Here is a 132,567-nt window from a genome sequence, read left to right as displayed (position 1 = left end):
CGAGTTATGGGGTGGGAAATTTTGACCTATGTCTACATAGGATATTTGAGGGCACCATTTGACATGAATTATGACCAAAAATGATGTTTTCAGATTTAGATGCAACATTGATCTAGAGCCCAAACCATGAACAAAAAGCCAAACTTTTTGAAAATCGGATGAGATTTGACCGAGTTGTCGGGTGGGAAATTTTGACCTATGTCTGTATAAGATTTTTGAGGGTAACATTTCGACATGAATTTTGACCAAAAATGATGTTGTCAGATTTAGATGCAACTTTGATCTAGAGTCAAAGCCATGAACAAAAAGCCAAACTTTTTAAAAATCGGATGAGATTTGACCGAGTTGTGGGGTGGGAAATTTTGACCTACGTCTACATAGGATATTTGTGGGCACCATTTTGACATGAATTTTGACCAAAAATGATGTTGTCAGATTTAGATGCATCTTTGATCTAGAGCCTAAACCATGAACAAAAAGCCAAACTTTTTGAAAATCGGATGAGATTTGACCGAGTTATGGGGTGGGAAATTTTGACCTATGTCTACATAGGATATTTGAGAGTACCATTTCGACATAGGATATTTGAGGGTACCATTTCGACATGAATTATGACCAAAAATGATGTTGTCAGATTCAGATGCAACTTTGATCTAGAGTCAAAACCATGAACAAAAAGCCAAACTTTTTGAAAATCGGATGAGATTTGACCGAGTTATGGGGTGGGAAATTTTGACCTATGTCTACATAGGATATTTGAGGGTACCATTTCGACATAGGATATTTGAGGGTACCATTTCGACATGAATTATGACCAAAAATGATGTTGTCAGATTCAGATGCAACTTTGATCTAGAGTCAAAACCATGAACAAAAAGCCAAACTTTTTGAAAATCGGATGAGATTCGACCGAGTTATGGGGTGGGGAATTTTGACCTATGTCTGTATAAGATTTTTGAGGGTAACATTTCGACATGAATTTCGACCAAAAATTATGTTGTCAAATTTAGATGCAACTTTGATCTAGAGTCAAAGCCATGAACAAAAAGCCAAACTTTTTAAAAATCGGATGAGATTTGACCGAGTTGTGGGGTGGGAAATTTTGACCTACGTCTACATAGGATATTTGTGGGCACCATTTTGACATGAATTTTGACCAAAAATGATGTTGTCAGATTTAGATGCAACTTTGATCTAGAGCCTAAACCATGAACAAAAAGCCAAACTTTTTGAAAATCGGATGAGATTTGACCGAGTTATGGGGTGGGAAATTTTGACCTATGTCTACATAGGATATTTGAGAGTACCATTTCGACATAGGATATTTGAGGGTACCATTTCGACATGAATTATGACCAAAAATGATGTTGTCAGATTCAGATGCAACTTTGATCTAGAGTCAAAACCATGAACAAAAAGCCAAACTTTTTGAAAATCGGATGAGATTTGACCGAGTTATGGGGTGGGAAATTTTGACCTATGTCTACATAGGATATTTGAGAGTACCATTTCGACATAGGATATTTGAGGGTACCATTTCGACATGAATTATGACCAAAAATGATGTTGTCAGATTCAGATGCAACTTTGATCTAGAGTCAAAACCATGAACAAAAAGCCAAACTTTTTGAAAATCGGATAAGATTTGACCGAGTTATGGGGCGGGAAATTTTGACCTATGTCTGTATAAGATTTTTGAGGGTAACATTTCGACATGAATTTCGACCAAAAATTATGTTGTCAAATTTAGATGCAACTTTGATCTAGAGTCAAAACCATTAACAAAAAGCCAAACTTTTTGAAAATCGGATGAGATTTGACCGAGTTGTCGGGTGGGAAATTTTGACCTATGTCTTCATAGGATATTTGAGGGTACCATTTCGACATGAATTTTGACCAAAAATGATGTTGTCAGATTTAGATGCAACTTTGATCCAGAGTCAAAACCATGAACAAAAAGCCAAACTTTTTGAAAATCGGATAAGATTTGACCGAGTTATGGGGTGGGAAATTTTTACCTATGTCTACATAGGATATTTGAGTTTACCATTTCGACATGAATTTTGACCAAAAATTATGTTGTCAGATTTAGAATCAACTTTGATCTAGAGTCAAAACCATTAACAAAAAGCCAAACTTTTTGAAAATCGAATGAGAGTTGACCGAGTTGTCGGGTGGGAAATTTTGAACTATGTCTACATAGGATATTTGAGGGTACCATTTCGACATGAATTTTGACCAAAAATGATGTTGTCAGATTTAGATGCAACTTTGATCCAGAGTCAAAACCATGAACAAAAAGCCAAACTTTTTGAAAATCGGATAAGATTTGACCGAGTTATGGGGCGGGAAATTTTGACCTATGTCTGTATAAGATTTTTGAGGGTAACATTTCGACATGAATTTTGACCAAAAATGATGTTGTCAGATTTAGATGCAACTTTGATCTAGAGTCAAAACCATGAACAAAAAGCCAAACTTTTTGAAAATCCGATGAGATTTGAGCGAGTTATGGGGTGGGAAATTTTGACCTATGTCTACATAGGATATTTGAGTTTACCATTTCGACATGAATTTTGACCAAAAATGATGTTGTCAGATTTAGATGCAACTTTGATCTAGAGCCCAAACCATGAACAAAAAGCCAAACTTTTTGAAAATCGGATGAGATTTGAGCGAGTTATGGGGTGGGAAATTTTGACCTATGTCTACATAGGATATTTGAGTTTACCATTTCGACATAAATTTTTACCAAAAATGATGTTGTCAGATTTAGATGCAACTTTGATCTAGAGCCCAAACCATGAACAGAAAGCCAAACTTTTTGAAAATCGGATGAGATTTGACCGAGTTATGGGGTGGGAAATTTTGATCTATGTCTACATAGGATATTTGAGGGTACCATTTCGACATGAATTTTGACCAAAAATTATGTTGTCAGATTTAGATGCAACTTTGATCTAGAGTCAAAACCATGAACAAAAAGCCAAACTTTTTGAAAATCGGATGAGATTTGACCGAGTTATGGGGTGGGAAATTTTGACCTATGTCTACATAGGATATTTGAGGGTACCATTTCGACATGAATTTTGACCAAAAATGATGTTGTCAGATTTAGATGCAACTTTGATCTAGAGTCAAAACCATGAACAAAAAGCCAAACTTTATGAAAATCGGATGAGATTTGACCGAGTTATGGAGTGGGAAATTTTGACCTATGTCTACATAGGATATTTGAGGGTACCATTTCGACATGAATTTTGACCAAAAATGATGTTGTCAGATTTAGATGCAACTTTGATCTAGACTCAAAACCATGAACAAAAAGCCAAACTTTTTGAAAATCGGATGAGATTTGACCGAGTTATGGGGTGGGAAATTTTGACCTATGTCTACATAGGATATTTGAGTTTACCATTTCGACATGAATTTTGACCAAAAATTATGTTGTCAGATTTAGAATCAACTTTGATCTAGAGCCCAAACCATGAACAAAAAGCCAAACTTTTTGAAAATCTGATGAGATTTGACCGAGTTATGGGGTGGGAAATTTTGACCTATGTCTACATAGGATATTTGAGGGTACCATTTCGACATGAATTTTGACCAAAAATGATGTTGTCAGATTTAGATGCAACTTTGATCTAGACTCAAAACCATGAACAAAAAGCCAAACTTTTTGAAAATCGGATAAGATTTGACCGAGTTATGGGGTGGGAAATTTTGACCTATGTCTGTATAAGATTTTTGAGGGTAATATTCGACATGAATTTTGACCAAAAATGATGTTGTCAGATTTAGATGCAACTTTGATCTAGAGCCTAAACCATGAACAAAAAGCCAAACTTTTTGAAAATCGGATGAGATTTGACCGAGTTATGGGGTGGGAAATTTTGACCTATGTCTACATAGGATATTTGAGAGTACCATTTCGACATAGGATATTTGAGGGTACCATTTCGACATGAATTATGACCAAAAATGATGTTGTCAGATTCAGATGCAACTTTGATCTAGCGCCCAAACCATGAACAAAAAGCCAAACTTTTTGAAAATCTGATGAGATTCGACCGAGTTATGGGGTGGGGAATTTTGACCTATGTCTGTATAAGATTTTTGAGGGTAACATTTTGACATGAATTTCGACCAAAAATTATGTTGTCAAATTTAGATGCAACTTTGATCTAGAGTCAAAACCATTAACAAAAAGCCAAACTTTTTGAAAATCGGATGAGATTCTACCGAGTTATGGGGTGGGGAATTTTGACCTATGTCTGTATACGATTTTTGAGGGTAATATTCGACATGAATTTTGACCAAAAATGATGTTGTCAGATTTAGATGCAACTTTGATCTAGAGCCTAAACCATGAACAAAAAGCCAAACTTTTTGAAAATCGGATGAGATTTGACCGAGTTATGGGGTGGGAAATTTTGACCTATGTCTACATAGGATATTTGAGAGTACCATTTCGACATAGGATATTTGAGGGTACCATTTCGACATGAATTATGACCAAAAATGAAAATCGGATGAGATTCGACCGAGTTATGGGGTGGGGAATTTTGACCTATGTCTGTATCAGATTTTTGAGGGTAACATTTTGACATGAATTTCGACCAAAAATTATGTTGTCAAATTTAGATGCAACTTTGATCTAGAGTCAAAACCATTAACAAAAAGCCAAACTTTTTGAAAATCGGATGAGATTCTACCGAGTTATGGGGTGGGGAATTTTGACCTATGTCTGTATAAGATTTTTGAGGGTAACATTTCGACATGAATTTTGACCAAAAATGATGTTGTCAGATTTAGATGCAACTTTGATCTAGAGTCAAAACCATGAACAAAAAGCCAAACTTTTTGAAAATCGGATGAGATTCTACCGAGTTATGGGGTGGGGAATTTTGACCTATGTCTGTATAAGATTTTTGAGGGTAGCATTTCGACATGAATTTTGACCAAAAATTATGTTGTCAAATTTAGATGCAACTTTGATCTAGAGTCAAAACCATGAACAAAAGCCAAACTTTATGAAAATCGGATGAGATTTGACCGAGTTATGGGGTGGGAAATTTTGACCTATGTCTACATAGGATATTTGAGGGTACCATTTCGACATGAATTTTGACCAAAAATGATGTTGTCAGATTTAGATGCAACTTTGATCTAGAGTCAAAACCATGAACAAAAAGCCAAACTTTTTGAAAATCGGATAAGATTTGACCGAGTTATGGGGTGGGAAATTTTGACCTATGTCTGTATAAGATTTTTGAGGGTAACATTTCGACATGAATTTTGACCAAAAATGATGTTGTCAGATTTAGATGCAACTTTGATCTAGAGTCAAAACCATGAACAAAAAGCCAAACTTTTTGAAAATCGAATGAGATTTGACCGAGTTATGGGGTGGGAAATTTTGACCTATGTCTACATAGGATATTTGAGTTTACCATTTCGACATGATTTTTGACCAAAAATGATGTTGTCAGATTTAGATGCAACTTTGATCTAGAGCCCAAACCATGAACAAAAAGCCAAACTTTTTGAAAATCGGATGAGATTTGACCGAGTTATGGGGTGGGAAATTTTGACCTATGTCTACATAGGATATTTGAGGGTACCATTTCGACATGAATTTTGACCAAAAATGATGTTGTCAGATTTAGATGCAACTTTGATCTAGAGTCAAAACCATGAACAAAAAGCCAAACTTTATGAAAATCGGATGAGATTTGACCGAGGGGTGGGAAATTTTGACCTATGTCTGTATACGATTTTTGAGGGTAACATGTCGACATGAATTTTGACCAAAAATGATGTTGTCAGATTTAGATGCAACTTTGATCTAGAGTCAAAACCATGAAAAAAAATCCAAACTTTTTGAAAATCGGATAAGATTTGACCGAGTTATGGGGTGGGAAATTTTGACCTATGTCTGTATAAGATTTTTGAGGGTAACATTTCGACATGAATTTTGACCAAAAATGATGTTGTCAGATTTAGATGCAACTTTGATCTAGAGTCAAAACCATGAACAAAAAGCCAAACTTTTTGAAAATCGGATGAGATTCTACCGAGTTATGGGGTGGGGAATTTTGACCTATGTCTGTATAAGATTTTTGAGGGTAACATTTCGACATGAATTTTGACCAAAAATTATGTTGTCAAATTTAGATGCAACTTTGATCTAGAGTCAAAACCATGAACAAAAAGCCAAACTTTATGAAAATCGGATGAGATTTGACCGAGTTATGGGGTGGGAAATTTTGACCTATGTCTGTATACGATTTTTGAGGGTAACATTTCGACATGAATTTTGACCAGAAATGATGTTGTCAGATTTAGATGCAACTTTGATCTAGAGTCAAAACCATGAACAAAAAGCCAAACTTTTTGAAAATCAGATAAGATTTGACCGAGTTATGGGGTGGGAAATTTTGACCTATGTCTGTATAAGATTTTTGAGGGTAACATTTCGACATGAATTTTGACTAAAAATGATGTCAGATTTAGATGCAACTTTGATCTAGAGTCAAAACCATGAACAAAAAGCCAAACTTTTTGAAAATCGGATAAGATTTGACCGAGTTATGGGGTGGGAAATTTTGACCTATGTCTGTATAAGATTTTTGAGGGTAACATTTCGAAATGAATTTTGACCAAAAATGATGTTGTCAGATTTAGATGCAACTTTGATCTAGAGTCAAAACCATGAACAAAAAGCCAAACTTTTTGAAAATCGAATGAGATTTGACCGAGTTATGGGGTGGGAAATTTTGACCTATGTCTACATAGGATATTTGAGTTTACCATTTCGACATGATTTTTGACCAAAAATGATGTTGTCAGATTTAGATGCAACTTTGATCTAGAGCCCAAACCATGAACAAAAAGCCAAACTTTTTGAAAATCGGATGAGATTTGACCGAGTTATGGGGTGGGAAATTTTGACCTATGTCTACATAGGATATTTGAGGGTACCATTTCGACATGAATTTTGACCAAAAATGATGTTGTCAGATTTAGATGCAACTTTGATCTAGAGTCAAAACCATGAACAAAAAGCCAAACTTTATGAAAATCGGATGAGATTTGACCGAGGGGTGGGAAATTTTGACCTATGTCTGTATACGATTTTTGAGGGTAACATGTCGACATGAATTTTGACCAAAAATGATGTTGTCAGATTTAGATGCAACTTTGATCTAGAGTCAAAACCATGAAAAAAAATCCAAACTTTTTGAAAATCGGATAAGATTTGACCGAGTTATGGGGTGGGAAATTTTGACCTATGTCTGTATAAGATTTTTGAGGGTAACATTTCGACATGAATTTTGACCAAAAATGATGTTGTCAGATTTAGATGCAACTTTGATCTAGAGTCAAAACCATGAACAAAAAGCCAAACTTTTTGAAAATCGGATGAGATTCTACCGAGTTATGGGGTGGGGAATTTTGACCTATGTCTGTATAAGATTTTTGAGGGTAACATTTCGACATGAATTTTGACCAAAAATTATGTTGTCAAATTTAGATGCAACTTTGATCTAGAGTCAAAACCATGAACAAAAAGCCAAACTTTATGAAAATCGGATGAGATTTGACCGAGTTATGGGGTGGGAAATTTTGACCTATGTCTGTATACGATTTTTGAGGGTAACATTTCGACATGAATTTTGACCAGAAATGATGTTCTCAGATTTAGATGCAACTTTGATCTAGAGTCAAAACCATGAACAAAAAGCCAAACTTTTTGAAAATCAGATAAGATTTGACCGAGTTATGGGGTGGGAAATTTTGACCTATGTCTGTATAAGATTTTTGAGGGTAACATTTCGACATGAATTTTGACTAAAAATGATGTCAGATTTAGATGCAACTTTGATCTAGAGTCAAAACCATGAACAAAAAGCCAAACTTTTTGAAAATCGGATGAGATTTGAGCGAGTTATGGGGTGGGAAATTTTGACCTATGTCTACATAGGATATTTGAGTTTACCATTTCGACATGAATTTTGACCAAAAATGATGTTGTCAGATTTAGATGCAACTTTGATCTAGAGCCCAAACCATGAACAAAAAGCCAAACTTTTTGAAAATCGGATGAGATTTGAGCGAGTTATGGGGTGGGAAATTTTGACCTATGTCTACATAGGATATTTGAGTTTACCATTTCGACATAAATTTTTACCAAAAATGATGTTGTCAGATTTAGATGCAACTTTGATCTAGAGCCCAAACCATGAACAGAAAGCCAAACTTTTTGAAAATCGGATGAGATTTGACCGAGTTATGGGGTGGGAAATTTTGATCTATGTCTACATAGGATATTTGAGGGTACCATTTCGACATGAATTTTGACCAAAAATTATGTTGTCAGATTTAGATGCAACTTTGATCTAGAGTCAAAACCATGAACAAAAAGCCAAACTTTTTGAAAATCGGATAAGATTTGACCGAGTTATGGGGTGGGAAATTTTGACCTATGTCTGTATAAGATTTTTGAGGGTAACATTTCGACATGAATTTTGACCAAAAATGATGTTGTCAGATTTAGATGCAACTTTGATCTAGAGTCAAAACCATGAACAAAAAGCCAAACTTTTTGAAAATCGGATGAGATTTGACCGAGTTATGGGGTGGGAAATTTTGACCTATGTCTACATAGGATATTTGAGTTTACCATTTCGACATGCATTTTGACCAAAAATGATGTTGTCAGATTTAGATGCAACTTTGATCTAGAGCCCAAACCATGAACAAAACGCCAAACTTTTTGAAAATCTGATGAGATTTGACCGAGTTATGGGGTGGGAAATTTTGACCTATGTCTACATAGGATATTTGAGGGTACCATTTCGACATGAATTTTGACCATTTTGATGTTGTCAGATTTAGATGCAACTTTGATCTAGAGTCAAAACCATGAACAAAAAGCGAAACTTTATGAAAATCGGATGAGATTTGACCGAGTTATGGGGTGGGAAATTTTGACCTATGTCTGTATACGATTTTTGAGGGTAACATTTCGACATGAATTTTGACCAAAAATGATGTTGTCAGATTTAGATGCAACTTTGATCTAGAGTCAAAACCATGAACAAAAAGCCAAACTTTTGGAAAATCGGATAAGATTTGACCGAGTTATGGGGTGGGAAATTTTGACCTATGTCTGTATAAGATTTTTGAGGGTAACATTTCGACATGAATTTTGACCAAAAATGATGTTGTCAGATTTAGATGCAACTTTGATCTTGAGCCCAAACCATGAACAAAAAGCCAAACTTTTTGAAAATCGGATGAGATTTGACCGAGTTATGGGGTGGGAAATTTTGACCTATGTCTACATAGGATATTTGAGGGCACCATTTTTACATGAATTATGATCAAAAATGATGTTGTCAGATTTGGATGCAACATTGATCTAGAGCCCAAGCCATGAACAAAAAGCCAAACTTTTTGAAAATCTGATGAGATTTGACCGAGTTATGGGGTGGGAAATTTTGACCTATGTCTGTGTAAGATTTTTGAGTTTACCATTTCGACATGAATTTTGACCAAAAATGATGTTGTCAGATTTAGATGAAATTTTGATCTAGAGCCCATACCATGAACAAAAAGCCAAACTTTTTGAAAATCGGATGAGATTTGACCGAGTTATGGGGTGGGAAATTTTGACCTATGTCTGTATAAGATTTTTGAGGGTAACATTTCGACATGAATTTTGACCAAAAATGATTTTGTCAGATATAGATGCAACTTTGATCTAGAGCCCAAACCATGAACAAAAAGCCAAACTTTTTGAAAATCCGATGCAATTTGACCGAGTTATGGGGTGGGAAATTCTGACCTATGTCTACATAGGATATTTGAGGGTACCATTTCGACATGAATTTTGACCAAAAATGATGTTGTCAGATTTAGATGCAACTTTGATCTAGAGCCCAAACCATGAACAAAAAGCCAAACTTTTTGAAAATCGGATGAGATTTGACCGAGTTATGGGGTGGGAAATTTTGACCTATGTCTACATAGGATATTTAAGAGTACCATTTCGACATAGGATATTTGAGGGTACCATTTCGACATGAATTTTGACCAAAAATGATGTTGTCAGATTCAGATGCAACTGTTTTCTAGAGCCCAAGCCATGAACAAAAAGCCAAACTTTTTGAAAATCGGATGAAATTTGACCGAGTTATGGGGTGGCAAATTTTGACCTATGTCTACATAGGATATTTGAGGGTACCATTTCGACATGAATTTTGAGCAAAAATGATGTTGTCAGATTCAGATGCAACTTTGATCTAGAGCCCAAACCATGAACAAAAAGCCAAACTTTTTGAAAATCGGATAAGATTTGCCCGAGTTATGGGGTGGGAAATTTTGACCTATGTCTACATAGGATATTTGAGGGTACCATTTCGACATGAATTTTGACCAAAAATGATGTTGTCAGATTTAGATGCAACTTTGATCTAGAGTCAAAACCATGAACAAAAAGCCGAACTTTATGAAAATCGGATGAGATTTGACCGAGTTATGGGGTGGCAAATCTTGACCTATGTCTACATAGGATATTTGAGGGTACCATTTCGACATGAATTTTGACCAAGAATGATGTATGATATATATATTCTATTTTAGAAGCTAAATGTCAAGTTTGGTCACTCTAGCTCATATTATTTACCAAAATTGCCCAAAAAACAGGATATCGATATCGATTTTTATCAATTGCTTGGAAACGGAGGAGGTTATCGATTATAAGAAAAAAACTCAATCGGGGAACTAGGAGCATCTAAATCTAAAATTTCAATAGGTTCTGAGATCCTTGCGTTCATTCATACGGACGGACGGACGGACAGACGGACATGGCTTGATCGACTCGGCTATTGGTGCTGAGCAAGAATATATATATTTTATGGGGTCGGAGATGCTTCCTTCTGCCTGTTACATACATTTGGATTTTGCACAAATACAATATACCCTTATACCCATTTTTAATGGGTTCAGGGTATAAAAAAAGAAAAAAATAACAACAACAAAATATTAATTGACTGGCTGACTCTCGAATCGGATACGGTAGACACACACACACATACACAGACAGAAATACACTCAGTCACATCGCATATACCTGATTCATTTACCATATTTGTTCCTCGACTATGTGCTCCTACATTCATCCGCCTGTCCATCCATCTCATGCCTATCTGTCTCTCAGTCTGTCTCTCTGTCCGTCTATGCTCATATAACGTTTTCCGTTTCCGTTTCCGATTTGCGCGCTCTTTCATAGCTGTTTTTGTTGTTGTTGTTGTTGTTGTTGCTGCTAGCCGGGTTATCAGCGGTCAACAGTTATCAATTTTGTTAATTTAAGCGTGGCCGCGACATATTCACTATGGAATAAATTACTATTACACAATAATTCCAAAAATATTCATGTCTGTATACCCTGGCTGCCGTGGTATACTAAGAATGTCGCAGAAGCTCAGTTACATATTAATTATAAGCAATAAAAATAAAAACAAACGTAAAATAAAACGAGAAAGCGCCCTACTCTTGTCTTGTCTACACCTGTACACATTTGCCTTTTGATGATATGCTGAGTGCCATGCAAATATCTTGCCATATAAGAATCTACTTACTATTCGACCGATCTTTCCTCTGGCAGCTATATGATATTGTGGTCCGTTGTTGATAATATCCATATAAAAAAAAACTAATACTAATGTGTTATATTTGTCTTCCCAAAGCCGTTTGAAAAGTGTTGAAAAGGTGGCTGTACGTCAAACTAACAAGCGACCAGTCGCCAGTTCAAATTCATTAGTTCGTGGCGATAGCTATAATATAAGATAAGATGTCAAGTGTGGTTCCTCTAGGCCTTAAAACCTAAGAGACATGCCCGATATCGAGTGTTATCGATTGATTGATAACAGGGAGAGTTTTTGATTGTCAGAAACAAACACGTACTGCGACTGCACGAGGAGAGCCTAGTTCAAGCTTTTAAGTCTTTAGCTCTTATAGGGACAGACGGACCTGGCAAGATCGACCTGATTTTAGATATTTAATATCGGATCAAAGATTGTTTATTAACAAAAGTTTATAAATTCTGCAATACTGCGACTATCTAAAGAGTTATAAAATTTTCAGTTGTAGCTGCTTGTAAAAGTAAATGCGAGTGTTTAAATATTAGATAATTACTAAAAAAACCCACAGCAAAGATTTTAAATAATATTAAAGGTGAATGGCAGGGCTAAAATATATTATTAATATTTTTATAAATATAAATAATAAATAAAATGTAAATATATATGCACATATATGTGTAAGGGCATTATTCATATGGTATATTCAATATTTTATATAGTCCTGTCCGCGCACATGTAATCATATCAGATCTATGTATATCCTGTGAGCTGGTAAGTGGCATAATTTGGCTGCCGCTTGACGGATTGACGCTTTATCCTTGCATCGGCTGGCACATTGTCAACTGTTCTCCAGCGAACAACTGTGCTGCGATGTCTATTATATTCGCTGTTGTACTTTTTGCAATAAGTGTGTACCATGTTCACTCTCTGTGTGTGTGCGTGTGTGTGCTTGTATGTGGTATGTGCCACACATATCGAATGTGGCAAGAAAAAATAAAATATATATATATATATATATATATATATATATATATATATATATGTATAAAGTAAAATTTGCACAGAATTATAAATAAAATATTTGCATTTTTATTGAAAATTAAAATAATTTTTGTGCAGCGCGCGTACACACACGCACACACGCACACGCACACGCACAACCAGGACTCAATTTATTTATATTAAAATAGAAATTTTAAATAGAAAATTACGTCGCATTCAGTTGTGCATATTTACATAAACACGCACGGGCTTATGTATTGAACAGCAAAGAAAAAAAAAATATATTGTATCACATACACACATAAATTCATACAATTTTATAGAGTATGTGGGATTTTACGGCGCAAAACGGTAAATGGGATACCCTCTCAATTATTCAATTATTAAAACAATCAGCTACAACAAACGTTTTTTTTTTATGCAGCAATTTATAAAGTTTTTTATTAACTTAAATTATTCCAAATGCAAATAAACTTTGCAAATCTTCTGCATAGCATGGTGTTCACGCCAGGCTACAGAAGTCCAGAGCACTAGCTCCCGTGTGAACAGAATATCTTCGAAATTTGATCAACAACAAAAGGATCTACACACAAACGAGTAGAGTTTGTAAAGCATAAGAACTAGACTTCCATTGAGGGAGTCGAGTCAATGTGCTTTACAGAGTATTTTTAGAAGCTGTCATCGGTGTCATGTAAATTCTGTGTGTATCTATGTGAGCAAGTGCATGTGTGTGTGTGTGTGTGTGCGTGTGTGTGAATTGCTGATGCGTCAATTTGTTGTATGCAGATGAGTTGTCATGAAAGGCGCCACAGCGCTGGCCACCAGCCAGTTGCCAGCATCACGCTGGTTTCTGTGTGGGGAACTGTCATAAAAATGGTTGTTGCTTCATTTAAGCAGCGCGTATGGCACGTGAAAAAAAGAAAAAAATCAACATCAGAATAAAAAATACAAATTAAATTGCAATTTAAATTATATGTATGTAAAAGCGTAAATTATTCAAACACTCAGCAGCAGAGTTCAGTGTGGTGTCTAAAATATCAAAAGAAACGCTGGAGCCAGCGAGCACTGACAAATTGGATATGTGTTACTTATGCATAAATGTAATTAAGTGTGTTTACATTCAACAAAGCCACCCGGCTTTGGTTTTTCCAGAGTATATGGGTTATATTATATGGGGGCTTTTATGTTTTTATTTTATTATTATATATATAAGTTAGAATAGAATAGAATAAAATAGAATCTCTGAGATATTCAAATAAATATCTCTTGGAACATTCAAATGAAAGATATTTAAATAACTTAAAAAATATTTTCAAAAATACCTATATATATATTTTTCAGAAGTTTAATAACCGAATAATAAAGTAATAAATATAAATAAATAAATAAATTATAAATAAATAAATATCTCTGAGAATATTTAAAAATCTCTAGGAATATTTAGGTAAATATCTCTAGGAATATTTAAATAAATAACCAAAGGAATATTCAAGATAATTGAAATTGATTATTAAATAAATATTTTTAGCAATATTTAAATAAATACCTCTAAAAATATATAAATATATCCACGAATGTTAAAATAATAATAGTGCATTTTTTGTCTAATAAATTACGAATATACATTTTTTTACAGAAACAAGACAAAACCATTTAATTTCCAATCTTCTTCTGTTTGCGCATTTTGCTGCTGACAAAAGGTAAGTTCTAAAATGATTTTACATTTACAATGAAGTCTTTAAAAGAGCTTTTAAAATATTTTTTATTTGATTTCATGCAAGCTCTCCTGCACTTTGCAGGGTGCTCGAAAGTCTGTAATGCCCATGCTAGCTGTTGTACTTTTTATCAAATTCCGTTGATGCGCATATTTCAAACCAAACAAAAATTTCGTTATTTATTTATTTTTGACTGGCTCGCTGATTGGTTGGTTTTGCCGTCTGTTCGCTTAATTTCGAGCTCCACTAAATTGTCAACTGCAGTTTAGTTTCGCTTTCAGCGATGTCTGCTGCAAATTATTAAAATGCTATATTTATTCAAAAAGAAACTGTGATAGTATTGATAAAGACGTCTTACGTATCAAATAAATATTATTATTTCTATTTTATCAAAGCTATAGAAGTTATTTAGGGAAATGTTGTTATAGAAATTAAATGAAATGACCAAGTTGATGCAATGCTTGCCTGACAAATTGTAGGCGTAGCATCGTTTACGAAAGTCACACAAAGCGGAATTGACAAATTTTTTGCTCACGAGAGCTTAAGCAATGTGTGCAGAGAACAAGTCATACAGAAATGTCCTATAATCAGCTACAGTTGCCGTATTTGTACTTTTTTAGCTTGATATTTAACTTAATTATGTATCCACTTAATAAGTACATTGAGAGAAGGACGTTCTTTAAAGTACTTAAAAAAATATAAGCCGCAGCAGCTCAAATCCGAGAGCGTTTCATTGACCTGGCGAGAGAGGTGCGAAAATGTCAATGTAACAAATATGTTGTTGTTCTTGTTGCACTTTGTGTGATATGTGAAAAGCGCATTAAACATTAAGCGGCCACAGCGAACAGATGGGAACACACATGCGTGTAGGGTGTGGGAGCGTGCTGTATGTAGATGAATGTAGGTGCAACGGGCTGACAAAGAGATGCAAAGGTTGCAACACCGAGTGGATTTGTCGCTAAACCCGACAGCTTAGTGTGAGGCACAACAGCTGCCTGCTTGCACTTTGTACCTGTGCCACACAAGCCGCTGCCGCTGCCTCGGCCTCGGCCCGGGCCTGTTACTGAGACTTTGAGTCGGAGATTGCAACTGCGTTCGGGCTGTGGCAGTGGCAAGTGTCAACGGTGATTTGCATACAAAGCCAGCCAGCAAGGTCTTTAAACATTTGTTGTTGTTGTTGTTGCTATTGCTGCGCGTGCGGCTCATCATCATTTGTCAAGCGAGTGTTCGGTCTGTGACTGGGACTGGGATTGGGATTGGGTAAGGGAACGGGCACGGGCAGCGTCTGAGTGCCAAGTGCGGGTGCCGCATGATAGCTGATGGGTTCCGGCTGCTTTGCTGCTGGCTGCGCTATCTTAAATCACAACTGCCTCTGGCCGCTGCCCCTTGCCCGCTGCCATCTCACTTTCATTATCTGCAAAGGGTTTTAAGCTGGCTCTCAATGCGGCAGCCTCTTTAGGTTGTAGGTTTTTACCTGTGCCAGTTGTTGCTCAATTTTGCTGACTTATTGTTGGCAATTTGTTTGCGCTGGCCTAAGCCCAGGCTGCTGTCAGCTTGCGTTCGAATATTCGGCTACAACAATAACAAGCCTACCCATAACCAGAGTGCATGCCATGCCCACATTTTTGTGGTCTCACAACTTTGCTAGGCAATTCATTTCAACCGAAACTGAACTGATTCAAAAAAACTATTCCGTATAATTAGCCAAATGCCATCTGTGTATATAGAGGTGGTAATATATTGATTGCTGAGCGTTAAAATCTAATACCGAACATGTATTCCATTAGATCTAACAATCTAATGCCTGGAAAAATGATTTAAAATGAACAACCATAAAACGAATTGTAAGCAGATTCTCAACAAAACCAGACGCTGCCAAGCTTAAACTTGGCCAAGACGAATTTTCTCGAAATATGTTTTTTATGTATATTTAGTAGCGGGTATTTCGCAGCCAAGCTTTTGTTCAAATTTTAAACATCCCCTTTCCACTCATATTCCGTCCATGGAACGAAACCGCAAGCCTCCAAATTGAAACCGTGAATTTTAATCTCGCGCATACTCCTGACCCTCATGGGCGTCAACCATTTTCAAGATGAATCTGTGGATCTTTTTGGGAAAAGTGTGAATAATGTCTCAAATGAATTTTCCCATAGATCTTGAATAGTGAGTCGAATGCTAAACAGAAAAGTCTCTTACAACCGTTTTCCACATATTTTCAACCGCTGCGGGTGGAATTTCTCAAAACCCCGAGAGAGAGAGAGAGAGATGCGAAAGATAATATCTAGTTTCACATTTATGTCCTACTTGGATAGCAAGAATCTAAGCAGTTCCCAATATATTATTATTATTATAATATTTATAAATATTATTGTTAGTATTACAATAACAATTATTAGTAGTATTTGTGAAATATGTTCTCTGGAGGCGCTCCGGTTCTTTTCCGCGGTAACCACAGCAACAACAACTACAAAGGCGCACGCATCAACGCACTTGAGGGCAGGACACAGACGTTGACGAAGAAGAAGAAGAGCTGTGGCTACGGCTGTGGCTGTGGCAATGGTCCGGGTTCGGTTAGGTGCGTAGCCGGACGGATCGGGTGGAGGCGGGGCGTGTCGTGAGCAGTGGTGCGAGTGTCAGTGTCGTGTGTCAAGTGTCGACGCTGACGACGCAAGTGTCAAGCATCTGAGACGGAGACTTGAACCAGGAGCCAAATCTCTCCCAGGCGCTGACGTTGCAGGTCACCGCCCATTGCCAAGGACAGTATGGGGGAGGCTGGGGGGTTGGTTGTGAGGGGGCATGGCATTTCGGGGACTGGGACTATGTGCTAGGGCTAGGGCAGCTGCCTGACCATGGCAACCATGGCAAGTGGCACGCACACGAGCGCAAATAATCATAATAAAGAAGCAGAAGAAGATGAAGCAGAGAAAGGTCCTGGACGACACTGCTGTGGCCATAGGAAAATCTTATTTCACGCTGTAAACCACAAGGGAACGTGCCAAACACCGCAAGCAATAAATGAGATGATAGCGATGAGCAGAAAAATTGCGAGACTCGGCAGCAGGCAGGACATGCGGACAGGGCCGGACAGGGCGGACAGGCGAAACATGGTGACATTGTAATAATTATGCCAAAGATTATCCTTAGACCCGCACACGCACACGCCGCAGAATGAGACGACACACACTCAGTGCGAGAGCGAGAGAGAGAGAGAGAGAGAGAGCGAGCAAGCGGGTGTGAGGGCGACGACTGTGCTGCAGGATATGGCAACACGATGAGCGCAGGACACAGCGCTGGCGACGTTGGCAGCCGCGAGCGAGCCGCGTTAAGTAGATGAGCTTCAATTTGTGTGCCTCCTGCCCGGTCTGTTAGTCCTTCCGTCCTTAGTGCTGCGACCTTCCGTTCGTGCGTGCGAGTGCCTGTGCATGTGTGTGTGTGTGTGTGTGTATGTGTGTGATTGTGTGTGTGTTTTCGCTGTTGCCAAAGGTCCTGTCCTGTCGTCAACGCCTGTTGATGTTGATGGCCTCCGTGCACGACGGATATCCTGTAACCAGATTTGCTCTATGTGATTAAGTAAGTCATTGAGATGGTCTTGGTGCCGATAAGCCAGCCCAGCACAGGCCAGCACAGCCCAAACCCGAAACCAAGCCCACGACCCAGCCCACAGCAGGCATTCGACCCACGCGACCTCCTCGCCCAGCTCGTGTTGCCGTCGCGCTCGTTGATTGCTGTTGTTGTTGTTGTTGTTGCGCTTTATGATGCCCTCGGCTTTTATCGCCTTTGCATCTCAAAGTTAACAAACAAATGGCACAAAAAATATATAAATAAAAAAATAATAATAATAAAAATAAAACAGAAAACAGCTCTAAACAAAAAAAAAATTAAATAAAAAACTGGAATTTCAAATAAATTTTCAGCCGCTTTTTCTAGTACAGCTAATTAACGAGCCCGAAAAACGGGTACTGCACTGTGTGCCAATTTGAATTTACTTTAATATTATTCAATTTCTTTCAAATAAATTAACTTTAACTTTGTTTTTTTCAATTCAGAGTCAAAAGATTTTTATCTAAAAAATACACAAAATATATCAAAAGTCGTATTGAAAATGGTCTCATTTTTTTATTTCAAATTTAATAATAAAATAAAACCCAATCTAATTTTTGATTTAATTTTTTTTATTATTAAATAGCTTCAAATATTATATCTAAAAAGAATCAATTATATATAAAAGTCAAAACAAATTTGTAATTAATTTTTCATTTCAAAAAAAACAAAAAAACAAAAATTAAATCAAACTTAAAATATTCAACAATTAATTTTTGATCAATGAAAAGTAAAAAAATAAATTACTGAATATAGATTTCTTAAAATATTGTTCCACTGTGCGACCTGTGGCCTGACTGCCAAACTAATTTCGCTTCATTGTGGGCGTGGCAGACAGCACTCGTGACAAAAAGATGGACAGCCCCAGTAAACAAATGGCAGGCATCCTGATAGACAGACAGCCAGCCAGATGGCAGCTGCTGGCTGAGAGCTGGCAATAGCGAGAGGCATGGCGAGGGGCGACGGCGGACAGGCGACAGTTAGTTAGTTAATTGGAGTGTCGGCGGTTATGCCATAGGGCGACCATGGAGCCGCCAGAAAATCGTGCATAGTTTGTTTGCTAGCCTGTGCGGCTATTGTTGGTTTTAGATCCAACCATCTGGCAGCCAAAACTGTTGGCGACTTGACTGACGCGGACACGAAACAAAACTGACACTTCAAGCGACACCCAGAAGCGACACGACGGCCCAAACAGACAATAGATAACAACAAAGCATTCCACATTTATATATATTTAATGTGCAGTGCACGGCGTGGTAAAACTTCAACAACAACAACAGCAAGAGAATAATACAACTCAAAAGAAAACGGAAAATCTCATCAAAAATCAACGTACAAGTCGCGTCACAAGTCACACTAAATTGTCATAGAAAATAACAACAACAACAACGAACTCACAGGGAAATTCCAACATATTTTCAATATTGAAATTTCCAAATTGAATTTCTTACTTCAGTTCGAGCGCCTAATTAACTGCAGGCAAAGCAATTTGCCTGAAATTGTAAAAAAAAGGAAAACAAACAACATAATTTAGACTAAGACCTCTAAGGGGGAACTGCATTTCCTAGTGGAACACAGGTGATGAGCCCTTAGGGAGCATGACATCATGGAGCCTATATTTCATTTACCAGTGTTGGGTAAGTCTGGAGAAACTTTTCTATTTAGGAAATGCGCTTTGTCAAGTTATGAGTAGATAATGTATTTCTATGGTCAATGCGGTAAAAAGTAACAGAAAATTAGCAAAAATAAAAGTAACTTAAAACTTAAAAAGGATGGTCAATGCTATCAGATCTGGAAATATCAATGCAATTTTGAATAAGCATAGCTTATTACGTGGCTTCATTTACAAATCTATTTTATTCCTATCTCAGATGATTGATATGCATAGGATATATCTATATTAATATATGTACATCTTTTTCTCAGAAGTAGAATTAATATGTTAATAAGAACCTTGCTAAAACTTTCCAACCAGATGCTGCAGATGCTTTATGAGGCAACTATCGAAAGCAATAGCTAAAGATTGATTTATCGATAACTATATGCAATATCGAAATTTCAGTATTTGAAAATCGTTAACTTCTATCAGTTACAAATTTTAAATATTGCAATGTACTTTTCGTCGCCCGTAGTTCTCTCTCATGAGCATTCGATCGAAAAGATAAATATCGAAATATACATATTGTTATCGGAATGCCTGAACTGCTTAAAATGAATCAGACTTTGTTGATGCCAAATTTCATCGTTTTGCAATCGATATGCTTGAGTACAAACATTGTTAATTCGATAAATGTCCCTTGATTCTGGCGCATTATATCTCGATAGCAAGAAGTATCGTTATCGACATGCCTGGATTTGTGAATTGAGCGAGTCAGAATCTGTTCCTATAATTTACAATAATAATATAACAAAATATCATTTGGCGATCGTAATGTTCGAGTGCTGACAGTTTGAATTCGATTAATTCGATTAAAGTGAATCCCGATAGCAAGACATATCTCTATCGAAATGCCTGCATTGCCTCAATATCAGATTTTTTAGCTACAATTTGTCGATATACTTGATATCGATACACTTGAGTGCCGATATTTTGAATTCGATAAATGTTGCTTGTCTCTTCCTCGCTAGCTACGATAGCAAGATAGATTGGCTGGATTTGTTGATGAAATAACACAGATCATGTTCCTACAATTTACAATATCCAAATTTTATCATTTGACAACCGATATGTTTGAGTGCTGACATTTTGAATTCGATAAATGTTTCTTCCCTCTTCCGCCTGGAACGCTTTGAGGTGATCTCAGCGATTGGCGTTGCGTAATTTGAGCCGCTTGCTTTTGCCTTATTTCACAGTTCGCTTTGTGTGTTGGCCATGCGACTTAATTACAGAGTACACACCACTTGCCGTTGACTCTGCCAGTGGTTGCGGCTGTGGCAGTGGCAGTCGCAGTCGCAGTGGCAGTGGCAGTGGCAGTGGCCTTGCTGCTGGCAGTAGCATTTGTAGCTGGTGTTGAGTGCATATGAGCTGCCTGGACTGGCATCGGCAGCGGCAACGACACTGTAATTGGTAGAGGACCGGGACAGGGACAGAGACCGGGACAGAGACCGGGACCGGGACCGGGACCCGGTAGCTGTTGTACTTGTAGCCACCAACTCAGTTTTGCGACGTTCCCCTCCAGCTTGTGGTGCCCCGTGCTGTCGTTGTTGTCGTGCGCCTCCGATTAGATGTGGCCGTAAGATACGCGCACGTTTATTAGATTCCATTAACTGATTGCGAATGCATATGGTGTGTGCTCGTGTGTGTGTGTGTGTGTGTATGTGTGTTGGCTTTGTATGCATGCAAAAAGCATGCCACGCCCCTCGAGCAATCGAGCATGGCACCACCATTGCCATGCCACAGGCCAGCCACAAAACCGGACTATCGAAATCTATTCAATTAAAATGCATAACTCATAAATCTCGTAAAATATTGCATTTTAATACACAATCTATTTGCGCCTTTTTGCAGCCATTTCTTTGTCACAAACGTCTAATTTGTCGTACTTAGCCAAGATTTCAATCACAGACGGCCGCGCGATGAATATACTCAATAAGCATTCGAACTACTCGTATGTTGCCAGCTTGCTGCAAATATACATTTGCATTTCCATTTATATTTAAATCTTTTATGATGCGCACTAAAAATCAATTGGGAATTAAAGTAATAAGGGAAAAATTAAATAAAATAAAATTCTATATATATGTGTGTGTATATCTATGTATTAAAACTCTTAATAACTTTAGCAGCATGAATGGTTTTGTTATTAAGTAATAAAGTAATTACACTGTAATCCCATACAAGCCAATACACACACACAAATACATATGTGTACATATATATTTATATATATATGCTGCCTATACATGCACATAATAGAATATATATGTATGCGCATTAACATCACATGCCACATTTACATGCCAATATGTGCAGCATGCACATAATCCATAGCCATATGCAAAGGGGCGTATGCTTGTGGTTGATGTTTTATTTTGTACCCCCTAAGGGAAGTTTTTTTTTTTTTTAGCAATATGTATATATACAATATGTTCTTTCCTGATCGACTGCGTGACTAACTGATTGGTGATCAACAACCCGTGAGAGATAGGTACATAGCTAAAATAAGTATTGTAACTTTCGTTTGGTTCGACATTTGGTTAGAAAAATTGCATGCAAATTGAACTAAATGCAACGCCTAAATTTAAAAAATGATGAAAGAAAATTAAATTTTTCATTTATTTTTATTGTCATTGACAATCGATATGCATGAGCTCTATCGAGAGCTCTCTTTTCCGCATTAGCTCTCGATAGTTAAACTATTTCTTTGTTGCGATATAGACAAGTCAGGATTGTCTAGATTTCTGCATAGAATGAATTCGATTTTGTATTTCATCATTTCATCATTTAACAATCGATATGTTTTTTCTGCAGACATTTTGAATTTGATAAACGTTCCTGTTCTCTTTCGCAATAGTTTTCGATGGCAAGACATGTCGTTATCGAAATGTCTGGACTATTCTATTATTTATTTGCATTGCCGAATTTAAAAAATGGTTTAAATAAATTAATATATAAATTTTATTTATTTGCTTTAATTGTAAAAAATTGTTTGAATAATATATATTTATTAAATTATATTACAAATTTTTAGATTAAACATATTAGATTGATAGGAGCGTTCATTTATAATATAGTTTTAAATAAAATATTAATTATAACTTTAATATCTATCTATCTGTATTTATATGAAATTATCTTGATTGAAGAGTTCCTTTCTAATGTAGATTAAATAAATTAAGTATCAGATTTATCTATCAGTGTGTATATCAGATTATCTTGATTGAAGCATTCCTTTCTAATGCATGTTAAATATATTAAATATTAATAACAGCTATTCGATCTTTCCATCAGTATATAGATCAGATTATCTTGATTGCAGAATTCCTTTCTAATGTAGGTAAAATCAATTAAATATTTATTTGTATTTATAATTATTTTGCATGTGCTCCAAGCCAGAAATTGATTTAGATACACTTCTTAGTTGATCAATTGCTATTCCATAATGCATGTTGGCTATCTATCTAAATCTATCCTATCTGGAATAATTATTAAAACCTTAAAAAAAAGAGGCAAATGCGACATGTAGATCTTTATGCTGTCATGTGAGAGTAAGCAATTTAAAATTAAATAATATTGACGGCAACTGTTTACTTTGACCGCAAGTAAAAAATAAGTAAAACAAACAGTAATGGATTTAAAAAATGAAAAGAACGAAATATGCCGAATAAAGTTGATGTGCATATGCTTAAAAATTCAAATATTTACCGAAACAGCAGAGGCGTAAAATTATTATTATTTTTATTATTATTGTAAATGGGCCAGCGACAGCAGCAACAATATCTATAAAAAAAAAAGTAGAAAAGAACCAACATCAACTGCAGAAAAAAAAAACAAAAATAATTGCCACAACAAAGTGTGTATGCACATATATTAAATGTGCAGCAGCAAAAACAAGAATTAAATAATAATAAAAATAAAAGCAGCGCAAACACATGCAACATGCATGTGCAACATGCATATGCAACATAAATACATGCATGCATACGAATATGCGGACAGGAATGCATGTGTGTGCGTGTGGTGTGTGTTACCAAAGTTGTTGCCATTGTTTTTGTTGTTATTGTTTTTGTTGCTATTGTTGTTATTGTTGTTATTGCTGTTGTTGTTGTTGCTGCCGTTGTTGTTGTCATTACCATCAGCGCGTTGCCATTGTCGCCAGCTCTCGTTAATTCAAATATTTATTTATGGCAATAATGACAAAATGCATTTTGCCCATCAACACGAAGTAATAAAAAACACACAGGCTAACAAAAAACCTACCGTCTAGACTGTTCGCATTGCAGTTACCCTGCAAAACTGGGCCTAAATAGCTGCATTTAAGTTTCTTGATATAAATATAAAATTATCTCTGATAAATCTAAAAAGATAACAGAATTTAAATATGCAACTCTATGAAAAAAAATACTGAAATATGCTTTGACAAAAAATGAGTTTTAATATAATTTTATAGACTTGTCAAAAAATAATTTGATTTGATACAAATTTATAAGGGAACTTGTTCTCGATTTTATATTATGCATACAGTATGCAGGCGCATGTTAAGACGGGGTTTTGGGAAATTCCAAAAAAAAAATCGCAAATTATATTTGTATGCAAATATTTTGTTTACCATTCGATCGGCCTCAAACTCATTTTCAATGATTTTTGTTCAAATTCATTTGAGGGGTGTTTCACATTTTTCGAAAATGCATTCCTACTTTATGGAAATGGGGATCAATGATTTGGTGGGTGACACTTCCTGTTCAAATTTATTTCCAGCAAAAATATTTTCTTCTTCATCCGATCGGCTTTAAGATTAAGAAAATGTATTTGATACGTTTTTGAGCGGCAAATGTGTGTCAAAGGCTTTATAAATAAAAGCTTATTCTTCAGTTTTGAGATTCTCAACGCAAGACTAACATGTGCGGAAACCTTTGATTCCAACACTTGGTTCTTAATTCGATGCACTTAAAACATATTTTTAATATATGAAAGTGGGTATCAAGATGGGTATTTATTTATTTAATTTAATATTAAATAATATTTGAATAATTTAGTGTACATATATATTTAATTTAAAACGAATTTATATCATTTTGAATTGATTGCGCTCCCGGCCAAAATGTTGTTCGCGTTAAGAAAAAATCAATTTAGATAAAGTTATGTTAATATTTCGGCTGAGCATAGATGAGAGCGGGCTGATTGGTTGTCATGTCTTTGAGGTCTAATGGGCTCTAATCGGAAGACCAGTAGCCAAAATGTGCGACACGCTCGTTGCGCAGTTCAATGAACGTAATCGGAACGAAACCGGAGCGAAGCGCAGCTCCGACTAACTATTAGAGTGCGGAGAATGAGTACGAGCATAATGCATATTAGTACGAACCGAATGAATGAGCCAAGTTAAACGCTGAGAGATTGGCAACAGCAACAGCAACAGCAGCGGCAGCATTGTTGCCCGTTTGACTGTGCAGCAGCAGCATCAAGCAACATCAAAGAGGAGGCAACACACGACTGACATAATCGAGACAACAACGATGCCGGACAGGAGTGCTTCGAATTCGAGTTGTTGCCGATTGGAGCTGCCGCCGTTGCCGCTGTTGCCGCTGTTGCAGCACCAATGCAATTTCATTTTAAAAGAAAAATTAACGCGAATTGTTAAAAACAAAAAATAACCAGCAAACAGAAGGAGACAGAGCGATAGATGCGAGACGGGGCGAGCGCGAGCGTGGTGCATGTGGCAGGGGCAGGGCTGCAAAACAGGAGTGCGCATAGTGCAGCCAGCAACAACAACAACAACAACAACAAATAATTGGTAATCTTGCAGATATAATGATAATCACAACAACAACAACTGAAGCAGACTCCGGAGACGGAGTCCGAGCCGCTGCCACAGCCAGATCGTAATATTAACGTGCGCTGAATGTCCTCATTGAAGTGAAGGTAAAAATGGCAACGGCAGCCGCTGCAGTCGCGACGTGCCCCGGCCACAGCTTGCAGCTTGCCCATTGGGGATTGGGTATCTCGGCTATTGGGGCCTGGCAACTGGCAACTGGCAACTGGCAACTGGCAACTGGCGACTGGCGACTGGGGTCTCGGCTCTGGTCCGTCCACTCGACCTGCTCTCGACCGCGCCGCTACGTGAGCAGCACGCGGCGTGATTACGGGCGGTTGCGGTTGCAGCTCAGGCTGCGGCCGCCTCGCAATGAAATAACCCAAGCAATTTCAAAGCAACAACAACAACAACAACAAGGACAACAACAGCAACAAAAACAAGACGCAAGAGATACCCTATAAGGCGACACATTCGGTATATCTAACGCCCTTTTCGACTCCCATCTTCGAGAACAGTTCTATAAAAGTTGAAAAAGTTAAGAAGAAAAAGAAATATGTACCAAAACAAAACCTTATCAATATTTAATCTCTATCTCTAGCTTGCAGAAAAATCATTCTGTGGCTTAGTATAGAACTATATATGTATATATGCATATATATCTTCGAGAGTATTTATAGGGTATTTAATATTGGGCAATTTGTTTCTTTATTTTATATAAATCTGGCTCTCAAAGGCATTGGCAAAGTTTAAAACAAGTTGCAAATGTCTTAGCAAAACTTAAAACTTTTGTTAAGCAGTTGCTTCACATTTTGAGGTTGAACAGATATACCCTATATGCATATATATGATTACTAATTGAGATATATGCATTAGATACATTAAATATTAATATGCATCAATTCATATGTGAAGCATGCAAGTGTAATCCTTGAGCCGCAAGTCTCTTCAAGGTGTTGCTCTATATACCCCATTTATGGCATGTTACAGGGCATAAAAACAACAACAACAACAACCATAGCAGCAGTGGCAGCGGCAATTGCAACTTGTGGATAGAAGAAGTGCAATTCAAATGGCAACTGTAGCAGCGGCAGCAGCAGAGACAGGGGCAGAGGCAGCGGCAGAGGCAGCGGCAGAGGCAGCGGCAGCCATAAACATAATTTCATATCTGAGAACGCAGCAGCATATAAACTATGCTCGGCATACTACACACACATACACACAGACAGTTGAGTGCGGCTATGCGGCGGTTGGGCGGGTGGGGGGTCGTTCGCGAAATCAAAATAAAACGATGGGCGTTTATCGTTATGCGAACTGAATAACTTCTGGAAGTTTGTTTTCTCCGCTTTGCTGCTGGCTGCTGGCTGGACCTCAACCTGTATCTGAACCTGGTTGGCCCTTGCATTGACTATAACCGATTCACTGCCAGCCTCCACTTGCCTACAACTCCTCCTCTTGCACCTCCCCCTGCAACCCAGAGACCACCCCACCCCTCTGGCAGCTGATGCTTTTGGTAGTTTTGCAATTCAAACGTGCCACCGAAACGTAAAGTTTCTTCAATGTTTCGTTGGCTTTAGTTTTGGTCTTGGATTTTGGTTTAGTTTTCGTGTTTGGTTTGCTTTCTGCTGCTGCTTCTTATTCTCTTTACTTTTTCATATATATATATTTGTATACCCTCGCAATGGATAATCTTATAAGTTGTTCAAGAGATGTGCAACGCGTGGAAGGAGATGGCGCCGACCAGTCCGATATACATAGATAGATATACATAGATCCGTCCGTCAGCTATCAGGGCAAGGGTAGTATACATTAATTAGTTGTGTTCCCTAAAATGTGAGCCAAATCTTATCACCACCGTATAACTATATAGAGAACGTTGCTGTTGCGAATTTTATCTTTTACCGCATCAAATAGGTCTATTAAATCAAAAGCCTTCTCTATATAAACAACCAGTCGTATCTGAATTTGTATAGAAGCAATTCAATGTCACATAGTATTTGCAAGGGTATTTAAAGTTCGTCATGCCGCAGACGGACACAGGTTTTTGGGTTTTTTTCTTGTTCTTGTTTGCCTGCTTGGCTCGCTGCTCTTCAAAATTATTTCCTGTGTGCGCGCCTCTTTTCATTCTGGCTGGCTGACTAGCTGGCTGGTTGGCTGGTTGCCTGTCTGCTGCTTCTTCTGCCCATTCAATACTCTCGCATAGAAGGATCCATCTGCGATGCATAAGGTACACATATTTATAGTAATAAACATATATTCATGATCAGAGTCAACAGTATGAAAGTCTGAAGTCGCATCATAATAATTGACACAGCATATGCGCTGATCCCGTTACATTTTTCGACTGACGCTGTAAAAGTAGTCCAATTGTGTCGTCGCATTGCTTTTGATCCCGTTATCTTAGTGCCGGCGAAAGCTCTTCGGCGAGCAGTCGGCCGCGCAGGAGCTTTCAATAAGTTACGTTCTCTGAACTTTAATTGTATTTGTGCAATTGTCGCCCTAGAATAGGCGAGCGCCTAATGAGGCGGTTTAGTGTGTGCGCGTCTGTCCTGCTGATCGCTCGTGTCCCCCGCGCGTGTGTGTGAAAAGTCTTTTAACAAACGCCTTACATTGTGTATATTGTGTTAAATGCAGTTTGCGCTGTGTGAGTGTGTTACACTCCCCCTAAACAGTCGCTCATTGAGTAATAAATGTTTATTACTCAAAGACAATCGGTAAAATACGCGTCGTTTAATTTTTGGCGCAGAGCTTTTTCGCTCTGCACAAATTGGCGCCATTTGAACGGAATCCACCAGCATGGCGAAGAAGAGTGTGAGAGAGAGAATGGAAGAGAGCAATAGAGCATTATGAAGCAGGTGAGCGTGCTCTTATATTTATGAGCTTACATCAACTAAAATACAGCTCGCCATTTATGCACCCTCTTGTACTCTTCTTTGTCATTAATTGTTATTTTAAGCGCAGTTAAACGCATAGCTGCTTTGCCTCCGCAAGGGTATTCACTCTTCGGCGTGCCAAAGATTGCTCCTACTCCTCTCCTACTTCTTTATCTCATAAGTTTTCAGCATGAGCAAAGTTCTTGCGCCTAGCTGGACCCCTATTCACAGATCTCTGCGTCCCGTTTCTGGTACCCATGATACTTTGTTCGCTGCCTATCGAAAGACATCGATTCGGGGTAGCTTTTGGGGGGCTTTGTGGCTTGTAAACAGTTGCTGACAAAAGTATTTAGAAGCAGCCAGCCATAAGGCGTACATTCATATGCTTAAGCTAATGCCATTGCTTGTAATTCTCAAATGGTTTAAGCCTCAAGTTGGGAAAGCAAGTTGATGAACATATAATACCCTGAAAGCAAAGTTGATAGTAAAATTTTTAAGTAGTTGTTAATAATCAAAACAAACAAGTATAAGTTAAACGAAAATGATCGACTGCCAGATACCCTGTACTCTGCCTTTTAACATACAAAAAGCGCCTTTTTTGAAAATTTGATTAAGATTTTAGATAGATTGGATAGCAGATGCAAGATTTGATTTGCGGGGCAAAACTTGATAGGCCTAAGATGTATTTAACAGCTATTTTATAGAATATATCATATATACCGTTCTGAGTAACTTACTGACTGAAGCTTAAGACTAGGCTATATCATTATGAAATTATTCTCCAGTTATAAATTCCTATCGCGAAGCTAACTATAGGAAACGACTTCCTAAATGCTTGAGATCTGATTGCCTCTGGAAGCTTTCTCTCTGGCCCTGGCTCGAGTGCTGCATGTTGCGGCTTTTATACAATGTGTTGACTGTTATTAACGTCGAGGAACAAGACTTTACAGTCTTTAGTTTGAGTTGGAGTTGGGATTTTAATGCAGCAGCAGGCCATTAGGAGAACCTTTTTCATAGCTCTCTGGCCTCTCGTCAGCCGTTAACGTTTTGGCTAATTAGCTTTTGGTCTTTTTGTGCGTGCACCGTTTGGACTGGTTGCAAGTATGTATTGTTGCAGCTTTTCCGTTTGTCGTTTGCCATTCGACATTCGACATTTGCTGTTTGCCGTTGACCGTTTTTCACATTTGCTATTTGTCGACGTCGCCGTCGTCTCTAATGAATTTTCAATTGTTAGTGCCGTTTTATGAGGTGTCCCGCCGCGCACTTTGTTGCGCAATGCCAGCTAGCCGGGAATGCTTCCGAACAGCTTCTGTTTCGCTGTTAATGTCGACTGCAAATCTAATTACAAATCACAAATGGCCAAAACGCTCGAAATGGCTCATAAAAACGGCGACCAGTCGAGCGCATTACGCAAAACGCTGCCCCAAACCCGACCATCCAATATCGAGGAGCCACACACAGAACGTGAAACATTAGCGGAAAATTGAAAACCCACAGGCCATCGTCAGCCCCCATAAAATCAATCCAAACCAAGCTCGCAATTCATTCAGCACCGTACTAAATCATATACTTGCTGACTGCTGACTGTTTTATTTCCTTTAGAAATGAAATGTCGAAAACTACTAAATTGGATATACTCCATTTTGAAAACTTGCCAATTAAATATATACATATCTGTCAATCTATCTATCAATACTTGAATGGACTTAAAAGCTGTCCATAAAATTATTGTCGTAGTCCATCTTAAAACTGGCATATCGGTTGTTTTTAATAAAAATATATTTAAGAAAACATAATTTAGGAAATTTGAAAAATATGCAACATTACTTATCTATTAGAAAGTAGAGAGATTCTCGGTGTACTCCGATAACTTCCACTTATGAATCCAAGCTGATATATATATATATTATGTTAATCTAGTGTAAGGCCTCTTAGTTAACATTTTGTAAGCTTTATAAGAACAATTTTGTGGGCAAACGGTTTTCTCAAATTTTACCTGCACAAGAGCCACTTGCATTGGAAAGACTAAGTAGATTACATATTCTTTAAATTTAAAAAAAAAACAAACTACCAAATATTTGTTCAATATATGTTCAAACTGTTTCTGAGGTTGCCTTAAAAGCCATAAAAACAATTGTCCAGCGAATTGGAATATTTCAAAAACTATTATTTTGTTTGTCAATTAACATAGAACCTAACTTTTCATATAGATAGTTCTAATGTTGATTTCTGTGTGTTAATTGAACAATTCTTGAGCACACAATTAAATTTCAAATATATTTAGAGCGTAGACTTTCCAGTTAAACACAAAGCAAATGTGCCTCAAAGGCAGTTTTTTATGGCGTTGCACACATTGTTGGTATTCAGCTGTTGCTGTTGTTGTTGCTGTTGTTGTTGGCAGCGTCTGTTTGTTACGCATACGACGCATTGGTTGCGTCGACAGCATCAAATCAGAGAAATGGCGCCAGCAAAGTCGAGAGTCGAGAGGCGGCGCACGTGACTGTCGCGACGTGCCAGATGTGGTCAAGCTGAAATGCAAATTGGAACTTCCGTTAAATTGATGCAGCTGGCATTCTCATGACGAGTAGCCGTCCACGGCCAATCATTGCATTCGAGTGCAACAAAAATCTGCCGGCAATGGCTGCCGCATCTTCAACCTTTGCAACCGACGCTCGATGCGCTAGCTGTTGCACGCTGAGTGCTGGCAGTCAATCAGACGTTGCAGCCAGCTGCCAGCTGGCTGGCAGCTCGTCAGCTTTCAGACCAGGCCAGGCCAGACCAGGCCAGGCCAGGCCAAACCTTAGCTGGCTGATGAATTATGAGACTCGGCTGCGCAGCCTCGCTTTGCCGTTTCGACAAATGAGCTGAAACTGAAACCGCAGCCAATGCCAAAAACTGAGTAAAACTGTCTGCTGCCAGTTGGATTTTCTAAATTGATTTATGTGTCGGCAACGCTCGCTAAGATTTTTAATGGCACGTTACGCTTTTAATGCCTTTTAATGTTAGTTCATTTCGCCTGGTTCGCTTAGTTCTTTACTGGTTCCTTTTTTTTTTTCTTCTTATTTTGGATCCTTGCGTTCTCGGATGTGCTGCAACTTTTTGCATGCGCGTTCTTCAGTTGATTTATTAAAAAAGTTGCAGCTAATAAATGTCACATAACCGTGTGTGTGTGTGTGTGTGGGTGTGTGTGTGTGTGCGGCTCCTATGTGCCCAACCTATTCAAGCTGCAGCCACACACACTCTCCTCTGCATGCCCCAAATGTTGACAGCTCCTTATCACATTCGTTAGCTGGTTAGAAAATTTTCTAATTACAAAACTAACATTTACAATGTAACTTAGAGACAAGCACAGTAACAACAACGTGTACGTGTGTGCGTGTGTGTGTGTGTGTGTGTGTGTGTGTGTGTGTGTGTGTGTGTGTGTGTGTGTGTGTGTGTGTGTGCAAACAAAGCAGCAGTTGGCAGCACTGTGCATGTAAAATGGGCTGCACTGCGTGTGTGTGTGTGTGTGTGAGAGTGTGTGGCAAAAACAGTGGCAGGACTTTGATGCAACAAGTTGCATACACAATTAGCACACATGCAGAGAGTCACACTCACACACACAGACACATGTACACGCACACGCACACATGAGCAACATGAGCCGAGCTCTCCTGCTCGTGCTCGTCCTTTCACTTGCTCTGCTTCGCCTTTGCCAGCGCCTGCATCTCCTCCTGCCGCCTCGCTGTGCATCTCTGAGGTTGCGGCTGTGGCACCGCCAGGAAGCGTCTGTTCAACTTTCAAGTGCTGCTCGACGATACTCATAAAACTCCCTCCAGGTAATTTAAGTGTCTCTCTCTCTCTCTCTCTCTCTCTCTCTCTCTCTCTCTCTCTCTGTGTTTGTATCTCCGTGTATCTATATTGTTATTGTGGCACTGGACCTGAAACTGGGCCTGGCTACGCATAACAGCAGAAAGTTGTGTCCTCTTGTTGTCCCACGTCCACCTGCCTCCTGACCATGTTGGACTTTTGGCCACTTAAAAGCTTACACTTGCCACAAGCCAGGCATGGACGAATTATCAAGCCATTGGAGAGTATTCATAACTTTGCAGATCTCTAGGGTACTCTTGTTGAGGACTTTTATAAAATTCATAAAATGTTTATATATTTTTTTAATATTTCAAGTTTCAAGTTAGATAAAATACTCGTTTACTTTTAATTTTTAAAACAAAGAAACCCAATACAAAATTGCCTTTAGTTGTAATTCTTTAAGCTCGTTCCTTGCATTCCCTCTGGTTCATTTATTTTAAATATTTATTGAACAAAAAAACCTTTTTTATTTATATTTTGTCTGTGGTACTGAAGTGCAAATCTGTAAATATTTTCATAAAAAAGCGCGTTAGATAAATCTTCGACTTGTAGATAAATTGATTAAAAACTTGATTCCAAGTGGCGCTTTACTAGATTCGACATTTAAACAATATTCTTTCGAAAGGTACTTTAAGAATGCTTGAAATATGATTCAAAATAAGTTGGAAAGACAAACATGTTTATGCTTTATTCCCAAATGTGACAATAATTATGGTTGAGTACCATTCAGCCGACTCGTGAATTCTAGCAAATTCTGATCCATGTTTCCAAGTTAAGTTTATGTTCGTGAAGTTCCTTAAAAATTATGATTCTTAGTGCATTCAAAATCTATCCAACAAGCAGATAAACAAGTCTTGAGTTTAAAGCTGCACTTAAATATTTTCTGAAATTTTATTTGCTAACTTAAATGAAATGTAAGATTTGGAAATTGCAAATGGAAAGCGTAACTAAAGTACGTTGAGCGGCAGTTGTTGGTGTTTTTGGTGCTTTGGCAAGCGTAGAGTAGATACTAGTCAGACTCATTGTTGTTGCAATTGTTGTTGTTGTTGTTGTAGGTAACGTTGACGTTGCTTTGATTTGCTGCATTTAATGAGCGTTGCTTTTGCGCCTGCAAGTATGCAGTTAAATTTTGTCAAATGCATTAAAACGTTATTAAGCTCTGCCCCCGGCACGTGTGCCTGTCTGTGTATACGTCTGTGTGTGTGTGTGTGTGTGTGTGTCATGCATGTGTTTTAAATATTTAATTATATTTAGCTGCCTTAAGTACTTACAGTTTTGCGCTCTTAGTGACAAGGGCACAGACAACGTCACTTGAACAAATAATCCACAAATTATAGTCGCAACTGTGTGTGGGCGTGTGTATGTGTGTGTGTGTGTGTGTGTGTGTGTGTCACCGTGGTTGCAGTCGTATGTACAACGTTGCGTATGATTAACATTTGCGCTTGGACAGTTCGAAACTGGCCGTCGGCAAATGCTTTGGCAATTTGTTCTTGCTCTTCCTGCGCTTATCTAATTTCTTACGCAAGAATACTTTTAATATGCCAAGACAAATTGGAAATTAACCAAACCCATCGAAGCCCAGCCAAATACATTAGACTAGGATGGCTGCCCGTTGGCCAGAAAGAGATAGCCAGCTGCCAGCCAGGCAGTTAGGCAGCCAGGCAGTTTGCGACGCAGTTGGTTTCGCATAGTTTCCCAGTCAAGTGCTCGAACAAATATATTTCCATAAATAATTTTTATAAAAACTTGTTAAAGTTCAAGACAAGTACGAGTAAATAAATAAATGCCAGCACAAACAACAACAACACAGCAAGCCGATACAAAACAAAAAAAAAAGAAATGGGAAAAGGGAAAAGGAAAGGAATATACTTAAGCTCGCTCGAAATATTCGCGTGTTATTTGCTGCAGCTACATGTGGTAAAACGCGGATGTGCGTCCATGGCCAACCATGCGACTTTATGCCCTGCAGCACAAAGTAAACACACTTTTTTTTGCCAGCATCTTCATCGCAATGAGCTACAATCAGAATGGCGGGCACATCGCTTAGCTAAGGCGAAAACGAAATCATTTTAACTCTACAAAAAGATCCAAAAACTGAGCGGAGTTTTTCAAATAAGCTTGTCACTAATATTGGTAGATTTCATAGACATTCTCTTGATATTTAAGTATGAGCTTGCATAGATGTAAACTTAAGCAAGCGCAGCCAGTGAAACGTTTAAGAAACTCACACAAAAGAGAATTGAAGAGAGCTAAAGGCAAATCTAATGTTCTAGCGAGACAGAAAGTGCGCGAGAGGAAAGGTAGCAAGAAAGGGCGAAAGCGGGATAAACAGAATGAAGTATTAAGGTATTAAGGTAGTTTATACATATATATAAAAACTACTTTGATATTTTTTGAAAGTGTTAAAATAATTCCTATTTAGAAAAATACTGCGACATTTTTCTGGCACTATTATAATAATTCAAGGTTAGAAAAATATTTAAATATTTCTTAAATGTTAGTTTGTTAAGAGTTTAATTTTATTCTCACTTTAGGTTTTTTTTGTATTTATGGATCATAAAACTTGTGAATCTTTGAAGAATTTTCCTATCTGATTGCTCAACATAACCAAGTCTTGCGTACATAAACGATATATAAACAAATATAACTGTCTATTGGAACGATTTTTAGATGTTTCTAGCAGGGCTTATTAAATCCTTTCGCAATTTCTGTGCAATTGCAGCGCATTTTTGCTTCGAGCTGTCATTGTTTCCTTTGGGTGCTGTCGACCTGCGGACTGAAATTGCTCTTCCCGCGACATAGTACACCCCCTCCCTCCCCCTCCCCCGCCACCATCTACCCCCCTCAGCTGAGTGCCCGTATTCATACTCGTACGAGCATTCGTATTTCAGCTTCCTTTCGCATTCCGTTTGCTTCGTTTGGTGCGGTGCGCACATTTTTCTTCTGATTTCAGTTTTTTTCTTACCTTTTTTTTATACTTTTTCTTACTTTTTTGTATTTTTTTTTTGCATCGTTCTGTTCGGCAACTTTTCGTGGCCATAAACACGTACGCGTTGTCTGGCAGCACGGGCAGCTGCTTTTATCTCTTCCCTCCCGAACATACACATATGTGTGTGTGTGTGTGTACTCCCAGCAGAGATCGTTGTTGTTGGAAAAACTCAATTTAGCTTTTTGCAACCTTACAAAAAAAAAATAGGGAAGAAGAGAGAGAGAGAAGCGCAAAGCGAAAGAGCAGCGGAAGATGAAAAAAAGTTCCTTTTTTTTCCTCGTGTCATTTTTCTGAGTTTCTGTGCGCAACGAAAAATCCACTTGGCCAACACACACACACACAATCACACACGCACACTCGCACACACTCGCAGCGATAACAACAAAAACTACAAAATGGCTGTCAACGTTGCTAACATAACCAAAAATGCCGAGCAGCGAGAAGCGAACACCGAGCACTGCCAAAATGACTTTCTGGCAAGGCTGGACGTGCCTCACTTGCCGCTTATTAGAAATCAAATCCCATAAAAGCCACACTGAGCCCAGGAGCAGACCAACAGCAGCAGCCGCAGCCATGGAACGTTTAATGGCACAGAAAAACTAACCCAACCAAAACTGACTGCTCCCAGCGCCACCCCGCCCTTTGGGCCAAAACCACAAGGATTAGGTCCTGCGAAATGGGGGCGTGTCATAAATATAAACACTGTTAGTCATACTGTTACATAAACTCATATCTGTGCATATACAACTGACTGATCAGCGCATAACCCAAACACCAAGATTTAGATGTGAAGTTGATCGTTTTACGTTTCACTCGTAAATGTGGAAAATGGATGGATCACGTTTGAAGCGACTTTTTTGAATGTCATTCAGCTTTAACCTCGTTTTCGAAGTTCCTTCTGATAACTCTTTCGAAATCAAATTTCCTGCGTGGAAAATTGACCCTAAGGCTAAGACTAAGACTAAAGTCAAGAGTTTTATTTTCCTCAGATCGTTTTCAAACTCTTCTTTTTTTTAAATGTGCGCAATATATGGGCTGCAAACTGTTGATTGCAACTTTTTGTTTGTGTTATATGAAACGTAACTCAGCGATTGCTCGTGCTCGTTCTCAATCGAGCTTCTAAAAGTTAGAAGCTTCAAGGTGAAGTTTTAAATTTATTGATATGAGCTTGGACCCAATGCAATGGCAATGCCATTTAATACCCAAGTAACCTGCCCTTGTTTGTATATATACATACGTATATATGTAAAAATGTGTAAATGAATGTTTGGATGTATGTAATCTTTTACTAAATGTTAGACGATCAATACAACCCACCCACCATTAAATAAAATTAATTTTTGGGTAGATAATGCCTTACTCTGTGATTCTCATGAATCAAAGAAGACTCCGATTTTCCATGCTCCGATTCTAAATAAATTATAAGATACATGTGGTTGGACATATATGCATGCGTATGTGTGCATATGTAGGTATGTATGTATGTACGTATGTGTGTATGCATGCATATATGTGTGCATATATAAGTGTATAAATATATAATATATATATAGTTATATAAACATATGTAAGTATATATGTTTGTATATGTATGTATACATGTATGGATATATGTATGTATGTATGCATGTATGCATGTATGCACGTATATATGCATGTATGCATTTATGTATGTAGGAATGTGCACGTATTTATGCATGTATGTATGCATGTATGCATGTATGTATGTAGGAATGTAAGTGAGTATGTATGTATGCATGTATGCATGTATGTATGTAGGAATGTATGTGAGTATGTATGTATGTATGTATGTATGTATGTATGTGTGTATGTATGTATGTATGTATGTATGTGTGTATGTAACAAGTTAAGTTGGCAATTGAAATAAACTTATTGTTATGTGTATGTGTTTTTATATATGTACGTATGTATGTATATGTCTTCACTATTGTTAATGTGTTTATATTGTAGAAGTTGTCCAATATGGGAGCTTTCAATGCTTTAAAACTTGATGTTTAGCTATTTTTTCAACTGTAATAATACGAATTTCCTTATGCGATGCAGAATATTTGTGTTGCCTATCAGGCCGATATTCTAACTAAGAAAATTCTCCTGTGTATCAATATAATTGTGAATTTGATCATCAATTAGGTGCAAATTGTGAGGCTTGGTTAACCTTTAATGGACTGCCTTAGTCTGTGCCAAGGACAAAACTGAGAAGTATTTATTGTGATTTTATGGGTCGAATGGGACTGGCGGGCGGAAAGAGGGGGCAGCTTTGGACTTAACATATTGTCGTAGTTGCACGAATACTATCTATGACGCACACGCAAATTGACGATGGAGAACAAAGTCGAAGGCGCTGCCAGTTGTGGCTCTAGCCTTGCAACGACTTTCGCAATGACTTGCACAATGCCAATGCTTGTAAATCTGAAATATTGTCTTTGGCAGCGTGGCTCGAATCAGTGAGCAAATGGCCACGGCCCGGGGGCTGCTGTTGTGTCAGGGGAAGAGGGGGCCGGGCGGCGCCAACGCGGGGGATGAGCTTGAGTGGACAATGAGCTGACACTGCACAGAGTTGCGATATAAAACCGAAATCGACAGAAGCACACACACACACACACACACATGCAGACACACAGACACACAGATAGATAGACAGGCGAAGGGACGAAAGTTGACTCGCCTGCGGTTTGTGTGTGTGCGCGTGTGCTTTTGTATGCGTGTGTGTGTGTGTGCCTTTGTGTGCGTGTCTGTGGATCCCAAATCTGCCCCCGGGGCGGCATCCAGAGTAGAGCAGAGCGGAGTGGAGCAGATGAACAGTTGCCATAGCTATAGACATGGGCATAGCCATATCTGCGGACGCACAGGACATGGGACAAACAGGACAACAGAGGACACGGACACAGCCATTGCCATGGCTGGGCGGCTGATATTTTGTCATTTGTGTCACGTTCGCCATTCATGATGATTTCGTTCGTGGTGCTCGCTCTCTCTTTCTCTCTCTCTATTTCTCTCTCTCTCTCTCTCTCTCTCTCTCTCTCTAGCGAATGCGCCGCATAGCTTGCGCTCTCGCTCTGCCCTTGTAACTGTATTTGTAGCTGTAGCTGTATCTGTATCTGTATCTGTGGCTGGCATTTGTGCGCCATTTTGCCGTTTTTATTTATGAAATGCAGCTACTCTACGCCCGTGTGTCTCCTGTCGCCTGTCTCCGGTCTCCGGTCTCTGGTCTCTGGTCTTCGTTCGCCAGTCGCCAGTCGTCGCACGTTGGATCTGATGCCCGTCTCCCGTCTACCACCTTTCCCGCTGCGCCGCATATATGTGTGTTATCCTTTGCCAGCCTTACATTCATTTTCCCCATTTCGACTGCCACAATAATTCTCACGTAGCCAGTTTCAGCTTCAGCTCTGTCTCCATTTCCATCTCTATTCCCAGCTCCATATTCCCGTTCCAGACCCATCTTCAGCTCTGTGTAAATGTATCCACTTTCAGCATTTTTTTGTGCAAGCATAAATTTGCAGCATTTTTCCTTGTTCAACAAGAGAAACAACAACTAAAAGTGATGTAGTCGGTAGTGCCCGACTAGGAGATACCCTAAGCCCCACCTCGAGTTACTTTCATTAACGTTCCAGCTTTCGCCTGTGTAAAAACACAAGCTGCAGCTGTTTTTATTCATTTCTTTGTCTCACAAATCAAATTTGGTATATATCGCTCTGGGTTACGTTTAATAAAACAATTCTCAAAATCAGTTTTTATCGACATTATAAAAATGTGACGAGATATTGGAGAAAAACATAAACTCGCTTTAAGTTCTCGAGTCATGAATCGGCTCTGCTTCTCCTCCAGATCGAGAATATATATATATATATATATATATATATATTTGTGTACTTTGTGAGGTCGAAGATACATGCTTTTGTTTCTTACATACATTTGCTGCAAAAACATGATACCCTCTCTAGCCATTTTCAATGGGCAACGGGTATAAAAAAAATACAAATATAAAAGTAAAAAGAATAAAGAATAATAACAAAATCCATGGAACAAAACTTACCTACATTGTGGAGGTGCAGAGCGGGAGGTGGAAGCGGGAGATAAGCGCAGATAGCGTCAAGCAATTTTCTATGCCGGCTGGCAAGGGTCGCTCAACGAATTTGCAGAGAATTCGCACAAAATTCCATTTAACAAAATGGAGAACTAAATCAAGTAAAATCTAACATCATTTGATATAGGTATATATGCGGCCTGGTATGTTTATTTATGGGTAAACAAATCTGAAGGAAATTAAGTTTAATGGGATTGACCAAAAGGAAACATTTGTTAATCAACACTGGTCAAAAACATGTTTCGCGCATTTATAAAAAGTCTTTATATTGAAGATATTTGGTAAGGAATGTTGGGAGGTATTCAAAATAAGAAATCTTCCGAATCTGTGCAAACTACTATGCTAGAAGCTAGCTAATCCAATTTGGCTATTAGAGAACTCTTATAATCGCCGAGAAATATTTGAAAATAATGTGTGTTAGGGAAGTGGAGGAAGGTATCGCAAAAAAAAATTGATTTTCGAGATACGAGAATATTCATGTGTTTCATTTGTAAAGTCTTCTAGCTCTAAAAGCAACCACGTTTGAGGCGCTTAAATAGACGGACAATTGTACAGATCGCCTCGATTCGCCATTCCGATCCAAAATATATGTATGCCTTGTGCAGTAATATAAATAGAGATGAAGACTTAATTAGTTGTATATAAAATTCCACAAAGGATTTCTCTATTTGCTTTATTCGAATAATAACATTTAGTTTTAAAACAGTCAATATATGTATATATATATGTATATATTTATATCTATAAAGCTTGTAGGAGAAAAGTTAATTTTAAGTCTGTTGGTCACAATTTTGTATCCATTTTCATTTTGATTTCGGTTGTGATTTTTGTTTGTAATTCCATTTGCATTTCCTTTGAACTTCTTTGGCCACCCTCTCAACTGGTTGGTTTGCGGTTTCAGGCATCGTTTGGTTTTGCGCTGGAATAGGTAAAGCTCAGTTTTTAACTGGCAACGTTGTCAAGTCCATGAGGGATTTCCATTTTATTAGCACACCAAAAACTCATGAAATAAGCAAAGGACGTGCATAGTTCACAGTTTCCATACCCCAAATAGAGAGACACGCCCCCTCCTGCCCCTCGGAGCCCCATCGGGCCCGTGGCCATCCCTTCCATATCTAATCCACTTTCCGGTTGGCCGTATTGCGAGCCAATGCAGTGCACGGGAAATGTATTTGACAAAATATTTCAGTTATTTACTTTTGTTCAACATAACGATGGCAGCCAACTTTTAGGCTAACAAGCAGACAGCCGGAAAACCAAACATAAATCTTGTTACATTTATGTGGCTCTAACACCTTTTTTCTCCCCCATTTTTTTATTTTTTTTTGGTTTTTGTTAACATCCTTCTTCATTTTTTATTTAACTTTTATTTTTTTGTTTTGTTTTTGGTAATCGCTACTGTTGTGCTGTCAGTTGTTTTTGTTGCTGTTGTTGTTATTATTCTTGTTTGCTGTCGCGCTCAGAGTTTTCGACGAAAAGTGAAAAACATGTGGAGGGACGCACTTCGGGTCCGTCGGGGCTAACAACGGCTCTGCCAAAAACCAAATGAAACTTTATGCATATTCAACTTTTTACATTATTCCTTGTGGTCGACGCAAAGTTGCAACGACAACAACAACAACAACAATAACTTCAGCAGGTCAGCAAGAAGTTGCTTAACCAGAGACCCCACTGACAAAATACACATTAGTTATATATGTAAGCTTTACTTAAATAACATTTTGTTCCTTTTAATCAATTGATTTCCTTCAAATCAAAATATCATAAATTTATCAGCTGCACAATTTTTGTAAATGCTTAAAACTGCAGACCTCAAATACTAAATGACCACAAACGCTTGCATTTAAGAACTTTGCATTAGAGAGTGTGCGAATTGCGACTGGAGGACTAACTGAAGGACAGGTCAGCGGCTTAGTCAGCGAGTGCTTAAAGTTCGATTCACTTCAGTTGCGTGATATTCTTACACTGTTAGCTTATTTAAGTCTTATAGTTGCACTTAAAATTAAGTCACGAAATATTTAACAAGCCGAAATATTTAAGCCATATTCATATGGCGCCTATGGGAACTTTCGGTCGCAACTAATGCAGTATTATATAGGGTATGCCTATGTCTAGAAGAGTATTTAATGTTCTTAGTCTTCGAATCTGTCTTCTTATTGTCAACTTAGTTAAAATGTGGCTTCCAGAATGTTTTTGAGCTTCGTTTAAACTCGCGTTTATGCTCATTTCGCATATTTGGCTGCTAAATAATTGAATTGGCAATCAATCCAGAACTGCAATGTTCTGATAACAGTTTGTATTAAGCCCCAAACTTGCAACTGGCCAAATCGCTGGTATGTGGAGCGTTGTGACAAATTTAAATCAAAACTGAAGTATCTTTTGCTTATGAAGCAGTTCCTCGAGGGGGCGGGGCCGATAAGTGTGTCGGCAATAATAAAGGCAACATCTGAGTGGGCGGTGCGGGGACGGGGTACAATTGCGCACATGGACACAATTTATGCGCAAAATGTTCACAGTTTAATTTAACAATGCATTTTGCATGCTTCAGTCAGCAGATGCACAGATACAGATACAGACAGAGACACAGAAACAGAGGCAGATGCAGATGCAGATGCAGATGCAGATACAGATGCAAATGCAGTTGCAGTTGCAGATACAAATGGCACTCACTGTTACATTTGCCAAGGAAATGCAAAATGCAGACGACGAAGATAACACAGAAAACTGAAGACTCGAGCTATAAGCCAAAGCTGCAGCTTTGCAGCTGAAGCTCAAGACGGAGGCACTCAAATCAAAGCCAAAAACTGGACCATAAATAACAGTGCGTGTGTGCGTGTGCGTGTGTGTGCAGCCATGTTAAAAATATGTGAGAACCAAGTTGAAAGGACGACAACACTGCAAACTAGGAAATTTAAATTTGAATTGTTGACGCAACTAAATAAATGCGAAGTCGCCATGATTCAGAAATACCCTCTCACTCTCCCACTCTGTATTTCTCCCGCTCTCTCCCTCCCTCTCTCTCTCTCCGTCTGTCAAACAATGGAAATTTCGGGAACACTACGAAACGTAACGAAATCAAAAATCTGAGCTTAAAACTTTCCAAAATTTAAACTGGGAATAAGCCTAGCAAACGAATTGTTAGCGAAAGGGGTTTGTGTGTGTGTGTGTGTGTGGGTAGTATGGGCGGGGGTGGGGAGGGGAGTGTGAGTGTGGCAACTAGTTTACTCCATGGATATATGTCGTATGGCGAGGGCAAGGGGCAAGGGGGCTCAGGGGCCATACATGTCACAAAACTTGGAATGAATGACGTTACGTGAAGTTGACAACATGTCAAAATGGAGAAAAGATACCGTAAATGGACAGGACAGGATGGGCAAGCAGCGCGGAGCTGGAGCGAGGGGGCTGGTTAGGAATGGGGGCGGGCTCGAAAATGGTTGGAAAAGTTACCTACAGCGACGAGCAGCAAGTTGCAAACAAGTGACATTTATGTTGCCAAAACAAATAACAAAGCGTTGCGGAAAGCAAAATATGCTGGAGTGAGGCGGTGAAAGAGGGCGTGCAGGGGTGGAACTGCTTGAGGCTAACAGTATGGGGTTTCGGGTGCGACTGCGTGTGTGTGTGAGTGTGTGTGTGGGCGGGGAAGCAGTCTCTCCTTGGCTAAATCAGAAGTCGCAAATATTAGAATAAAGACTGTGCCATGTGTGAGCGAGACGCAAACAGAGACAAGACACATGTGCAGCTGTTGCAGCCAAAGCAATGCAATGCCAGCACACACACACATACACACATACACCAATATAGACACACACACACACACACTGGCAGAGCTTGTGCAGCTCGCACACGAAGCTCAACTCTCAGGAAAAAGTATTTTTCCGCAACAAACAAGCAAAAGTGACACACAACAGCAGCTTATTGTTGTCGTTGTTGTTGTTATTGTTGTTGTTGCCCTTGTTGTTTGTGTTGTTGTTGTTGCTGTTGTTGCAACCTTTATGGCGCCAAGCATTCGAAGCAAGGCGTGGCACTTGAGCACCGCCCACACAACGACAACGCTCGCAAATGTTAGCATGGCTTTGATTTGCTTGCAATACCCCGCAATCACAGCCAACTAGGCGGGCAGATACATTCTCGCTTCAAGTGCATTCATGAAAATAACATAAGTCTAAGCCATATTGTATATAAGCTTGGTTGCCGTTTGTCCAAGCACCAAGATATCTTTATGCATATATGTATATGTATATATACATATACAGATATAAAACACTTATCATCCAGCCCGATTGTAAATTGGAAGCTGCATTTTTTACTTTCAATAAACATAAGCAATTTCCATCCACACTTGTGAAATATAAGTGAGAAACGGTTGCATAAAACTATTTTATAAACCTCCCGATCGGTTTAAGACCCATTTTTACGGATATACATGAAAATCCTCAGACATGTGTCAAGCAATTTATGGATAATACTTGCTGATAACATAAAGGACCTTTTTCTGGTGCTCGATTGTATAAAAACATTGAACTTGAAAGTTAAACGATTTATTTGAATTAAATTTCTATATAAATTGAAAATGTAAATGTATATGTGAACCATTACCTAGATTTCGGCACTTTATAGGGTATATCATAGTCGGTCAGATTTGGCCTGTCATGTGTTCGGTTTCCATTTGTTGCTGTAGTCGTAGTCGCTTTTGTCTCCGTTGTTGTTGTTGCTCGTTTTGCGTCGCATCGTTAGCCGTTTGCTCCGTTAACTCCCCTTTGAAAGGGGCTATTGTGAGTGGGTGGTGGTGAAGGGGCGTAGAATCTGCATGTCCTTCTGGGGCTGGGTTGGGGGCGGCGCGCGTGTGTTTGCATATCTGAGCACTGCGATCGCCAAGTGTCGTCGCAGTCGCAGTCGCAGTCATAGTCCTGCGCCTGCCATGGGGCGTCCGTTTGCCGTGCTGTTTGCTCGGTTCGTGACTGCGATAGGGGGCGTGGGCGGACGGGGCGGGGGGCGGCGCCAGGCACTTGACTCCTAGTCGCTCCTTTGTGTTTGCCTCGTGTTCGCGTAGCCCAAGCCAAAAGTTTATGGCACGTCGCGGCTTTTGTTTCTCTGCCCCTCTTCTTTTTCCATTTGTTGTTGTTGTTGTTGTTGTTGTTGACATCGATGCCCCGCTCAGTGCCCTCGCACTGGGCGTGGTGGCTGCGGCCTTATCATGCATTTGGCCAACATTTTCTTGCCACTTGTTTGTTTGCTCCAGCGATTTTTGATAACTGACATTTGTTGGCGTTCGGCTACACGGCCACAAGGCTACAAGCAACTGTAGCTAAAAGGTGAAGCACCAGCAGCCAAAGGGGCCAAAAGCTAATTTTCTACTTCTGGCCAAATGATAGGAATGTGCAGCATGCAGATTGCCAGCCCGATATCAGCAATTGGAGCAGCTGCGCTCAACTTTTGCCCAGATTAGACCTTAGGTCACAACAATTTTCGTGGCGCCTCTCACAACTTTTGTTTGCACCAACATAAAAACAGAATTTAAAAAGCGAAAATGATGCGAAAACTAGAGACTAGAGACAGCAGCTTATTTGACGGTCTATAGAGTACTTACTATATAACTCTCTAAACTCGATTTATCGAAGCTTAAATTCACAAATATTTCGTCTGAAACATAATTGAACTGCAGCTGCAAATAATTTTAGATTCAATAAATAAATTCAACAAAATAAAATGTGCATTAAAGTGTTTAATCTGAAGTACCTTTGTGCTCCTTGGAATTAGTTAAATGCATGTGTTGCAGATCATTTAAATATAGTAAAGGCAGCTAAAATACAATTTAGCTGCAAGTATAAAACATTTAAATATTCCTGTTAGTTTTAAGCCGAATTCCTAAGCTGATCTTAAATATTTCTTGAATACTTTTGCTAACGATTTACTAGGACCGTAGCTAATTTTTAAAAGATCATGCCCAGAATTTTTTGAATCCTTTTTTAAAAATTTTTCCTTGATTCCAATAGTTGCAAATAAGGCTTCAAAGTAGTTGGAAAAGATTCAAAGCTTTCCACTGACAGAGAATGGGTGGAAAAGTGATGCTTAAAACTTAGAAGCTTAAAACTTGCCGCTAAGTAACCGCTATGCATCTTCTTCCCTCCGATACCTCAAGCAAACTAGGTTAACACCACTTTTCTGAGCATAAAAATAAAAGAGTTAGGCATCACCCTACTCTGCGATTCTCATGAATTCAAGTACGACTTATGTATATGCTTCGACTTCAAGTGTAACCTTAACGATTTGTGCTGCTTTGCTTGTATGTTTTACATGCATATGTTGTGTGTGAGTGTGTGTGAGTTCGTATATTGAATACAGGCTGGCAGTGCAATCGAAAGTAGAGTCTGATCGCATATCGATAACACTTTCGATGCACGGCGAATTGTTGACAGCAACAATAACAACAACAAGCAGAAGAAGAACAACAACAATTTAGCATTAACAGGTGACAGCTGCCGGGTGCAGGAATCGTGACACGCGCTGCGTGAGACGTGAGCACGTCCCGGCTGGCGGCTGGCGGCTAAAGGCGGCGGGACTGGGTGCTCGATTCGGCCAACTGCAACGGGCAAGGACATTGACAACTGAAACTTCAGACAAATGAGCGCGCGCGGTCTAAACACTAATACAGAAGCACACACAAACACACACACACACATAGACAAACACACAAGCGTGCTAACACACACAGAGCGGCAGCAGACGTGCTCAATGTGGCGCAGGACCAGGACAGGCAGAGGCAGCCAAGCACTTCACAGCTTAACACCCTAATGTGCAATATTTTTGACTCCCGCACTCACACACACACACACACACACACGCACACAGACACAAGCAGATGTATAAAAAGGAAATACAGGAGGCTGGCAAGTCGCTCCCGCTTCCGCTCACGTTCCATGACGCCCGCTTCCCCCCGTGCCACCTCTTCCCGATAGTGCTCAACCAGCTGTCGAAGTCGAAGGCGCGACTGCGTTGCCAGCAGCAGCATCCGCATCTGTATAAGCGGCAGCCGCCAAGCGCCACTCAGCAAGCCGCGCTGTCCCTCTCTGCGCCCGGCAGCACCACCACGAGCAGCAGCAGCAAACGACAATGGCGCTCACACGCACGCACACACAGAAACACACACACGCGCGCATACAGACAGCAAGTGGGCGCCACCCACTGCCCAACAACAAAGCTCATTCGTTCGCTCGCTCACACTCATGCTCCGTCGCGCTATCTCTGGCTCGCTCACACACTCACTCTCGCTCTCGGGAGTGTCAAAGCAGCTGCTGCTGCTGCTGCTTCTTCTTTCCTATTTGAAGTTTGGCTTTTTTTTTGGTGCAGTTTTTCGTGTATTTTTTGCTTGTTTAATTTTTTTTATTTTTTTTTTACTCATTTTTTATTGCGCTTGATCTTTGGCTTATTACCATGTCACGTTGAATGCGAAATGCGAACGCTGCCGGAATACCAAATGTACACACACACACACACACACACACACACACACACACACACACATACACGCACACACGTCTGTGTTGTGTTTCCTTTTTTCTCGCCTTTTTTTCATTTTTTTTTGTTTTGCTCCAATACGTTAAAACGCCAAAGGGGCGTTGAATTTTTCTGCTTTTCTGCTGCTGCTGCTGCCTTTGACAACGCTAACGACAAGACTTTGGCAGCGGCAGCAATGCCTCTTCTTCTTCTTCTTGTTCTTGCTGTTGTTGTTGCTGTGCCTAAACTTGCGCTTTAAAAAAAAAGCTACCTTGTCTTCTTGCCAATGCAAAGTTTGCACAAGTACAGAGCAAAAAAAAATAATAATAATACAAAAAAAAAAAATAAAATAAATGTAAGAAAAGTTGCGACCAACAGTTGACAGTCCAAAAGCATTTGACATTTTACCTTGGCAAGGCAACAACTCGCACACACACAGAGAGACAACAGCCACGCACACACACATACACACGCACACACACATGCAGACATGCACACAGACAGAGAGACAGAGCGGCGAACATGAATGTGACTGTAACAACACGAGCAAAAGCGCCAAATGTCACTTTGAAAAATGCCATTGGTTCGACAAACTTTCTGCCCCAACCAGCAACAACAGCAACAACAATAACAATCGGCTGCTGCTAGTGCCTGCAGAGAGGATGCGCAGCAGCAGCACCAGAAGCAGCGACAGCAGCTACGATAGCAGCGACAGCAACGAAATTCGAACGCTTCTGCCATGAAACCGAAACCGAAACCGAAACCAGTTGCTTAGCAACGCCCCCTTCTAACCGCAAACGACGACGACGACGTCGACAGCAGCAGTGGCAGCGGCAACAGCAACGGCAACTGTCGCCGCAGCCGATGACTGCGACAAATGTCAGCAACAGACTCCATTGCTATTTTTGCAGCAGCGATGTGTAGCAGCTAGTTGTCTCGCTCTGGCACATGCAACTGCATGCGCAGGGGAAATTGTTTGCCATTGAGCATAATGCGCGTGTATGCGTGCGTCTGTGTGAGTGAGCGCGCATGCGATTCGTACACGACCATCGCTAAGGGGTAGGGCAGACGCTAGCAGCAACAGCAGCAGCGACGAAAGCAGCAGTAGCAGCAGCAGCAGCAGCATCAGGTATCGGACTCGTGTACCGGTTCAGTTTGTGTTTGGCTGTGTTTTCGCCTTCGCATTGCCATTCGCTCGCGCTCGCTCTGCCGCCGTCGTCGTCACCGTCGCTGTCGACGCAGCGAGTTTTCGGTGTTCGCCTCGTTGCTATTGCTGCCCGTTGCTGCCGTCGCCGTTTTCAGTTTTTGTTTGACGTTCGCGTGGTGCGCTCGCATGTTGCGGCCCGTTATCGTTATCGACATCGATACGTTACCGTTTACCGTTACCGTTGCCGTTCTTTCGAAAGACGTTGCCAAAAACAAAAGCCGTTAACCGACACACAAAAACAAAGAAATTTTTGAAGAACAGCTGTTCTCTGGCTCCTGCTCGTGTTCCTGTTTCTTGCCTCAATTACTGCTAATCCCGCCGCGTTCCGCGCGTCCTTATTTTTGGTTTTAACACTTAGCTGCGTCGCGATTCGATGCGATTCGATTTTTTTTCGAGCACACAAGAAGTTGTTGCCAAAGTTTTTTTCAAGTGAGTTACTTGCCAAGGAATACAACAACTCAACAACAACAACAACAACGCCCAGCTCCTTCCCTGCGAAAGAAAGTGTCAAGTGGATTACTAGCAAGAAGAAGAAAAAGAAGCTTAACAACACATACAAATCATAAATAACAACAACAACAAAATCAGCTGCCAGCTGTCGCGTGTTTTGCCGCCGGCATAAAACACAACAACACACGTGCTCCACACATCTCGCTCGGTCTCTCTTTATACCGCTCTTGGCCGCTCTCTCGCCCCCTCCCTCACTCGCACCTGCACTCACTCTGCCTGAGTGGGTGCGCTTGTGTGCGTGTGTGCGTGTGTGTGCGCACGCGTTCGTCGCGCTTGTGCGTGTAGCATTATCATCGTGACCATTATCATCTCGCCCCCCAGCTTCGATATATTCGATAACAAAATTCTCACCGAGGCATCCAAAGCGCCCCTCAGGGCTGTCGCGCTGGCGTCATTTCTGGGCGACGGTTTTGCCGCCCTCGGTAGCCGAGCACCACCCGTCAAGGATCTAATGGCATTTGGTGCGGTCCTGCACACAAATCAGCACAATATAGGTGAGTCCAACAGTTTGGGGCCAGCGTGGGTTAAGTTGCGCAAAATATCGGCTAAGTCATGGGTTAATCTGACAAAAAGATCAGTATCAAAGTTTTCAGCTAATACCTTGTTCCCTTTCGCTCAGCTTGGTCAGCATGGGTTAAGTTATGTTTTAAGACTTTCTTGGCAAGGTTTTTATAAGAGAGAAATTTGTATTATTTATATTATTTTTTATTATTTTGTAATTCTTCTTTATATGTGTGCGTGTGCCTAAAATCATATCTTTCTCTTGAGAACGATATTCGATGCATTGCCAGAATCCAAAACTTCTGAAATGATCCAGAAACTAATCTTTCTTTTAAAATATAAAGGGCAAATCTTTCGAAAGACTAAAAGAAATGAACTGAAAGGAAAAGCGCTTAAAATAGAGCTGAGCAGTGTTCGAAATTATTCCTTATAGCAAAAGGGATAACCAAGTAGTTCATTTCAAAATCCTGGAAATTACAGATCTTATACTAGACCTATCTATTTGGGCGCTTAGTTACTCTTTTACGATTATATCGCATACGAGGGGCAACTGAGAATGTGTGTAGACTTCATCTAAGGATCCAGTTACTTGGTCTTACTTTGCTTTGACGCGTATTTCCCATGAGATTTAGCTTAATCAAAAAGATTTTTGCGGAACACAATTAATTTATACTCATAAATATGCTAAGAAGAAAGCCCAAATTCTCCAAACATATTCCGCATGGCTTAAACATAAATCATTATAGGCTCGATGACTTTCGGATGGAAGTCTTTAATCCTTTCAATTTCGTGTGCATAAATAGTTGCCTCTGCGAGGGGCCCAGGGCAATGGGCGCACATGGGTTAAGAATTGTGATTTGGCCGGACAGAAAAGTTTCGGTCGTCAATTCCTTACTTTTTGCCCCTGTTTTGTTTTTGTTTTTGTTTTTTTTTTTTTTTGACGCACTGTTTTGGGCCAAGCATGAAGCAAAGTTTTGCACTTTTGAACTTGCTGCAGGGTCGTATCGCACACTACCGAGCCGCTAACTCGCAACCCCCAGCACCCAACCCACAACCCACAAGCGACTGCTGGACTCTTCGCGCTGCCGCTGCGCTCCTGTTGCTATCTTCTTCCTGTGCGCCCATTTTGTGCGCCTGGCTGTTGGCCGGGCAAAAAGTTTGCTGCGACTTGTCAAAAGTTTTCTTGTTGTTGCGAGCTGTTGTTGTTGTTGTTGTTGTTGCGAGTTGTCGCTGTTGCAAGTTGTTGTTGCCGCTGTAGTTTGTTTGACTGTGTTGCTTTTTGTTTTATTTCATTTGCTCTCGTGTCAAATTTTCACTTTTGCTGACTGTTTAATGTCAGCCAAAAACTTTGAATTTTGCTGCCCAGTTGACGGCGTTTGCCTCGGCTGCTTCGGCTGCTTTGGCTGCTTCGACTGCTTCTGTTCCTATTGCTTTCGCCCCCAAATGGCCAACAAATTGCGTCAACAAATTTGTAAGCCTGCTGATTTGTGCATGCACATCGCCAAATGGGACTCAAAGCGGCCCATAAAACTGCCGACTTGCAGCTTGGTGCTTGCAACTAGCTGCTTGCAGCTTGCCAACTTGCCAAGCTGCCAACTGACGACTCATAAATTGTGGACTCCGCTCGGACAGGCGTTGCAAGTGTGGCGGCAGGGAGGTAGGAAGGCGTGCCCCCCTTCGGAAGGGGCAACAGAAGTCAAAAGTCAAAGCTGTCAACGGGCACAGACGGGGCCACAAGATGGGGCACGGCCATGGGGCATACGCATAGAACAAAGCGCAGCCAAAAGTCATAAAACATTGCAACCTTTTTTTTTTGTTTTTGTTGTTTTGTTGTATCTGCTGGTTGCATCTTTTCAATTTTGTTGTTGCTGTTGCACAGCAGCAGCAGCAGCAACAAAAGCACAGCAACGCCTTTAACAAAGTTCGCCTGCTGTTCATCAACATTTATGACTGTCCTGAGTTGCAGCTGATGATGATGATGATGACGATGACGATGATGATGAAGATGAAGAATGTTGGGCCTAGCTGGCTGACTGACTAACTGCCTGGAAGCCTCAAGCTGTCACAGGCCGCAGGCAACAATATTTGCAGCCTCATATTGCTGCTGCTGCTGCTGCTGCTGCTGCAACAGCAATTGCTGCTGCTGCCGCCTCCGCCTGATCTTGCAGTGAACGTCAATGCGGTTCCAAGTACGTCAGCATTTTTTATGCGCCATTTTCTTCATCATTTTTACGGTCAACAGTTGCTCAAGTCGCTTTACGAGCCACCGACAACAGCAGCAACAGCAGCCGCTACGGCAGCAACTGTTGCTGCTAGAATAGACAAAAAGTTGGCAGTCTTGTGTCGATTCTATGGCTTCTTAGCTCAGCTGCTTTGATTTATTGAGCAAAAAGCGTAGCCGGCAGCAGCTGCCGCGTTTAGCCTGAAGAATTGCGCATTTCGTATATGGGCCCCCACAGCCGATGTTAGATGTCCAAATGGGCGTGCCACCGACTATAAATTAACCAGCATAATGAGCCGTTGAGATGCAAAAACTGAATGCCAGAAAAGCCCTCGCCCTCAAATTTTGCCACTGGGTGGTCACACAATTTGTGGGCAGTTAGTTGGGCAAACAGAAAGAACAAAAGCAAAAAAAAAAAAAGGGAAAATTGTTAACTCTCATCTGGTGCTTAAGGGCTTTCGCAGAAAATATCTGCAGGTGGATTATGGCTGACTTTTAGGCACATTTGGCAAGCACTTAACAGAAGCAAATCCCAAAACTGTAAATTATGTTGCAGGCTGTAAACTTGTTGAAGGGACATGCGACAATAGCTAATACAAACTTCTTGCAATTCTTAAGCACTTTAAGCAGTCAAATTCTAAATTACGATACAGGTTGTTAAGTTGTTCGACGGACAGACGTGACAATAAAGAAAACAGACAACCGTTTTTATAATTTTCAAACAGTTCAAGCGCACAGCTCTCTCTCTCGCTACTATTTGGTTTACTAAATGATAGTCACATATAATTGTCAAAAATTACTTTAAATAGGCCTTACAAATTTGCTTCATTCAACATTTAATTGAAAACGTTTTGAAAGGAAGGAACAACTATATATTATATATATCTATATATAGATGCATAGGTATTTTATTAATGGTTGATCGATTTTGAAGATTATGTAAAAACATTTCCGATTTAGAGATAAACTACGCTTGCTTAGATCTACAAATAATATTGAATGTGTCGCAAGAATGCGTGAGTACTAGAAGATGCAATTTGTCTGAGAAAATACTTTGTATAAGCCTAAAAAGGCGTAGGTAAATATTCCAAAGGAAGGCTCCTAGACTCTTTACATTTAGTCTAGGCCTTAGTTACAATAAATATGCCTTTTGCCTGCTTTGCTTTTATTCGCACTTGATAGAAAAATATAAAGAAAATATCATTTTATACATATCCTTGGTAACATCAATTAAAACTAAAGGAAAAAAAAGTTGTCTATTGATTTGAAAGCATTTTCTGTTCGTATAGCTTATCTTTGCCTGTTCAACTATTGCTTTTCTTTTGCTAAATGTCATAATATGCCAGCAGATCGTTTTTCTCAATATCTTGTTAATGAGGCGCCAATGAAACTCGTTTGATTTTGCCACAAAAACCAAAGAGAAAACAGTGGCAAAAGGCATATTGATCGTTCAGTGGGGCACATTGATAGCATGGGATAGCTAATGGCTGCCGATCTTTGGCATATCATCAGATAAATAAATAAATAAATAAAATAAATAAAAATTAATAAATAAATAAATAAATTAAGAGGAAATGCTGCCGAAAGCCAGCGCGAACTTGGAGCTTAGCTAAAATTATTTGACGGCCGTCTCAGGAATTGAATACTTATCGCGCCGGCTGTCTCCCGCTTTTGGCCCATGATATGCAAGTTATGGGGCCCACCAACCGTTGGGAACTTTACCATTTTGTGCCGGCCGCTCCAGCTGCGGAGAGGGTCGGTGGGGGGGAGAGGGTACTATGCCACGACATGGCCACATAGGACGATGCTTTGGGGCCAACGTCGTCGCCTGTCTGACAGTCTATATACATTTTTGTTTTGTGGTTCTCGCTCCTTTTTTTATTTAGTTTTTTTTTTTTGCAGTTTAGCTCGAAGCCGAAATAGTAATTCACATTGAATGGCTTCGGTGGTGCGACTGCGACTGCGACTGCGAATGCGGCGGCGGCGGCGGCTGTTCTGGTTTCGGTGGTGCGCTCTGTGGCTCTTTTATGATTTCTTGGCCGTTTTACGATTATTTTAAAGCTGTCAATAGTCAACGTGTGAGATAATTTATACGCCATAAATTTCAGTGCAAGCACAACTCGAGCTCCGAGTCCGACTTCGAGTAGACAAAAAAAAAAAAAAAACAAAAAACTGAAACAAAAAGCGCAGGCAGATTTTTTTCAGTCGTGGACTTTTCACTAGCCCGCGCGGGACGTGGGGCGCGGAGGCTGGCAACATCATCAACAGGTTCTATTGCGCTTTTTTTTTTTTTGTTTTTATTTTAAAAGTTATTGTTGTTGTCTGTGACCATTTCGGTTGGCCCACAATTCATTTGTGTAGCTTATCGCCTTTTTGGCTTGATTTACTGCCCCGGCAATACCAACAACAACAGCAACAACATTAAGTGCACTCAACAGGTTGTTTAACACTTGACACGGGGCATTTGGGAGCCATAAACTGGGCCAACGAAATGAGAACCCAGTAGAATCTCGGAATAGTTGTATTATAAAAAAAAAGAAGCAGAACAGGCTAAAGTCGCTGGAGTTGTTGTTCTTGTCAAAATATAATTGAATATGTACACATATGTTTGGCAAATGTTTAAACTATTCTTTTTTGCTGTAATTTTTCTTTATATAGTTAATTTTTTTTTTTGCCTTCATCTCAACTCTTCCGCTTTGTTCGGCGTGTAGCTGTAGCTGAAACGGTAGCCGAAGCCTCGGGAATTGATTTATAACCAAAAGACTCGCCAAAGCGAAGAAACAAAATACAAGAGCAACAACGACAACAACAACAACAACTACAACAAATGCCCATAAACAATAAAAACAACCAATAAAAAATGAACAACAATTTGCAGCGAGTTTCCAATTGAGCCACTTGACGCGCTCTCACGCAGTCGCAGCGTCTGTTGCCGTCGCTTCACGGGGGGAGTGGTAATGACCTTTAACCCGCAAGTCGCAGGTCCAACTCAGGACAGCGTCCGCGCAACTGGGCCCGGCTCTTGCCCTTGCGCTCAGTTACCCGCCTTCCTTCCCCGCGTCCGTCTAGCGGGCTGTCTTCGGTTTACTCGCGCTGCCCGTTCGGCTGGAACCAACGCGCCCAAGAAAAACGATCGCGCCGCAGATGACCGCAGCTAAATGCGATTAGTTCCGAGTGCTTCGACAGCAGCCGCAGTCGGAGTCGCAGTCGCAGCGGCAGCGTCAGCGTGAGCGACAGCCACCCGACAAACTTGTCGCTGGCCATGTACAAAAGAAAATGTGTGACAAGTTTTCCTAGTTTGAAGAAATTAATTTAACTCAAAGCTAAAATTCTACAGAAATAATTGCTAAGAGCTCGTCAAAGAATTTCGTTTAATGTTTCACAAAGTTTCGCAGTAATTCGGTAGTTCAGTAATAATTAAATTGGCATGAGAGTAGTATTCAGATATAATATGTGAATTGACATTAAGAATTTACTATGTTAGATTGAATTGAGTATTCAGATATACAATATATGTATAAACAAATACATTGTATCCACAGCCTGAGTAAAATGTTCCACTTTGGATGTCAATTTGACTAAAGCACAGATATATATATACTCGAAAGAATTTTAGATTTTTTTTTTTTAAATATATATATATATATATATATATATATATATATATATATTTTAAATATATATATATATATATATATATATATATATATATATTCAACATCTATTTAGATAGAAATCCACAAAGAAATTACATGATATCTGAATTAGATAATGAAACAGAATTTTTGCGTGGTGTCTTAAGTTGAATATATCTGCTGCTGTTCTTGTGTGCGTGTGTATGTGTGTGTGTGTGTGTGTGTGTGTGTGTGTGTATGTGTGTGTATGTATGTATTTGTTCATATCTTTCCTCCTGCGCTTGCTGTGTGTGTCGCTTGACCAAGTGAAGCGTTGCAGACGGTGCGGGCGTCCCTGTGAACCGGGTCCACATCATCAATAACCGAAAAACGCTCAACATAATGATGCGTGTAATGTTGCTGCTGTCGCTGGTTGCCGATCGCAACGGCAACAGCAAGAGCAGCGGCAACTGCAACACCTTCACCCTAGCCCTAGCCGTAGCCCTAGCCCTAGCCCTGCGCGTGTGTCTCCATCTTTTGGCTCTCTTTCCGCATGCTGCTGCTTGTGGCACTTCATTTGGTAACGCATCTTCGAGCTGAAAAGATCTCTCAGCGAACTCCCAGCCATTCGCCGCCTTTTGTGCGCCGCTTCGATCTCAATGAGCGGCAATTTGTTATGCGTTTTTATTGTGCGTTTATTAATTTGATTATGGCTGCATTATAAACTCGGCGGCAAATGGTATTTATAGGCATTGCTGCCTGCACGACATCGTGTTGTCGCTGTTGACACGCCGCACAGCAACATGTTGCAGGCGCCCGCTTATCAGCAGCAACAGCAGCAACAGCAGCAGCAGCAGCAACCGCCGCAACATCAGCAGCAACAACAACCGCAACAACTTAAGGCACGTTTTTACTTTTTAATACTCATATGCAAATTAATTAATCAAAATCGCGCGCATACACGTGTCGCGGTTGTTGTTGTTGCCTTTGTTGGCAAACCATTTGCGGCAAAACTTCAAAACGCAGCGCGAACAACACAAAAAATATGTGTATAGTATATATATATAAAGAAGAAGCAGCGGGCGGCAATGTCGACGTCGTTACGTTAAGAGGAGCGTAAACGTAAAATTTGTTCGGCAACGAACCGTAGCCAATCGCTCATCCCACAACGCATGCCCCATTCGCCGCGAACCGAATTGAACCAAACTGAACCGATCCGAAGCAAAGCGTGCCCTGAACCGAACAGAGCCTTCGCTGAACCCTTTTCGTTGCTGAACCCTTCCAATGAAATATAACTCATTGAGTAGCTGAGATCTATGAAAGTTTTTATTCTTTGAAGATTGCGTTTTTTCTATCCATAAATCTTATGGCATTTACTTTTGGAATTCAAATAAGTGCGAAAATGGGTTCTCGAATCGACTCGAAAGGCAGCCAATTATATATATTTGTTGTATATTTATATAGAAAAAAGATCATTAGATATAAGATAGACTATTTACTTCGCCTTAAGATATTAAAAGCATATCGCAGGATATACGATAGATATAGATATAGATATATTTGTTTTCTCTATCTTATGATATTTTCCTTATAGAAATATACATAAAATATACAGCATAAAATTGCCTGTCTATGGCTTTGAAGTGTGTATCTGTTTTTCCACATAGTTCGAACCCTGTTTTCTCATATATTTACCGAACTTTATTGATAGTTCTTATATTTAATTGGCAATTGCTCGTGTGTTCTACTGAAAATATTGAAATAATATGTATATTAATATATATATAAAATCTGTAAACACTGTGCATATTCTATGCCCAACAAGCTTACAAGCCCATAAATAAAGAAATCGATTTAATTTGTTTCAACAGCTTTAAGAAATGTCATTCTACTCTAGTCCCCATTAAATAGTTCCATATATCCCAAAATTAATCCAAATATATATTTATTTTGCATAGGAATCAGTTAGGCAGACCTATTAACATTTGCCCAATTCAGACACAGCAACTAAACGCTTGCGACTAACTATTGCCGCACTAATATTTATAGAAACAAAGGAAATCGAAACCATTTGAAAAAAATATCTCTCCACATCGTAAATAATTTAATTGGCCGCAATCAAAACGATTTCAAGTTTATTTTCGCCCTTAACTTCACTTATAAATGATTCTGATATTATTTAATTGCTGGCCACTTTGCAGAAATGTGAAGATGGACTCAACGTTTCTTTTTTTGAAATTTTTTTATATTTTTCCCTACTTTTGCGCTCATGTCTGGATATGAGCTCTGAAATTTGAAACCTCTTCAGGGGGAGCAGTTAACGGGTGCGCTGCACAAACGGCTGCTGGCTTAATCGTCAGCTGGGCAAGATTTGCAGGGGCTGCTCCTGATGCTGGGTGCCGATAAGCCATGTCCTCGGTTGACTTTGCCACCCCAAAACCCCCGAGGCGCAGAGGGTTGCTGGCATTACGTGCAGTCGCATTCAAGGTTAATGCTTTGTCACAAAATCGCTCGACTGAACCCCAGATATATGGCGATAAGAAATTTTTGTGTTTTCAGTATTTTCCTATTTTCGAATTTTCCCTTTTTGCGTGCTTTATTTTTATTTATTTTTTTTTTTGGCTGTTTGGGTGCTTCGCTGTTTGACTTTGGGCGAAAGTCAGCAAAGCGAATTTCAGAATCGGAGCAGCGCATAAATTGCGCTTATCGTGGACTATGCGGCAGCTTATGAAGCTAATGGCCCAATGGCAAGGCCAGGATGGGGAGTGGCAGCAGTGGGCGAAAGAGTGTGGGGGATGGAGGGGGGATAGCAAGTGTGGGCGCGCTGCAGGGTGGCAAAAAGTTTGGCCAAAGTTTTGCGGTCAGCAGGCTGCATGGAACGCTGTGAGAGTTGATTTCCAATATCATTTGGCTGTCAAAATCACATAACAAATTTCTCACATGTTGTTTATTATTAATTGCATTCCCAAAGGGGAGCAGGCCGTGTGAGCGGAGTGCGGGGTACACATTTAAAAGCAATAAATTTTGCAAAATTAATGTGAAAACCAATTAAAAGACATTTGATAGGCAAAAGAGCACAGACAAAGGCTCAAACTAAATATATATATTAAATATTGGTATATCCACAGAGAGGGAGAGAGTGAGAAGGAAAGAGACAGCGAGGGAGAGAGAGAGGTTATGGAGCTAGAGCTGGTGTAAAAGAGACGGTTGCGTCCATAATTAGAATATGCATAATATAATGCTTTGCTAAGAAAACGGCCAAAAGGCTCGTTCTGGCTATTCTTGTTATTGTTATTGTTGTTGTGGTTGTTGTTGTGGTTGTTATTGCTGTTAACCCAGTTAGCAAATCAAAGCGATTTGCAATCGCATATGGCATCGTGTGCTTTGGGCCAGCCCATTGCCAAAATGCAATTGCAAATTTAGCAAAATGCCCAGCTGGGGAGTTCGGGCTGCAGCTGGACGCTGCGAATTCGGGCCATACGCTTTATTTGGCACAAAACTTTAAACCTTTAATCGCATTAAACGCTGCCAAAGTCACTCAGCTAAACGGGCCAGGGCTTGAAGTGTGTGTGCATGTGCGTAACAGCAGTGTCTGCCACATTAAATATTGAAAAATGCAAATTTACAAATACATAAATTTTAAATGAATCGCCAACACCAAAAGCATTTAAAATCAATCAATGTGCCTGCTGCAAGCTGCTGCAACACAAAGCGAGCTAAAGCGACTGCTATATAGCTTCTATATATATATATGTATATGTATATAGCTATATATATACATATATATCAAGAGCCGATAGGCAATGTCAAAGCGACCCCAGCGACCACATCAAATGTTGGCTGCCATTCAGCAGCTTTGGGCGTGTGTGTGTGTGCTTGTCTGTGTGTGTGTGCTTAAAGGGTATTGCCGCAACTCCATTGATATTAACCAAATGAACAAGCAACGTCAGCACCGCAGCACAACATACACGACTGATGGAGTGGGTTGGGGTGGTGTGGCGTGGGGTGTGGGATGAGGTCAGCAGTTGGAGCTAGACGTCTGTGGCTTTTTAGCGGATTCAGTTTTTGGCACAGACATTGCACAAATAATGCAATTTTTGCAGTGGCTGGTCTCTTTTTTTCTTGGGTGGGGCTTCTCTTTTTATATAATGCCAATCTGTTAACGTCTAGAGTTGGAAGCTACAAAAAAGTCAGCTTTCCACATAAAGTAATGTGTTTTGTTTTGTGCAAGCATTTAGTTTATTTAATTCCATTTAATTATATATATGCTCTTGTCTGTTGAATCTCTATAACTGATATTATAAATAGCTATTTGTCGGGTTACAATTAACTACAAAAGCAAAGCTTAATGCTTGACTTTCCTTTTTGATAGCTTTGTGTATCCGGTCACACTTGCCAAATACGTTCACACTATTACAAACAACTTTTGTCGTATTCTGTGACCAAAATATTATTATTATAAGCGTTAGCAAGTTCCTTGGCTTCATAATTATGAATTATATATAAATAAAAAATGTTGAATTCTCCTTTGAAAACTCTGTGTAACTCCACGTTAATAAATAGAGAATATTTAAACGTTATACCAAATTGACATCCCAAATGTTTATTTATAATTATTTGTATTATTCTTTCTGTTATTCAAATGCGTTCAGTGCTGCCATATGGGCCAAGCATTGCACAGTGGCAACCATAGAACTCTTATGGGCAACAGTTGAATTTACCAACAGCATGCTAAATCGGCTTTAGCAGCAGGTTAAAGTGCTTGTTAACTTGAGCGGAGCATTTAAAAAGTGAACACTTTTTAGTCGGCTCAACTACATATGGGGCAAAGTTAAGAAACTGTGAAAAAGGGCAAAAAAACAGAGTTGAGCTGAAATGCTAACCGGATGGGCTTGAGACGAAAAGAAACACAATCGAATCGTTGGGTGGTTGTGTGGGGTTGGCCACACAACAGGGTGGATGGCACAGGCCGGGGCAGGAGAGGACAGGACGGGAGCACATCACTCATACGCTAAGGCTTATCATTGGCTATCTGTCTGCTGACAAACGCAAACAGCGGCAGGACGAGCGGCAGGACGAGCGGCAGGACGAGCGGCAGGACGAGCGGCAGGACGAGCGCCAGGACGAGGTGAGGTGCGCGACACGAACTGAAGCGAGGCGAGACACGAGTTCCACGCGATTTGTGATACGAGTGGGCGCATTCAACTGAACCAACCGAGTTGGAGGTCGCACTCCCCCCCAACACACACACACACACACACACACAGAGAACAAAACTGTCGAGCCTATAAAAAAATCTGTGCGTCCTGACGACAATGTTGATGACGATGGCAGCCAGACAGATGACTATGAAGATGAGAATGAGAATGAGAAAAATAAAATGAAAATGAAAATGGGCATGGAAATGGCGGATGGCTAATGGAGGCTGGCGGTTGGCGGTTGGCCTATGCACGGGCAGGAGGGGGAAGGGTATTGAGTATGGTAATGCGAGTGCAAATGCAAATGGAAATGTTAATGGCTATGTTGACTAACTGATCGGGCAACAATGCTAGCAACAACAACAACAGCATTAACAATAATAAGCTGCTTTTGACATACAGCAAAAAAAATCTTAAACATGCAACCTGCTGAGCACGAACTCTCTAGAGAGCACATTGAGAAAATGATGTCCAACAGCAACAAATGCAAAAAAAACATGAAAGAAAGAAAACGGTCTTCAATGCCAGGCTAAGACTCTGTGCATGCCGCTCTCCCTCCCTCTCTGTCTATCTTTCTCTCTCTCTCTCTCTCTCTCTCTCTCTCTCTCTCTCTCTCTTTCTCGCTCTCTGGTGCATCCCTTTCTCTGTCTCAGACTCTGTGCTGCGCTGGCCTTTCCCCTGCTGTCTCGCATTCACATTTTGCAACGCAACATGAATTTTAATACAAAGCAACAACAACAGCAACAGGAAAACAAACTTGTTCGTGTGTTGGTTTGTCATGGACGTACGCGAATGGTGAAAGAAGGGGGAGGGGGGGGGGGGGCGGCGGCAGTGACAGTCGCTCGGGCATGGCCAGATATAAGGCAGCTGATAGGCAAAGAGCGATAGCTGCAGATACTTTTATTTTATTTTACTTTACTTTACTTTTTTTTCGTGCCTTGGCACAGGATTCGACGTGGCAGCAGCAGGCGCAGAGCGGGGCGTGGTGGGGCTAGCCGCCTCTGGTTTTGGTTTTGGGAAATATAATGGCAAAGTAAACAGTTTCGCGATGGGGACGACGACGTTGGCAATGGCTTCTGGCTGCCGCCGCCCTCAGCTTTCAGCTCTCAGCTCTGAGCTCTTCGCTGTATGCCATTAGGAGGAGCTGCTCCTTTGCTGCAGTCACCCTCTGCGCCCCCGGCCCACCCCTAACCGGCTTATGCTCCCCTACACACAGACTACAACAAGGCAGAGCCACTTTCATGTCGCTTTGTGCGCTTGTGTATCTAGCAGATACTTTATATGCATGAGTTACAGAAAAAGAGGCGTATTTTGTATCTTGAGTGCGCATAAAATAAAAACAGCAACAACAACGCGAGCAAACGAACAACAACAACAATAACTCAGTTTGTGTGTGTAGCAAAAAATATAAATATAAAATTTACATGGCTGAAGCGCATTCAGAGCTGTAGAAAATAAAAAAAATCGAGAACAAGCGCGAAAGAGAGAGAACAAGTGGCTAAGACAGGGATAAAAGATAACCCAAACAAAGGATAGAAAAGAATAAAAAACATGTTGAGCATTTTCATTGCCTTGTAATGACAACTACTTAAAATGTTATATCGATAAACGATTCTTAAAGGGGCTTCATAAAGATTAATTCAAGAATATGGACAGCACTTCAGTTGAACATAAAGAACGAGTAACAACAGCTTCTTTCAAAGGATGGGTTGCAATAATAATCGATACATTTATCTAACTGAAATATCGAAAAATGGTGCGACCCTAATAGTAAGCTATATAGCAAATTCCTTAATAAACCCTTCAATACCAACTAGCACGATATTTCACAAAAATATGGATATTATGATATTATGTGAATTAAAGAAAACTATTTAATTAATTTGAATACAAGACATATGACGGCTTGCAATTATATATCGATAAACACTTATCGATTTATCGATATCAAAAAATCGATTATTGGAGCACATCAAAATTGTATGCCATATAACAAAACAAACACATACAAAAACGTGTCGACTTGCAATAGTCAATCGATAAATATTCGAAACACAAATTTCACTTAAAGATGATGCATGAATATAAATGTTTTTCTGTATAACAATAATGTGAAATACAATCCTAAATTGGTTTCAATATCATGAAATTCTTGGATCGATAATAATAATTTATAATTGAAATCTGTTTCCCATATGTCACAAGTTTTAATTTACAAGTTGACAAGTTGGCGAACTTAAAACTTACATTCACATTTTGTATGACAAATACTTCTATTTTTTGTCGGCAACTCGAAAAATGGCTCGTCTGAGGCAAGTCAAGTCGTTAATATTCGAAATATTCGCGTCAAAATGGCAAATAATTATGTAATTTAAAATGTTAACAAGTTGCATGCGAGCCGACGTGAAAAAGGCCTCAGAAATAGGTGTTAAATTCATATAAATATTTTAAGCGCATTAACAACCAAAACAACTACAACAACAAGCCACAAACAACAACAGCAACAACAACAATGACGACGGCGACGGCGACGGCGGCGGTGACGATGACGAACTTTGGTACCAGCCGCGCGAAACGCAACATTAAATATTCTTTATGTATTTTTCTACATTTATGTACAAATTTACATATTGGTCTGGAACGTTGTGTGTGTTTGTGTGTAGATGTGTGTGCTACTAATTTGCCCATACCCAAGGCGCTGGCGAATGTAATCAAAATGTCAAATCAGGCGCAACGAATCGCATTAAAAATAGCAGCTCAAGTAGCCCGATGGCCCCGCATCACAGATGCTTCAAACGAGGCGAAGGCGCAGTCCATGGTGAAAGGGAAATGCCTAGAGAGAACTGCTTCGGATAGGTGACAACAGTTCCAAAGAACTGTGAAGAGCTATGGGAGCTCTTTAGGTTAAAGCATATATCTTTATATGTGGAAGTAGTGTGCATAAATTAAAATTATATTTGAAAGCTTAAAGTTTCGTAGGTGCTTAATAAAGCGATTTCATTTAAGCATGGCTATTCTTCATTTTCATTTTTTACAAAAGAGTGCAATCATATTAGCACACATGAAAAATGGGCGCGACTCTTCTATTCGCTTCTCAGTTTAAAAGTCGGCTCATTGCTAAGCAAAGTACATGCGCAACTGCCAAATTTCATTTTTCACGTCTTATTTTGCTGGCTGTAGAGCTATCTAAATACTAATATTCTACAACTGCACAAGCAGTTCTTCTATGCGCTTCTCAAACTTACTTCGCATTGCTCAAACTGAACGCTTCGCACCTTCAGATTTACTAAGCTTTTTAGCGTTCGCTCTGGTATCTTTAGGATTTTCTATGCTTTGTGTTTGAGTTAATGCAAAGCTTATCAAAGTAACTGCTTGCACCGGCTCTGCTCTTCTATGCGCTTCTCAAGCTGCACAAACTCTCTGATTAAAGCCGCTTGCTAATCCTTCTTTTTTTTCGTTTTGTTAGAGCTGCATTTGCGTTCTTTGGTAAAATGTATGTTTAGCGTCTTGGGAGTCTCATTAGCATTTGCAAATGGCCAAAAAACTAAACCGAAAAAGAGAAAATGTCACTTTCCAACACTAGCCAAATGTAGTTCGCAGCTGCCTGGCAAATGGTATTACGCATACGCCGCATATAACTGGCAAATGCTACTGGTACTGCCGCTGCCCGCCACATCTTTCACTTTTCTGCTTTGCTTTCGTTTCTCTGTTTTATTATTTTATTTTACTTTTTTTTTTGGTGTGCGCCTGCATTTCCATTTGGATTTTTGCATAAGATTTGCTGTCGAAAAAGGAAAGAAAAAAGAAAACCAAAAAAAAAGAAAGAAAATGATTGCGATTGAGCGACGGCTGCTGGTTTGGATTTTCTTTCTTGTGGCTTTAACATTTTAGTCACGTTTTATAAGTGGGCAAGGAAATGTTGGCCGTGGAGAGCAGGGCAGGGCGGGGGCTTTGGGTGGGTTGCTTGGGTGGAGATTTATACTATAGGCGTAACCAACATGGCGCAGCAGGCAACTGGCAGCACAAGTGCTTTTTGGCCAGAGTTGCAACAAAAGCTGAAGCTGATTTTTTTGCGCTGATGTCGAATGAATTTTTCACAGTCCGCAGCGAAGCTGAGCAAAAAGTTGCTGCTTGTTGTTGTTGCTGTTGTTGTTGTTGCTATTGTGTATTTATATTGTTTTGGTCAGGCAGCTGCTGCTGCTGCTGCTGTTGCTGCTATCGTCCATCCATGGTTGCCTCTTGCTGTGTTTTGGGGCTGGCCTTTTGGGTGTTGCCCTGCCCGACCCAGCGAGCCATGAAGAAGCTGCTGCTGCCGTTGCTGCTGCTGCTGCTGCTGCATTATAAATGCAGCTAGCCTGTATGGTTCTGGGAGTCGAGTCTGCTGCCTGGACACACAATTATTGGCGTTTGTTGAGCGCGGAAAATGTTGTGCAAAATGCTTTGTACGTGCTTCGTTCTCCTTGCCAGCGGTCAATGGCTGCACAGTGGCCAAAACAGATCCATGAACTTGCGATTGCGATTGCGACCGACAGAGAGACAGTGAGAAAGAGGGAAAGAGAGGGCGGCAAGAAGAGGCAGAACGTGTGGTTGTGCGAGCAGGATGCCAAATCATTTTGTTGACAGTAAATTTTGGCCGCTCGCTCTGTCGCCTAGAGCTGTGCCCTACACCGCCCGGCGCGCTCTGCAGTAGCGGCAATTTTTCCACATCGTTACATAAATTTCAGCACAAAATAAATGGCCAACGGTAGCCAAAAGTGCACTCAACAATATTTAAATTGCGACACTTAAACGGCAACAACAACAACAACAGCAACGGCAACTTGAGCAACATCGGCGGCGTCTGCAAACAACAATTTGTCGCGTTTTAAAAACGCGCCAGAAGCAACGAAGGCAGCGACAAAGACGACAACCGACAACCAGCAACGGCGACCAGCAGGCGAAACAACGACAGCAAACAGCAACGAACTGCAAATGCTCTGCCAAGAAACTCATATCTAGAGAAGCTTATCTATATAGAGAAGCTCAATCAATATAAAGCTCAGAACGATTTATAAAGCTTTGGCAGCTGAGCTCATCCCTTAAAATATTACCTTAAACTAAAACTTTGGATCGAAATGGTTGCATATTTAGCTTCCCCAACTCATTAGGACTTTACATTATATACAAAAATCTAAAAGATTGCAAGCAGTTAGACGATACCTAAAAGTTTTTTAAATTTACGAGCACTTTGCAAATCCATAATCTCTAAATATTCATCTCTAAATATTGCCGATGTGAGCTAGTAATACAATTGAGAATCGCATAGAAGGCTGGCAAGTGCAAAGCTTACAGCAGATTTAAAAAAAATACTCGAGCCAACTCCCGCACTGCTTGCCCGAAAAGAAAAAAAAGTTTATTCCAAGAACTTGTCTTATCGAAGCTCGTTGAGAGAAATTTTTTGAAACAGCTGCTGTTCCATTTACGTTTTGCAAACTTTGCCAGCCAGTGTAGACGCCCCACAGAACAACAACCACAACAACAACAACAACTACAGCAACAACAAATACGGCTGAAAGCAGCGCAGTGAGATGATGAAGATGATGATGTAGTGAGGCAACCGTTTAACCTGTGCTGCCAGAGCCTTTTTGGACTGCAGCAGCAAATGTCGGTCCGATTGTCTGTCTGTCTATAAACGTCTATAACCTTCATTAAAAATTGTCTGCAGCGGCATAAAATGATTGATAACATCCGTCAATTTTGACATATGCGAGGTCTGCTATCCAACAGCAACCATTCCCAATCCCATCCCCATCCTCATCCCGCTCCCTGAATCCCGCCTGCTTTGCCCCGCTCGGCAGCTCCAACTGCACCTTTGCGCTGCTGTTGTTGGCTTTCGGCTTGTGGTTCGCTCGCTCTTTGGCCGCAAAATGAGTCAATTCGTCAATCAATCAGTGTGTCAGTCGCTCATTTATAATGGAGAGCGCAGGCTGTCCGTTTGTCAGCTTGTTCATTCCATCATTTGTCCATACATTCACTCACTTACTCACTCACTCGCTCACTCGCTCGCTCAGCGATTCATTCATTCATTCATTTTGGCTACTGACACTCGGGGCGTATGAGCAACGCGAAACTTGTCTTTAATAGCATTATTAATGCGCTCGCTTGAAGCTGCTTCTGGGCAGGCTTAGCCAGGATGTGAGGACATGGACCCGCCCTGCGCTCCCCAGCGCTACCCTCGCCTTGTCAACCCTTTGCACTCTTGACTTGACTGGACTCGACTCATTTCGTCTGCTTGAGCATATAAAGTGCAAAACTTTTTGAATGAAAATAAATTTCACACACACACACACACACACACACACGCTCACACAGCCAGACAGGCGAACGGACCGTCTGGCCGGTCTTTTACCTGAATGTGAAGCTGATGCTGGACCACGCCCCCGCTTATACATATATTAGCTGTGGTCCCTGCTTAAATATGCCCCGCGGGTGCAACAACTTTTTTCTTTGCATTTTTGGCCAAACGCAGAGTGCCCGCTGCCTCTGTCTCTGCCTCTGCCTCTGCCACAGCCACATCATTTTGCCTTTTGCCCATTGACTGATTGACTGAGGTAGCAGCAGCAGCAGCATCAAAAGGAGAGCCAAACAGGCAGCGCAGCAAGAGGCTGGCATTGCGGTTAGGGCAAAGAAGACTGTGAACTATGGTCTCTCGCTCTCCACTTGGCGAGTGGAATCAGCCCCCGGGCCGTGCTTGGCGTCTATCATTATACGGTTGCAGTTATCGGGGTGTGCGCCACGCCCAGCTCAACCAAGGCAGCCCCAACTGGCCGCAGGGTGGAATCGAGCCTCAGCTTCAGATTCAGCTTCAGCCTTGCCATTCACAATTCAAAGTTATTCACTTGTGCGCAAATATGCCACTCAGTCGGACACTCAATTTGAAAAAGGTGCAAATGAGTGGGCAGCCCTCGGGTGTTGCCACTGTATGCGTTTGCCAAATTTGTCTAAGTTTTCAGGTGTAGAATAAACCACCACCTGCCCGTCTCCACCCACACCAATGCCTACCACCTCTTCTCCCCCTCACAGTTTGTGCATTTGTAAATTTGTGCATTTGTAAACTATGTGTTGCGTGCACAGTGCACGTCAAATGTTTGCGCCCAGGCAAGCATTGCTCATTTGATCATCCACACACACACACACACACAGACACACACACGCGTGTGAAAACTTAATGAGCACCCCCCTCCCCCGCCTCCTGCGTGCCTGCTCCCTACTTGAGGCACCGGCGAGGTGCTAATTTGCGCCTCAAAGGATTTTGGCGCACAACAGTCGAGACCACATAATAACAAAGGTCAACAAAAGCATTCGAGTTCCGTTTTTCACTTCATGCTTATTTCGTTGCTGGCATTTTAAAGCGTCGGCCAAAGCAATGGCAACACCTGTTAACAGTTCCTTAATGGACTGAAATACCTTTTGCAATTACCTGGCCCAAAAAAATGCAACTTTTTACTATACAATTAAGTTGATATTATGAAGTATGCATTTGAAAGCTGAAGTGGGAAAAAAACCTGTTCCTGTAAATACATTCTTTCATTTATTTAACAAAGTTTTTTTGTAATCAAGCAGAAGATACTATATTTTTTATTAGTATTATTATTATTATTTATATATTCTTTTATTAATAATAATAAGCGTGATATGCTTCCATTTTTCATGAAACTTTGAAGGACTTACAACCTTCTCGGGCTAAGTTTTTTTTTGGCTCTTCCACCCAACGATGTGAATTTATCCGAAAAGAATGAAACATACGTCATAAAACATACGTCATAAACTGAGAGTCAGCAGTATATCGCCTTGTAAATTAGCGCAAATCTCTTATTCATACTCAAAATAATTTCTATATAAATTTTAATTTCTTTCGTGTCATTTCTCCTTGGTATGCAGGTCGCAGCGAGCCGCCGGTCGGCGTTGGCGATCCTTGTGCCGGTTGCAATAAACCCATATTGGACAAATTTCTGCTAAACGTGCTGGAGCGAGCCTGGCACGCGTCCTGTGTGAGATGCTGTGAATGCCTGCAGCCGCTGACGGACAAATGCTTCAGCCGCGAGTCCAAGCTGTATTGTCGCAACGATTTCTTCAGGTGAGTGACGGCTAAATGTCCGAGTTTGAGGCGTGGGCAATGGTAATAGCTTTGCTAATGGGCAGTCAAATCAAAGCTCGAACCAATCAATCAGCAAAGCAAGTGCAGAGCAATTAACCCGAAGAATAAAAGTCAAGTATTGAATGTTAACTCGACTCTCTGCACTTGGCTTGGGCCCTTTGCTTGGCTCGAGTGTCCTTTGTGCGCTTCCATTTGATTTCACTTTGCATAGAAAATTTTCTAATTGAAAATGAAAAAAAAAAGAGAAAAAATAAAATAGAAACGAGAAGCGAAATCAATTAACATGCAAAACACCTGCACAAATCAAATCAAATTAAATCAAATGCAGCTGCCAACTGCCAACTGCCAGCTGGCAATTGGCAACTGGACAACTGGTCAACTGGACAACTGGACAACTGACAGCTGACAAAGGGCAATGGACAATGGGCCAAATGGGCAAATGGCTAACTCCCGACACTTGGCCAGCCAATCAACAACAAAAATAGCCAAGACTGGCCGCAACTCAAGTCTGCCCAACCGCAGACTGAAAGGCCCCAAGCAAAGGCATTTACAATTGAGCCTGGGGGCGATTTCATTTAAATCTATTCTGAGCAGGCTCTTCGACAATAAAACTGAACCAAGTTTAGGCTTGAAGTCCGCTGGGTACTACATTTATCCCATGAGAACGATCGCAGGTCTGGCTCGAACCAATGCCTCGCCCTAGAGCTCGCTTCGTGATCTTAACTTATCATATGTACTATATACATTCAGATTTGGTTTGGCAGCTAGCTTCGTTTTATTTTTTTACACATTTTCAAACAGCATACAATTCAACTTATAAGAAAATCTATTAACTATTTATATATATATTTTATTTTTGCTTAGACGTTACGGCACCAAATGCAGCGGCTGCGGTCAGGGCATTGCCCCCTCGGACCTGGTGCGCAAGCCGAGGGACAAGGTGTTCCATTTGAACTGCTTCACATGCTGCATTTGCCGCAAGCAGCTGAGCACCGGCGAGCAGCTGTACGTGCTGGATGACAATAAGTTTATCTGCAAGGACGACTATCTGCTGGGCAAGGCGCCATCCTGCGGCCACAATTCGCTGAGCGGTAAGTGAAGCACTGCCAAAAATCGTAAATCTCTTCCGTTCGCTGGGGGCTCATCTATGCTAATTGCGCCAGCAGGCAGGTTGGGTCTGGTCGAGTATGCCCCGCAAACCAGCTGCAATCCTTGGCTATTGTTTTTTAAAGGGTCGCACGCCTCGCTCTAATGATATCAGCAATAAATACAAAATTACGCATACGACGCGTTGTACGTATAGAACAAAACACATTTCTGACTAAGCGAACGCACGAGAGACTGGGCTGGAATGCTGTTAGCTAAAACTGGGCTGCTTTTGACGCTTTGGGTATATTTAGGCTCAATTTGCAAAGCAATAGTTTTTGCTGCTGTTGCTGCTGTTGTTTTTGCTGCTGCTGTTTTTGGTTGTTGTTGATGCTTTGGGCAAATATTTTAATTTTTGGCCGCGCTGTGCGCTGCATTTGTTTGTACTAATTGTTTACAGTTTGATATAGAAATATTTGCCATTCAAATTATCGTGGGAATAACTTTTAGCTTGTTATTCTAATTCTTGATATTAGTGCGGCAACATTGTTATTGTTGTTGTTGTTGCTGCTGTTAATGCGCTTCGTTGCTGTTGAGTTATTTTTATTTTATTTTATATATTGATATTTTTAGTCAACGTTTGGGCGTTTGCAACTTCAGAGCTAAATGCTTGGCAAATATTTACACAACACGCAAGCCACACACACACAAACACACTCACACAGACACATATACATTAAAAGCGCCCCTCAACGATGTGTCTTAACAGAAATTATATCTATATTATTTATGTTTTCTTTCACGAAATTGGTTTTCTTTTGGATATATTTTAGATTTATTGTATATATATATTGCATACTTTTATTTGGATATAGCCAAGTAATATGAAACAATTAAACAGTGTTAAACAAATAAAATTTAGCCCTTTGAAAGTTTTTATAAGCAAAATAAACAAATGCTTGACTTATGGTAGCTTTTACCCACACATGAGTAAACTAATTTTTTTTTGTTATGCAACACTGACGACAGACACAATTTAAAAAATAATGTGACGTTTGTTTGCTTAACTAATGTGCTTGGGTTGTTCTACAACACTTGCAGTACAACTTATTTTGTTTGCAAAATATTTCAATAAAAAGTACTTTTTGCTTTTTTTTTTATTGTTAGCATTTGACGTTAATTAACAAAGATAATGCGCCTTTGTCGCTTGACAACACTAAAACATAAACATTGTTTAGTTTTTGAAGCCATTACTCAAAACTAGGGCTTACACAGGCAACAAAATAGCCTTGCTGCACTTCAAATGCCATTTTTATTTCAGATGAGTTTTTTTTGTTGCTAGTCTATGTAGTTTTTTATATAAAAAATATATAATTAACTAACACTGGTAGCTTAAGCTTTGTGTTATGCTGAGAGGCAGAGATGAAATTGATTAATATGAATTATATAAATGAACCGTTGATAAGTCAATGCTGGCATATGAAACCTCCAACCAAACCCTTAAAAGCCAAATTCCAGCAAAGGACTTTTTATACTTTCAGGCTCATTAGGTCGCCTAATTAGCTAGTCGGTTGGCGTAAAACTAGTTGTTAACTGTTGTGACATTGATGGGAAGTTTATTAAGCTTCAGTTTCACACTTTTAAATTAATAAATTGCCAGTTTGCCTTGTTTAACCTTTAAATAGGCGCAGCTTCTTTGCGCCCGTTTGTATCTTTACCCCTTCCCAAGCTGCATGCTTGCTGCTCCCACAGCTTTCCCTTGAACTGTGTGGCAATCATTTTCCACTTTTCTGTGCCTTTTAAAGGGGGCGCAACTTGCCCGCTTAACGCCTTCAAATTGACTGCAAAGCGAACGGGAATCCAAACATGGCTTAAAGCAGCAGCTCAAGTGCCGCGGCTGTCGTTTAAAGGTTATGCTTTAATGCTTGATGTTGTTTTTGTTGTTGCTGCTGCAGAGCTACATAATTATGGGGGCCAATTAAAGCTTTAAATGCTGCACACACACAAACGCACACTCACTCTCCAACACACACACAGGCAGAGCCGGTGACTGCTGTCACACGCAGCAACGCCTCGCGTTTCCTTCGCTGCCGCAAAATATTTTCATTTTCATCATCTTTGTTTTTCGTGTTATTGCAATAATTTTAAATTTTACAGCAATTGTTGTTGGCTGTGTGCTGTTGTTGTTGTTGTTGTTGTTGGCAGTGGCTTTTGGGATATATTTTCGTAGCATACTTAGCGGCGTTAAATATTTCAACGCGACCATTTTTGCTGCCGCTGCTCGCTGTTGCGAGGGGAAAACAGCGACTGCGACTGCGACTGAGAGCATTACTCCACAACAGACAAAGAGAGAGAGAGAGAGTGAGACAGAGAGAGAGAGAGAGCGAGCGAAAGACGGCGACACGGCGAGTCGGCGAGCGAGCGAGTTGCTGCCAGCTTTCTCCTGGCAGCTGCGCACTTGCACACGCTGCAGGGGCGCAGCGTTCTGGCGTCTGCGCAGCGGCGTCGCTGCCGACGCTGGCAGCGCAAAAATGTTTGCCCTGTGCTCAGCCACAAAATGGCTGCGTTTGTGTGTGGCTTCTCTTTTGTTGTCGTTTTATTTTTTGGCCTCTGATGCCCCAAAAAGTAGGCATGCTTTATTGTACTTTACACACACACACACTGTCTCGCACACACATGCACTGCGCTATTAAACAACATTAAGCAGCTGTGCGAGAATATTTTGGTTTGATTTTACTTTGAAATTTTTTTTTTTGGTCAAATTGTTTACAGCGTCAACGTCGCTGTCGCCGCCGCTGAGAGCTGCCGCTGCCGCCATCGCCATCGCCGCAGCTGCTGCTGTGTGTGTGTGCGTGTGTTGTGGCGGCGCCTTAGCGTCAACGTAGCGGTCGCCGTCACCGTCACCGTTCCCGTTGACGCCAACGCTTACGGCGGCGCCGACGCCAGCGTCGACGTTCTGGAGCCGAGCGCAGGTCATTAATGTTTTGATTTTAATTGCGTTAATTACGTGCAACGGATTTTTCACTTAACACCGCAAATGCAACGCGCAAAAACGCAAACGCCGTCGGAAAATGCGTGTAAAAACGGTCAAAATGGTTTAACTTTGCAAATTGCGTATACGCCGCATAGCCAAATGAGGCAAAACGAGAAACTTTAGCGTAAATTCAAGCGTGATTCATATAAAAGGCAAGAAGAAAAAAGAAGAAGAAAAACATATGATACAATAAAAAACTGACGCAGTTCCGAGCGTGAATTTGTGGCTAGTCGTATAAATTAAACTGTTTGATGGGTGTTAAACAATAAAAATACGTAGAAGAAGAACGGCAACAAAAACTACATAATTTATATGACAACAATTTTGCTGCAGTCGGAGACGGAGAAACGGGCTATGAAAGGAAGTAAGCGAGTAAGAGAGGAATAGCGTGAGAGTGAGAGAGAATGAGAGCGAGAGCAAGAGACAGGGAGAGTTAGAGTGAGAAAAGCTAAGTAAACTAGAGAGAGCAAGTGATAAGGCACAATGATAAGAAATAACAAAGGCGCAAAAATGAAGAGGAATAAAACTTTTGGAATAAATTGTGCTGCATATAGAAGTAAAACGTTGTTGTTATAAGTACAAAACCAAATACTATGTCAAACTCTTTTAAAGGTAAAGGGAAAGTAAGAGGAGGGAGAGAGAGAGAGAGAGAGAGAGAGACAGACAGAGAGAGAGAGTGAGGGAGAGAGTGAGAGATAGAGTGAGTGAGAGAGTGAGATAGAGAGTGAGAGCGAGAATGGGTAAGGAAGAACGAAAGAGTTAAAGAAATTTAGCAATTAAAATTGATGCATCTTATATTGATAAAAGCTCCGCTTAAAGCTTTCGAAAGCACATTTAAGTTGTAGGTGCTTTGCAATGTGTAAGGCAAATTACAATATGCTCAGCTACTACTAAAAACTTAAAAGTTCCCCTCTACTCAGACTAAACTAAGGAGCTTTTAAAAGGGATTAAAGCTTTAAGTGTTTTCTTAATCTTTAGGGCAATTCCCAATAAGCTCAATTACAGCTGAAGCTTAGAAGTTATTCTTCTTTCTGGCTATTACCCACACTTGAATTAAATTATGTGTTAAAAGCTCTTCTTTTAGTATTTATTTTATTTATTTGCGTCACATCGTGACATATCAGACCTAAGCACTTTTACAAATAAAATAAGCTTGCAATAAGCCTCGCTCTAAACAGTTTACAGCTTTAAGCAAATGTCCTTCAGCGATGTTATGTTGGCAGGCACATAAACATGATATCAAAATCTTTTTTTTGGGCATTTCTCGGCTACTTGACTGTAAAAATGATAAGACCCCATTTATATAGAGTCCTGTACACGAAACGATTGTCGCCTAAATTTTTGCTAGAAAAGGCGTTGTTGGCCATTTGTTTATTGTTCTCGTTGGGGCACATTTAAATGCTATGCACACACACACTGACACTCACACATCGGCATGTGTGTGTGCCTGTGTGTCATGGCCAATTGTGATTACACTTAAATAAACTTCGCTTCGGGGCCCAAGCCCAGCAAATTAATATAAATATAAGAATACATATAAATAAAACACCAAAATGCTCGGCCCCTTTACTGTTGTTTTTGTGATTGTCATTTATTTGTTGTTGGCCCTAACGACCACTTGGCCAGAAGGTTCAAACACGCATGTGACCAGCTTCAGTTGCGACTCTCAGCTCCAATCTAACCAACAGAAAAGGCTGCCAAAGATATTTTCTTGGCCAGCAGTTACTGTTGTTGCTGCTATGTCTCTTTAAGGCCATGTCCTGCCCACATTAAAGAGTCCGCAACGCCAATGCCAAAGTTCAAGCCGGCCCTTTCGGCCAGCTTACAGTTTACAGCTTTCAGCTTCCAGCTTACCAACTTAGCCCAGAGGCGGCTGCCACTGACCATTGTTGTTGTTCTTCTTCTTGTTGTTTTTGTTGTTGCCTGCCCCATGACCACATGAAAAATACCGCAGATTTACGGTTGTCGTTTGGCGGTGCACATAATATATAGTATGTGGCTTATGTGTGGTTCTGTGGCTCTCACACTCTCTCTCTCTCTCTCTCTGTCTCTCCCTTGCTCTCTGACCACCTTGCTCACCGTTGGGTGCTTGGGCTGTGGCTGTTATTGTTGTTGTTGTTGCTGTTGACCGTTTGGGGACTATTTTTATTTGCAGTTTCAGTTTTTGCAACTGTGGCAGCAACTGTTTGTTGTTGTTGCTGCTGCTGCTCGTTTCGGTCAGTTTGTTGTATTTTATGTGGCGGCTTTTTATACCCTGAGCCCATTGAAAATGGGTAAATGGGGTATTATGGTAATGTGCAGATGTATGTAACAGGTCGATGAACGCATCTCCGAAACGATTCTGTCTCTTCATCAGATTGTGTGTCGATCTCGAAGACAAAGATCCGCCTATTACGCGTGTGGATTAGTTTTTTATTTAAAATAATCGATAGTTCACCTCATTTCAAATCGTAATCGATATAAATCGATTTTCCTCATATCGATGGTAATAAATGCTAGAAGCGCTACATGTAGAGTGTAGTTTCTGGAAGGGTGTACACAGATCTGGAATATTTCACTTTTCGAATATCTCTTCCCTTTATCTTGTATTTTTGAAGATATAGCCCTGGACCTGGGTATTTATACGCATTTGCGTGCCTTTTTAAAGCCCTGCAAATTTCACAAAGATCAAACAATAAGCGCCCGAGTTATCAAGGCACATTTACCAAAGTGTAGGGCTAAGGGTAGAGAAGCACAGCAGCGAGTGGCAAGAGTTTATGTTTATGGAGAGAAGCCAGAATGCTTGCAATGGCAGCTTGACACGGGGCTCAGGGTATCTCCTAGTCGTGCCTGCCCGACTAGAGCGCTGTTAGCTGTTTTCTTTTTTTGGTCATTGCTTCAAAAAAGTTTATGGGCACCTTGCGTGTGCCCACCCTTTGGTCGCCTCCAGTCATGTGTTGGTTACGGCAATGCACAACAGCAACAGCAACAACAACAATAGCAACAATAACAACAACGACAATAAAAAGAAGTAAAATAAGAAAAACCGTTAAAGTTTATTTGACATTTACTTCGGCTATTTTTTATTTTTATGACTCTTTGGGTTACTTTATATATGAGAGAGTCAAGAGCATCGCAGGCCCAAAACCGAAAACCCAACCGAACCCAACTCAGCAGCCAGCGACCCAGCTGCAACCTCTTTTCTCGCATATATTTTTTAGGATTATTATTATTATATTTTTTTTTTTTTTTTGCTGTACTTTTTACTTTTTTTTGGGCTTTCCGACAATAAATTTGCGGCTATTTTTTGAGGCAAAAAAAAAAACAAAAAAAATGCTTGCGAGCGATGTTGCTAGTGCGATAAGTCCACACACAGCCCCTCCCCCTTTTGGGCAACGGCTGCCCACTTGTCATATCTAATGCCAGACGCATTCGTAAATCATTTGGTTAAACACGCGTTGCCAACTATTTTACATAAAAGGGCGCTTTGATTTGTGAGCAGCGGCAACCGGAAGTGTCGCCATTTTCTTTTTTTTCTGCAGCAAGTCGTAAATCAAGTGAGTACTCGTCGGCTATTCGAATGAATGAATAAATAATAGAGTGAATAAGTACGTGAAATTCAGTTTGAAATTTATTTGAATATTGAGTACATTTGAATACATTCGCATGAAGAAAATGAGCTTTGAGTGTACTTTAGATAATTGAAAGCGCATTAACTCATTCGCATTTAGCTGTTTTTGATTTCACAATTGATTCATAGTTGTTCACTTATGATCAATCGATACCTGAAAGCATTTTCACATTGATTAAAAGATGTTCTCGTCTATTTTGAATGCATTTGTAAATGTTTGAGTGTTTGTTTAATAATTGAAGTACTTGTTTTGTGCAATTAAATTAGTTTGTAGTCAAGTATTCAGAACAAATGCACTTGTTTTGTGCCTGTTAAAAATGTGTTAATGAACGACTATTTTAATAAATCTAAAAGATTTGTCTTAAAAATGAATACACTTGCTTACTTGCTCAGACATTTCATGGTAACTGTGAAGTAACGTTATTTTCTACACTTGAATGCAATGCGAATGAACTCATGAATGCATAAGCATTAAAGCATTTTATTTATTTGATTTCTGTCTTTGGCTAATTATCTGAATACATTGCTGCACATATCTGGAGACATTAAGATGTGATCTTCTTTTATCTGCAATTAGCTTTTGTTAACGATATATGTCTGCTGCACTCTCGCCCGACTCATCCATTAATAACTGAATGAGTTGGCCCGCCCCTAGACTGCAATTCGACACCTGTCCTTATATACGGGCACTCATTTTATATGACTCGCGCGACACGACAGTTCAGCTCAGCTCCGTTCAGTTCAGTTTAGTTCAGTTCAGTTCAATTCGAGTTTAGTGCTGTGTGTTATTGTTTATGGGAGTTTGTCAACGACTTGCGCTTAATGACAACTCGTAAGCATTCAAAGGGTCACCACACATCAACAACAACAACAAGAAAAGCAACAACATTTTAGTGTCTAAACATTGCGAGTGGCCCATCAAAGTGTTTGTTGATGATGTGCCAGAGCAAATTACGAGGCCATTGTCGAGCCCGTTGCCGTTCCCGTTGCCGTTGTCATTGCCTTTGCCTTTGCCGAGGCGTTAAAACTAGAGCGACTTTTCGACCCACAAAGCAACTTAAACGACTCTCGAGACTTTATAGATTGGGACTGACTGACTGACTAAACTTTACAGCCAACCGGCCCATACTCATTAGATTCATGAACAACATGAAGCAATGCGAGATATTATATCTGTTGGTTTGTTTGTTTGTTTGTTGTCGCTTCTTGTCCCATTAATCTTCAATCAAAATTTGAGTGGCAATTATTTAGCAGATGTATTTATTTAGCAGATGTATATATATATATTTAGCAGATGTATTTGTTGCATTGTCTTCTGCGCGCATTAAAAATGCCGCAGTTTTAGCAGCAACAATGAAAAATGAAGCTTTAAGTATGCTTTTGGACAAATTTTCCTTGCTTTAAGCCAAGTTAGGAGACACGACTGTGAGATTTACGAGCATGCGAGGCGTGGAAACTGCCCAGGCTATCATTTTTTTTTTTTTTGGTTCCTTTGCTTTGCTTGTCAGGCAAGCCCAAGGCCTTACCCCAGCACAACCAGCCCAACGACCCGCCCCTCCACTGCCTCGCCTGGCGCCAACGGGCAACGTGTAATCGTGTCATATTTCAAGCATGGGCAACCATTTTGTAAAGCACAACAGAGGGCAAAAAAAAAAAAAAATGGCACGAGACGCTAGAGGGCGCCACTGGTGCGTGGACTGTCGCTGAAAACATGGCGCAGCCCCCTACCCCTACCTACCCCCCGCCCCCCTATACCGCTCCCACAACAAGAACAACAATAGCAACAACCCTGAGGCTCTAGCGCAGAGATAAACGCCGACGTTGACTGCGACGTTGACTGCGACAACAACAACAACAACAGAAGCAATAAAAAAAGGCGGGCCGGCGGTTAAGGCCAGAGCGAGACAGCGTCAACAAGCGCGAGAAATGCGCCAAAAAAAGAGTAAGCCAAAGAGAGAGCGAAAGAGAGAGGGAGAGCGCGCGAGCCAGAGAAATCGTGTTAGACACTGCGCTGGGGTTGCTGTCAGAAGGGAATGGGGCAACAGGGCGTCAAGTGGGCCCACTTCGGGTCGGGGAATGGGGCCACAACGGGCTAGCGCTAAGCCCCACAGGGTGGTTTGGCGGATTTGGTGTTGGCGGCTGGCTAAGAAAACAACACGGCAACAACAACAACAACAACGAGAACAGCAACAACAATAGAAACAGCAAAAAATAGAAACTCAACCAAACGAAACAAAAGAATTGTGCGGCCATGGATGCTGCGAGCGGTGTATAAACTATGCGTCTCTGTATGCGTGCGTGTGTGTGTATGGATTGGGGGTTGCTCTGAGGTCGCAGCACAAATCCAACTGTCGAAACCAAAAGCACGCAAAGCGCCAGAGCTGCAGGTGGCGTTCGTAAGGCTGCTGAGGGTGGGTGGTTAGGTGGTTAGGTGGGTAGATGGGGGGATTGGGCGTTGGGCGTTCGACTTTGTGGGCTGGCTTGACAGGGAGTTCAAATCGAGAGCAGAGCATTGGTCGCATGCAGTAGAGGTGCGGTGGGGCGCTGGTGAAGACGTGCGCTTCGTGCTGGCTATGCCAAAATGCTGAATTGAGGTTATGTATACAAAACGGAAACGGAAATGTGCAGAGCTTTGTGCACAAAATGTCTGCGAGGAAGGCGGCAATGAGGTGGACAGAATGGTCTATGTGTGTGTGTGTTTATGTGTGTGTGTGTGTTCGTATAAGTGTGTGTAGCTGTGTGTGGGGCTTGCGCTGCAGGATTGTAGCATGAAGCTGGCTTAAGGCCGCACAAAGCTGGCTAAAAGCTTAGAATTGCGAAAAATACGAAATCGATTTTGAAAATTCTTTCATTTCTCTTTTTTTCCCCATCGTTCTGCGTTTGCTTTTCCAGCTCTGCTGCTGCTCCGGCTGCTGCTGCTCTGCTGCTGCTGCTCGTTACCATAAATAAAATACAACAGTCCTTGGCGCAGGGACGGGTCGGAGGCCAGCACATTCTTGTGCTGGCTTTAGACTTTAAGGCTTTAAGTCTAAAGACCAAACCAAAGTTCACAGCACATCTTACCGGTATTTCGTATTTTGTTCGATGTAAGAAACGGAGGCTGAACTATATACATCATATACGTGTGTGCACATATGTATGTATGTGTGTTTATATATAACAAAAGTTTTAGCTTTGTTTCTTTGGCTCATGTTAGTTTGCTAGTTTTGACTGACAGGCAGTTGACAAGCACAACGCACAACGCTGTGTGTGTGATGTGTGTGTGTGTGTGTGTGTGCAGTCACTGACATTCGCAGAGGCTTCAGTTGAGGGCTTTTACACGCTGCGGCTGCTTTTTGCGGTTGCCTGCATCGCTGACTGAATGACAAGCTGTGTGCGAGTGTATGTGTGCGTGTGTGTGTATTGCTGTTTTGCTGTTGATATTATAATTGTTGTTGTTAGTCACACACACACACACACACACTGGTATGCCTGTGCTGCTGTCATTTGTGGATATTCGCTTTTCTGTTTGTCCTTGTTTTATTTCTTTTTTTTTTCCCCAGTCACAAACAGCAACTATTCAGAGCACTTGATTTTTTCCTTTATTGTCGTTTTTCTCAGCTTTTCTTAGTTTATTTTACCAGCTATGCAAAAAGGCCTGTCCGGCATTTGGATTTTGGCATTGTTCTAGCTTTTCTCGCTGGCAATGCAAATGTTTATTTATATATATACATATATATTTTTTATAGCTGAAACTAATCCTCATGACAAGCCCGACAAATCATATAGATAAATATGCGATTATTTGTGAAGAGAGCTGCCTTTTCTGTTGATTTCGTACGAATGTGCCAGTCAGTGCAACGTTTGCGAATGCGATGCAAAGCGGAACGCAAAAAATCGACACTCTTAAGAGCCTAAGCAGGCTCTTGCATAATCTTGTGTGCAAGGTGTGCTTTGTTTCATTCCTGAACCGTTCTGGCACATTTTAGTCGCTCGCACATACAAATGCACTCTGGCATATATATTCGATATAGTCGCGCCTCTACAAAGCGCTCACCTGTCCCTGCTCGGGAGCACTTTCATACAGACTGGCTGCGGCTGCGGCTGCGTCTTTTGGCTTTGGAGTTGGGCTTGGGGCTGTTGAGGCCCGCACTTGGTGTTTTTATGTTTATTTTATTTGTAGTTTGCCTTTATTTTTACAGCCACTTTAAAACTATTTTTAATGGGCTTTTACCACAGTGAGTAAGAGAGACACAGAGACCTGGGGAAACCTTCATTTTATTTCATTTTGTTTTGTTTTGTTTTGTTTTGGACTCTTTATTTTTTTTAGGTTAACTTTTTCAGACTTGACTTCGACTTTGAGGTGCTTGTAATGCGCGTGAAAATAAAGTTTTTCGCTTGAAAAAACGTTAAATAGCGGCTATAAATGAAACAGCAATAACAACTACTTACGATTATAGGCAACCGAAGGGTGAGATGCACAGTTTTTTCTTTCAACTATTCTTAACTCATTCTATTTGGCATGAGTCATTTGCCTAAATGAAAATCTAGCGACTGGCAACTGGCAACTGGCAACTGTCGCAACAGCAGCCGTTCCCCAAATTGTGACTCAGTTTTATTTTTCTTGACGTGTGACTCGATCCAGCGATCCGCCCGCCAGTCGATCTCTGAGTCAGTTTACAACACTACAAAATCGAAATGCTCGCATTTTGCTGATAAGCCTCAAACACGAAAAACAAATTCAACAGCAACAGAAAAAAAAAAAAAAAAACAAAATAGTTAACGACAACTGTCAGCAGTCAGCAGTCAGTCAGGGCGTCTGGGAGCCAGGGAGTAGGGAGTCAGCGAGCCAGCCAGCCATTTGAGTGGGTCGTTTTGCCCGCAAAGTGGGTCAAATGCATTTTCATGGCTCTTGCAGTTTGCGCCCGAACGCAATTTTCGATTTGAGTTTCAGGCTCGTAACTGGAGATCGAAACGTTAATTATTATGATTATGACCAAATATGATGACTTCCAATTTGGGCACTAATACGAATGTGGGGCACAGCATTTGCCTGGGCTAGCCAAAAAGTAAGACGTAAATAGTGTTGTAAAGGTGTAGAATACATATATCCACAATAATGCTCTCGATAACTCTGCCGTTAAACTTAAGAATCGGTTTACTGGTTCATAAAGCGACAGTGGAATCTAATGCTTCAACGTTTACTAATTTTTAACAATTTTTAAACAAACTGAACTGAAGATTTGAATTAGATCTAATCAAGTGAATGCATTAAATTATATATTGATATATGCACTTTAAATGTGCAGCGAAAATAGAAATGAAAATATCCTTTAAAAATATTATTATTTTCTTTGTCTTAGAAAATCGATATAAAATGAATAATTTACGAGATGTTTGCAAATATTATTGAAAAAATTGTTGCGCAGATTATTCGAAATAACATAAATTTCATTTTAACAACAAAAACTCTTAAAATTTTAAATATTTTTCAGTTTATGAAAATTGTTTTCATATAAATATTTTATTGCTTGAATGCATTTTAAAGTTTTTCTTTCTATGCAGTAATACTCCAGGCTTCCGGACAGCCAAATAAATATAAAGAATCTATTCACTTTCCTTTTTTTTATATTCTTTTGAGAGTTGAGCTCCAAAAATTTATTATTATTATTAAAGCTTACGCAGATGCAAAGCGATATATATGATTAGTAACTTTTTAAAAATGTAGGAAATGGCCTACAAAACAGTCGCACACAATTTTTACGTATGAATTATGTTTGATTTAATTTGTTTTTTAAATACAAAAATATTGTTTTAAGCAGCTTAGGAAATATATAAAAGATATTCGTTAGTCAGATAAGCATCTGATGTGCATCAGGTACCTAAAAGAGAGGTATCTAAAAATAGAGGTTGCTCAGGAGAAAGAATTACGAATCAACAAAATTATATTAGCAACAGCTAAATAGTTGATATTCCGTTAGTTCTTATGCTATTTTAGCTAACCTATTTGTATATAAAAGGTCCATCGACTACCCTTTTCCACACCAAACCGCTGGCTTGCACAAATTTTAGCTGCACGACTCTGCGGCAACCTTTGCCACCTGCCGGACGCATTTGGTGGCAAGTCTTACAGGCAGAGTCGTGCTGCTGCCACTGCTACTTGCTACTGCTGCTGCCTTTGGGCAGCTACCAAGTGGGCTGCTGCTCTCTGCTCGCTTTCCCCTCTTTGCCCCTTCTCGCACTCGCACTCGCATCAGCAGCTGCTATCAAATGCACAATTCATTTGCGCATAAATTTGCGCAGATTTTTACAGTCACATAAAGCTCGAGACGCTGCAGTTTTTAAAAACGGGCAACTGGTGGGGGGCGGGGGGCAGCATGGTGGAGAGGCTGTCGAGTTGCGGCCCAACTGGGCGGGCAGGAGCCGAGCGGCGCGGCCATAAAAATCAGCAGGCTGTGACAATTTCACGGGCGTTTCTTTTGCCGTTCCGGGAGCGGCCCACGCGCCGCCGCCGGCGCTATGCAAATGTCACAAATGATAAACGCAATGAGCATAAATAAACAAATAAATAAATAAGGAGCAACAAAGCACGAATACTCGATATACGCTATGCGAATACTCGAAATACTCGCGCCCGAGAGTTATGGGCCTGCGTATCGGGCGACTTATTTATTAGTGTCGCAAATCGTTTAAGAAACATTTTTTGAAAATAATCTCTTAGTCTTTGCCTTGCAATATTTTTGCATTTATACATATTCGCTTATGTGTTAATCGATTTGTTGCTGCTGCTGCTGTTGTTGTTGTTGTTGTTGTTGTTGCTCGCGTTTACTTATAGCACACATAAATTTGCAATACAAAACGAGCAGCAGCCTGTCCAACAAATTTGACTGTGATTTATATTTTAGAAGCTTTGTTTCGATTGTTTTCCTGCTGCATGGCCTTTAACGGAGAGGGGGGCTGGGCTGGTTGGCGGGGTGGCGACGGGACGCAGGTGTTGCAATCCATCACAGAAATATGTCAAAAATCTATGTAGGCAAAAATGCTGACAGACAATTTATGTATAAACAACAACAAAAACAACCGCAACAAAAACAACAAAGGGCCGAAAGAAAAAACAGAGCAATACGAATATCAGCTCATGTGTGTGTGAGTGTGTTAAAGTGTGTGTGTGCGCTCAGGAAAATTTGTTGTTCCCTTTGAAATTGATATGTTTGACAGGCATCAGAATAGTAATAACAACAACAACAGCAACAGCAAAGAGAGCAAAAACAAAAACAACGCAATGTGAAAATATTGCCTGAAGGCCGCTGGGAAAATTGGAAAATGCAGAGCACACACATCACATGTCAGACAAGTCAATGAAATTAGATACAAAATGGCGTAAAAACTGGAACTAGTTCAACATAGGTTTTACAAGAGTTCTAAGCGCAGCTACCCTTAGTAAAATACTAAGCTATCATAGCTTCGTATATATATTTCATAATATGAAATAGTTTGAAATATATGGAGAATTTAATTAATTGTATTATTATTCTATATATATTTTTCCAATTATTTTGATTATTATTATTATAAACATACTTTAGTTTAATTATTATTATCGTATATGTTTCGGGACCATATCCTATCTATCTGAATTAGGCGTCAGCTTAGCGAAGACTACCAAAGATTCCAAACCGAATCCTTATGGCCATTCACTTCCCTCGATAACTGGGACACATCTATCGTAGACTGCGCTTAAGATTGTGATTAACTTTATAATTTCGCATGCGTCGCGCAAACAACTTGAACTAGTTTGAGACATATTTTTCTTGGCGACTTCATAAATTGCGACTTGCTTTAGCCACGCCTCTCAGCTGGCTATTGCTATTGAATGCCGCCCACAGGCACGGCCAGAGCACAGCTCGATGCTCACATGACAAATTGTTGACAACACAGGCTCCAGGACCACACAGACACACAGCAGGCAGGAAACAAGGCCAACAACAGCAGCAACAACATATCCCATCTCCATCTGCATGAATTGCAAATGAATTGATGCGCTTTGTTGACTTTTGTCAATTGGGATTATGGCCATGGGCATGCCCATGGTCTGGGCCTTCAGTCCGTGGTCTGCTACCCCCTTGCGCTGGGCCCGTTCGAGTTCCCGGCAGACGATTAACAATTGGCTTAAACCGTGCCAAACAAAGTGTCGAAAAGCGGGGCCTAAGCCAGACCTGATCGGTATCGGTATCGGGAACGAAATTGGGAACTTGAACGGGAACGGGCCACAGTCAATTGTTGTGGCTGCTGCTGCTGTTGTCATTATTATTGTTGTCGCTTTTGTTGTTGTTGTCGTTGCTGTTGTTGTCGCTGTTGTCGTTTACCTGCCCACGCGATCATAGATCAGAGATCAGCGCGCCTAGATTATGGTACAGCGAACTGAACCCGGTTCGCTCAGCCCGCCAGGGATTTGTAAAACAGATATTTTTACGGATTAAATAAACGGAGCAAGCAACGCGGCGAGTTGCGGTGCGACTCTGTGGCCATATGACAGCCCAACTGACTGACAAAGTGACAGACGATTGTTATTCAGCTTGGTTTTACTTTGTTGTTGGCTTTCGATCTTAAGCCGCATGACAACAACTTTTCGAACACACACGCGAGCCACCGAATCTCCTACTCTGTTCGGGGGCAGGGGCAACAGAGACTTTGCATAGGCAAATGATATAAAGAACTGCGTTGAAGCAAATTGCAAGATATTCTGCCTGGCCTTACATAAGTCAATAATGTACGTACCTAGCATATGTATCTCCCCCACGCCCACTTCTTCTCTCTGATGTCGCTTACTTTCACTTAATTAATCTCTTGAAAGCTTCCTCTTTCTATCAAGCTTAATTGTTGTCTAAAATATATGAAGTGTAGATGCTTTTCCTATCGCTATATTGATATTTTTCGAATTCCTTTTTGTTCAACATCCTTAAACGTTTCATGTACACAATCGCGACCCGCTGAGTCACACAACTGTGGATTTTTTATAAACGCGAAGTGTATGTACATCTTCTTTCTAAATCTCTCTTTTACAGTTTTATCAATACTTTGTTTTTTCTCAAATCTTATCAAGCATGCACAAATGTCAATTATTTGCAGCCTTAGCTCCGATTTCCCGTGTGTGTCTTGCTATCTATTTATAAATGGGCAACACTTTTTATGCAAAAGTTCTCATATCTCTTATGGGACGCCATTTTGCTTTATTTTCATTTTTTTTGTTTTTTTTTGCTTTTTGCATGTCTTTGAGGCACCTTTAGCGACACGACCCTTTTAAGGGCGCGTTGAAATGAAAGAATAACATAAAACCCACACACATACAAAAACTCACACTCGCACACACAAAAACAACAACAACAATAAAGACAAGAAAACAATGGTTGTGGGGCTAGGGAGAGAGAGAGGGAGAGAGAGAGAGAGAGAGCTAGGGGCAGGGAAATGAACAGGAACAGGGGCTGTTGGGTAAAGGCGCAACTTAGTATCAATTTCTGCAACAACAGCAATAAAGAAAATAAAAATAAGAGCAGAGCGCATTTAAAATATTGTACACACACACACACACACACACACACACACACACACACACATACACAGGAGTCGCAGGCCTTGTTGTGCTCTATGTAAATCCTTTTTGGCACAGCTCAACGCGTTTGCCAGGGCGCGTTGGCTGAAAATCCTGTTGCTTTAGGCAACGGTGACGTCGACAGGCACAACAATAACAGCAGCAACAACAACAATAATAACAACAACAAATGCGACTGCGGCAGCAGCAGCAGCTAGAAGCAGAAAAAAGGTCCTGCCTGTTAAACCAACATGGCAAAAAGGATCACTTTACAAATGCCCACAAATGCGGCCGGTTTTGATGCGACTTGCGAGCAATTTTGTTGCCCCTGTTATTGTTGCTGCCAGGCCAAGCGGCATTTGCCACAAGCGACAAGCCACAGCAGCAGCAGCGGCAGCAACAACAACAGCGGCAGCAAAGTTGCCCAAAAGGTAACAGAGCGCGTTGAGTCCAAGCCAAAAACAGAAAAGAATAAAAATAAATACAAAGCAGCAAAAAGCAAAACCCAAACCCTAAACGAACCCAGGGCAAACCCCAACCCCTTAGAACTCCCCGCCCATATACCTTTATCATTTGAGGCGCTTTTGTTACCGTAATGCCAATCAAAACAAAGTCTTCCTTTGGTCAGGAGGAGGGGGCCGCAGCAACATCTTCGGCCCGGCATTCTGCATAATTGTAATTGGTCATAAATATGAGAAGAGCACGTACTCCTCCTAGATGAAGCCAGGCGCAGACTTTCAATAACTACTTATTTCTAGTCCAAGGCAAAGCCGCTTGCTGCGAGTCCTGGGCCAGAGACAAACCAATTTTTTTTTTTGGTTAGCGATTGTCCTTTTACGCTATTTGAAATAAGAAATCACATTTCTTTCAAATTATTTTCTGTTTCATTTTTGATTATGCTTTTCCGATGTTTAATTTTGTTTGCTTATCAAATAAAGACTTGGCTTAAGGTTCTTTATAAAAGAGCCAGAGCTATTAAATGTGTTATATAGGGTCTAAGGCTGCACTTACTTAGCCGGACAAGCGCCTGATTATGCTAGGGCCTTTTCCAAAACGCAAGGAACTAATAACAGTCAGGAATATATAGGTAAGCGACGTAGTTGAAGCATTGTTATTACATTAAAAATACCAAACCAATCGCAATATGTCCACGATGGTAGCCCACGCCGCAATGAAGCTTTCCAAGTAATGCCCAGTAGTTGTTTCTTCGTAATTCCCGGTAAGCATTTTACCAAAAAATAAAACGATTACCCAAAATGTCAGACGGCAGCGTCTCTTGGTCGTCTGTTGGCATTTAGTGCCAGTTGAGCGACAATTGGCGGACGTCACGTCAAGGTCAGCCTTCGGCTGGGGTCATCGAGTGTCCGGTGCAGAGTGACAGCTACCACCACTCAACCACCCAAATACCCCGCTACTTCGCCAGCTAGCAGTTTTTTCTCTTGCACTTCCATTTACTGCTGCGTTAACTGTTCCAATTGCATGTGTCTTGTGCCATGTCTTGTCTATCGTTCTTAGCACTTGTGTCAATTGTGTTAGTTTGGACTTATTTTCGATGTGTCTTGCGTGCAACATTTAAAATTTATAGACAAATACTCGAGCTGCTGCCCATCCCTTGTCCCACAGCCCAGCCACTTGGCATGCCCAGTGAAGTGTAAAGTGTGGCATGCACGCACACTAGCCCAAACCCAAGCCTGAATGCCCCCCACACCCAGGGGCAGCCCCCTGTAGTGTTAGTTGTGCAACCCTCTGGGCAAATGAAGTTGCTCTCACTACCCCCCAACCCGCCCAAACAGCGCCCACCTCAGCTCATTTTCGTTGGCATTTTCATGTTTCCCTTTTTGCTGGTTGCTTTGCGCGCTTTTCATGCTTTGATGCGGCGTCACAAATTGTTGTGGTATTTGTTATTGTTGCTGCTGCTGCTGCTGCACCCTCGCAAATAGTCAACAACAGGAGCAACACAAATTCGTTTGTTTAATTCATTGGGCATTTGCCGTTTGCCGCTTGCCGCTTGCCGTTTGCCGTTGCCGTCGCCGTTGCCTTGGCTTTAACTTTGGCTGTTGGCCGCCGTATCTGTCGGCAGCATTTCCTTGGCCCGTCAAACAAATTCCGCTCCAAGTGTCAAACACAGTTTTCAGTTTTTGGTTCTTCAGTTTTCAGTCTTTTACTTTGACTTTTGCGATGTGCCTGCCTCAGCGGAGGGCCGGTATGGGCTGGAAGGGGCGGTTGGGCGGCCAAACAATCGCAAAACTTGACGCTGCACTTTGCACACAATTCTCCAACAACAGCAACAAAAGCAAGAACAACAACAACACGGAGCAGCAGGCGTTGAAGCATAAATTGCATGACAAATAAACTGGCAGCTCCTCTGTTTCTCAAAACCTACCCCATCCCTTCCCCCTTTGCCACACACTCCAATGACAATGAAAGTGGCAACAACAAAGCCCAGTGAAATTTGTTGGCCAAGATGCGTGGCTGCTGCAGCTGCTGTTGCTTGCCGCTTGCAGATTTGTTCAGCTCCCTCTTGGCATACATTAAGTGTATTCAAAAGAAGCTACACCCTCACACACACACCCACACACTCACACATCGACACACACGCAGACAAGAAAACAAACACATGATTTGTCAGAGAGAATACTCACATTTTGGCCAGGTCGACACTTCCAACTAATTGGCAAGTCCCTTTAGAGAATTTGCAGGCTTTGTGTATGCGACAGCTTAAAATATAGTTGACCCAGAGAGTTTTTAAGGTATTTTTCTGAAAACTTTCGTTCGATACATGCTCTTGCTTCTTAGCCGGCAAATAAACCAAAATATTGCCAAATTTTCTTCGATAGATTCATTCTGCCTCCTTGAATTGGGACTCAATGTAAATAATGTGTATTAAATATTTATAGATATATTTATATATATAAATTCATGGCTATTCGTAGATATTTATGGATATTTATATAAACTAATGGCCACATAGATATTTCCCCACACCTTCGACAAGTAAACCGGAATATTTTAATTGATGTCAAATCAAAATTGTTTGGATTTCAAAAATGTCACAGTTCTGTTAGAATTTTATACCTTCGGCTGGTTAAAACACGTTTGAATATTCATATAAAAATTTCTTGCTATATTTGAAGCTCAATACATTTTATTTAATAAACAACAAATAAATTATTTATGCTAAAGTGAAAACCATTATACATACTGCTAAATCGAGCATATTTTAATATGTTATGTTCATGCGGCTGGATTTTAGCTAATGTTGAGTTCTTTACGTTTTATCCGAACTGAGTTCGATTACACAATCCCCCTTCCCATCCCCTCAATACGCCACAAACATGCGTAACTCCAAGCCAAAATGCTTTGAAGCGTTTCGGTAACAGACAGCAGCAAGAACAACAAGAAGCAGAAAAGAAAAAAATAAGTGAAAGAGCAAGAAGAAGTCTGAACCCAAAGTACACATATCACATCTCATATGGGGAGTCAGGCATGCGGATTAGAGCCGCCGCACTAAGCCGAGCGACAGCGGACAAGAGTTCGAGGTACAAGGAACTGCGAACTGAGAACTGGGAGCTGCAAGCTGGAGGAACGAGGAGCGAGAAGCGAGGAGCGATATGCTGGCAAAGGTAACAACGTCAACGGCCGTCAATGAGGTTGGCAAAAGTAAATCCCATGCCCAAAGATGTTCCAGCAGCGGATTGGAGTCAGGCTGAGGCGCACTCAAGTTCAAGTTGGAGCTGTTGCAGAACCAGGTGCGCTGCCACCAAGTGTTGCAGTGTGCCCAGCTCTGTGTATGCGTGTGTGTCAATTCAATTCAAATCAGCAACGCACTGACAGGAATTAACCTAATTTTACAGCCAACAAACTTGGACCGCAGCCGCACTGCGCCGCCTCTCTCCATGCCTTGCATGAATGAAGATGATGACGACGACGACGACGACGACGACGACGACGACGACGACGACGACGGCGACGGCGATGACGATGACGACGACGACTCACGGATACTTTCAGTATGCGCTCATGTAAAAAATCCAGCGATCTGTTCCACGTCCATGCCGCATTTTTCATGCCGCGTACGTTGTGTGCACTTAATAGTTACCCATAAACACGCTTTCCCGTCGCAAACCCCCATCCCGGTTTCAGTTTCAGTCCCAGCTGAGCCAACGCAATTCATCGACTCGATACTGCCGCTGCCGCTGCTGCTGCTGGTGGGGAGCATCACCGTTTCGTCCCCCTAAAAGAGAGTCGTTGAGGGTTGTCGGCAGAGTCGATTTTTCTGCATCGTGAACCACATGATGCAAAACTAATTCGAAATTAATGTGTGTGCGCTTTGTCTATGCCCTTTTGCTGCCTGGGGAGGGGGTCGCTGGGGGCTTTGGCTGTGTTCCCCTGCTGCTGAGGGTGGGTTCGACCACCCACCCCACGCCCAGCCCACTTGTGCACTTGTCACACACAAATCGGTATTATTCACGTAGGTGACAGTCCTGACCAACAATTGAGCTATAACCATGATGTGTATTCGAATTCTTGAACTGACCAAAAAATATCTTGAGAAAAGTTAATACTTGACAATTTTATATTTCTATAAATCCATTCAGTGACACTTTTTGCTTGTTCTTATAGATACGAAATATTTGTAAGGCCTTCTATCTTTTTCTATATATGTGTTTTGCAAGCATGACCTTATTTTTGGGGATCTTAATAACTTACTTGATTATTATATGTATATGGTTCACTTTTGTCTTCAGCGTTATTTATTTTTTATTTGAGGGTGAGGGTTCGTTTTATAAAGAGAGATCAATTTGAGTCCGGTTCAGTCGAAAACTTATTTTTAAACTCTCGAAATTTCGCGCTTAATTTCTCATCCGTTATTCCAAACTTTGCCTGATAAATTTGATTTATAATCTAGTAATATTTTAACATATTCAACTTATTTCTATATAGAGCAGAGGTCTGTAGGAGTATATCAGCAGACAAGTTTACCGGCAAAGTTATCATAACAGTCGAGTTAAGAGTATCTAAAAATAAATACCGAGCGTTTGTCAAGCATTTGCCTAGGGGTTGGGAACGGGCTATTCGGAATGAGAGTTTGGCAATGAAATGGGTTTTCGGTTTCTCGTTGAGGGATGTGGAGAGGGGTGAGGAAGGGGGGGGGGGGTGGCTGCTGACAACGGCGCGACTGTTGCAAGATGCGTTGCCAAACATCGCACTTGACTGTGCAAACAAGCAAGTGGGCGTTCAATTGGGGGCATGGCCGGGCAACATGCGTCACTGTTTATTTATTTGCTTGTCCCCGCGTTCCCAATGTCTGCCCTTTTGTCTGTTTGTATGTTTGCTAGGCTGTCACTCAAACGGATGGGCTGAAGGCTCAAGGATGCTGTCGTAGCCGCCGCTGCACTTGTGCGACTTCCTCGAGGACGCCGCTGGCTGCTGTTTGCCTTGGCTAAACAGAGGCGTTAACGAGAGCAGGGCCATGAGGGCGGAGGGGCGGATGGGGCGCCTGTAACGGGTGGAGGGGGGGTCATGGATGCGACACACAAAACGCGAAATAAGAAAAAAAAATGTATATATATAAATATATACATATTCCTAAGCGAAAAATGAGTGTTTGAACTTTTATGGCTGTCGGGCAGGCGATGCCAGACGTTGTCAGGGGGTGGCAGCACTGAGGGTTGCTCTCAATGGCATAATTGCTATTGCTACAACAACAATTACAAACAACAGCAGCAGCCAACGTTGCTGCAAAGGTTTTTGTGGCAATCAAATGAAGTGTTCCTGAATGGTTTTCAAAGTTAATTTGAGTGATGCTTGAAGCAAGTTGTTGTTGTTGCTGTTGTTGTTGCTGGTATTGACAACCCTCCTCGTGCTGCACACAACTCCCCGCTGCCCCCTTCTCAGTCCAACCGCCGTCTTCAATCGCCCATCGGTCGCGTGTTTATTAACATGTGTTAACAACAACTTAAAGCGCCCATATGGAACGCTATGGAACGCCTGGGCATGCTTGTATGGACCCGGGCTCTATGCCATATTGGGTGGTTCCGCTTGTAGTCCAAGGGTTTCCCTTTGGCTCCCGATTCCTTTGTCAACTGGCGACATGTAAGCGATGCTGGTAAACACTTCAAGTTTCCGTTTCGCTTCATTTTTGCTGTAGCCGTTTGGTGGTTGGGTGGTTGGGTAGTTGGGCGGTTTAGCTTAGGTGGTTTAGCTGGTTGGCTGGTGCTGCGGGTCAATTGAGAAAGATTATAAAGAAACGCTTGATCTGAAAAGCAACTACAAAGCAAGCTTCCTGCTACTTGAAGGGTGCGCACCTGACGCAACTTGAAGCCACGATTCAATTGGAAGCTTGCGCCTGAAAATATAAAACAATGTGGGAAATTTTACAGTGAAAAAGGGGTGGCAACCACTTGAAACTATGATAAGATTGAAAACTTTTCGTAAAAAGATAAGAGTCGTAAGTGCTGTAGCTTTTAAACAGCTACTGCTTGGAGACTTAAATTACCGAGGGTAAATGAGGATTTCCTTAGTTAAGTGGGTTAGTCTCTCCAACAAGCCGAGCTTGTGATAGCAATCAGTTTAAGGATGTTGATGGTAATTTATCGCAGCTGAGCTTTTCTTTTTTGAATTGCATTTTAGATCTCAAGATGCCCGCCTGTCTGAATAGAAAGTAAGGGCCTTAAGCGGAAACTAAGGTGGTTATTCCCATATCGACAAAGCTCAGAGTTCGCTTTGGGCACAGAGCTACTTTCTGGAGACTTGAGCTAATATTTGACTCAAACTTCAAATTTGATCATTTTTCATTAGAAACTCCAATGACTTGTATATGAAAGTATGGCCATACCTAGATTATATTTGACTGAAAATCTTCCAAGAGCTTCAGCTCTGTTGCTGCCGAACTAGTTGCTCTTAAGCACCTTAGGGGAATAATAACCTTCCCTAATAAGCATCAAGTGAGAGTGGTAGTCCATTTTTGTATAGACGTAGATCTTCTTAGAGTTTCTGCCTCTACCTAGTCTGCCTTTGTCAGTCGTATCTTCTTTCCAAACTTCGCGCCTAACGCCTAACGCCTAAGCAGCCGTCAGCTCGTGCACATTTCATAGAGTTTTGGCATTTCCGACTGCAGCTACGCAGCAATTTTCGCAATTTTTGCAATTTTTTCCGCTGTCTGAAGCGCTCAGCAGTTCTATCAACTGATTGCAATTAACCTTCAGTCGCTCGCATTCATACTCGTTGGCGCATTTCGTGTTTGAGTCCAGGCGAGCTCTCTTCCTGCTCGTCACTTGCGATTTGGCAAGCTACGATACGCAGCTGCATTATGGTCATCATCTGGGCTGGGATTTGCATATGCTGATGCAAGAGACAGCGACTCGTAATGCGTTAAGCTCCAGAGCTCTGGCAAATGACTATGGCTCGACTTCCCGCCCGGCCTTCCTTAGCCAGCTGACTGTCTGACAGGTGGATGACTCGCCTGGGACTTTGACTTTAACTGCGACTGGTGCTGGAACAGAGGCTAATGACTCTGAGTCAGGCGCCAAATTCGAGGCATATTGCGACAAGCAGCACAAATCAAAGCCACAGCCGTAGCCACAGCCACAGCCAACCCCCTTTTCGAGTGTGGTCTAAAGGGGGCGGCTGCTTGTTGTGCCGCATCTGCTGCGGATTAGATTATGCATAATAAAGTGTAATTTATTTTTCGGCAAGTCTCGAATGCTGCCAACTGGCTGAGAGGCCAAAAAAAAAATAAAGCAAGGAGAAGCAGTAGAATGAAAAACAAGAAAGACTTGCAACGCACCCAAGGGAAACCCACGAGCGGCAACCCTTAGTCAGGTGGATGCGTTGTCTGCAAACTGTCCCCAGAGGCGCAAGCACAGATTTGCAAGAGGGGGGGGGGGGGGGGGGGGGGGCGCAAGGGATGGGGGACAACGGATGGCAGACGGCGGACGGCAGGCGGTTAGAAGACAATCGAATCGAGCCATTTGAGTGACACGTTTCAACGCTCTTCCAATGGCCATGGACGACTCTTTGGCCTCGTGCGGCGCTTATCTAGAGCGCTGCAGGATGACGAGATGATGTGAATGGGAACGTGAATGGGAATGTGAATGGGAATGTGAATGTGAACGTGAACGTGAACGTGCCAGGAGAGAACGACGCGTGTCAGCATTTTATATGGCATACAGCTCTGCGATAAGAGCTGCGTACCAGGCATACCAGAGTCGGGCTCAGTTAGCCGTCGGGCCATTGGGAAAGGGCCTTAATCAACTTATTTGGGCATCAGCGGAGCGGCAAACACCAGAGCGCTACGGAACTGCATTTGACACGTGACTCAAGGCTAGAGTGGCGGGGTTCGATTTGCTTGTGGGCGGGGTTTTTGGGGTCGGTGGCTGGGGGTTGGAGGTTGGGCTACTTAGTGCATGAAATGGCGACACGTGACCAAAACGAACGTTCGGGGCGTCGTTTTTGGCTTAGCCCAGCACAAATATTATTTATTGCAATTGTATTTTAAGTGGCTCTCGGCTTTTGGGTCTTTGCATACGTATTGTTGAGCAATTTGTTAGAGATTTCGTTAGCAATTCGTCGTTGAGCTGCTTCCATTTGCATTCTACAACATAAGCATAAGTATCTATATAAATGTATATACTAACTATATGGCGGTGAAGAGAAACTAATAATCTTTCATCTCTCGCACAGATTCATTAATGGGCTCGGCGAGCGAAGACGAAGACGACGATGATCCGCCACATTTGCGTGGACCGGCGCTGGGATTGGGCGTGCTTGGACCGAATGGGCCAGACTCAGCGGGTGGACCGCTGGGCACCTCGGATATATCAGTACAAAGCATGAGCACCGATAGTAAAAATACGCATGACGATTCTGATCAGGTAAGTTTGCTCGATAAACACCGACTGAGCGGAGATGTGGCGAGAGGGAAGTCAAGTGTGTGTGTGTGCGTGTGTGTGTGTGAGTGTGGAGTAGAGTGGAGTGGAATGGAGTCGGTGAAGTGGATTGGCTTGCATCATTAACAGGTTTCCGTTTCGATCCAATACATGTGCATGTATACAAAGTAATGAATGGAATTGAATGGCGTGGAGTGGGAAAGCGGGCCGCACTTTGTAGACCCGACGTCAGCCCCTTTTGATTAATGATTGGCAAATGATTATGAGCTGCTCACTCCATATACACAATATATATATCTCCATATATGTTTATATATATCTTTCTTTATCTACGCAGGGCTCCTTGGATGGTGATCCCGATGGACGCGGCGATTCTCAGGCGGAGAACAAAAGTCCCGACGATGCCAACGGCTCAAAGCGACGCGGACCCCGCACCACCATCAAGGCCAAACAGCTGGAGGTACTGAAAACGGCATTCAATCAGACACCGAAACCGACACGCCATATTAGGGAGCAACTGGCCAAGGAAACGGGACTGCCTATGCGCGTGATACAGGTGAGTTTTTCCACTCCAATGTTCCATGGTGCTCTACAAGGCCCCCATCGCGACGAACATACTTGAACATACCGGCTACACACTATAACCAAAGTGTGCTCAGGCGTAACCAGCAACTGGACTGCCGACATTCGAACAACCTAACAACCTGACAGCTGCAGTTCGTAAACAGTTTGCCCTACCCGAAAGGAATAGTCCTATTCCTGTTCCTATATAGAGGGAGCGGTTAGAAAGAAACTAAACATAAAATGAGTTTAGTTGGCTGATAAAAAGGCATTCGAAAGAAACTTAAAATAATGTGGGTATTAGTTAGTTAGTTTGCTGGCAGAGAAGTTTTGGAGAGATAAGATCTATTAGTCTAGGCTGAAATAATCAATTAATGAAAACACATCTGAAACTAACAACCTTCTGTTTGCTCGGCTTATGAGCCTGTTTTCCCACATTCATCAGCCCAGTCATTATTTCAAACCCTGGCTTTTTATATTTTTTCAAAACTTTATCGAAACAATTCGATTTTATATGTCCTGTTGTGCAGGAAATATTGAGAGCAAGATATTTTTTTTTATACGCATTGCGGGCTAAGTTTGATTTCTACATAAAAAATATATGTATTTTAAACTAAATCATTTTCAAAGAAAATATAGTATTTTATGGGTTTCGTTTGTGTGGCTTTTACCTAAGATTGAAAGTTAAAAGTAAACTGGAAATCCGGACTTGAACCAGGTTTAAGTTTTATATGGCACAGTTCTGAAAATAGTTATAATATTATTATCCTTCCACTGGAAAAACAATTATTCAAATCCAGTCATAATATTGGCAGCTTAATTATATCAACTAGCTAAAGTTATTGTGGCTCGTGGAATAAATTAAATTTGCAGAATTTTTGCGATTTTTCCGAAAAGAAATATGTAAGAACTGAACGTTTCTGAAGATCAGGTTTCGTTCTTGATAGAATTAACATATTATATAATACTAACAGATAAATTTATTATATCATCTCAGGAGATATAATATCAATCCGAACCCATGTTTTCAAATAGATCTCCACTCTCTACTTTTAGAGTTACATGAGGTTCATGTGAGCTTTTGCTTACGCTAAATGTAAACGTTGAATTTTTGCGCTTTAACGATTCCATTTTTGTGGCTGTCGACATTGTCTTCAGACCCACAGACGAAGAGTTTTGCAACGTCTTTGGGCTTGAGCTTGGGCATAGGGTTCGAGCTGGCCCTCAAAGTGACCAACAACTGACTTTGGTTTTGGTTTTGGTTTGACTTGGTTAGTTTTGCCCTGTTCCTGTCTGCGTTTCATCAGCATAAAAAACGCATAAATTAAGCGCGTTTCGAGTGCAAATGTTTAAACTAAAGCAAAGTCGCGGCTCTTGAGCCAGTTTTTGTTGTTGTTGCTTTTTTAACTTTTTTAAAACCAAATCATAAAAAATAGTCGGCCGCGATATTTCAACGTCGTGGTTGCCGCCTTGCAACGCTTCATTGCGCTGCTCTCTCGCATTCTTTGCTGTGGTTTTACGAACAACAGCAACAACAACAACCACAATGGAAAAATGCCAGTAAAAAACAACAAACCAAATACAATAAAAATAAAATTAATGCCGGCCCCGCAAAAGCTTCTAAGGCGGGGGCGCGCATAAAACCGGAAGTTCATTTCGCCGACCCCACTGCAAAAAATAAATGCTGGAAAAAAGAACACAGAACTCCCAAAAGCAACTAATACCTACACATGCATACTCTATATACTTGGGTATAGGCATTTGTGTAAATTTAAATAAGAAATTCTTTGACAAGAGAAAATGCCCTACGAAAGCGCTTAGATTTTTACGAGCTTTCCCCTTGTTGCAATGAGAAGCGCTGAGAGCGGCACTGCGTCTAACAGTCATGTAAAGGCAAATGCTAGCTAACATGCGATGCAACTGTTGCTAATTAACATGCAACACCTAGGAAAATTATGGGAAGCTCACATGAAAATGCTAAAAAAGCAAAAACAGGCGTACCGATTAACCAAAGTTCTCGGATGAGCCATTGTCATATGCAGCTTAAGGCTTTATAAATTGCCAACTAACATGTTGAAATGTTCAAGCACTTAACAAAATAGATGAACGAGTCTTAGATAGCGTGTCTAGAGCTTAGCAAAATGGCCGACAGCATAATATAAACATAATCCATAAATAATGTTGATTAACAAAAATTAATAATTAAAGTTTAAGCATAATTTCCTGTGATTACATCCAATACATGGATGACATTGAAGACAACAAATTAGTATATCATACGATAATTATCAAAGACAATGCGAAAACAAAAGACGCACAAAAGACTTAAAGACGTGCAGAGCAAGTAAGGATGCTGGTTCAAATTCCAGTTTAGATGTAAACTTAAATCTTCTTACGCAACGCAATTGACTAAGCTCTCATCCAACACATGATATATTAAAGAAGACATTATGGTATGATATTTACAAAGCGAGAACAAACGAAAGATGCTGGTTCAAATTCCAGTATGGAATCAAGATGTACGTTTTTTTTGTGCTTCTGTTGAGTCAAACTAAATCTTCCTATCCAACAAAATGGAGTTAGCTCCCATCCAACACATGATAAATTCAACCTAAAATTATGGTATGATAATTATCAAATACAATATAAGAAAATGAAGAAGAAGAGCAGCGAGAACGAGTCAGAACTATAATTTCTCAACTGTTGCATAACGATGAAAGCATCAAGCAGTTGCAATCGATACCCTTCAGGCCGCTGTCAGGATCAATGTGAAGACATGATGGCGCATCTGTTGGGATCTGTCAAGGATATCCGCAGCATATGCCGGCTGGGCCCAGTGAGTGCAACAACATCATTAGCGCCGTGGCAACATTGTGATATGCACCTTGCTTTCGATTTTCAACAGGTTTGACTTACAAATTTTCAATGCCGCGCCCCCCACACGCACACGCACACACGCAGGCACGCACACTCAGCCAGAACTCCTACACAGATGTTTAACGAGCCCAATTCTGAGTGTTTTCCCACAAGAACAGAAAGAAAAACGAAGAAAAGCGAAACATTTAACGGGGATTACGCATGCGCAGCCGTTGCATATGGGGCACATGGGCAACATGACGGTCAGCGGACTGCGGGGCATGCAAGGGCATGCCGCCTTTGATGTGTCATTGGTTACAGTTAAAGGATATTTAGGCGGCGTGTCGCGTCTTTTTTAGTTGAGTCTTTAAATGCGACAAGTGTGACACAATCAACACCTCTTTATGGGCAACAGTTGTTGTTGTTGTTGTTGTTGTCACATCGGTTGTTGTTGTTGTTGTTGTTGCTGCTGTTGCCGTTGCCCTCTTCAATTCTAAACGAAAGTGACAAATGCCAACAAGTTGAAGAGGAGGCGATGCTGCTGACGATGTCGCTGACGTTGACTTAATCGCCTTGCTTGGAGCAGCTTACACACACACATACACACACACACACACACACGCACACACACGCACAACACACACACACACACACACAACACACACATACAATACACACATACAGCTGTGCGCTGTCAACTTTTGCATCTTCATTAATGTTGCATTTTTTGTTGTTGTTATTTTTTGGTATTGTGTTTTTTATGTTTCTTTTTTTGTTGTTTTCTCTCACTTTTTGCGCGGTTTTAAAACTTTGCGCCCGTGACAAGCGGCTGACAGCTGAAGCACTTGTTATTGTTGCTGCTGCTGTTGCTGTTGCTGTTGTTGCAATCAACAATATCCAATAACAAGTTGTCAGTCAGTCAGTTGCAACTACCAGGAAAATAAGCAAGCAGCAGTTGCCATCTGCCTAGCACGCCCTCAACTCAGCTGCAGATACAGATACAATAATGTGAGATACAAATGTGAGATACAGCTGAATGTGTACGCACTGGCGACAGAGTGCGACCCCTTTGTGTAACTTGATCTGTGGCTGTGGCATCAAAGAGTTGCCACACTTGCCACAAAAGTTGAGAATTTGGTTGTCAGCTTTTGTGCTATGCGCACATCTAACAAAAATGTCAACGCCAAGCGATCGAGCTGAACTGAGGCCAACTCCAAAAGGCAAATACCGATTTCTAGGCCAGCGGCGTGCTGTGACTTTTATAATAAATTTAACAACAGCAACAAAAGCAGCAGCAGCAGCAACAGCAACAGCAACGGCAACGGCAACAGCAGACAGAAGCAGCGTGACACAAAAACTTCTTTAGAACTTTGCCGACAGCGCGCAGCGGGGTTGCTCCGCCACGCCCCCGCTGACCCCAACCCACCCCCTTTTAAAAAGGGCATATTTAACAGCAAACTTTTATTATGGGAGGCGGGGGTGCGACATCAATCGGTGGGGACGGACAAAAATTTTGCATAGCTCGAGGCGCTGCTGCGATTGGCAGGCTGAACTTTGACATGTCAGGTGAGCTGGGGCTCCAGCTGGAGACCAAGACGCAAATGGTGGCGAGAGAGAGAGAGAGAGAGAGAGAGGGAGAGAAATCAGAGGCAATGGCCAAAAACAGCAGCAGCCGCAAAAGCCGCAAGACAAATAAATCATTGGCATGTTTTCAACATTAAAGCCAAATGGCTATCACAATATAATCATGCCCAAAACAATGCTCATAACAATGGCCAATAACAATAACAGCCACAACAACAACAAGAACAACAACAACATCAGCAGCGGAGAAAAAAGTTTTTGATTTCATTTTATAGGCCGACAATTTGTTAAGCGCCTTCAATCGACTTTAAGCCAAAGCAAAGCTATAAACGCATATGTATATTATAGAGCATTTATATAGGGTGCTTCAGATCAAATACTTTGACTTCCAGTTGCCAAAATGTAAGACTCCCATTGGCATTATACGTTTAACAGTTGGTTTTACGACAAGTTTATATGACAATATCGTGCTCAAAGTAAACGCCTTTTAATGAACTCGTCCGATTGCGGCGCTGTTCAAAACGAGCTGCAAATTGACAATAGGTCTAATTTGACATGAGGCTTTTTATTGTCTGCTAAAAAGCTTATGCTTTGGCATAGTTTATGTCTTGGCGCAAGAGAATTTTATGTATAGAATATTTAATGCATTTATATTTTTAAATTATAACTTTTTTGCTGTACTTATCGTCGTTGCCTTTTTTTAAATAACAAAGAAAGTCTGCTTTAGTGTTGTAAAGCTGTTAGGGATTTGGCAAACCGACAAAAGTGTGCCCATATTTACAAAATTTACATTTGTCGAAGAGATATAAGCTTCAGACCTGAGCTGAACCCTTAGCATTTGTTGGGAAACACTTTTTAAGCAGCCCAGTTTTTTCCCACTGGCTCTTAAATAAGCCTACTCGTAAATAATATACACATGTAAGCTCCAAATAGTTACTATCGCAAAAGTCACGACTTTGTCATTTCCTTTGGTTATCAAATCAACCTGTTGCAGTGAAAAATTCAGCTAAAGATTGAGCGGGCTCACAAGCTGGCCCAAACGGATCACCCATTAGGCATTGGCCTTTTAAGCTGAACTCTTGCCGCCGCGCTCTAGCTTTATGGGCAAAGCTCGTGTGACTTTCAGCGGTTTTCGGTTCGGTTTCGGTTTTGGGATTTTACATTTTTGTAGCTTTTGTTTTAATGCGTGCGCTCCATTTACGCCAACGTTAAACGTCAGCTCCGGCGGCGACGGCGGCTTCGGCGGCGGCGTCAAATAAACTAAGCTTTGAAAAATTATAAACAAATAAAACGGGGCAGCCGATTGGCGGGGCGGGGCGGCCTACCAGCGGGACGGCGGAAGGCAAATCACACGGACGACCGCCGTTTCGGTCGAGCCGGGTAGCCCAGTTAATGTGGCGTGCGTTCGGCTGGCGCCATTCGGCGACGACGATCACCAGATACAGATACAGATACAGATACAGTCCGGTGCGCGCCCAGATACACAGATGCGGATGTGAGAGAGACGGACGCAGTCGCCGCAAGACATTTGTCAAGTGTCTCCCGGCCAAGTGTCTCCGGCTCGGACCACTCGCATGCAGAGGCGTTTATTTGTCAACATACGAATTTCGAGCGCATTTCAAGTTGATTTACATTTTGTTTTATCGCAGCGGCGATTTATAATAATTTTTGTTGGCTTTTTATTTTTTATTTATTTTATTTGACTATGGTTTATGTGTGTTTTTTGTCGGTCTCTTTTTTTTTTGGCTTTTTTTTTTCTGTTGTCAACACGATTTGCATTTTGGGCCACGGAAGTTGACAAACTTTTCTTCTCTCTGTCAAAAAGAACTTGTGTTTTCTTTTTGCTTGAGGGAAGTTGATGGCGTGTAGGTCGTTGGGGGAAACAGTGGGGGGTTAGGGGCTCTCTTAAAGTGGCGTTAAAATTGCTGCACTAATTAGTCAAAGATTCGGTGAACGACGCGTTTATTAATTGAGCGGAAATTGTTTGATTGCATTTGCCGTTTTATGGCTTCAAAAGCAAAAACAACAGCCGAAAAAAAACGGTCAAACAACTGTTGATCAAGGCTAATTATGTTATCTGTGAGCGGCGGTAACCGCAAGAGCTCAGTTTTGACTATTTGAAAGCAACAATTAGACTCGTTGCGGCCAAAACAAACTACAACAACAACAACAACAGCAACAAATCCCATTGAAAAGAGGCACAAAAGCGGCTAATTTAACGCATTTACCCATGGAACAAGATGTGAAGAGCTTGCCGCTCAAAACAAAACCTGGACTTTCGTATGGGCTATGTATGGGCCATGCGAATGGAGTTGAAATTGGAGGGGGAGTCGCAGTTGGAGATGGAGATGGAGGCTGTAGCTGAGGCGGCGCCTGCGCAAAACATGACATGGCAATACGCACACAGTTGAATTATTTGTTATAGGGGAGCGAATCTTGAAATTATAATTTCAACAACTCATCAGCTTGCCATTAATTCTCGTAGGGAAGTCGCTGTGAGGCGCCGGCTACCAGCAAATAGAAAAAGAAAATAAAATATAACTGAAATTCACATTGAAATCGAAACCAACATTGAGACCAATTCATCGAGGGCCAAGGCGCACAAAAAATTGCCTTGTCACGCGGCTCAAGGAGCCATGTTAGCCCTTCAGCGACTGCGACTGCGACAGCGACTGCGGCTTGAGCTGACTGATGAGCGGCAGCAACACCTACTAAACTATGGGAAAAACAACAACAGCTACCAAAGGGCCCAGAGGCCAATGAGAAGACCGAGACAGCAGCAGCAGCAGCAGAAACTGCAGCGGCAGCCAAAGTTAATTATCTGTTAACTCTTACTCAGAGCCAGTTCACGCCTTGCCAGTTGTATCTATGTATCTTGTAGATACAAGTATATATAAGCAGACAGCAGCTGTAGTTGGTAGTCGTTGGTTTCTGTTTTTGGGTAGCTGGTAGCCGATTCATCAGTGCTCAATATACAGCGATGGGGGCGTGACAGGCGTTTCAATAAATGCCCCGTCACGGCCCCTCAGCAAGCTATGCGGCCAACTTTCAAGTGAGCCCAACAATCACCCAAATAAAAACGAGCTAATGAAACACACAAGTGCACAGTTCTACACAGAAACTTAGGGTGCCACTAAATAAAATATCATTGGGATTAAATCAATGTAGCTGAAGCAACATAGCAGCAAATTGATGAGCTATCTATAACATATTAGCAGCATATATATCAGAAGAAAATTCCTTTGCATATCTGCATTAACCAACTCTCGCCTGGCTGCGATATTATTAATTTCTATAGCGCAAAAGGAAATACGAGAACCACATTCGGACCAAATAAAGCACGCAAAAATTGCTGCATCATAGCAAAGTAATTTAAGGATCAAGCAAAAAATGACTGAGAGCTTGGGGCAGCGGCAACAAGGGGTTAATGCTGATGAGCATCTTAATCTTAATGCCGAATGTTGAATGTGGAATGCCGAATGCCGAATGCCAAATGCTCATATATCGCATTGCAAATGGAGCCACAAGCAAATCATGTCAATCAGCGCGCCAATACGTGACACACATTTGCAACATGCTCCATGCCGCATGCCGCATGCCCCAAATGTGCTGATGATTAGGAGCGCGAGATGGCGAGGTAAAGGAACTGAGCTGAAACTGAAACCGAACCCGAAACTGAAGCTGAAACCCAATACTCAATCGGGTCACAATGAAGCAACTTTGACTTTTGACTGGCGGTTCCACAAATTATATGTTAAGCTCTTTAATGGGCCCACAAAAACCGTGGTAAGCGCGGGGGTAAACGCTCGCCCAAAACGGGGCGAATGGGGCGAACCCGAGCCCCACCCGCGCCGAGGAGCTGCCGTTTAACATAATTTGCTATAATTTTCAACACAACGCCGAGCCGAAGAGCTGCCAAGTGGCAGCCGCCAGCCGCCAGCCACCAGGGCCACCTTAACCACATACAGACATCCCCTACCGCTCCAGATATACCCTCACTTACCCCTCTTTGGACCGTTCAGCGAGTCAAAAGCGCAATAATCATTTTGTTATGTTTCGCTTGGCGAATCGAGGGAATCGCAGGCTTGAGGGGAGCGTATCGGGGTTCTGGGTTCTGGGCCTGATTGCTACCACGGCCATTATGTTACGTTGTTTGCCCTTTTATGTCAGGGCCTAACCTATAATTTAACTAAATGTTCAAATGTTTTGCGAGCAGTGCCGCACCGGCCCCGCCCCACCATGTGCCGCCTGCGCCACAAACAGCAAAATTTGTTGAAAGCTACACGAAATTGAAAACAAATTTCTCATCTCTTGTTGCGCCTCGTTCCCGATGTTGGTCTCAAGTGCGGAAATAAAATATTATAAGCGCTGCCTAAATTACACCATCAGCCAACAATTTGGCTGGCAACGCATTATATCATATTATATCATAACATATCGGAACATAACATAACTCAAGCTCTTCTGAGGCGCAAGTCCACAGTCAGGATAAACAACCAGAACTAAAATTAAAACTCGCAATTTAAAATTGGGCGCAAAAAAAGGGAAATATTTAAGAATGAAAAATTGGACGCAATTGAAACAGCTTAAAATTATCCAAAGAGAGCTCTTTAAAGCTGAGCTAGTCTGCTAAAAGTTTTGATAACTTTTTGTTGATAAAATAGATCTAAAAAGTTGTTAAATGGTCAAGCATAGTGCGTATGCGTATAGCTTTTCCCTAAAGTCTTCAAAGCATATATGAATTGCTACATAAATTGTCTTTACTTTTGGTATATTCTATCTAATATTTTGTGGACAGTTTTCAAAATATTCCGATAGGTTTCCAACATCTTTACTGTGAAAAAGCAAGTGTTTCTATGCCGCATGCTATTCAATTTCCATGCGAGTACAAAAGCGTATAAACACATTTGCTGGCACTGTACATAATGGATTTCTGGCCAACAGACTGTGCTGAACGTATTACAAACTTGCCGCAGTTAACCGCACTCAACGCACCTGCAGCTCTCCGAGCTCCCCCGGCAGCCAGAATCCCGGGCTCCAGCTAGTTTCCTCTGTGCTGCACGCCCACATCCAATTGCCATTTTTTTTTTCTTTTTTTGCTTGCACCCATTTTCTTTGGCATTTGTTGCTGTTTTTCTTTGTCAAGAAAACAATACAACAGCGCAAAAGTGAAAAAAAAATATATCAACGGAAAATACTGAAACTTCAGCTGAATAGCAAAAAATGAAAAACAAGAAAACCCACCGCAACAACAACAAACAACAAATACAACAACAACTGAACTTGCTGCAACAATGCTGGGAAAACAAATGGCAAATAACAAACTATTGTAAATGCATTTTTTAGAGAAGTTGTTGCTCTCGTTTTTTGCCCGGCTTCCCCCTTTTATTTTGTATTTCGCTCGATTTTTTCCTCTTTGATATTTTCTTCTTTGCTTTTCGCTGTTTTGTTGTTGCGCATATGAAAATGAAAAATTGTGTGACCGCAGGGGCCAAAAGGGGCAAATTGCAATAAAATAAATAAAATATAAAAAAAACAAACACACACTTTTGCATGCATGTGTATATGCATGTGTGCGTGTGTGTGTATGTGTGTGTGTGTGTGTATGTGCGCGTGTGAGCGTGTGTTAGCCATGGGCAATAGCTAGCACAAGGGCAGGGGCTGCGGCTATGTGGTTTTATTTATTATGTTGCGGGTTACAAGTAATTGAAATGTGGCGACAGCTAACCAGAATTATAGAAACGGAACTAGTTACTATTCATCGAGCTCTTCTCCTCTTAAGCAGAACTAGTGTAACTGAACTAGCTTGTGTACGCAATACATAAGTAATCGAACCAGTTCTTGTTCATCATACTCTTCTTTTCGTACGTAAAAATAAAGCAATTGAACTAGTTTCTGTTCACTCATCTTCACTTCTCCTCAGCAGAACTAAAGTAGCTGAACTAGTTCCTGTTTACCTACCTCTTCTGCTCCTCAGCAGAACTAACGTAGCTCTCACCTGCCTCTCCTTCTCACCTAAATAATCCTATCTTTAGCGGGACTAAATAAGCTAAATTAGCTAAAAATTTTCAAGCTTTACTTTCTAGCAGAACTTTAACAACTGGAACTAGTTCCCACAACCAGTTCCAGTTGATTTGATCCTTTTACTTTTTTACTCCTCAGTAGAACTTTAATAACTGGCTTAGTTTCTGTTTACCAATTATAGTTATTTTTATCTTTAGATCTACTTCTGATTAGAACTTAAGTTACTGGAACTAGTTCCTATAACCAGTTCCAGTTTATTCGACTCTTCTCCTTAACATTACTTTTATAGCTGAATTAGTTCCTGTTCACGCTATTCTTATCTTTAGCAGGACTCAAGTAACTGAACTAGTTCAAACTCATCTCTCAGCTCTCAGCTCTCTATTATTCTAAGGATAGTCTCTAGGATAGTCTTAGAGTCTTTCTCTCTCCTGCTCTCTAACATACAATTTCATAACTACTTCATAACTTTTTCACTAATTGATTTAGCTCTAAGCTTGCCAATTCTTTTCAACCAAGAACGTTGGGTGCGCTTACGTAGGCAACGTAAACGGCTTACGTAATGCTCACTCAAACCCAATTTCAGATTCAAATTGGTGGGGTCGCTGTCAAAAGTCACACGCTTGGCCAACTGCTCGACACGGACTCAGACTTAATGTCAAAAGCTGGCCTGAGCTTTTGGCCAAGTTGGGTGTAACCTCCATGCACAGCATGTTACTTCCTTTTGTGTGCATCCTGTGCGCCGCCAGCAACGCTCCGAGTGGTACTCAATTCTCGAATCTGAGTTCTCACAGCCTGAAGGCTTTTTCTAGCGAAATATTCGCTCTGCCACAAAATGTCAGTTTCTTTAGTGTTGTGTTCGGGGCTGGGCAGGGTAGGGCAGGGCAGGGCAGAGCAGGGCAGGGCACCCCAACTCATATGCATGTCTATGCTGCGGTTAGTAGGATTCGCCGGTTGGCCGAATGGAGTTCATAAAAATGCGCAGAAATTCAAATGAACTGCAGACGGCGACGACGACGGCGCTCATCATTAAAATTCACGCTTAAATTGCCTCTAAGAACGGCAGAAAAGACAAGGGGCAGGGTGAACGGGAACGGGAGCGGGAACAGCTGCTGATGAGGCTGCCGCTGCTTCTGGCATAGCCCAGGCCCACAGACGTTCACGAAATCTAAGCCAAATTCATTGGAAACTATTTGCCAAAAACAGACAGAAAGGACACAAACTACAGCAAAAGTGAAAAAGGAAGAAAAACAACAACAAAACCAAACACATAAATCACATAATTTCATTGAGAAAACTTTGCCAAAACGAAAAGCAAAAACAAACCAAAAAAAAAAAGCAGTTCAAGTCCAAGTTGAAAACAGTTTCGTTGACCGCCAGCAAAAGATCATTAAAAAACGCGTCCAAGATATGAATATTAAAATGCCAAAAAAACAAAAATAAAAAAAAAAACAACTGCAAAAATATTCAAAAGATGAACCAAAAACCAAACAAAACGAAAAAAAAGGCGACAAAGCGCGGCCCGGACGAAAAGCCAAAAAGGTGCCACTAAAAATTTTGAAATATGTTTTTATTTTATTACTCTGCATGCTGTGCACGGTGCTTCTGGAGCACCCGAAACGATGCAGAACCTCGTAAAATGTTTTACCCGGTTCCATATACACGATCCGCGCTCCGCTGCCGTTCCCCAAGCCGGGGCCGGGGCTAATTTTGCAACGGCCGCCCGGTGTGGTGGCGGTAGCTTCAATGCAACAACTAGGGAGAGGGAGAGAGGGAGGGAGACTGAGACTGAGATTGCGACTGACATACAAGACATACAGCCCATATACATATGCATATATATACATATGTTTATATATATATATATAAATATCTATCTATATATATATAGAACATCTACTAAACGTTCGCCTCCAACCATCCTTAGGTCTGGTTCCAGAACAAACGCTCCAAGGAGCGTCGCATGAAGCAAATCACCAGCATGGGCCGTCCGCCGTTCTTTGGCGGCGCGCGCAAGATGCGCGGCTTTCCCATGAATCTCTCGCCGGGCGGGCTAGACGATGGACCCGGCTTTCCCTACTTTGCTGCAGATGCTAAATTCGAGTTCGGCTACGGTGGGCCCTTCCATCCGCACGATGGCCCCTTCTTTCCCGGCCATCCCGGCGGACCGATGCCCTTCAATGCGCCAGGTAAATATACACAAATATAGTACATATTGAAAAACAATTTCCAATTAAAACACCTTGAGCAAGTATTTGTTCCTTAAGATTGCACTTGATAGCCTGAAACAGTAAATTATACAAGATATTACTTTTAACAAAGCATTTACCAGGCATATTTAGAGCTACATTTATACAAATATCTTGCATAGAAGAACTACCTGTAGGTACTCCGGACCGTTTCTTAGATAAATGTTAATTGTTTTCAATTTAGTTCTTTTATCGGCACATTTCTAAACCAATTGAAATTGATTTAAGCAAACTAATCTTTATTATTTTCAAAATTAAAAAATATTTTCTACAAGATAAAAATTGGGAATACAAAATAATAAAATAATAGAACAGTTAACTTCAAAAATAATACATATTCAAGAATTTTAAATAGAATAACTTTTATGGAAATATATATAGCTCAATATACAAAAAATAGAATCCCAGTATTTTAAATAAGACCCAGGTAATTAATGCCTTAACAACTTTCAAGTTTCAAAAATAAATCTCACCATTAGAAATGCAGCATAATCTTCTTCGACTTTACTTGCATATCTTATTTATCTGAACCTAGAGCTAATCTAGTTCCGTTCCTGTTCATGACTTAGATCTAAAATATCAATTATAGATGATGTCGATAAGGCTGCCAGAATCTATATTTGGAATAAGATAATTAACTAATCTGAGCTATTTTCGATCTTCAGGCAACTATTCCACTCCACAAAATATATTAGCTAAGATATATCCAAGTGCTCGATTTGTCCTCACAACTATTAAAAACTGAATCAAACTAACTCTCTCTCTCTCTCTCTCTCTCTCTCTCTCTTTCGCTCTCGCTCCCGCTCTCTTGCCTCGATTGACAGGTGGACCAATGGATCACAGCGGCCCCATACCAATGGTCAATGAGTTTGGCCTGACGCCCGAGTCAACATTTCTGAGTCAGGCGGGCGCACCGCCAATGCAGCTGCAAACGGCTGTGGGGCCGCCGCCGCCGCCGCCACCAAATGCCGCTGAGCACTTGCTGCAACAGGCGGCCGCGCAGCAGCAGCAGCAACAGCAGCAGCAGCAGGCGGCACAAAATGCGCAACAAGCAAGCCAAACGCAGCAGCAGCAACAACAAAATGGCCCGCGCACCGCATCTCCCGAGTTCATGAGCTCGGCGAACTTCAGCGAACCACAGAATATGCAAAATGAAGGTCTCGTTTGGTAATATACAAAACAGTTGGCAACGCGCCTGCTTTTTCTTAAGACCTACACGCAGCGGCAGCAGCAGCAGCAACAACAACACGAGCAGGAGTAGCAGCAGCAGCCAAAACAACAACAATAACAGCAGCAGCAACAACAACAACATAAACAGCAGCGGCAGTGACAAAGCTTCGTCGCTGCCGTCGCGTCAGCGTCGTCGTCGTCGTCGTTGTCTTCGCTGCCGCCGCCCACTGCGCGCACACTGTTGCCATCTCGCTTTGACACACCAGCGAGCCGCAAGCAGCACGCGTCGTTTTAGAGCGAGACAGCTGCCGAATTGTGCGCTCGCTCGCTCGCAATTCAAATGAGGAGAAATTTCGTCGTTGGCTGGCCCTGCCTCGCACCCCCGCCGCTACGCCACCTACAAACCAAAATGCGCTGCCTTTGGCCAAAAAACAGCTGCTCAGCTTGGTTTTGTTGTTTTTATTATTATTCTGTTTATTGTTTTAGTCTCTTTTTTTTATGACTGCGCCAAAATATTTGTAAATTATTTTTAAAAATTCATAGCAAAAAAAAAGAACATCAATCTCTAAATGTACATTAAAATGGGCGCTGCACATAAAAAGCTAAATATATATTTATACATACATATACATACACATATATATAAATAAATATATGTACATGTTTTTTTTTTTTTGTTTTTAAATCTAACTAATGAAAATTAAGAAGAAAGAAAACAGTGTATAACTAAAAAAAAAATTACATAAACTAAACGTCTTGTCTGTAATAAACAATTTATGTGTACGTGTGTAAAAAAAAAAAAAAAAAAAAAAAACAAATTGATAAAAACGAAACACAAAAACGTAGCCTAAAAATCGTGTTAGCAAGCAACAAAAACTAAAAAAAAAAAACAAATGGTAAACACAATATTATTTTTTTTGTATATTAGCACATTTTTTTATAATTCGAAAAACCAATTTGTTTGCCTAATCAATTTTTTTTTATTAAACTTTTTTTTTATTATATAAATATATAAATAAACATATTTTATAATCGTTGTCTAACAACATAAACGTAACTAGGCATGTACTTGTGTAGTTTTTTAGCTGCTAAGTTTATATATATATACATATATATATATATAAAATATATAAAAAATATATAATGAAAGGCGCATGCTATATAATGTAAAGCTATATACAACAGCACACATAGCAGACTATTTTTTTTTTTTTTTGTGGTCCTAGCTATTAAGCAACATAATTTATTCTAAAAAAAATCTATGAATAATAAACAAAACGAAATATTTAAAAATGCTAACTAAATGTAATATCAAAATGTAAAACTAGCAAAAAAAGTATATATATATATATTAAAACGAAAATAAAAAGTAAAAAGTAAAGGCACCAGCAAGAACAGCTATAAAACAAATTTAAATTTCTATATATCTCTAACAAAAACAAATATATATATATATATATATATATATATAACAGCTATATATATATATATGTATGGAAAGCATAAACGGTGTAACAGCTAACGATATGAGTTTTCAATTGATATTATTATGGATTGGCCCCGGGAACTGAAGCTGCGACTGTGGCCGCATCACCCTATTACTCTTATTATTATTATAATTATTATTATTATTGTAAAAAGTATTTAGTGTTAGCTTAATGCGTAAGTTTATTAATTGATGATGCAAACACAACAGCAACAACAACAAGAACATCAGTAACAGCAACAACAACCGCTGGAGGAAGCATAAGGACATCCATATATTTATCATGCGAAATCTTTTAGATGATAAATCGTGGAGCAAAGCAAATCAATAATAAATAAACAAAAATTGTTAACAAAACACAAGGCAAAAAGAAAGAAAACGTAAAAACAAAAACACAAAAACGACAAACGATAAAAGGAAATCTTTGATGAGAAAAAAATATAAAAATAAAAAATTATATAAAAATATGTGCCGTGTGTTTCATAAATAAATATTGCATTTTCTAGTCATTTCAGCTACTTTACGGATAAAGTGTAAAAAATGTTCTTTGGCAAGTTAAAGATAAAGACTTCCAATTATTTTACTTCTTATTTATATACTATAAGGTAACATTTAATAATTCAGCAATTCGCATCTTTTAGATAGTTTTGTATAGTTTATATCTATTAGTATCTAATTGTTACGTTTAGTTAGCACAAAACTCATTTGGATGATAGATACTTGCATATCTAGTCGATATCTTAGGTCTTGACTTTGCATTTTAGCTACAAATCATTTCGACGCGCAATAGAATGTGTTCAGTTGTGTACCTTGAAAATCAATTTCATTGGTTACGAGACAAACGCGTCGTAGAGTAGCAATTGTATCCCATGTATCATGGAAACTTTTGTATCTCTTAGATAGATGTATTTGAATGCATCAGTTCATTCATTTGTATGCCAAGGATCAAAAATACTTTTGTTCTTTTGGATATATACATATCAATGCACAAGTATTTAAATTTGTATGTTAAAGATAAAATGTTTTGCAAATTAGCCCATAGTTAGCTTTAATTGTATACCAAGGCTCATAGATACTTTTGCATATCCTCGATATTTACATATCTATACATAACATAATTACATATTAACATTGTTATCTTAAAGATACATTTGACGTACATTTTGCGTAATTTGCATAGTAAGCCATGGTTAGTTTCAGTTGTATCGCATCGATCACAGATACTTTTGTATCTTTTAGTATATAAATTTTAATATAAGTAGCATACTATATATAGTTCTTACAGTTGTATCTCAAAGATAATACGATTAGCAAATTTGCTCATGGTCAGTTTTAGTTGTATCCCATAATTTAAAGAATCTTTTGCATTTCCTAGATATTGACATAACGATTCATAAGCTCTTTCATTTGTATCTTACAGATACACATTGGTTTTATATTTTGCACAATTTGCGTATTTAGCCATGTTTAGCTTCATTTGTATCGCATAGATCATAGATACATTTTAATATATCCCATAGATAATAGATACTTTCAATTATATATCTAATGTAAGTTCTTACCATAATTGTATCTTAAAGATAAATTTAAAGAATATTTTACACAACTTGCTTATTTAGCCAGGGACAAGCAATAGCTCAAGCAGCAGCTATTAGGAAGTGTGCACATTACATCATAAATCGTTACACACATGCACTTTATACACGCACTTACACACACACACAAACACGCAGGCACAGGTATAGCAACAATAGGCGTCTCGGCACACAGATACATGCGAAAGTTAATATGCGTGGCTAATATCGGGGCAACATTATTAATGTTGTGGACATGCACATGCGTGTCCGTTGTTGCGTCCAGAGCCCAGTCTCAAACTCAAACTCGAACTGGAACTTAAGCCCAACCTCCAGCACCGAGCCTTAAGCGGCTCCACACTTGAAATGGGCGACTGCGTGGGCTGGGGGCTTGCACGGGGCTGGCGGATGGCAGGAGTTAGCTGTGCCTTTGTTCGACACATGTGCGCGCATTCACACCTACGACTAGCCTCAAGAAACGAGCAACTCGCATGGAATGGGGGAGTGGGCGGGGGCGAACACAAACTATGAACAATATGCGAGATATGTTGGATGGACGCTGAGCGTTGAGCGTTGGATGTGGCCTGGACACGGCAGCACGATAGCCTTTCATACAAAACAATGCCATAGAGCTCGTGTTGTTGTTGTTGCAGCTGACCAACATCTCTGGCCATGACGAATTCGGGGCTCGACAGAAGATACCCAAACACATTTGCAGGCGTTGCAAAACGAGCCACGCACTGGCCAGGCTAGATGGGTTGGCAAATGGCTGGCAGGCTGACTGGCTGGCTAGCTGGGTAGCTGGGTTGCTGCTGGAATCGTAGATGAAGGCCATGCAACGAGGCATGCAGGCCAAAGCGTTGCACATCGCCAGCACGCACACACATTCACATGCCCATCCATATACTGCTGAGGGGAGAGGCATATCCTTGTCTAAAACGCATATTAAACGTCCATCAGGCGCTCTCTGGGCCCAGCAACAACAACAACTACAACAACGTGCTATGTTCAATCTGTCCAGCCATCAATCCACAAAGGCAAAAGGACTCGGGACTACCCTGAGCTGACGTGTGACGTGCGTTTATCAGTGGCAGGACAGGCAGGACAGGCAGGACAAGCCAGGATAGCCCAAAATGCTGGCTGTCCAGTGGGTGTGTGTTGGGCAATGCCTACCGTTTGACTGATGGACATCCAACATGGCCAAAGGGCAGCGGCGCGATGGCCACGGTTGGCTGTGGACGCATGCCAACCGTAGGGATGCCAACTACGCACAGCCCCCTGTTCAGAGCTGCAATGTTTCCGTTTCCGTTTTGTCGCCAAAAATGAATTTGTTAACATTAAATGGCATTTAGACTGGGCTGGCACACACACACTCACCCCAACCAGCCCCACCCACCCTGGTATCCGTGCTCAGCGCCTGCTCTGTGCCAATCATCATTCATAGCACATGTCATGAGGAGGAAGACTGGCAGCCGCTCATGATAAATGCTTCCGAACTTGCAACTTAGTCACGCGCTCTGCTAAGCCCGATCATCATTTAGATGATATATATATATATGTACATATATGTATATATGTGCGTTGTGTGTAAACATGTGTGTCTGTGTGTTAACCGCAAAATTGGCACTTAAAGATGCCTTGATCGGCTAATGGAGGGGGATTTGCCGTTGATTGCTGATTCCCGCTCTTCTGACCACTGCTGACTACGCCTAATGACTCAATTTTTCTCAAACCAAGTCAATTATGTGGCAAACAACATGGCAAGCATTCACAATTATCAACATGACTCAACGCTCGCTGAATGCAGCAGGAACTAACAACTCACAACTTGCAACAAACAACCGGCAAGCGGCAACTGGCAACTGGCAACTGGCAACTGGATTTGTTGTGTGCGTGCCACGCAATGACAGCAAACGGCAAACTATGTTTGATTTGAAGCTGTCGAAAGCCAGCTAAAAGCTACAACAACAACGACAACAATCGCAACATGATTATAAAAAACGGCCAAACAGCGAATTTCTGATATCCTTACACAAAGCAAACCAAGTGCTCAATTTCAAGTCAACTAAAATTGTACTCGAACCTAGAAGCGCATCATTTACTCCAAAAGCAAACGAATCAAGACCGAACGGAAGCATTGAAATAGGTACGTTATAAAATTACACAAATACCTGAAACTAAATACATTTATTTAAGCGCAATTTTATATAAATGATGTAATAATCTTAGATTTTACTCTCGCTTATAACAAAGATATTTTCTCTTTAACGAAGTTGCATTTACAATTGGTAGCATTTAAATGCTGCCTTTATACATATATGCAGAAATCCAAGGTTCAAAAACTGAACCTTCAGACACAGCATCAATATTCTATCTATGGTTGAAGCCTTGATTAAAAAAGTAAATATATGATAACATACATTGCCAAGAATACGATAAAGCGGAAATTAAAGGGTGCTCGGTTTGATTTTTTTCATTTATTTTTGTTTTTTTTTTTTTAATTTCAGTGGCAGAAATATCTCTCCATTAAAAATACTTATGTCAGCAGCAGGTTATGAGCCTGGCTTTACACATGCATGAAGAGATTTGGCTCCAACTCGGCTCACAGGTAAGTATTATTGTCCAAAGTCAAGAGTAAGACCTATTAAAAAGAAATATTAGCAAGAAAACAACAAACATTATCATTATAAGTACAATTTAGAGCAAAGTGCCTGTCAAGCTGAGCGACAAAAGCTCAATAATTGCTTGTATAGAAAACATTCAGCCTTAGATTTACCCACTATAACTCTGTCAAAGACAATGACATAGCCGTAATGCCATCCACAAGGGTAAGAAATACAGGCAAAGCCAAGCTAGAGGGACTGCTGGACAAACACGCCAGTGCAGGGTTAGCAAATTGAAAAGTTCAAGTTGTAAAAACAGACACGAAGTGACATCAGAAACATTACAAATCGAATCGAATCGAACTCAGCCGAACTGAACCGAACCGAACCGAGTCGAGCTGAACCGAACTGAACTAAACTGAATTGAGGAAAACGGAACTAAACGGAACGAAAGTAAAGCCAGCCGGGTGTCTGCTACTGTTGCTGCTGACACGCAAACCTACTCTAATTTCCAGGGCGACGTGTCTGCCAAGTGTCAGGCGAGCCAACAGGATTTCACTTTGGGACATCGCTGACACTTTGCCGTCTGCCCCAACGGGAGCCATCCACGGCACGGATGGGCAATGCCGCACAATGTCTGCAGCCACAGCCACAGTGTGCCCGTTGCACGTTGCACGTTGCACGTCGCACGTCGCCGAGCTCAGGTTGCCGCCCGATGTTTTGTCATTAAAACGATACAACTGCAAAGGCCAAGCAAAAGCAACAGCAGCAATTGTTGCGGCGCTTATTAGTTCAGTTAAGTGGTCGATTGTTCAGGTGGTTGGCCAGAAAAGTTTCCGACCAAATGTTAGATGATAATTCACTCTGGTTAAAATCGAGCTGATACTTGAATGATTTTTTTGAACCCATCATCAAAGCAACTGAGCAAGTATGCGGCTAGGTTTAACAAATAATAATAAGAATACGACTCTCACCCTTGCTCCCCGTTGTCTTTATCATATCTCGTTAATTTTAGGACTCACATTTTACATTTAATCCAATCTCACGTTTCGCCTATTTAATATGAGAATATCAGTATATATATAAATATATCTCTTTAAACTTCTATAAGTTAAGACACCTGATCAAAACATTCCTTTTCATGATAATACTCAACAAAAGTTTGCTCAAGCTTTTGCTTTTTTTATTCTCTGTCTTTCTCTTTCTCTCCTCCCTCTCCCTCTTCCTCTTTCTTTCTCTCTCACTCTGTCTCCCCATATACCTCTCTGGCTCTTTGTTTCTCTCTCTCTCTATTTCTTGACTGAGTTATCTGTCTTAATTCTCCTAGCTCGTATCTGAACCTTTTCTATACATTTACAGATACAAGGATTATGTTTTAAATATTTAGCGCAGGATAAATATTTAAGGGTAATAGAATGTGCTAAATGAGCTAAAGTCTTAAAACACTTATGATTTTAGTGCTAAGTCATTAACCGAATCGATTATAAATATTATTTATTTATTTCTCGCTTTCTGTCCTTACATATGAAATAGTTAACTTATATCTCTGACAGTCATATATTTTGGCTATAATCTATTTTAAATGAATTATGGTATTTTATTATATTAGAAAGTCTTTGTTGAATATGCTTCGGTATATTGCCTGTCTTTTGGATTTTTAGATTCTTTGCTTGCACACCTCGTAGACGAATCGCATATGGGCTCTCCGGGTCAGGCCAGGCATGGATGATATATGAGCCACTGCTGGGCCGTCAGTTAGCCGTTTGTTTGGGCCCTCGTCTCCATTGGTGTCCACACATGCAATGCTACTGTTCAGTGTTCAGTATTCGTTATTCGCTATTCGTTATTCGGTGTTCGGTGTTCGTTATTCACTATTCAGTAGTCGGCTTTTTATATTCAGTGTTTGGGTTTTGGCCGCGTTTTCATTGTGAACACGCAATGTCATTTCACGCTAAGCTCCCGACATGGACATGGACATGGGCATGTCCAAGTGTGGCTAGGCAGCGATTGCGACAGGGAACGAGACGTGCCCTGGGACTGGCTGATGAGCAGAGGGCAGGCTCTGCGGCACGTAACAGCGGAAGCCGACGGCAGCGGCAGCCGGCAGCCGGCGCATGCGTAACAGGGGCCAGCGGAAGGGAGGGGGCGGGGGAGGTACCCGCATATGTCAGCGCTCGCAAATGTGTTAATATTTGATAAGCTCAATATGTGGTCGAGCCAAGAGCTGCCACCTGGGGAATCGACCAACTGCGAAACTGCGACTGCAGCCAAACTGGGAGTGGGAGAGTTGCGTGTCGTATGCACATGCACATGCTCCAGCTCCAGCACCAGCTCCCGCTCCCGCGCCATCAGCAGCGCCTATTTACGGCCACGAACCCGAATGACACCAAAAACCCGTAACGTTGGAAAACTGTTACGAAAAAGTATTAAAGCCTGTCAGTTTGACACCTTGCAACGCCACTGATGCCACAGAGGACAACGCTTCTCCGGCAAACCGAGCCCCCCGCCCATCATGCTGCCCAAGAGCTCAGCAATTGGACATGCGACGCTCAAATATCAGCTCCAGCTGGCCAACAACAATAGCGGGGGTTGCTCCTCGAGGTCCCAAAACAATCGCCCATATGTGAAAACAAACCAAACTCTACATATGCTCAGCAGACATTGTTCTCATTGGGAATCTCTAAAATACGTATCATCATATATATCTTATATGATATAGAACATTGTTAATTGTTGAAATCAATTTTTGTTTTCTCAACTTTTTCGTCAGTTTTTTGCATATATATAAATATTATAAAATGTGCTCAATATTGTGAGTGGCAAAAAATATGACTGAAAAACCGATTATCAGCAGGCATATTAAATATGATGAAAATAATTCTAACATAGTCAACGGATAGGGTAAGGAAGTGCCTCAAAGTAGAGCTCGTGAGTTTTGAACAACTTTCTATTTCAAATAATACACATTTCTCTTGAAATCCAGTTTGATAGCGCTTCAATGAGGAACCTGTGTAAAAGCCCATCAACATGATATGCCAGTAATATCCGAACCACTTCAAATTCAATACGTTGTAGTAGGATTCCTTTATAAAAAATCGTTCCTAAGATTAAAGTTGTTAAACAAATATTTAAAAAGAATTTTCGTTTTGAGAATCACTGAGAAGAGCGCTTGACCTTTGAGTTCTTGAGCATTTAAATGGAGCGCAACGGCGCCAACAGGGACAACAACAGTTTATACTAATCTTTCGACTCGACGCACTTGAGAGGAACAAAACGAAATGGCATCTTGATGCGAAATGGTTCCCGTGCTCAGTCCCATTCGCATTCCCATTCCCATTCGCAAGCCCATTGCCATTCTCTTATCCGTTGCCAGTTCAGTTTCGGTTCCGGTTCGCAATTCTCAATGCTCTCAGTTGCCATTCAGATGGAGCGCTTAGCGCTACGGTTAATTAAACGATAATTTCGCATGATTTTAGTGTAGCATTCGGTCTTGGTCACCAGCTCCACTGGCTCCACTTGTTCACAAACGGGCCACAGGACGATTCTGATTGCTCGACTGAAGCACTGAGCATAAAGCGTTTAAATGGACCGTGCCGCTGCTGAATTTCAGCTTATTTAATGCAAATGAAGCGGCCATCGCTCAACCACAGCCACAACCAGCAGAGCCCAAGCACTTGCCCCTGCCGCCGAAAGATTCGCCTCCATGGCGCAGACCATTTCACAGTCAAGACAAACATGCGTGCTCTTCTCCACATTCGCATTCGCACCCGTATGCACATATTGACAGGCACTGTTGACGGTTGCGCCTCGATCCGAACGTCTCTTTTCCCTCCTAACCCCCCCCCCCCCCCCCCCCCCCCCCTCCTTGCCACCCGTTACCCCGCTGGCCCTTGTCAACCTTGCCCAACCCTCTGTCCACTGTCTTTGTCTCTGTCTGTGTCTTTGTGTCTGCAATCTAGTTCAATCTATCTAGACATCTAGGTGGGGCTCCGGCCCCAGTCCCGTCCCCGTCTCCGTCCCCGTCTCCGTCCCCGTCCCGGCCCCAATTCCGGTCCACACACAGGGCCACACACTTTTTACGTAGGCAGCTCTTCATATTGTGCCTGTTGTTGTTGCTGTTGCTCGATATGTGTCGCTGACACGTGTTCGTTTCGGGCGACAACAGACAGCTTTATTACACGAGTTATGAACACACAGATACAAACGCAGATACATTGCACGCACACACTGAGAAGAAGCGGCAAATTTACATGCATCACATAGCCAAGGTGTGTTCCGATTGTTGTTGTTGTTGCTGTTGCACGTAGGAAATTTGATGAAATTTTGCACCACATCAATATTGAAATTAATGCAAATTACGAAAATCTAATTGATGACCAGCTTGCCGCATGAGATACCCTCTGTCGCAGCATGGGACTTGGAAAAGGCGACCGCAGATGTCATGGATTTAAACGAAGAACAAGCTACATTTAATACGTTATGAACTGCAAATAGAGAAATAAGAGCGAATTTTATCCACAAGTTCATGCTATTCGCTTGAAGTTAGGAGGGGGAATTCAGTGCAGATTTGCAAAGACTACTTCCTGCTCAATCATAACCTTATAATCATTAAATAGAATAAATAGAAAATAATAAAAAATGTAAATTAGGCTTAAGGTTCAGATTAAAAATCGCTGGACAACTGCTTCGTTTAATGCAAAGCATAAATATGTATTTCGGGTTTGAACTGGCTTGGTTCAAACCCGGCTTGAAATTTTCTAGATTAAACTCTCTCTCTCCCTCTCTCTCTCTCTCTCTCTCTCTCTCTCTCTCTCTCTCTCTCTCTCTCTCTCTCTCTCTCTCTCTCTCTCTATCTCTCTCTCCTCTTTCTCTCTCTCTATCTCTCTCTCTCTATCTCTCTCTCTCTCTCTCTTTCTTCTGCCTGTCTTGATTAAGCTAAACATTCTTAAATTGAATTATTGAATTATTTAATATACTTTTAAGAATTCTTAAGCTTGCTTCTTGCCACTCGAATCATCGAAATTAAAATGGGCTGGTTTGAGTTTTTACGTTAGAAACAGCTGTCGAGTCATTAAAACTAATTTGCAAAATGTGGGACATTAATAAAACTCTTTTTTTATGAGCTCCACGAAGAAGCACATACTCACACACACACAAGCACACAATTACACAGCTTGTATAAATTCGTGCGTATTTTGATTTTTATTGTTTCTTTTTGTTTTTTTTTTTTTTTTTTTGTTTTGGGGGAACTGAGGAGCTGTTACTTAATTTTAATGTCTCTTGTCTGGGGCTTGCTTTTGTTTAGTCTTATATTTTCTGTTGATCTAAGCGCATTTTGTGAGGTTTTATGATTTTTGCTGAGCTTGTGCAAAACGAATGTGTATCAACAGCAGCAGCAGCAACAACAACAACAACAACAAATTATTCACATTGAATTGCAATAAAAGCAAAATCAACACAAAAATCGTAATAAAATCAAAGCAAACAATGCGAAAAAACCGACAGACACAAACCAAAAGCAAACACAGACGAGCAAAGAAGCCATAGAAAAAGTGCGAGAGCGAGAGAGTAAGAGAGAGAGGAAGAGTTGGAAGGGGCACAGCGCCAGGGTTGCCATTTCAATGTGCGAGTGTTTGAGTATTTGAGGGCTGTATATCTTACTGTATATCTTTATAAGCTATATGCATATATATATATGTGTGTGTGTGTGTGTGTGTGTGTGTGTGTGTGTGTGTGTGTGTGTGTGTGTGTGTGTGTGTGTGTGTGTGTGTGTGTGTGTGTGTGTGTGTGTGTGTGTGTGTGTGTGTGTGTGTGTGTGTGTGTGTGTGTGTGTGTGTGTGTGTTTGGCCATGCGACGCCATATTTAATAACATATCAATGACTATTTTAGTTTGTTGTGTATTCGGTTGGGCAATTTAGATGACAGTCACAAAAACTATGTTGGCATACACCCGATTTATACACTCTTATCATGGCCAAGCGCACACCCACACATGCATGTATTGTGGCATGTGCCACAGCAGAAGCAAAAAATATTTGTTATCACAATAGTCATATGTTATATGGGGCATACTGCTCTCCAATTTATCCAAATTCACCAACACAGATATTGCAATTTTTCCAATAATTGCATTCACTTTTGCTTTTGTTAGTAAAATAATTATAAAAGAATTTAATCAAATACGCAAGCGTCCTTTTAGCCAGCTTTAGCTTGGCTAACATATATTTTACTACACATTTCAATTCTTGTTGTTATTGCAATGCATATCCATCAATACTCCAAAGCAGCCCCAGAAATGTGATTTATGTGAAATCATGTGAATTCAACAACAAAAACAGAAATTATTAATAAATACAAATGAAACTTATTTATAAAATTCCACATGAGATGCTCACTATTGACAGGCAAAATTAACAGACCATAACTTCGGGCAATACAAAACGGCTCCAACTTTTTGCTCCTGCCCGACACCCTCCGCCCACTCCCCCCCCCCCCCCCCCCCCCCCCCCCCCCATGGTCGCCCTCTGCTGTTTTTTGGTTCGAGATTTGTTGGCGCTTTGTGTTTGTTTTGTGTTTAGCAGACAAACAGTAAAAATGAAAATCAACAACAGATTTGCAACAACAGATTCGCTGAAGCCTCGTTTACCCATCACATGCCCTACCTACCTCCCACACACCTCCTCCCCTTTCCCGGCTTCAGCTCCTCCCTCTGTCACCGCTGCAGCCTTAGTGTGTGCGCCCAATGCCAGCGTTTTTGTCTCTCTAAAAATATCATAAATTCTTATTACAATTTTTCATTTATTTATTTTTGCAGTGCTTTATTATTTGTTTTGCCCCCCCCCCCCCCCCCCCCCCCCCCCCCCCCCCACACACACACACACACTCAGAAGCAGCAAAAAATGTTTAACTGTATGCAAAAAGGAAACGGAAAGCAAAAATTTATGTGTGTGAAGCATTTAAAAGCTTTACAAACATTAAAATGTCTGTCTAAATGTAACTGTGTGTGTGTGTATGTGTGTGTGTGTGTGCTTATCGGCATCAAAAATTGCGCACGTATGTGTCTGCATGAGTATATGCTTGTGTGTGTGTGTGTCTCATGTTTGCGCAAATCGTTAGAGCGAAGAGTTGTGTAAATATTTGTGTGAAAAATTTTTCCGAACGTGGATTAAAAACTTTTGCCATGTTGCTTGGTTACAGTTTTCCTGTGACAGACAAACAGACAGAGAGCTAAACTGCAGAAAGAGAGACAGAGAGAGAGAGAGAGAGAGAGAGAGAGAGAGAGACAGAGAGAGAGAGAGGAAGAGAGGGCGCAAAGCGAATGCATTTAGTTCGACGCTGGTTATTTTGTAGCTCTATCTGTTCTATCTATTACAGATTTATTTTGAAAATTTTATTAGCATATTTATTTACTTTTTGCAGCGTGTGTATGTGTGTGTGTGCGTGTTTTTGTGTATGAGTTTTGAGGTTTTATGCCGCTCTGTTTGGGCTTTGTGTTTTGGTTATTTTTGGCATTACGCATACGCCGTGTGTTGTCTGAACAATTTTGCGAATGGTTGCCAGCGTACGCCGGCTCGGGGCAGGGAGCTGCTGTTGTAGCTGCTGCCAATGATAAAGCTTAAATATTCATTCCATTTAATGCAAATAACTGAGCCGAACAAGATAGCTCTTTAAATTGAGCAAATAAAAACTAAATACAATTTTGCTACAGCTGCATCAGCAGGCCATTATAACTAAAAGTCGATAAATCCACAGTTAAAATATGCAGTACAGCTCTTTTATTAGCTTATTTTTTGTTGCTCCTCCGGATCATCCTCAGCTAGCTGTACAATAAGGGCCTTGACGTACTGAAGCTTAAGGATAAAGTCGTGCAGATTGTTGTTTATACAATAAAAGCTAGGATATCTTGTGTTTGATACACGATTCGGCTGGTGGTTGGGGTTAATTCCGCGAATTCTACATCGCATTCTTCAAGACACTTTCCGACTCAGAGCAGAGGGAGACGCCTTGAAACAGGATGTAAAAAAAGATCCAGTATGTTTGCAGCACATACAACCTGTTCAATTCAAACTCTTGTCAAATCGGTCTACACGGCCACCCAAGTCTAATATAATAGTCATACACATAAAATTATATATTCTCTGTTAATTTTAAGAAAAAGAAAAAGTCCCTTACACTAGATTGTGTATTATTGCCTGAAAGAATCAAGAAAATATAGTATTCCTTGTGAAATATTGAGCAAAAGTGGCTTGAGACTCTGAGCATTCCGCGAGTGTGTCCCTTTTTCTAGAAGAAACGGATGCTTTTTATTATTTAATGGCAATCAAGACTCTGGCACTCTTTAGCTTTTAAATGAACTCAAATTCATCGACCAATCTAATTTGTAGAAGTTATTATTTAAATGATGTTCTGTTTAAAGCACACGCACTCTCAAGTTTCTTGGTGTAGACGCAACTAGGCTAGAAGCCAGCCAAATGGGCGAATGTTTTGTCATTATTTAGGGCTTATTACACGTTCCATTTCGCAGCATCGAGTAACTTATAATTTGAGCAACTTTTTAAACTTTGCCAGCACAGTTTAGAGCCAGCTACGCCTCGTATGCCGAGTGTGCTGCCCAATCAAAGTTAGCCTATTTCCATTTTAGCCATTCAGCGCAGAGTTTCATCTACGCAGCAGCGCTCAACTTTAAATTGAGGCAACAACTTTTTCACTTTAAGCAAGAACAGCAACAATATAACAACAACAACAACAACAACAACAACGGCAACAAAAAAAAGTGTGAAATTTTAAGTACTTGAAGCGCCGCTGGCGCATCCACAGCCACCACAAAATGGGGGCGAGACGAGGCACGACGAGGCGAGGCGAGGCATTCATACTGCCACCTGGGTGGGCATAAATACAAACACAAGCACACAGGCACACACACACACACAGAGGCATACGTACAGCAATATACACACCAATATTCATATATACGTATTTATAAACAAGCAATACGTATTCATAACGCGTATACGCCATGTTGTTGTTGACAGCCATTTTGTAGATATGCGCGCCGTCGCCCCACTTAACAACCACTCGAGCCTGCTCCATCCCAGGCACCAAGACCAGCTCCAGCTATGGCTCCTGCTGCCGCTCCTGCTCCTGCTCCGACTGCTACTCAGAGCTCTAGTTCCATCTGTAGCTCTCCCTTGTCTGCTGCAAATTCAACGAGGCGTTCGTTTATTTGAGCAACGGCACCTTTGCGTGGCAAAAGCTCATTTGAGGCCGCCTCCACGACCCAGCCCGTCGTGGTGCAAGGGTGTGGGGGTTGGGGCACGTAAATAAACACAGCTCAAGCGCAATATATTGACGATGTTGAAGCGGAAGAGCATCATCATAGCGGTAATCATGTTACCTCAATTCGAAATGAATTCATAACTGAATTTTCGCATTTTCCACCCCAAATACCCAACTAACAAGCCAAACCAGACCCAGTCCCAGATCCTGGCTAGACCCTTGAGCGCTGGCAACGTCAACCGGCTAACCCTGTGTCGCCTTCGCTCCCCACCCCATCCACATCCATAGCATCAGCCAGCCCTGGCAGGAGCGTGAGGAGCAGAAGTCGCAGCAACAGCCAACACCGACAGACAGCAGGATATATGAAGAACGTGTCGCTGATGGGTTCTCCTGCCTGTCCTGGCGTTTGTCAAACCAAACGAAATGCTGTTTTAAAGTGTTCTTCGCGCACTGGCAACAAAACATAAAAATACACAAAACAAACAACATTGAAAGTTGAGCCCTTCACTGAACTTTCAATGCTCTGTCAACTATAGTTTCTAATATGATTTATCAGTGATTAACTGACTGACTGACGCAATGATTGATTAACTGACTGATTGACTAACTTATTGGTGATTAGATTATGGCCAGAATTTTACACGCATTTCTTACTATTTCATTTGGCTTTTTTGTTGGAAATTCCACCTGCGAATATGAAAAATTAATGGAAAGTAGTTGTCCGCAACTTTTTTGTCAGTTTTAAGCAAATTTTCACAGTTGTATTTCCTACTTTTCGTAAAGCTCACGTTTTCTGGTGAATTTTTTGAGCCCCTCAATTGTTGTTTGGACGAATTTAAAAGATTCATCCAATTTCCACATAAAAACAAATTAAATTCATTTTTCGGTGATTTTTGGAAATTCCACCTGCAAATGTGAAGAATGTATGGAAAATGGCAATGTGAAACATTTCTTTAACCAAGCTAATGTTTAAATATCTTTGTCATTTAATCGGATTCACCTACTATAGGAAATCCACTGCGCTAGGTGGAAATGGGAGTAAAATGCAATGCTTTCTCAACGGGCGAAAAATGGTTAACTACAACTTTTGGATTCGCATCCAATTATTTCTCAAATACGTTATTTGAAATGAATTCACAGACTGCAGGAAAACCACGCCGGCTAGTGAAAATGTGGGTACGGGTAAATTTAACGCCAGACTCTGAGAATTAGAAAAAAATAATATTAAGAGTAAACTAAAATGCGAATATATATATTTTGATGATCAATAGATTGGGTGTTTTATAGAATTTAAGGCCTGGGGCCTGGCATTTCAGTTGACCTGCAATGACAAGCTGACCAAGAAATGTGCTGCATGCCAGGCGAGTGTATAAAAATGGCAAAACTCGTTAACTGGGATTCCATTGCGCTAGATTGGCAGCCTGGCAGCGGGACTATGGCCAGGTCCTGGCCTCGTCATCAACACGCCGTCACCGTCACCGTCGCCGACGGATTTGCAACTGGCTGCATGTGTTGGCTGGGTGGAGGTGGTGGCTGCCTGCCAATTGCCAGTGTGGGTGGGTGTGGGTGTGGGTGCGGGGTGTGGGGTGTGGGGTGTGGGGTGTGGGGTGTTGCTTTCTATTTGCTACCGTTGCATGCTGGCTGCTTGGACTGCTGCATGTCCGCCAGCTTGTCCTTGTCGCCAGCCAACGTATAATGTATTTTGTCGTCCTGGAACTGGTTCTAGGCATGCAGTTTATCTTGTTGTCGTCATCCTTGTTGCCGTTGCCGCCTCCCATGCCCGTGCACAGGATGTTGCTCGTTAAATTTTCTTTATGAAGTTAACTGTAAATGCTGCCACGTTGCCTACCATTTGAGCGCACCCCCCAGCCCGCCCAACCCCTTGGCCAAGCGAGACTGCCACTTCAATTTCATTGGAAAAACGAGAAAACTGCGCAAAATAAAATGTAGGAAAAGCAAAAAGCAAAAACATACCAAAGTAAAGAAAATGCTAAAGAATTACCATGTAATGCAATTTCCCAGCTGGCGCACTGGCAAGTGTTTAAAGCTTTAAGGCCATGCCTCCACTCGCCGCGACAATTGCGCCCTTCCAAAAGATCAGAAGCGAAGCAGCAGCAACAACAGCAACAATGCATTACACGTGCCATGAATTTCCATTTTGAAAACAAATGCAAATATTTAAATTGCATTCGCGACAGTCACCGCCATTCGCCAAAATCTCAGTTGCCTCTGACACGCCCTCAGTCCTCAGTCTTCCCAGTCCAACGACCACCCCGCCTTCCGCAAACACTTCGTTTAACATTGGCCCACGAAGTACCGAGAACATGCACCTTAAATCATTCGTTCTACAAACAGATAAATTATGTTCTACAAGAAAATTCACAAAACGCCAAAAAAAAAATAAAAGGAACGAAACTTATACAAAAAAAAACTTCCTCAAAAAATTATAAAAATAAAAGCAAGAGTGCGCATTGGGGGAAGTGAGAGAAACAAGTAAAGCGAGTTATAAAAGAAAGTCGGAAATACGATAAACGTCAGGCTACATAGACCAGATTAAGGCCTTGCAATAGGTTTTTGAAAGTACATATATCTAAGCATATTACTTATAATATTAAAATATAACCTAGAGCATAAAATGTCTGAGCATAAATGTCTGTTCGGTAAGTCTTCAGACAGCTCAAGACTAGTTACTGCAAGGTATCGAGTACCTAAAGTAACGAGTATTTTGAAAATAAATTTCAATATTGAAGGATTAGTTGAAGTATATAAAACCTGTTTCAAAAGTCTTTAAGTAGCTCAAGCCCAAAAGTTGCAAATTAACGAGTGCCTAAAGTAACGAGTATAAACGTAACGAGATGTGCGCAATCTTCGAACGCATTTACGTGTATAAGCGATGTGAATAGGTCACTTATTAATATCCGAGTCCGCAATACGCTAATCAAGCTACAAGTTCAGTAAATTTGATATTGGTAGCTCGCTATGATTTGTGCTAACATCTGCACAATTATCGATTTACTCGTCAGTCAAACTCGTCACTTTCATCAATTCGTTGTTGTTGCTCCATACTTTGTATTTAGTCTTTAGTTAGGAACTGAATATAAACGTCTAGTCCATAAACTATTTCTTCTAATTGGATTACCTAAGTATGCCTAGTACTAGCCCCAATGCTACTCAACTGAACTCATATTCATGCTGGCCTCGTATTGAAGCTTTTCGTTTATAACAAACCAATGAGCTCCAATCGAAGCGTATTAAGCTCCAAACGAAAGTAGCCAAACAAAACGCACAGATGAAAATATGTGCATGTAGGTGTGTGTACACAAGTCCGAGTAGAAGGAAAATCATGAAAAATTTCCCCAAGTAGTCAAAGTACAACAACAACAGCCACAACTGCCAGCACAGTGGCACAAGAATAATGTGCACAAAGGCGTGCTGCCAAAGCACGGAAAGGGGCACAGAGGGGACAACAAGGCGGCCAGTAAGCAAACAGACCAACGACCAAAAGAGGCAGCCAGGACGCAAGGAGCTACGCCATGTTTGAATCAAGGCGAAAGATGTTAAGTGGCAAGAAGGCGGGCAGCACTAGGATCAAGAAATGCGCACAGTGGTGGCCAATTTAACGTGCACTTGTCCAATATTTTCAAAACAACAATGTGAAACCAATGCAAAATTCAAGATTAAAAAAAAAAATAAATATTATTCATGTTTAGTTTAAGCACATATTCTGCAGTGTGACCGTATTTGAGTGGGCATTTTAAGCAGTCGTTTTTCTAATATATTGATCAATGTACTTGGTCAAGATTCGTACCACTGTCCAGTGAAGCACTCGCAATTCACCAGAAGAGGCGAAAGGAAAAACGAAACGAAACTGGCAAAGGAAATGAACCAAGAAAAATTACAATTCTCAACTTGTTGTTGTTGTTGTTGTTGGAACTGTGAGTGGGGTTGGAATTGAGTTTTGGTACGCGGCGACGGCGACTGCGACTGCGACGTCGGCGCCATTTTGTATGCAGGTGATTTGGCAAACGACGCAGCTGTGCTTGTGTGTGAGCGTGTGTGTGTAATTTTTATCTGGCAACTTTTATCATTTTTTATTTTTACACACATTTCGTTTGCCTTTGCACCAGCAAAATCTCATAAAGCGCGTCAAGGTAAACTGAACAAGGGCTGTGGCAGCGGGGGCAGCGAAGGCAGCCACACACATGCACACACACACTCACGCACACACATGCTAGCAGAAAACTGAAAGAAAAATTGCGTTCAACTTTGAATGAGTTTTCACGCAGCAGCCAAAGAAATGAACTAAGGACTCGGCTTACAAACGAAACGAGTCCCTCAAGGCTGAAAAGCAGACCCCAAGCCCAGCCCCCAACAACAAAACTCCGATTGTCATCGTCCTTGTTGTTGTTGTTGTTGCTGTTATTGTTGTTATTGTTGCTGTTGTTGTTGTTGTAGCATCAACACAATTACACAATGCTTGAAGGTGATATGTATATAAATACGAATACATATGTTTCTATAGAACATACAAACGCACACCCGAAGCTTCTGAGGTTTTGAGGTCTTCAACGAATTAAAAAACGTTTAACAACTTTAAGAAATCGTTTGGATACATTTCTCAAAAGTCCTTCAATTGATGGTCTGTTTCGATTCCTTACAATAACTGTTGGGCTCAGAAACTTAAGCTGATCAGGCTAAAATCCTTTCTAAGAATATTTGTTCTCCGTTTTTTGCTGTGTTAAATACACTTTAAGCCACATTATATCTTTGAGTTTCTTTAATAAGTATCCATATTAAGTTCAAGTCTTAAAATCTATAAAATTCAAAGTAAATCCTGTTAACATATGTATTTCATGCAAAGTCTTAGGGTGCAGTGTTGCAAAACGCCAGATAAAAATTAAGATTGAAAATAGATTTTAATTAATAATTTAAAAAAAGTTTGTTATGTTAATAGTTATAAGCTACATAAACATATAAGTCGAGTATAAATACCGGCTAAGTATCCTTTGTGGCGCAAAAAGTTTGACAAGTTTTACAACACTGTTAAAATTGGATATTATTAATGGCACCGGGCACACGAACTCGCTCAGCTTACTCAATTCAATTGAATTGAATTGTAAATACTTGTGGCTCATTCGAGGCAAAGACTATTGCGCAATATGGAAAATAAAAGAGGGAAAGGCACGGCAAATAGTTCCCCTCGACTGTTCCTGTAAATGGCTTTATTCACCAATGCGCCAATAGTTTATCATAGCCTGTTTTTCTTTTTCTTTTCTTATTTCTTTTGCCAACCCCAATGTTTCTGGTCTATCAGCCGCAAGGCTTAGCGAGCTGGGCGTGGGAGTGGGAGTGGAAGTGGGGGTTGGTCTATCTGCGGCCTTTAGGAGCCACATCAAGTGGCAGGCAGGACATGCTGTAAGCAGTCAAAGCAAATTTAGCTGCGTTGCCAGTAGCTATGGCCAGGACCAGCACAAGCCCCTATTCCGACTCGAAACGCTTGCTCCCTTTATCCACAGCTGCCACACTCTCTTGCCCTCTCTCTCTCCCTCTCTCTCACCCTCCTTGCAAGGCTGGCTAGAATTTGTCATTGAGCTTTGACTCAGGTAGCTGCCACAGCAACGGCAACGGCAACAACGCCCCATCAAACGTCTTCAAAGACTTTTACTTCATTGGGGCGCAAGTGGCACAACAACAACAACAACAACAACATAAACAACAACAATGGACCTGGCAGCCATTTTGACTGACTGTTAGATCGTCCTGACGGCTTTCCGTTGTCCTCTGTTCAACTTCTACCATTCCTCCTCCAGCTTTCCGTCTATCCGTCCGCCTGTTTATGCCTGAATCACTTTTGTAACTTTTGGCTGAGCGAAAAAGATAGAGAATGGGTGGAAAGTAAGAAAACTCATTCCGAAATCATTTTTGGAAAATCGCCTGCGGCTGTGTTTTGTTAAAAACTGAGAAACGAACTGAAATACAACAGGCGGGCGCTGTCGAGGGTCGTGGCTGGCAGCAGCTTCCCTTTCGACTTGTTTAACTTTAACTCAAGTGGATTTCTCTTTTCATGCTTTTTTTCGCCACTAAAAACTAGATAAAATTGTCTAATGCCGCACTTGATATGCTCTAGTCAAGGTGCTCAGAGCTTTATATGTGGGTCAATTGATTGGGTCTTGGCTGAAAGAAGTCGCACAGTTGGCAGGTCCAAGTCAAGATTGGCAGCATGATATGCCAAATATCCCATTATTCCAAATATATGCTGCTTTTATTTGAATATGAATAAACTCAATGCGAACTTAAAAGGCCAAATCTGATTGAGCTCTTGAATTGGCAGTCCCTAGTCAAGTCGGATGGCCAGCCCAGCATTATTATTATACATTATTCCAAATACCTTTTCAACTGAATACTATGAACTATGGACTTCAAAGCAAGCATTTCATTAGTAAAATACACATGAATTTTATTTTTATATAGAGTGAACTGAAAAGATTAAATTTGCATTAGATGAGCAGCTCTAGAGCAAGCAGCTTGATAAGTTGACAGCGCCATGGAACTCGAAAAGTTGGCAGTTCCAACTCATAAATCACATTGACAAACAGTTCTCAACTGTATATCATCCATAAACTAAGCACAAATTCAAAGCCTCAACTTCACGTCAGATGGGCAGCTCTGGCAGCGAGCAAATTGACAAGTTGGCAGCCCTGTTCAGCTGCAGCCAGTCTAGCTACTCGTTCCGGCATAGAGTAGATCTGAGAATAACATAAAAAACGTAGAAAATGTTACAATTTGCCGCGGTCTTGCCAAAAGTTTTGACTGCCGTTTCACATTTTTTTCTTGCCGCTCCTCCAACTTTGCTTGTTATTTTCTCTTTATAGAAAATTTGCATGATGATGACTATGATGATGATTATTAGAATATTGTTAACGCTGTTCAAGTTTTGGTTTAGTGGTGGCAAAAAAAAAAAAAAAAATAGAAGTCGTCGTGGATTTGTTAAAGCAATCGCCGCAGCAGGCTAATCGAAAACGATACAGATGCATTTCGTCGGCCACATATGGCACATGCTGTGGAAAGATAGGCGAGGAAGGGAGAGGAAGGGAAAGGAAAGAAATCAAAGTAATGTGATATATGGGCGATTGTCTCTGTAATTAGATGATCCCCAAATCAGCCGCTAATTTTTCCGCAATTTGCTTAGTAATGCAATCTAAATACAAACAAAATATCCGCCCGTCGAGGGTTGCACAGGGGGGGTTGAAATAGCTGCGAGATCGACGGGCCGTGAAATACACACTCCAAACTCAATGGCATATGTACACATACATGCCCCGGAGTGTTGCACATGTCCCTCTGCGGCAAAACAAACACGAGCCATGTCAAAGCCATCCAAGCGATGTCAGCGGCGCATCTCTCAGATCCCAGCGGGAATTCTGCCCGAAAATCACAGCGTGTACCAATGTCGAAAAGGGGTTGACGGAGGGGGGTTGCCCGCCCGCTGCCCCCGGCCCACGGCCCCGGCCAGCGGCCCACCCGTCATTGTCGTGTATCTGGTGTTTGCCCGTACCGGAGACCCTTTGCAGTTCCATCTGGCCCACATGCCGTGCACGCTGGTTCTTGTCTTTAATTTTCAGCGCATTTGGCTTTTATAACGTGATTATCAGACGATTTGATTTGGCGCTAAATGCAATTGCCAAATGCCAAAGTCAACGCAGGCAACCGATAGAGCCGGCCACGGAGACGGGTAGACCGACACACACACACACACACACACACGCACACACAACTGGACAAAGGGCAGGGGCAGGGGACAGGGGGCTGTTGTTCCATCTAAGATACGTCCGTACATCCTGCACCACATCCAAACGGGAAATTGATTCACAGATATCGCATCTCGACATTTGTAATTGATAAAGTTTTGCCTAAAAAATGATACCAGTTTTTAATGCTAGCAAGTTCTTCGATTTATTACAATAATATTACAATAAACACAAATAATTAAACGTAAAAGCCAAATGGTTTTATTTGAAAATTAAAAGCCACTAAAAATCCAACAAGTGTGCTTAGATGTTTAATATAATAAGTAATAACAACTTAATAAAAAGTCATCAAAAATAAATTATAAATAAGCAATAAAAATTGAATAAAAAAAAATACAAAAAAAAATAAACAAAAAATATAATAAAATAATAATAATACAATAAGGAATAAGAAATAGATATTTTATTATTTAGAAATATTAATATAATTATTTAAGTGCTACGAATCTGAAGAAAGTCCTCATCAAGTATGCATTTGAGCTCGAAGGCCCCCGATTTTTATATACAAAAATACTATTTCAACTATTTTTTTGTTAAGCTTTGATACTGACTCCTTTTGCTTGTATATTCCATTTGCATCTTAGAAAATGTGATTCTAGTCCAACCAATATTAACTTCTATTAACTATATTAACAGATTTTTCCTGAATTCTAAAATTAATATAATTCTATTATTCACATTCATGTAGGCCAGGGCTGTAAGCCCAACATTGATATGAAAAATGACTGTAAAAATGATATCTAAGAAGTATGCTTTATTAAGTTATTATTATTACTAGTTCAAAAATATTGAAAAAGTTTTCTTTTCAATTGTTTAGAAATATGTTTTTAATATTTATATATATATATGTTAAGGTATATGATGGATATGTTTAGAAATATGCAATAATTAGATTGCCAACGAATTCTAAAATTGTGCATTCAAAATTGTTCGCACACACTAGCACATCACAATTAATGTCGATAGAGCAATTTGTCCGCTGGATAGCAGCAGCCTGTTGCCAATAGGGCCCTTAACTATCTGCCCCGCTGCCCCTCCCATTGACACCATTAAC

General features: G+C 40.9%; 1 protein-coding gene across 2 annotated transcripts; it reads left to right on the top strand.

Moving 5' to 3' along the window:
* The first annotated feature begins 47,970 nt into the window (after positions 1-47,970).
* On the top strand, positions 47,971-109,253 carry LOC115767308 (LIM/homeobox protein Lhx1). Of its 2 annotated transcripts, XM_030711546.1 has the most exons (7): positions 47,971-48,958; positions 67,919-68,114; positions 69,000-69,226; positions 94,119-94,309; positions 94,662-94,880; positions 107,274-107,535; positions 108,420-109,253. In XM_030711546.1, exons 1-7 carry the CDS (start codon positions 48,916-48,918, stop codon positions 108,764-108,766), a joined length of 1,485 nt encoding a protein of 494 aa, XP_030567406.1. In that variant the 5' UTR covers positions 47,971-48,915; the 3' UTR covers positions 108,767-109,253. The 2 variants fall into 2 exon arrangements, with proteins under 2 accessions (XP_030567406.1, XP_030567407.1); XM_030711547.1 differs by lacking the exons at positions 47,971-48,958; positions 67,919-68,114; positions 69,000-69,226 and adding an exon at positions 84,855-84,873.
* Positions 109,254-132,567: the final 23,314 nt, after the last annotated feature.

Source organism: Drosophila novamexicana, unplaced genomic scaffold, assembly GCF_003285875.2.
Source record: "Drosophila novamexicana strain 15010-1031.04,08,12 unplaced genomic scaffold, DnovRS2.1 tig00001361-arrow-arrow-pilon, whole genome shotgun sequence".
NCBI lineage: Eukaryota > Metazoa > Arthropoda > Insecta > Diptera > Drosophilidae > Drosophila > Drosophila novamexicana.
The sequence above is the reverse complement of the archived record's forward strand: the minus strand, read 5'-3'. Positions and strand labels throughout refer to the sequence as shown.

Excerpts from the sequence above, each read along its gene's own strand:
- LOC115767308 (XM_030711546.1), top strand. The coding sequence starts at position 48,916 with ATGGCATTTGGTGCGGTCCTGCACACAAATCAGCACAATATAG. Across the intron at positions 94,881-107,273 it reads TGCCTATGCGCGTGATACAG|GTCTGGTTCCAGAACAAACG; the intron begins GTGAGTTTTTCC and ends AACCATCCTTAG. Across the intron at positions 107,536-108,419 it reads GATGCCCTTCAATGCGCCAG|GTGGACCAATGGATCACAGC; the intron begins GTAAATATACAC and ends CTCGATTGACAG.